At 44.3% G+C, this 144,179-nt stretch overlaps 3 protein-coding genes and 2 pseudogenes across 5 annotated transcripts; 3 read left to right on the forward strand and 2 right to left on the reverse strand.

Annotated features, from left to right (window-relative positions):
• The first annotated feature begins 6,210 nt into the window (after positions 1–6,210).
• Positions 6,211–11,873, forward strand: LOC115141981 (sodium- and chloride-dependent GABA transporter 2-like). 2 transcript variants are annotated; one of them, XM_065000505.1, is made up of 5 exons: positions 6,211–6,839; positions 6,967–7,036; positions 8,776–8,871; positions 10,719–10,887; positions 11,132–11,873. In XM_065000505.1, exons 3-5 carry the CDS (start codon positions 8,785–8,787, stop codon positions 11,161–11,163), a joined length of 288 nt encoding a protein of 95 aa, XP_064856577.1. In that variant the 5' UTR covers positions 6,211–6,839; positions 6,967–7,036; positions 8,776–8,784; the 3' UTR covers positions 11,164–11,873. The 2 variants fall into 2 exon arrangements, with proteins under 2 accessions (XP_064856577.1, XP_064856576.1); XM_065000504.1 differs by having other exon boundaries at positions 6,211–7,036.
• Positions 11,735–24,760, reverse strand: LOC115141980 (CLOCK-interacting pacemaker-like; annotated as a pseudogene).
• Positions 24,761–31,143: 6,383 nt separating this feature from the next.
• LOC115141982 (RAC-beta serine/threonine-protein kinase) lies at positions 31,144–63,944 on the reverse strand. The gene is made up of 12 exons (XM_029681424.2): positions 63,874–63,944; positions 46,426–46,591; positions 46,111–46,242; positions 45,735–45,846; positions 45,316–45,466; positions 43,846–43,977; positions 42,878–42,943; positions 42,562–42,753; positions 42,081–42,209; positions 40,782–40,996; positions 34,276–34,466; positions 31,144–34,105 (listed from the first exon to the last, which is right to left on the reverse strand). The coding sequence occupies exons 2-12, from the start codon at positions 46,469–46,471 to the stop codon at positions 34,026–34,028; spliced, it is 1,446 nt and encodes a 481-aa protein (XP_029537284.1). The 5' UTR covers positions 46,472–46,591; positions 63,874–63,944; the 3' UTR covers positions 31,144–34,025.
• A 607-nt stretch (positions 63,945–64,551) lies between these two features.
• LOC115141983 (integrin-linked protein kinase-like) lies at positions 64,552–86,255 on the forward strand. 2 transcript variants are annotated; one of them, XM_029681426.2, is made up of 13 exons: positions 64,552–64,767; positions 69,621–69,913; positions 79,279–79,444; positions 80,127–80,222; positions 80,323–80,419; positions 80,534–80,617; positions 80,900–80,985; positions 81,164–81,273; positions 81,455–81,582; positions 83,754–83,875; positions 84,072–84,171; positions 84,321–84,451; positions 84,588–86,255. In XM_029681426.2, the coding sequence occupies exons 2-13, from the start codon at positions 69,825–69,827 to the stop codon at positions 84,735–84,737; spliced, it is 1,359 nt and encodes a 452-aa protein (XP_029537286.1). In that variant the 5' UTR covers positions 64,552–64,767; positions 69,621–69,824; the 3' UTR covers positions 84,738–86,255. The 2 variants fall into 2 exon arrangements, with proteins under 2 accessions (XP_029537286.1, XP_029537285.1); XM_029681425.2 differs by lacking the exon at positions 64,552–64,767 and adding an exon at positions 68,325–68,449.
• A 582-nt stretch (positions 86,256–86,837) lies between these two features.
• LOC115141984 (amyloid beta precursor protein binding family B member 1-like) lies at positions 86,838–102,314 on the forward strand (annotated as a pseudogene).
• The last annotated feature ends 41,865 nt before the right edge of the window (positions 102,315–144,179 follow it).

Here is a 144,179-nt window from a genome sequence, read left to right on the forward strand (position 1 = left end):
TGAAAGGCCTCAGTAACTTATTGATGAACTCCAGAGCCCATGTCTTTGAGTAGGGTCCTTTCAGGCCTCAGTAACTTATTGATGAACTCTAGAGCCCATGTCTTTGAGTAGGGTCCTTTCAGGCCTCAGTAACTTATTGATGAACTCTAGAGCCCATGTCTTTGAGTAGGGTCCTTTCAGGCCTCAGTAACTTATTGATGAACTCTAGAGCCCATGTCTTTGAGTAGGGTCCTTTCAGGCCTCAGTAACTTATTGATGAACTCTAGAGCCCATGTCTTTGAGTAGTGTCCTTTCAGGCCTCAGTAACTTATTGATGAACTCTAGAGCCCATGTCTTTGAGTAGTGTCCTTTCAGGCCTCAGTAACTTATTGATGAACTCTAGAGCCCATGTCTTTGAGTAGGGTCCTTTCAGGCCTCAGTAACTTATTGATGAACTCTAGAGCCCATGTCTTTGAGTAGGGTCCTTTCAGGCCTAGGTAACTTATTGATGAACTCTAGAGCCCATGTCTTTGAGTAGGGTCCTTTCAGGCCTCAGTAACTTATTGATGTACTCTAGAGCCCATGTCTTTGAGTAGGGTCCTTTCAGGCCTCAGTAACTTATTGATGAACTCTAGAGCCCATGTCTTTGAGTAGGGTCCTTTCAGGCCTCAGTAACTTATTGATGAACTCTAGAGCCCATGTCTTTGAGTAGGGTCCTTTCAGGCCTAGGTAACTTATTGATGAACTCCAGAGCCCATGTCTTTGAGTAGTGTCCTTTCAGGCCTCAGTAACTTATTGATGAACTCCAGAGCCCATGTCTTTGAGTAGTGTCCTTTCAGGCCTCAGTAACTTATTGATGAACTCTAGAGCCCATGTCTTTGAGTAGGGTCCTTTCAGGCCTCAGTAACTTATTGATGAACTCTAGAGCCCATGTCTTTGAGTAGGGTCCTTTCAGGCCTCAGTAACTTATTGATGAACTCTAGAGCCCATGTCTTTGAGTAGGGTCCTTTCAGGCCTAGGTAACTTATTGATGAACTCTAGAGCCCATGTCTTTGAGTAGGGTCCTTTCAGGCCTCAGTAACTTATTGATGTACTCTAGAGCCCATGTCTTTGAGTAGGGTCCTTTCAGGCCTCAGTAACTTATTGATGAACTCTAGAGCCCATGTCTTTGAGTAGGGTCCTTTCAGGCCTCAGTAACTTATTGATGTACTCTAGAGCCCATGTCTTTGAGTAGGGTCCTTTCAGGCCTAGGTAACTTATTGATGAACTCCAGAGCCCATGTCTTTGAGTAGTGTCCTTTCAGGCCTCAGTAACTTATTGATGAACTCTAGAGCCCATGTCTTTGAGTAGTGTCCTTTCAGGCCTCAGTAACTTATTGATGAACTCTAGAGCCCATGTCTTTGAGTAGTGTCCTTTCAGGCCTCAGTAACTTATTGATGAACTCTAGAGCCCATGTCTTTGAGTAGGGTCCTTTCAGGCCTCAGTAACTTATTGATGAACTCTAGAGCCCATGTCTTTGAGTAGTGTCCTTTCAGGCCTCAGTAACTTATTGATGAACTCTAGAGCCCATGTCTTTGAGTAGGGTCCTTTCAGGCCTCAGTAACTTATTGATGAACTCTAGAGCCCATGTCTTTGAGTAGGGTCCTTTCAGGCCTCAGTAACTTATTGATGAACTCTAGAGCCCATGTCTTTGAGTAGGGTCCTTTCAGGCCTCAGTAACTTATTGATGAACTCTAGAGCCCATGTCTTTGAGTAGGGTCCTTTCAGGCCTAGGTAACTTATTGAGGTCCTGAACTCTAGAGCCCATGTCTTTGAGTAGGGTCCTTTCAGGCCTCAGTAACTTATTGATGAACTCTAGAGCCCATGTCTTTGAGTAGGGTCCTTTCAGGCCTCAGTAACTTATTGATGAACTCTAGAGCCCATGTCTTTGAGGCCTCAGGCCTCAGTAACTTATTGATGAACTCTAGAGCCCATGTCTTTGAGTAGGGTCCTTTCAGGCCTCAGTAACTTATTGATGAACTCTAGAGCCCATGTCTTTGAGTAGTGTCCTTTCAGGCCTCAGTAACTTATTGATGAACTCTAGAGCCCATGTCTTTGAGTAGTGTCCTTTCAGGCCTCAGTAACTTATTGATGAACTCTAGAGCCCATGTCTTTGTCCTTTCAGGTACTTATTGGGTCCTTTCAGGCCTCAGTAACTTATTGATGAACTCTAGAGCCCATGTCTTTGAGTAGGGTCCTTTCAGGCCTCAGTAACTTATTGATGAACTCTAGAGCCCATGTCTTTGAGTAGGGTCCTTTCAGGCCTCAGTAACTTATTGATGAACTCTAGAGCCCATGTCTTTGAGTAGGGTCCTTTCAGGCCTCAGTAACTTATTGATGAACTCTAGAGCCCATGTCTTTGAGTAGGGTCCTTTCAGGCCTCAGTAACTTATTGATGAACTCTAGAGCCCATGTCTTTGAGTAGTGTCCTTTCAGGCCTCAGTAACTTATTGATGAACTCTAGAGCCCATGTCTTTGAGTAGTGTCCTTTCAGGCCTCAGTAACTTATTGATGAACTCTAGAGCCCATGTCTTTGATGTAGGGTCCTTTCAGGCCTCAGTAACTTATTGATGAACTCTAGAGCCCATGTCTTTGAGTAGGGTCCTTTCAGGCCTCAGTAACTTATTGATGAACTCTAGAGCCCATGTCTTTGAGTAGGGTCCTTTCAGGCCTCAGTAACTTATTGATGAACTCTAGAGCCCATGTCTTTGAGTAGGGTCCTTTCAGGCCTCAGTAACTTATTGATGAACTCTAGAGCCCATGTCTTTGAGTAGGGTCCTTTCAGGCCTCAGTAACTTATTGATGTACTCTAGAGCCCATGTCTTTGAGTAGGGTCCTTTCAGGCCTAGGTAACTTATTGATGAACTCCAGAGCCCATGTCTTTGAGTAGTGTCCTTTCAGGCCTCAGTAACTTATTGATGAACTCAGAGCCCATGTCTTTGAGTAGTGTCCTTTCAGGCCTCAGTAACTTATTGATGAACTCTAGAGCCCATGTCTTTGAGTAGTGTCCTTTCAGGCCTCAGTAACTTATTGATGAACTCTAGAGCCCATGTCTTTGAGTAGGGTCCTTTCAGGCCTCAGTAACTTATTGATGAACTCTAGAGCCCATGTCTTTGAGTAGGGTCCTTTCAGGCCTCAGTAACTTATTGATGAACTCTAGAGCCCATGTCTTTGAGTAGGGTCCTTTCAGGCCTCAGTAACTTATTGATGAACTCTAGAGCCCATGTCTTTGAGTAGTGTCCTTTCAGGCCTCAGTAACTTATTGATGAACTCTAGAGCCCATGTCTTTGAGTAGTGTCCTTTCAGGCCTCAGTAACTTATTGATGAACTCTAGAGCCCATGTCTTTGAGTAGGGTCCTTTCAGGCCTCAGTAACTTATTGATGAACTCTAGAGCCCATGTCTTTGAGTAGGGTCCTTTCAGGCCTAGGTAACTTATTGATGAACTCTAGAGCCCATGTCTTTGAGTAGGGTCCTTTCAGGCCTCAGTAACTTATTGATGTACTCTAGAGCCCATGTCTTTGAGTAGGGTCCTTTCAGGCCTCAGTAACTTATTGATGAACTCTAGAGCCCATGTCTTTGAGTAGGGTCCTTTCAGGCCTCAGTAACTTATTGATGTACTCTAGAGCCCATGTCTTTGAGTAGGGTCCTTTCAGGCCTAGGTAACTTATTGATGAACTCCAGAGCCCATGTCTTTGAGTAGTGTCCTTTCAGGCCTCAGTAACTTATTGATGAACTCCAGAGCCCATGTCTTTGAGTAGTGTCCTTTCAGGCCTCAGTAACTTATTGATGAATTGAGCCCATGAACTCTAGAGCCCATGTCTTTGAGTAGGGTCCTTTCAGGCCTCAGTAACTTATTGATGAACTCTAGAGCCCATGTCTTTGAGTAGTGTCCTTTCAGGCCTCAGTAACTTATTGATGAACTCTAGAGCCCATGTCTTTGAGTAGGTCCTTTCAGGCCTCAGTAACTTATTGATGAACTCTAGAGCCCATGTCTTTGAGTAGGGTCCTTTCAGGCCTAGGTAACTTATTGATGAACTCTAGAGCCCATGTCTTTAGGGTCCTTTCAGGCCTAGGTAACTTATTGATCCTTTCAGGGTCCTTTCAGGCCTCAGTAACTTATTGATGTACTCTAGAGCCCATGTCTTTGAGTAGGGTCCTTTCAGGCCTCAGTAACTTATTGATGAACTCTAGAGCCCATGTCTTTGAGTAGGGTCCTTTCAGGCCTCAGTAACTTATTGATGTACTCTAGAGCCCATGTCTTTGAGTAGGGTCCTTTCAGGCCTAGGTAACTTATTGATGAACTCCAGAGCCCATGTCTTTGAGTAGTGTCCTTTCAGGCCTCAGTAACTTATTGATGAACTCCAGAGCCCATGTCTTTGAGTAGTGTCCTTTCAGGCCTCAGTAACTTATTGATGAACTCTAGAGCCCATGTCTTTGAGTAGGGTCCTTTCAGGCCTCAGTAACTTATTGATGAACTCTAGAGCCCATGTCTTTGAGTAGGGTCCTTTCAGGCCTCAGTAACTTATTGATGAACTCTAGAGCCCATGTCTTTGAGTAGGGTCCTTTCAGGCCTAGGTAACTTATTGATGAACTCTAGAGCCCATGTCTTTGAGTAGGGTCCTTTCAGGCCTCAGTAACTTATTGATGTACTCTAGAGCCCATGTCTTTGAGTAGGGTCCTTTAGGGCCTCAGTAACTTATTGATGAACTCTAGAGCCCATGTCTTTGAGTAGGGTCCTTTCAGGCCTCAGTAACTTATTGATGTACTCTAGAGCCCATGTCTTTGAGTAGGGTCCTTTCAGGCCTAGGTAACTTATTGATGAACTCCAGAGCCCATGTCTTTGAGTAGTGTCCTTTCAGGCCTCAGTAACTTATTGATGAACTCCAGAGCCCATGTCTTTGAGTAGTGTCCTTTCAGGCCTCAGTAACTTATTGATGAACTCTAGAGCCCATGTCTTTGAGTAGTGTCCTTTCAGGCCTCAGTAACTTATTGATGAACTCTAGAGCCCATGTCTTTGAGTAGGGTCCTTTCAGGCCTCAGTAACTTATTGATGAACTCTAGAGCCCATGTCTTTGAGTAGGGTCCTTTCAGGCCTCAGTAACTTATTGATGAACTCTAGAGCCCATGTCTTTGAGTAGGGTCCTTTCAGGCCTAGGTAACTTATTGATGAACTCTAGAGCCCATGTCTTTGAGTAGGGTCCTTTCAGGCCTCAGTAACTTATTGATGAACTCTAGAGCCCATGTCTTTGAGTAGGGTCCTTTCAGGCCTCAGTAACTTATTGATGAACTCTAGAGCCCATGTCTTTGAGTAGGGTCCTTTCAGGCCTCAGTAACTTATTGATGAACTCTAGAGCCCATGTCTTTGAGTAGGGTCCTTTCAGGCCTCAGTAACTTATTGATGAACTCTAGAGCCCATGTCTTTGAGTAGGGTCCTTTCAGGCCTCAGTAACTTATTGATGAACTCTAGAGCCCATGTCTTTGAGTAGGGTCCTTTCAGGCCTCAGTAACTTATTGATGAACTCTATTGATGTAACTCTTGATGAAGAGCCCATGTCTTTGAGTAGGGTCCTTTCAGGCCTCAGTAACTTATTGATGAACTCTAGAGCCCATGTCTTTGAGTAGGGTCCTTTCAGGCCTCAGTAACTTATTGATGAACTCTAGAGCCCATGTCTTTGAGTAGGGTCCTTTCAGGCCTCAGTAACTTATTGATGAACTCTAGAGCCCATGTCTTTGAGTAGGGTCCTTTCAGGCCTCAGTAACTTATTGATGAACTCTAGAGCCCATGTCTTTGAGTAGGGTCCTTTCAGGCCTCAGTAACTTATTGATGAACTCTAGAGCCCATGTCTTTGAGTAGGGTCCTTTCAGGCCTCAGTAACTTATTGATGAACTCTAGAGCCCATGTCTTTGAGTAGGGTCCTTTCAGGCCTCGGTAACTTATTGATGTACTCTAGAGCCCATGTCTTTGAGTAGGGTCCTTTCAGGCCTCGGTAACTTATTGATGTACTCTAGAGCCCATGTCTTTGAGTAGGGTCCTTTCAGGCCTCAGTAACTTATTGATGTACTCTAGAGCCCATGTCTTTGAGTAGGGTCCTTTCAGGCCTCAGTAACTTATTGATGTACTCTAGAGCCCATGTCTTTGAGTAGGGTCCTTTCAGGCCTCAGTAACTTATTGATGTACTATTGATGTCCTTTCAGGCCTCAGTAACTTATTGATGTACTCTAGAGCCCATGTCTTTGAGTAGGGTCCTTTCAGGCCTCAGTAACTTATTGATGAACTCTAGAGCCCATGTCTTTGAGTAGTGTCCTTTCAGGCCTCGGTAACTTATTGATGTACTCTAGAGCCCATGTCTTTGAGTAGGGTCCTTTCAGGCCTCAGTAACTTATTGATGAACTCTAGAGCCCATGTCTTTGAGTAGGGTCCTTTCAGGCCTCAGTAACTTATTGAAGGATTGTAGTTGTCCAAACTCAACGGTAGCAGTTGGAATGTGTCTGTCTGAGTCAATGAGTACATTTCAGACTCCTGCTGCTTCAGTCACGCTGGCTGAACTTGGAATAGATACCAGCCTTCAGAACACAATGGACGGACAGACATATGGGAGAGACGGGACAAAATAAAAATAAAGGATGACGACCTGGGTCAGAAGGAAATGTTGGTGATGGTGAAGCAGGGATGTGCAGGGAAGGAGGGATTAGCGAAGGTGAGGATGGAGGAGAGGTCACTGGGGCAGCGAGAAAGGCTTTCTCCTGGCCGTAGCAGGGAACGTGATGGGCCTAGGTAACGCGTGGAAGTTCCCCTACCTCTGCTACAAAAATGGTGGAGGTGAGTCCATGAAGGAGAAGGTGCACTGGTTATTCAAATGATGATCAGCTGAACAAATGAGGAACTTAGACCATTTAAATGCATGTATCATACAGTATCATACATTATGTTCTCTCTACCTGATTAGAGGCCTGTGTTGACTTCCACTCTCAAACCAGACAGATGAACTCAACCTTTGCAGCCACTGAATTCTGGGAGTAAGTTTACGGATGCAACATACAGTGAGGAAAAAAAGTATTTGATCCCCTGCTGAGTTTGTATGTTTGCCCACTGACAAAGAAATGATCAGTCTATAATTGTAGTGGTAGGTTTATTTGAACAGCGAGAGACAGAATAACAACAAAAAAATCCAGTAAAACGCATGTCAAAAATGTTATAAATTGATTTGCATTTTAATGAGGGAAATAAGTATTTGACCCCCTCTCAATCAGAAAGATTTCTGGCTCCCAAGTGTCTTTTATACAGGTAACGAGCTGAGATTAGGAGCACACTCTTAAAGGGAGTGTACACTCTTAAAGGGAGTGCTCCTAATCTCAGTTTGTTACCTGTATAAAAGACACCTATCCACAGAAGCAATCAATCAGATTTCACACTCTCCACCATGGCCAAGACCAAAGAGCTCTCTAAGGATGTCAGGGACAAGATTGTAGACCAACACAAGGCTGGAATGGGCTACAAGACCATCGCCAAGCAGCTCGGTGAGAAGGTGACAACAGTTGGTGCGATTATTCTCAAATGGAAAAGAAGAACTGTCAATCTCCCTCGGCCTGGGGCTCCATGCAAGATCTCACCTCGTGGAGTTGCAATGATCATGAGAACGGAGAGGAATCAGCCCATGGGAAGATCTTGTCAATGATCTCAAGGCAGCTGGGACCATAGTCACCAAGAAAACAATTGGTAACACACTACGCCGTGAAGGACTGAAATCCTGCCGCTCCCGCAAAGGCCCCATGAACATCTGAATGCCAATGAACATCTGAATGATTCAGAGGACAATTGGGTGAAAGTGTTGTGGTCAGATGAGACCAAAATGGAGCTCTTTGGCATCAACTCAACTCGCCGTGTTTGGGAGGAGGAATTCTGCCTATGACCCCAAGAACACCATCCCCACTGTCAAACATGGAGGTGGAAACATTATGCTTTGGGGGTGTTTTTCTGCTGGTACTGCAGGGGACAGGACAACCTCACCGCATCAAAGGGACGATGGATGGGGCCATGTACCGTCAAATCTTGGGTGAGAACCTCCTTCCCTCAGCCAGGGCATTGAAAATGGGTCGTGGATGGATATTCCAGCATGACCCAAAACACACGGCCAAGGCAACAAAGGAGTGGCTCAAGAAGAAACACATTAAGGTCCTGGAGTGGCCTAGCCAGTCTCCAGACCTTAATCCCATAGAAAATCTGTGGAGGGAGCTGAAGGTTTGAGTTGCCAAACGTCAGCCACGACACCTTAATGACTTGGAGAAGATCTGCAAAGAGGAGTGGGACAAAATCCCTCCTGAGATGTGTGCAAACCTGGTGGCCAACTACAAGAAACGTCTGACCTCTGTGATTGCCAACAAAGGTTTTGCCACCAAGTACTAAGTCATGTTTTGCAGAGGGGTCAAATACTTATTTCCCTCATTAAAATGCAAATCAATTTCTAACATTTTTGACATGCGTTTTTCTGGATTTTTGTTGTTGTTATTCTGTCTCTCACTGTTCAAATAAACCTACCATTAAAATTATAGACTGATCATTTCTTTCATGGGCAAACGTACAAAATCAGTAGGGGATCAAAGATCAGCCAGTTGGCCACAACATTAAAGACCATGTTTGTTTGTGGGGGGGGGGGGGTCAGGTGCTGCTGTGTCTCACCCCTCTCGCTGTGTCTCTCTCTCACTGTGTGTGTCTGTGTAGCTGTGATCTACTCAAACCGCTCTTCTCCTGTCCCCAGAGTGAATGTATGTGTCCCAGATGTTTGACTACTATGCCTGTAACGGAACCCGTCTGCTCTCCCTCTCTGTGTTCGAGGCCATGGAATGGATATTTGGTGAGGCTGATCAAAATACACGGCTCAAAAAAATAAAGGGAACACTTAAACAACACAATGTAACTCCAAGTCAACCACACTTCTGTGAAATCAAACTGTCCACATAGGAATCAACACTGATTGACAATACATTTCACATGCTGTTGTGCAAATGGAATAGACAACAGGTGGAAATTATAGGCAATTAGCAAGACACCCCCAATAAAGGAGTGGTTCTGCAGGTGATAACCACAGACCACTTCTCAGTTCCTATGCTTCCTGGCTGATGTTTTGGTCACTTTTGAATGCTGGCGGTGCTTTCACTCGAGTGGTAGCATGAGACGGGGTCTACAACCCACACAAGTGGCTCAGGTAGTGCAGCTCATCCAGGATGGCACATCAATGCGAGCTGTGGCAAGAAGGTTTGCTGTGTCTGTCAGCGTAGTGTCCAGAGCATGGAGGCGCTACCAGGAGACAGGCCAGTACATCAGGAGACGTGGAGGAGGCCGTAGGAGGGCAACAACCCAGCAGCAGGACCGCTACATCCGCCTTTGTGCAAGGAGGAGCACTGCCAGAGCCCTGCAAAATGACCTCCAGCAGGCCACAAATGTGCATGTTTCTGCTCAAACGGTCAGAAACAGACTCCATGAGGGTGGTATGAGGGCCCGACGTCCACAGGTGGGGGTTGTGCTTACAGCCCAACACCGTGCAGGACGTTTGGCATTTGCCAGAGAACACCCAGATCGGCAAATTCGCCACTGGCGCTCTGTGCTCTTCACAGATGAAAGCAGGTTCACACTGAGAACATGTGACAGACGTGACAGTCTGGAGACGCCGTGGAGAACGTTCTGCTGTCTACAACATCCTCCAGCATGACCGGTTTGGTGGTGGGTCAGTCATGGTGTGGGGTGGCATTTCTTTGGGGGGCCGCACAGTCCTCCATGTGCTCGCCAGAGGTAGCCTGACTGCCATTAGGTACCGAGATGAGATCCTCAGACCCCTTGTGAGACCATATGCTGGTGCGGTTGGCCCTGGGTTCCTCCTAATGCAAGACAATGCTAGACCTCATGTGGCTGGAGTGTGTCAACAGTTCCTGCAAGAGGAAGGCATTGATGCTATGGACTGGCCCGCCCGTTCCCCAGACCTGAATCCAATTGAGCACATCTGGGACATCATGTCTCGCTCCATCCACCAACGCCACGTTGCACCACAGACTGTCCAGGAGTTGGCGGATGCTTTAGTCCAGGTCTGGGAGGAGATCCCTCAGGATACCATCCGCCACCTCATCAGGAGCATGCCCAGGCGTTGTAGGGAGGTCATACAGGCACGTGGAGGACACACACACTACTGAGCCTCATTTTGACTTGTTTTAAGGACATTACATCAAAGTTGGATCAGCCTGTAGTGTGGTTTTCTACTTGAATTTTGAATGTGACTCCAAATCCAGACCTCTATGGATTGATACATTTGATTTCCATTGATAATTTTTGTGTGATTTTGTTGTCAGCACATTCAACTATGTAAAAAAAAGTATTTAATAAGAATATTTCATTCATTCGGATCTAGGATGTGTTATTTTAGTGTTCCCTTAATTTTTTGGAGCAGTGTATATTTGTCACATACACGTGTTTAGCAGATGTTATAACTAACTTGGAATATATTTCTGTCAATGATTGTATGCCCTCTTTTATGTCCAATAAAATATATATAAAACATACATTTACAAACATACACTTGCTTTACACAAGCAACTTGAAATGATGGTAGTGTTCTCAACAGCAACAAAAACCACTGATTTGGAGTTACTTTAAATGTTAAAAGTGTATCTTGATGTTGAAGAAATCCTAATTTCCTCTCGTCTCTCCCAGGTGTCATTTATCTGCTCTCTGGTGGAGTACCAGCACCTGACCTTCAACCGCTGGTATGTGTACCCAGGATGGGTGTATGTTCTGGGCTGGCTGTTGGCCCTCTCCTCCATCGTCCTGGTCCCCGTGGGGGCCCTGCTACAGATCTGCACCGGGACAGGCCGTCTTAGAGGTGAGAGTGTGACTGGTGTTCAAAAACAGTTTTCTTCATGGATTGGTCATAGGATCATTATGTTTAAAAGATCAAATTGGAGGACTTATAGATCTGAAATTATTTTTGTAAACTGAGTGGGTAGGTATAATTTATTCACCTAAAAATGACCATAAAGTATTGAAGAAACCAACTAACTCACTTAAATCATTACCCATTAAAGTTTTGACATGTTGATGTGCTGACTTTCCCCTCAACTCACCAGCATTTCCTCCACCCGTGTCGGCTGGACCATGACCTCCGGTTGACCCGGGAATAGAAAGACTAAGCCGGAGCACATGACCTCTGGAGCAGAGATGGAGGTACTCATGAGCGCAGCAGGGGAGACCACAGACAAATGAACTGACACACACCTAGAAAAGCTTCTGTGTCAAAGTTCTTTGTGTACTGATCATTTATCTTAACACAACACCTAGCTGGACTCTTGTATCCTTACCAACATGTTGAGAGAATACCATTGATAATGAACAATGGCGCATTTTTCAATACAGTGTCATCATGTTCCATATTTGAACAGTGTGTCACCACAATACATTTGAAAGAACATAGCCCAAGCACAGAGCGAGCAACAATGCAGATTGTCATTGTACTAAACAAAACACAATGTTCTTTCAACTGTCCCGGCTCAAGGCTTAACATGGGTTACTGGCAGCTCATGACGTACTTCCTGAAGTCACTCCAGTTTACATGGTAGCAGTTGTAGTCACTACTAAAGGGTCATCTCATTCTGTCAGTTTCTTATTATGAAAGACCATTTTTGGCCAATATAAAGCAACTCTTTAACTAATAGCATTTTTGTTTACGTAAATTAGTGCTTTACCTCAATTACATTTTAATAATACTTATTAGACATCAGAAACATTGGTGAATTCCCCACAAAATGATGCTTATCTAAAAACACAAATTAAAGTAGATTAAAAAATAAAAAATAAACTGTCTTTATGTAAGATATGTGTGCACTGGAAATCCCTTGAATGAGACTCAAGAAGCAAACACATACACACCTGCTGTTGTCAATACTAAAACAATCAAATGTTAATACATCATTCCCTGGTAGGATCTCCAAGATCCTGAATGAGATATAGCCTTTTATGTTTCAATGACATCTTTAACCATACTATATGGTTATACACAGAGTGTACAGCACATTAGGAATATTGAGTTCCACCCCCTTGTGCCTTCAGAACAGCCTCAATTCATCGGGGCATGGACTCTACAAGGAGTGGAAAGCCTTCCACAGGGATGCTGGCCCATGTTGACTCCAATGTATCACACAGTTGTGTCAAGTTGGCTGGATGTCCTTTGGTTGGTGAACCATTCTTGATACACACGGGAAACTGTTGAGTGTGAAAAACCCAGCAGCGTTGCAGTTCTTGACACACTCAAACCAGTGCGCCTGGCACCTACTACCATAGCCTGTTGTTCAAAGGCACTTAAATATTCAAAGGCACTTAAAAATCCTTCTTTAACCGGTGTTCTCCCCTTCATCTATACTAACTGATTGAGGTGTATTTAACAGATGACATAAATAAGGGATCATAACTTTCACCTGAATTTACCTGGTCAGTCTGTTTTATATATGGCAAATACAAAAAGAATGTACATTGTCAGTATAATTTCTCTATACGTAGTGAAGTTCATCCAAAAGCACGTCTTGATATTCAGCTCACTAAAAGGTAAGCTGAAGATGAGTTCTTATGGCAGGCAATGAGTAGTACTCAGACGCTGTGCAGAAATACAGTGTGGCATAATGCCGTCCTGTCGACATTGTCTCACGCGTCATTAAACCTTCAACCTCTTCCCCTCAGCCACTCTAGGAATTTCGTTGGAGCTGAAGTGAAGTGACTGTTAGAGGGTTACAAACTGGCCGGGTGCCCTGCCTTTCCTTGGGCAGGTGCTAGAGAAGACCACCATGGGTGGAGCTGTCAGGGGGCATGATGGTGACTGTCTCAGGGGGTTTGGCACTGGCCTGCCCAGAGTGAGAGTGGGACATGGTGACGCTGACTGGAGAATGCTGTGACAGGGAAACAGGGCAGTACTGTGGGAGCATATCTGACATGGGGGCCAGGAGGGACGAGGGTGGGACCGGGGCCTCCACCCCATTGTGGGTATGAGTGGCAATATTAGGGTCAACTGAGTCTCTCTTGAAACTGGCGTCCCCTCCCACTCCTGGCTCTGGACTAGAAGAGTTGTGATCCTCTCCCCTCCCCAGGTTCTTCAGGCTGGGATAGCAGCCTGACTGAGCCATAACCTGGTGTATCCTCTCCCAGCCCGTGTTGGCTGTGTTGACATTGGGGTCATTATTATCAGGGTCATTGTTATAGGGGTTGTTGTTTTGGTGGCTGGCGGCCTGGTACAGCAGCTGTGTGTGCTGGCGGAGCTGAGCGATATCTCGGTCTGTGGCGTTGCTCTGGCGGAGGAGGTCCTGGGTGCGCAGCGTGATGTCAAGCAGGCCTGACTGGCTTAGGATGCTCACCGTGTTCAGGAAGCGCCTGTCGCGCGCCGCACTGAACAGGGACAGGCCTGGACCGTGCCTGCAGGGCCACCTGCTGGCCAGGAGGGGAGAGGAGCCACCGGAAGAGGAGTAGGAGGAGGCAGTGGTGGTGTCGGAGCTGGACATAGAGCGGGAGACAAAGCTGGAAAGTGTGGAGGGAGAGCGGGGGCTGGGGGAGCGGGAGGAGGCAGGGCTCCTCCAGTGGGACAGGCTTCTCTTGGGGTCTGGCTGCTTGCGGACATGTTTTCTGGATGGTGTCAGTAAGTGAGTAGTAGTGGACACCTCATCCCTCTTGTCCTCTGTACACATCCTCTTGTCCTGGCTCTGGTCCTGCCTGCCAGTCCCCTTACCATGGGGGTCCACTGGGGTTATGTCTGATGGCTTCTTACTGGGATGTGGAGCGATACGAGGGTAGGACTTAAGAATGGGCAGGCAGGTTCTGCTTTTTGTTTTCATAGCTGTGCTGTCAGATCTCCAGGACTGTGTTCTGTTGGGCTTTGGGGATGCGGCCGAGGCTTCACTGGGCTGCTGGACCAGGATCACATGACAGGGGCCAGAATCATTGGAGCTTCCTCCTCTGTTCTCCCAGTTTAGCTGGTTCTGGAGGTGATGGTCTGAGCCATTCTGGGGTGGGGGGGGATATGAAGGGAAGATGAGAAAAAGAGAGGCAACTCCTCATGCTAACACATACTGTAAAAAAAAGGGCAACTTATTTGAGTGGTCTTGCTGTAAGAGGATTGTGAACAAGGATGAGTTTGGTGCCATCAAATACATCCCTAAAACCATTTGGTCATTCATTTATTAGACAACTCATTTCCAGGTGCTTTCTTCCTCACACTCTGTCCCTGTCACCTCCTCTTCATCCTCCACCTGTCCCCATCACCTCCTCTTCCTCCTCCACCTGTAACCCCCTCTTCCTCCTCCTGCACCTGTCCCCATCACCTCCTCTTCCTCCTGCACCTGTCCCCATCACCTCCTCTTCCTCCTCCACCTGTAACCCCCTCTTCCTCCTCCACCTGTAACCCCCTCTTCCTCCTGCACCTGTCCCCATCACCTCCTCTTCCTCCTCCACCTGTAACCCCCTCTTCCTCCTGCACCTGTCCCCATCACCTCCTCTTCCTCCTCCACCTGTCCCCATCACCTCCTCTTCCTCCTCCACTTGTCCCCATCACCTCCTCCTCCTCCTCCACCTGTCCCATCACCTCCTCTTTCTCCTCCACCTGTAACCCCCTCTTCCTCCTGCACCTGTCCCCATCACCTCCTCTTCCTCCTCCACCTGTAACCCCCTCTTCCTCCAGCACCTGTCCCCATCACCTCCTCCACCTGTAACCCCCTCTTCCTCCACCTGTAACCCCCCCTTCCTCCTGCACCTGTCCCCATCACCTCCTCTTCCTCCTCCACCTGTCCCCATCACCTCCTCCACCTGTAACCCCCCTTCCTCCTGCACCTGTCCCCACCACCTCCTCTTCCTCCTCCACCTGTCCCCATCACCTCCTCTTCCTCCTCCACCTGTAACCCCCTCTTCCTCCTGCACCTGTCCCCATCACCACCTCTTCCTCCTCCACCTGTCCCCATCACCTCCTCTTCCTCCTCCACCTGTAACCCCTCTTCCTCCTGCACCTGTCCCCATCACCTCCTCTTCCTCCCTCACCTGTCCCCATCACCTCCTCTTCCTCCTCCACCTGTAACCCCCTCTTCCTCCTGCACCTGTCCCCATCACCACCTCTTCCTCCTCCACCTGTCCCCATCACCTCCTCTTCCTCCTCCACCTGTAACCCCCTGTCCCTGTCACCTTCTCTTCCTCTTCCACCTGTACCTGTCCACTCCTCTTCCTTTTTCTTCTGTCAACTTCTCTTCCTCCTCCTCCTCCTGTCAACTCCTCTTCCTCCCCCTCCTGTACCTGTCAGCTCCTCCATCTGTCTACTCCTCCTCATCTACCAATAACCTCCTCTTCCTCCTGCACCTGTCCCCATCACCACCTCTTCCTCCTCCACCTCTCCCCATCACCTCCTCTTCTACCTGTCCCTGTCACCTCTTCTACCTGTCCCTGTCACCTTTTCTTCCTACTCCATCTGTTCCCGTCACCTCCTCTTTCTCTTTATCCTTCACCTGTCCCTGTCACCTTCTCTTCCTCTTCCACCTGTCCACTCCTCTTCCTTCTTCTGTCAACTTCTCTTCCTCTTCCACCTGTCCCCATCACCTCCTCTTCCTCCTCCACCTGTAACCCCCTCTTCCTCCTGCACCTGTCCCCATCACCACCTCTTCCTCCTCCACCTGTCCCCATCACCTCCTCTTCTACCTGTCCCTGACACCTCTTCTACCTGTCCCTGTCACCTCTTCTACCTGTCCCTGTCACCTTTTCTTCCTACTCCATCTGTTCCCGTCACCTCCTCTTTCTCGTTATCCTTCACCTGTCCCTGTCACCTTCTCTTCCTCTTCTACCTGTACCTGTCCACTCCTCTTCCTCCTCCACCTGTAACCCCCTCTTCCTCCTGCACCTGTCCCCATCACCACCTCTTCCTCCTCCACCTGTCCCCATCACCTCCTCTTCCTCCTCCACCTGTCCCCATCACCACCTCTTCCTCCTCCACCTGTCCCCATCACCACCTCTTCCTCCTCCACCTGTCCCCATCACCACCTCTTCCTCCTCCACCTGTCCCCATCACCACCTCTTCCTCCTCCACCTGTCCCCATCACCACCTCTTCCTCCTCCACCTGTCACCATCACCACCTCTTCCTCCTCCACCTGTCCCCATCACCTCCTCTTCTACCTGTCCCTGTCACCTCTTCTACCTGTCCCTGTCACCTTTTCTTCCTACTCCATCTGTTCCTGTCACCTCTTCTTTCTCTTTATCCTTCACCTGTCCCTGTCACCTTCTCTTCCTCCTCCACCTGTCCCCATCACCACCTCCTCCACCTCTCCCCATCACCTCCTCTTCTACCTGTCCCTGTCACCTCTTCTACCTGTCCCTGTCACCTTTTCTTCCTACTCCATCTGTTCCTGTCACCTCCTCTTTCTCTTTATCCTTCACCTGTCCCTGTCACCTTCTCTTCCTCCTCCACCTGTCCCCATCACCACCTCCTCCACCTCTCCCCATCACCTCCTCTTCTACCTGTCCCTGTCACCTCTTCTACCTGTCCCTGTCACCTTCTCTTCCTACTCCATCTGTTCCCGTCACCTCCTCTTTCTCTTTATCCTTCACCTGTCCCTGTCACCTTCTCTTCTCCTCCACCTGTCCCCCTCTTCCTCCTGCACCTGTCCCCATCACCTCCTCTTCCTCCTCCTCCTGTCAACTCCTCTTCTTCCTCCTCCACTTGTCCCCATCACCTCCTCCTCCTCCTCCACCTGTCCCATCACCTCCTCTTTCTCCTCCACCTACCAATCCCCCTCTTCCTCCTGCACCTGTCCCCATCACCTCCTCTTCCTCCTCCACCTGTAACCCCTCTTCCTCCAGCACCTGTCCCCATCACCTCCTCCACCTGTAACCTGCCCCTCTTCCTCCACCTGTAACCCCCTTCCTCCTGCACCTGTCCCCATCACCTCAACCTTCCTCCTCCACCTGTCCCCTCAACCACCTCCACCTGTAACCCTCTTCCTCCTGTCACCTGTCCCCACCACCTCCTCTTCCTCCTCCACCTGTCCCATCCTCCTCCTCTTCCTCCTCCACCTGTCCTGTCTTCCTCCTCACCTGTCCCCATCACCACCTCTTCCTCCTCCACCTGTCCCCATCACCTCCATCTTCTCCTCCTCCACCTGTCCCCCCTTCCTCCTGCACCTGTCCCATCACCTCCCTTCCTCCCTCACCTGTCCCCATCACCTCCTCTTCCTCCTCCACCTGTAACCCCCTCTTCCTCCTGCACCTGTCCCCATCACCACCTCTTCCTCCTCCACCTGTCCCCTCACCTCCTCTTCCTCCTCCACCTGTAACCCCCTGTCCCTGTCACCTTCTCTTCCTCTTCCACCTGTACCTGTCCACTCCTCTTCCTTTTTCTTCTGTCAACTTCTCTTCCTCCTCCTCCTCCTGTCAACTCCTCTTCCTCCCCCTCCTGTACCTGTCAGCTCCTCCATCTGTCTACTCCTCCTCATCTACCAATAACCTCCTCTTCCTCCTGCACCTGTCCCCATCACCACCTCTTCCTCCTCCACCTCTCCCCATCACTTCCTCTTCTACCTGTCCCTGTCACCTCTTCTACCTGTCCCTGTCACCTTTTCTTCCTACTCCATCTGTTCCCGTCACCTCCTCTTTCCTTTATCCTTCACCTGTCCCTGTCACCTTCTCTTCCTCTTCCACCTGTCCCTCCTCTTCCTTCTTCTGTCCCCTCCTCTCTTCCTCTTCCACCTCCTCCCCATCACCTCCTCTTCCTCCTCCACCTGTTCCCCCTCTTCCTCCTGCACCTGTCCCCATCACCACCTCTTCCTCCTCCACCTGTCCCCATCACCTCCTCTTCTACCTGTCCCTGACACCTCTTCTACCTGTCCCTGTCACCTCTTCTACCTGTCCCTGTCACCTTTTCTTCCTACTCCATCTGTTCCCGTCACCTCCTCTTTCTCGTTATCCTTCACCTGTCCCTGTCACCTTCTCTTCCTCTTCTACCTGTACCTGTCCACTCCTCTTCCTCCTCCACCTGTTCCCCTCTTCCTCCTGCACCTGTCCCCATCACCACCTCTTCCTCCTCCACCTGTCCCCATCACCTCCTCTTCCTCCTCCACCTGTCCCCATCACCTTCCTCTCCTCCTCCTCCACCTGTCCCCATCACCACCTCTTCCTCCTCCACCTGTCCCCATCACCACCTCTTCCTCCTCCACCTGTCCCCATCTCCACCTCTTCCTCCTCCACCTGTCCCCTCCACCTCTTCCTCCTCCACCTGTCACCTGTCACCTCCTCTTCCTCCTCCACCTGTCCCCATCACCTCCTCTTCTACCTGTCCCTGTCACCTCTTCTACCTGTCCCTGTCACCTTTTCTTCCTACTCCATCTGTTCCTGTCCACCTCTTCTTTCTCTTTATCCTTCACCTGTCCCTGTCACCTTCTCTTCCTCCTCCACCTGTCCCCATCACCACCTCCTCCACCTCTCCCCATCACCTCCTCTCTACCTGTCCCTGTCACCTCTTCTACCTGTCCCTGTCACCTTTTCTTCCCCTCCATCTGTTCCTGTCACCTCCTCTTTCTCTTTATCCTTCACCTGTCCCTGTCACCTTCTCTTCCTCCCTCCACCTGTCCCCATCACCACCTCCTCCACCTCTCCCCATCACCTCCTCTTCTACCTGTCCCTGTCACCTCTTCTACCTGTCCCTGTCACCTTCTCTTCCTACTCCATCTGTTCCCGTCACCTCCTCTTTCTCTTTACCCTTCACCTGTCCCTGTCACCTTCTCTTCTACCTGTACCTGTCCACTCCTCTTCCTTCTTCTTCTGTCAACTTCTCTTCCTCCTCCTCCTGTCAACTCCTCTTCCTCCCCCTCCTGTACCTGTCACCTCCTCTTCCTCCTCCACCTGTACCTGTCAGCTCCATCTGTCTACTCCTCCTCATCTACCAATCGCCTCCTCTTCCTCCTCCACCTGTACCTGTCACCTCAACCACTTGTACCTGTCACCTCAACCACCTGTACCTGTCACCTCAAACTCCTGTCCCAGTCACCTCAAACACCTGTCCCAGTCACCTCAATCACCTGTCCCAGTCACCTCAACCACCTGTACCTGTCACCTCAACCACCTGTACCTGTCACCTCAACCACCTGTACCTGTCACCTCCTCTTCCACTTGTCACCTCTTCCTCCTCCACCTGTCCCATCAACTCCTCCCCCTGTACCTGTCTCCTCCTCTTCCACTTGTCACCTCCTCTTCCTGTCACCTCCTCATTCACCTGTCCCTGTCACCCCCTCTCCACTTCCTCATGTCCCTGTCACCTCCTCCATCTGTCTACTCCTCCTCTACCTGTCCCCTCCTCTTCCTCATACTCCACCTGTCCCATCAACTCCTCCCCCTGTACCTGTCTCCTCCTCCTCTTCCTGTCACCTCCTCATTCACCTGTCCCTGTCACCCCCTCTCCACTTCCTCATGTCCCTGTCACCTCCTCCATCTGTCTACTCCTCCTCTACCTGTCCCCCCCTCTTCCTCATACACCTGTCCCTATCACCTTGTCTTCCTCCTCCACCTGTCCCCTCCTCTTCCTCCTCCGCCTGTCCCCTCCTCTTCCTCCTCCGCTCCTGTCCCCTCATCTTCCTCCTGCGCCTGTCCCCTCCTCTTCCTCTTCCGCCTGTCCCCTCCTCTTCCTCCTCTCCCCTCCTCTTCCTCTTCCGCCTGTCCCCTCCTCTTCCTCTTCTGCCTGTCCCCTCCTCCCCTCCTCTGCCTCTCCCCTCCTCTTCCTCCTCCGCCTGTTCCCTCCTCTGCCTGTCCTCTCCTCTTCCTCCTCTGCCTCTCCCCTCCTCTTCCTCCTCCTCCTCTTCCTCTCCCCCTCCTCTGCCTGTCCCCTCCTCTTCCTCCTCTGCCTGTCCCCTCCTCTCCTCCTCTCCTCTCCCCTCCTCTTCCTCCTCCGCCTCTCCCCTCCTCTTCCTCTCCTCCTCCGCCTGTTCCCTCCTCTTCCTGTCCCCTCCTCCTCCTTCGCCTCTCCCCTCCTCTTCCTCCTCCGCCTCCCCTCCCCTCCTCTTCCTCCTCCGCCTGTCCCCTCCTCTTCCTCTCCCTCCTCTTCCGCCTGTCCCCTCCTCTTCCTCTCCCCTCCTCTTCCGCCTGTCCCCCTCCTCTTCCTCTCCCCTCCTCTTCCGCCTGTCCCCTCCTCTTCCTCTCCCCTCCTCTTCCTCCTCCCCTCCTCCCCTCCTCTTCCTCCCTCCCTGTCCCCTCCTCTTCCTCTCCCCTCCTCTTCCGCCTGTCCCCTCCTCTTCCTCTGTCCCCTCCTCTTCCTCTCTGTCCCTCCTCTTCCTCTCCCCTCCTCTTCCGCCTGTCCCCTCCTCTTCCTCTCCCCTCCTCTTCCGCCTGTCCCCTCCTCTTCCTCTCCCCTCCTCTTCCGCCTGTCCCCTCCTCTTCCTCCTCTCCGCCTGTCCCCTCCTCTTCCTCTCCCCTCCTCTTCCGCCTGTCCCCTCCTCTTCCTCTCCCCTCCTCTTCCTCCTCCGTCTGTCCCCTCTCCTCCCTCTTCCTCCTCTTCCTGTCCCCTCCTCTTCCTCTCCCCTCCTCTTCCTCTCCCCTCCTCTTCCGCCTGTCCCCTCCTCTTCCTCTCCCCTCCTCTTCCGCCTGTCCCCTCCTCTTCCTCCCCCTCTTCCTCTCCCCTCCCGCCTGTCCCCTCCTCTTCCTCTCCCCTCCTCTTCCGCCTGTCCCCTCCTCTTCCTCTCCCCTCCTCTTCCGCCTGTCCCCTCCTCTTCCTCTCCCCTCCTCTTCCGCCTGTCCCCTCCTCTTCCTCTCCCCTCCTCTTCCGCCTGTCCCCTCCTCTTCCTCTCCCCTCCTCTTCCGCCTGTCCCCTCCTCTTCCTCTCCCCTCCTCTTCCGCCTGTCCCCTCCTCTTCCTCTCCCCTCCTCTTCCTCTCCCCTCCTCTTCCGCCTGTCCCCTCCTCTTCCTCTCCCCTCCTCTTCCGCCTGTCCCCTCCTCTTCCTCTCCCCTCCTCTTCCTCTCCCCTCCTCTTCCCCTGTCCCCTCCTCTTCCTGTCCCCTCCTCTTCCCTCTCCCCTCCTCTTCCTCTCCCCTCCTCTTCCTGTCCCCTCCTCTTCCGCCTGTCCCCTCCTCTTCCTCTCCCCTCCTCTTCCTCTCCCCTCCTCTTCCGCCTGTCCCCTCCTCTTCCTCTCCCCTCCTCTTCCGCCTGTCCCCTCCTCTTCCTCTCCCCTCCTCTTCCGCCTGTCCCCTCCTCTTCCTCTCCCCTCCTCTTCCGCCTGTCCCCTCCTCTTCCTCTCCCCTCCTCTTCCGCCTGTCCCCTCCTCTATTTCTGTATCCATTTCTCCTTTTTTATTTGTTACTCCGTTTAGTTTTGCTGTCCTATGATTGGCCACCTCCTGCCATGTCTTTCTTCACAGTTTCATGCTCTAGTCAAGCCACCTCTTCAATGCTTTTCAATTAGGAACATTTTTTAATTGGACATTTGGTTTACTTTATCAATTGACTACTGAAATGGAACTGACCTCAAGCCTGCCTCCCATCTCTCTCACCTGTTTGAGCACCACGTCCCTGATGATGAATATGGGGGTGAGGTCGGGGCTTCCGGGGCTATGGACCAGGGTGTGATTCCCCTGGAGAGGGGCTTGCTCGGGCTTGACTTGGCTCTGTAGACCCTCCCTTCCCTGGGCTCACTCACGCTGCTGCCCTGGTCCTCTCTATCCGCATGGAGCCAGTCTGTGCAGCTGTTGTTGTCTGGAGGAGAGGAAGAAGGGGGGAGAGAGAGAGAGAGAGAGAAGCAAGTTAAGGGAAGAGATTAGTGTAAAGAATTGAAGAAATACAGATGAATTGAAGGGGCATACAGGGGGATGGGAGCTGTCCTCACAAGAAATTTGACAATTATTTTTATACCGTTTCCCACTGGTTACTGAGTGAGTCATGTGTACCTGTGAGGTCATACTCACAAGTCATCAAGGACAGTAATCTAGTACCCCTCATGAAGGAATTCATGGAATTCTATCAGCAATACTACTGAGTAGAGGGCCAGTGAGCATGTAGACTATACGTGTATCCTTCTCTATCTAGGAATACAACACCTCAGACTGGTTGCACGTCACATACTTGTCATACTGTAGTCAGTAATTCATCCTATTGGAAGCTGTGACTTGCACTGCCTGGCCTGTGTAACACTGTGTCACCCTGTGTCATGACCCCATTATTTTTATTTCTACTTTGCACATTCTTCCACTGCACATCTACCATTCCAGTGTTTTACTTGCTATATTGTATTTACTTTGCCACCATGGCCTTTTTTTTGCCTTTACCTCCCTTATCTCACCTCATTTGCTCACATCGTATATAGACCTTTTCTACTGTATTATTGACTGTATGTTCGTTTTACTCCATGTGTAACTCTGTGTCGTTGTATGTGTCGAACTGCTTTGCTTTATCTTGGCCAGGTCGCAATTGTAAATGAGAACTTGTTCTCAACTTGCCTACCTGGTTAAATAAAGGTGAAATAAATACAATTTTAAAAAATGATGGTCACACTGTCTGGCAGTGTGAGAGTTTACAGGAAACACATTGGAGTGAGAAAGAGCGAGGGGGTGGGTGAGTCTCCGGAACGTTCTCCCTCACCCGAATATCCAGAATCTTTTTCAGATCCGCAGCGAGAGCCTCTTCTGTTGGAATCTGTGTCTGCAGTACTCCTTGAGGCCAGCAGGGTGGCAGTGTTGCTCCTGTCCTCTGCATTCCTACTGCATGCACGTGGCTCTCGCCCACTTAGACAAGCCTGTTCCAGAGACATACTGCGTCCTGGTGGAGAACCAAATACACCAGAGTAACATTTCCCTGGAATATGTTTTAAAATGCATCGGCCGATGATACTTCAAAAAAGCTACTCTCATAAAAATAGAAAGACCTTGGTTCCAAGTAGCAGAAAAAAATAAAAACTCCTCACTGAATATTTTTACGTGTTGAAATGACATTATGCTGCTGGATACATAATCTCTGATTTAACTCCTCCTCCTTAGTCACTTCTCCCTCCTCAGCTTGTTCCCTTTGCCTGGCTCCTCCTCTTCACTCCTAGATACATCAGGGTCCCGTGTGTGTGGACTGTATGTGCATGCCGCGAGAATAGTGGGGGGTGCTATGTGTGTTTGGTAATATCACATCCACCCACTAATTAAACATCACCATGACAAAATACACCGTTTTTGCAAGTATTGACCAGGCATGATGGGAGACGTTAAATCATGGTGGTTACCATGGACATGATCATGAGAGCTTCAGAAGTGATTTAGCACATGAGTGGGATTCGTCTTTAGAGCAGTATACTGTATGTGGATGCAAATGTGGTTCTTTATGTAACACTGTGTCACCCTATAGGTCAACCCTGTTCTGACAGACATGTTTACACAATTTGGTATTTCCTCCCTCCATTTCTCTTTCCCCAAATCTTTGAATTTTCTCTGTTTGAGTGAGAGTATCTTATGTCCAGGATAAGAGAGAGAGAAAAAAAGCCCCGTGGTTCTGACCATTAGACTACCCACACTGTCAGCTGAATTTCAACTGTCGAGGAAAACCCATTTATCTCGTGGAGAAGAGCTTTAAGTCAGTCATGGGACTTGTAAGCAGAAATATTGGTTAAAAATCGATGTAATAAACAATAGCTGACAAAATTAAATATATTTGCACCTCAAGCTTTTTAGAGGGGCACAAAGTAACGTTGTGCGACTATATAGCCCCCTGAGAACTGACACTTTCTTGTACATGATGATACCCAATGGCAGGTTTTATGACGTTCCGACTAAGCAATTGTTTATAGGTAACTTTCTGTGGTGTTATTTTGTAAACAATAGGCCACTAGGACAAACGTGTATGATGGGTATCAAACGTGCGCTGTCACAATTTGGGGCTCCTCCCCTTTCCCTTATGTAACGTCACAACTTCGGTAGAGCAGACAAACTTGCTCTATTGCTTTGCACATTAACAAACGCGATATACCAAACGCACGAAATAAGTCAGAAATAATTAGGCCTAATAAATAAATCAAAGAAATAACATGACAACTATATTTGTCAAATGTTTAAATACTTGCTTAAGTATGGTCAGCAGGTTTAAATCAGGTCAAAAAGTCCACATATAAAGCAACTGTGGTCAGTGCACCTTTTACATTAAATTATTGTTTCAAAAGTCTCCGTCTCAAAGTATATATATATTTTAAAAAATCAACAACATCTTACCTCCAATATCAAGTTGGACTCTTTGCCACTGTTGGTTCACTTCACTTGTATAGCGCTCAGTCTCGCCGTATTGTTGGCTAGAGCACCTAATTTCTAGCTCTATCTTTCAACGTTTCCCTAATGTCATGTCATCTATGCGTGTCTATCGCTGCGTTTCTATTACATCTATCTCATTCAATGTATAAACTAGCTAACGGGATGTGAACACTGCTGTTGCCTAACGGTTAGATCCTACGAAACGAGTCCCAGTTCCAAAATTGATAATCGGTACCCAACCTGAAAATGTCCCCGCCTCCTAGACCTCCCGGCGGGTTTCCACTAGTTGCCACAGCCACAAAGTCTGAATTGGCTACAGGCCTATTGTAAACATTTATGGGAAAAAAGAATGTGCTTTTTGATCGTAATTTAAATTTAAGTATAAGTATATGGTTTAGGTTAAAGTTAGGTTTATAATCGAATTTTAATAAGATACATTGAATAAATATTCAGGGTTTATGACTTTGTGGCTGACTAGTGACGACCCTTCCCTTGCTAGAATGACAAACGGTTTCCGTCGATATCAAGAGATTGGGGCGGAAGCACAAGCAATCTGGGAGGATGTAGTATAATAAAGACTACTTCGTTGTCTGGGCACGTGTAGGGGTGGGGACCGCATGAGTTTTGAGCTGAAGTGACTGGATGAGAGAGGTGTGACTACAGTGGTGAGGTTTGGGCAGAATATCATAGGGACAGAGATCCTATTAAATTACCTAATTATATGGGGACAAAGCTCTACCTATTCTGTTATTTCTATACCATGTTTCTTTGGGTTACTGGACTTGTATTGTTATACCATAGGCTACATTAAATTAACAGCCTTTGTAAACTGGACTATTGAGAAAAGAACGACAGGGAAGCATGGTGTGATTTAAAAATAGATACATACATGCATACATGTTTTGCCTTCCCTACAGGGTGAATTAGAAATGCTACATTGTTGCTACATTTCACGTGTCTCTCAGATGTGAAATGTGCCATAGTTCATCAGTCAGCTGGTCCAGAACACATCCACATGGCTCTCGTACGGCAGAATGACGTATTTAACGCTTCTCAGCCAATGACTGCCACGGATCTGTTCGAGCACGTGAGCAGAGCCTAAGAAGGCGGGGTTAGGCAAACGAGCACATGCTGCTAGCAGACAGAGCACTGATGGTTCAGTCAGAGAGATGATAGAAACCCGAACAAGTGGTGTAACACAGTTCCACAGGCGGTAGCCGTGTGTGGGTAAAGTCACCGCAGAAGACAAGCGGAACTTTAGCGCTGTTAAAGCTAATTGTCTTGCAATTCTTTACATGCTTCCATTATGTGTATTCATGTGATATGAGTGACTCAAATATTACAAAATAACCTATGAGCTAATAAACCTAGCTTAAAAAACAACTGACATGAGCTAGTTGATCTGGACATTTCTGACAAGTTACAAATAGCTACATTTGGGAACAGCTGAGCCACGTTTTTTTCATAAAATGCGATTGGATTTATGTCAACTCCATTACAATTATTGTCCAACAAGTGTTAAGGCCTTTATTTAATTCTAACATTAGATTATTCAAATATGTAATAGAAATCTCCAAACGTTTTGGTTTTATAGCACTATTAAATGCCACAGGGCTAATTTCGTTAGAATTTTGGCACGTTTTTCCTAGATTTAGAACATAAAACATTTATAAAGCGAACATCCCTTAAGTCTAGCACAACAGTGATGACCATATTTCTTCAAATATAAATAGATATTCAAGGCGGTGTCAGAGGAAGGCCATCAAAATTGTCAGACTCCAGCCACCCTAGTCATAGACTGTTCTCTCTGCTACCGCAAGGCAAGCGGTACCGGAGGGGCCAAGTCTAGGTCCAAGAGGCTTCTAAACAGCTTCTACCCCCAAGCCACAAGACTCCTTGGGGAAGAAGCGGTTTCTAATCAAATGGCTACCCAGACTATTTGCAATGCCCCAACCCCCTCTTTTACACTGCTGCTACTCTCTGTTGTTATCATCTATGCATAGTCACTTTAATAACTCTACCTACAGTTGAAGTCAGAAGTTTACATACACCTTAGCCAAATACATTTAAGCTCAGTTTTTCACAATCCTTGACATTTAATCCTTGTAAACATTCCCTGTTTGAGGTCAGTTAGGATCACCACTTTATTTTAAGAATGTGAAATGTCAGGATAATAGTAGAGAGAATGATTTATTTCAGGTTTTATTTCTTTCATGTAACAAAGATCCCAGAAATGTTCCATATCCACAAAAAGCTTATTTCTCTCCAATTTTAAGCACAAATTAGTTTACATCCCTGTTAGTGAGCATTTCTCCTTTGCCATGATAATCCATCCACCTGACAGGTGTGGCATATCAAGATGCTGAATAAACAGCATGATCATTACACAGGTGCCCCTTGTGCTGGGGACAATAAAAGGCCTCTCTAAAATGTGTAGTTTTGTCACACAACACAATGTGTCACAGATGTTTTGAGGGAGTGTGGGTGCTAAGGAGTATTTCTGTTTGTAATTTAAGCACTTTTGTGGGGGAAAAAAAACATTCTGATTGGCTGGGCCTGGCTCCCAAGTGACTTCCAGACCCACCCATGGCTGTGCCCAATCATGTGAAATCCATAGATTAGGCCTAATGGATTCACATTCATGAACTGTAAATCAGTCAAATTGAAATTGTTGCGTTAATATTTTTGTTCAGTATAATTAGCACAAGGTAGCACACTCAGTCTTCTGTTAACAAGCAATGTGACATGGCCATATGGGAACCCTATATAGGTGTGTATCAATTTTACTTTGTTTTTTGAAAATTATTTATTGCTGATATGAAAGGTAAGGTCTTTATGCTTCATAAACCGTACCGCCTTGTGTGTTAGTGTTCACACTTGGTCCCTTTAATCCAAATTTGTGAACTCACTCACTGCCATAACTACAAAAGAGAAAATATGTTGGTTGTGCTGCATATCAGCAGGTTTTGTGCATTTTTGTGTGGATTAATTCATGTGAAAAGACATTCTTGGGGGGGGGGGGGGGGACGGGGGGACTTCAGAACCATTTTTAAAAAGTTATTAGAGCGATACATGGTTGGTAATGGTGTTCTACACTGCCTTTGTGTCCCACATCAATTATATAAATGTTTTTTATTTATTTCACCTTTATTTAACCAGGTAGGCAAGTTGAGAACAAGTTCTCATTTACAACTGTGACCTGGCCAAGAGAAAGCAAAGCAGTTCGACACACAACAACACAGAGTTCCACATGGAGTAAAATAAGAGAAAAATAAGTCTATATACAATGTGAGCAAATGAGGTGAGATACGGGAGGTAAAGGCAATAAATAGGCCATGGTGGCGAAGTAAATACAATATAGCAATTAAAACACTGGAATGGTAGATTTGACAGTAGATGAGTGCGCAAAGTAGAAATACTGGGGTGCAAAGGAGCTAAATAAATAAATATAGTAGGGGAAGAGGTAGTGGTTTCGGCTATTTATAGATGGGCTATATACAGTGTTAATAAGACAATATTGTTAAACAACCAGGTTATCACCGAAATAATTATAATAGTAGCCTTACATTTTATTAATGCCAATACTGTTTTCTATGCTTGTTCTTGCTTAATTATTTGGGATACAGGTGCACTAGTAGTCAGAAAGGCCCTTATCTTGTGAAGGCAACAGTAGGCCTACATGATTTTATTCATTACGCATTTATTATTTGTGGAGCCTACATTACACAAGGCTCCTCTTTTTCTTTAACATTACACCATTTTTCAATGCATTTTATACAAGGCTATGTGGAATTTTATGAGGGTTGACAGATTGGGAGAAAAACAAAAAGTAATTTTTTTGTGGTATCAAATGAAGGTATTTGGAGAATGGGGATACATTTTATGACTGTGTATTATAATTTCCAAACACTTATATATATATATATATACACACACACACACTCACTTTGTTTGTACTCATGTTATAGCCAACTCTCGACTTTTTATCAAATATTTGTATCGAGTTGTACGTATTCATTATCTTTAACTGGTTAAACGTTTGTAGTTTGCATGTTTCAATAATGATTAACACGCTTAAAATAGTCGTAAATCCCTGCATGATTTAGCTTTTGGTATATTTGGCATTTTTACACACATTCTGTATTTCCACTGAAGAAAGCAATAATTAATCATAATAATTAATAATGAATCAAATGTAAATGGACACTACATGTTACAAAAATGAAAATTGCTCTCCGTAAATAAATGGTCAGAAATGCTCAGCCTGAAGCCATTCGGCTATAATAAGAAATACAAGTTATATCAGCTTAATTTTGTATTTTTATTTACAATCTACAAGGTTATAATATGTTGGGAATAGTGGTGTAGGAGTTTGAAATTGATTCAATACCCTAAGCTATGTTCAAAGTCAGCAGAAATACAAGTGATATAACCCCTAACATGAGTTCAGTCTGCCAATGAGAACCAAGAGGGGCCTAACTTCATCCTTCATGACTGGGAAAGGCCTTGATTCTAGGACATAGGAAATCCCACATCCATCTCATTAGATCAGACCAGGATGGATCAACAGTGATTCACATTACTGGTTTTCATCCTAAAACAAGGATAGTTGTGTTCTGCTGCATGACACACTTTGTCTACCCATATAATGTGGATCATTGTCAGATTATCTGATATACAAGCTTCAGTAACAGAACACCGTGGTTGTAATAACACTTTAAACAGGTTGTTTTTAAAATGTGTACTGTGTGTTTGTTTTGAGTCCACACTGGTCATTTTACTTATGTAAATGAGATATTCAGAAGACTAACTGGTCAGGGCATAGCACTTTCCATTCCGTTTCAGGCCACTTGGATGTACACCTGTAGTGACTACTTCTGTCACGCCCATTGTTCACTAGATAGATGAATGTAATTACACCCAACACAATGTGAAAAACAGAATGCATCCAACCACTATATCACATAACTAGACGTGAGCTGGATGTGATCCCAAAGCTGGCACCAATGTAGCAGAGGAAAATGACAGCTGCAACAGGAACTCTACCCAGAGCTCATACTTGGCAAAGTGAGCTGCAACAGGGACTATAACAAGGGCTCATACGTGGTAAAGTGAGCTGCAACAGGGACTATAACAAGGGCTCATACGTGGTAAAGTGAACTCTAATGGCCGTTGTCACGAAAGCCTAGTACTCCTCTGGGCAGAGGCAGTAGACCTACAATGCTGGAACATGCCGTGTTACAATAGCCTAAGTATATAACATGATTCACATGACCATAATAATCATCATGAAATGACTTTGGAAGTGCCATAAGTGTAAGCCAACATAATTCATTATTTTACATGAAACTCTTTAATCTCATTGATATGGCTTAATTGATCATAGATAGTCCAGCCTTGTTATAGTTGCATTTTTTTGTTGCAGGTCTTCTGTTTCCCTACATTTCTTGTTGAATTAATTTCCCATCATGAACATGTATCCCCATTCATATACATTCATCAATACCCCCCCAAAATGTAATAACACACATACAGCTTTTTACTCCAACATGACAACCCTCATAAAATCCAACATAGCACCAGTATCCCAAACTATTGTGATACTGTGAAAACAAGCATAGAAAACAGCATTGGCATTAATCAAAAATAAAATGAATGTAGGACACAAAAAAGGCAGTGTAGAACACCATTGCACAAAATGCATTGCTCCAATAACTTCCCGAAAATTGTTCCTAAATTTGTCCCCCCAAAATGTATTTTCCTATGAACCCAGTCGCACAAAAAAATAGCCTTTTCCTATGAATTTTCACACGAAACAAGCCGCACAAAAACACAATCTGCTGAAATACTTTTTGTACATATTCGCACGAATTGAGTGTGAGATTGTGTTGGATGACGATGTGCAGGTTCGAAGGCTTTAAAAAAAGTGTGCCGTTTTTGGATGTTGATTAGTGATTAGTGTCAAATCTGTTTAGTTCAGATTATTTGTTTGCGATATGTGACAGAGGCCAACAGCTTCTTAAACTGATTATTCGATTGTGTGGTTTGAATAGAGTGAGAAGACAAAAGGGGCATTAGTATACATTTGATGAACACCTTTCATTACAGCATTATATGTAGTAAATTCTTCCAAAATGTAAGTGGTTAGTGTTTATAACATGTTCTGGTGGAATAGAGATCGGTGGAATGGAGGACTAAAATCGGTTATATTAAAGAGGACTATATGTGAAAACACCCTTAACAAAACTCCCCCCATAAAGAAGATGCCTTCGTGTAATGGAACTGAGCGTCATGATCAAGGGCTACACATTTTCTAGGAAACCAGTCCCAACCCCAGAAAATTCATATTCCATTTTTTTTTTACTTGGAAAGGGATCAACAAACACGCAGCTGTGGGTCACCTGCGCGTATTTAAATGTTTGGACACTTTATGGGACGTTAAACATACTAAACTTTACGCATCCTATTTAAACTTTTAACTCACCTGTGTGTAAGTACAGCAGTGGCATGGAATCGCAGAATACGGTTTTGGCCATGATGCTTCGAACCGGAGACTGTACATACACTTAGGAGGCCCTGCAGCTCCTTGAAACGACGAGGGATGGCGGATGAGAAACGAGAGATAAAAACAGTCAACATTTTTTTAGGGTCCTAAAACACACGTGATTGACTAATTGGGGGTGGGCACGTAGATATCACGACTTGCATGTGCGTGACTGATGCATGATCAGTTCACAGCCATATATAATATATATTCAGTATGAAGTTGGCTGATGAGGAACAAGGTTGGTCAATTAGGTGTTTGGTAAACTGGGCAGAGTCAATTAGCCTACATTAATCAACTTGAAATTCAAAACATTTACAATACTATGCTTGCTTTATTAGTTTATTTGCATGGAAAGTCTTACTTTTTTTTGCTGTCATGGTACCCAAATAGACACACAACATACACATCACAGGCTGGGAGCATGGGAGAGCAGCACCCCTAGAGAATTAGGGGTAAAGTGCCTTGCAGATGGGGCAGAAGATAGCATATGGGATATTGAACCCGGTAACCCTAATGAAGAATGAGACACTTCATTCAGTAAAAGTCTTTACTGGCACATAATTGCAAATATTATACGCCACCATATACTGTAGCAGGTCACACCTGTTACAATGTAAAACCTTACAACATGGGGGCTGAAACTGTCTACCAGGACATCGTCTTCTCCCTAAAAGATAGCTTGTTATTAAGTTGAGGTTTAGTTGGGGAGGAGCAAAGAATTCTTGGTACATCAGCATTGAGATATGACATTCGTGACTACTGATCACATTCAAAATACAGGGAAGCAAGGTAATCACTGTTAAGCTCCAACTCAAATTCCATCTACAAAGCTGCCAATTCTCCTAGCCTACAGATCATCCTACACATCAAGCCTTTTTGGTATTTACATAGCCAGTGAAGAGTTCCATATCGATTGTCTGTGTGCAATGCCTACAGGAGAGATCAGTGGTGTTGGCTTGCATGTTAGACATACACACTCTGCATGTTGTTGCCGCCTGTGTGGCTTTACTGCCACTGTCAATTTGAGAAAAAGTCTACATCACCTCCTAGTGGCCATCCTAACATTGAAGGCAGCGTGAAAGAGATCCTTCAGAGGGAGGTTGTTCCTGAAATCCAGTCCTGCCTTTACAAGGCCTGATTATGGGCTGGTGAAGATAGGGATGTTTCCCATGGCCTCAGCCCTTGCAAACAGCAGTCAGACTGGACTACCCTACTGCAGGTACAGAGGCTAAAGGAAACCGGCATTGAGCACAGACTAGAGAGCTGTTCTACAATGCCCCATCAACCTGCTGCTGTGCATGAGCACGCACGCACTTTAAAAAAGGAACACATGAATGATCAAAATGACAAACAACCAAAAGGAAAAACATGTTTAAACTTATTTTATATATATTTTTTATATAATATAAATTTAAATGAGACAATGTCTCCCAAAGTAAGGAATAGTTGGACCACAAATCAATGAAAAGAAACATGGTCTTAATGATCCTTGAGTGAAGGAATCTTTGAAAAGGGCAACAAAAATGAAATACATCACACCACTTGACTGTGAAACACAATGGTTGTTTCACCCAAACCACTCCTCTATAGGTCAGCTATAGGTCAGACAGGGGGTGTACACATGCATTCAGGACAGGTGAATAGTGGGAAGTTCACACAGAGAGGAAGAGTGAGGTAAGAGGGAAAAATATAAAAATCTGTACACAAGAGAATACAGTGATAAGCAGAACGACTGCCTTCGAGACAACAACTCCCATTGTTAGGGCAGAGACAAGACCATCTTGTCATTATATACAGCATCTGTTTCACACCAGGGTTAGGGTTTCAATCCATGACGTTAACTCAGTTGACTTCCTACATTAACTGAATTGAACTAACCCCAACCCTAGTTCAATGGTCCTACTCTGACGTCCCGACAAAGGACTTAATCTGTCACTTACATTACCTTGAAAATACGAACCACAACCTTCAATATCGACCGTTAAAATAACTGAAGTGTCAATGTTCTATCAGTCAGTCTAGCCTCATCACAAATAATCAGTGATCCATGATTTAATAGTTTGCATTCTTAAATATGGGAACATCCAAATGATCTTCAAAAAAAAAGATCTTTACATCGATAATTCAAAATAAAAAGTGAAAAGTTTGGAACAAATGATTGACAGCTATTCTCCTGGATATTTCTGCTCAGAACGTGACAGCTACTAGAACAATGTTAATTGCTGTGGTCACTTCTACTCTTCCCCCTTCTCTTATTTCATCCTGAGCATTCTAACCACCAGAGGAACAAGTCAATCCACAGGGAAGCTCCACCACCTCTTCTTTCCCTTTAAAACTCTCCTCGTTTAGCCGTCATACAGAATCCAAAACAGATACATGCAAATGCATAAACGTAAAACAGATGTTGAGATTCAAATGGTTGTTCATACATTCTCCTTCCACACATTCAAACATACAAACACATTCATTCACACATGCACAGTGCAAGCAGGGAAATTGGCTACCCTTCGAGGTACACACACCCCTCATTCTCTCCCTGACCCGCTTTCTCTCTGTAGGAACAGTCCACACGATTTGTAACAGCAAGTTTTCAGCAAGAGCACTCGTAAAAAAGAAAACTGCAGAAATATGGCTTTTAAAACCGTAACAATCTAAAGAAAAATTAGTTAAAAAATATTTTTCTCCTTTCATGTGTTTCTACATTTGTTTGGACTTATTTTTTATCCAGTAGTAAAAACAAAATCTGCAGTGTATGGGAGGTTTTAGGGGTTGCTTGTCAAAGTGTGTGTGTTGGATCGGTGAAGCATGCGTTCGGCTGGTGATGTGGTATCTGCTGGCATAACCCAGGGATGGTGAAGTGCTGTTGATGCTTTGATGTGCCCAGTGTAGTGGTAGTGTGGTGGGTAGACAGGCAGGGTCCTGCAGGCATGGCCAAGGGCGGCCCTGTCCGGTTCCACCTGGTCCCGTCAGAATGAGAGACAAGGCCGCCAGTCTATCCACACAGGCCTGCTGAGGTCAGTCATCACGTCATGCTCTTGGATCCATGTTTCCACCGCTTCTCGGTGTCAGAGTGTGTGTGTGTTGTGCAAGTGTGTTTGTTTGAGAGAGTGTCAGTTTGTGTCATCCCAATTCCCCAGCAGTGCGAGTGTGTGTGAACGTGTTTTAGCCTGCTTGCTCATGTGAGTGTGTGCACGCATGTGAGAGAGGTCACTCCCGTATGCTGGCAGAGTAAGAGAACTGAGGGAAGTGTGTGCGCTGGTTCTGGTCTTCTGAGTCTAAGCTGTCGTCTGGAGATAACACGAGAGAGAGAGAGAGAGAACAAAAAAAAAAACAGGAGATTTACTACAAACTACTTCTTTTCCAAAACCTGTTTTACAATAAATAAATAAAAAATAAATCACCATCCAGATTTGAAGACATTTTTAACAGTGAGACACACAAACACTCCTCAACTTACACTTGTCCGGGGGCGTTACGGTGATGGTTTGTGCTGTGAACTCGTCGTCAAAGTAGCGGGTGTCCGTCTCTGACGTCACCTGGGGCTTGAAGGGAGGCAAGAGCTTCCTCTCTACCACATCCTGCCAGTTGATGCTGGTGAAGAACTTCTGTGTCATCACATCTTTGGCATCTTCTTGTCCACCTCCAAGCCTACAGAATGATCAGCATCACCATTATGTTCTTCACTCAATGTATACTGAAAAAAAATACAAACGCAACTTGCAGTGTTTGTCCCATGTTTCATGTGCTGAAATAAAAGATCTCAGAAATGTTCCATACACACAAAAATGTATTTCTCTCAAACTTTGTGCACAAATTTGTTTACATCCCTGTTAGTGAGATTACCTCCTTTGTCAAGATAATTCATCCACCTGACAGCTGTGGCATGTCAATAAGCTGATTAAACAGCATGATCACTGCACAGGTGCACCTTGTGCTGGGAACAATAAAAGGCCACTCTAAAAAGTACAGTTTTGTTACGCAGCACAATGCACAGATGTATCAAGTTTTGAAGGAGCGTGCAACTGGCATGCTGACTGCATGACCGCTGTCAGAGAATTGAAGATTAATTTCTCTACCATAAGCCGCCTCCAACGTCATTTCACAGAATTTGGCAGTACGTCCAACCAGCCTCACAACCGCAGACCACGTCTAACCACGCCAGTCCAGAATCTCAACCTGCGGCATCATCTGAGACCAGCAACCCAGACAGCTGATGAAACCGTGGGTTTGCACAACCAATGGATTTCAGAAATAGTCTCAGGGAAGCTCATCTGCACGGTTTTATTTTATTTTATTTTTATTTCACCTTTATTTAACCAGGTAGGCTAGTTGAGAACAAGTTCTCATTTGCAACTGCGACCTGGCCAAGATAAAGCATAGCAATGTGAACAGACAACAGAGTTACACATGGAGTAAACAATTAACAAGTCAATAACACAGTAGAAAAAAAAGGGGAGTCTATATACAATGTGTGCAAAAGGCGAATAATTACAGGTAGGAGAATAATTACAATATTGCAGATTAACACTGGAGTGATACATGATCATCTGATCATTTACAGGTAGAGATATTGGTGTGCAAAAGAGCAGAAAAGTATATAAATAAAAACTGTGGGGATGAGGTAGGTGAAAATGGGTGGGCTGTTTACCAATAGATTATGTACAGCTGCAGCGATCGGTTAGCTGCTCAGATAGCAGATGTTTGAAGTTGGTGAGGGAGATAAAAGTCTCCAACTTCAGCGATTTTTGCAATTCGTTCCAGTCACAGGCAGCAGAGTACTGGAACGAAAGGCGGCCGAATGAGGTGTTGGCTTTAGGGATGATCAGTGAGATACACCTGCTGGAGCGCGTGCTACGGATGGGTGTTGCCATCGTGACCAGTGAACTGAGATAAGGCGGAGCTTTACCTAGCATGGCCTTGTAGATGACCTGGAGCCAGTGGGTCTGGCGACGAATATGTAGCGAGGGCCAGCCGACTAGAGCATACAAGTCGCAGTGGTGGGTAGTATAAGGTGCTTTAGTGATAAACGGATGGCACTGTGATAAACTGCATCCAGTTTGCTGAGTAGAGTGTTGGAAGCAATTTTGTAGATGACATTGCCGAAGTCGAGGATCGGTAGGATAGTCAGTTTTACTAGGGTAAGCTTGGCAGCGTGAGTGAAGGAGGCTTTGTTGCGGAATAGAAAGCAGACTCTTGATTTGATTTTCGATTGGAGATGTTTGATATGGGTCTGGAAGGAGAGTTTGCAGTCTAGCCAGACACCTAGGTACTTATAGGTGTCCACATATTCAAGGTCGGAACCATCCAGTGTGGTGATGCTAGTCGGGCATGCGGGTGCAGGCAGCGATCGGTTGAAAAGCATGCATTTGGTTTTACTAGCGTTTAAGAGCAGTTGGAGGCCACGGAAGGAGTGTTGTATGGCATTGAAGCTAGTTTGGAGGTTAGATAGCACAGTGTCCAATGACGGGCCGAAAGTATATAGAATGGTGTCGTCTGCGTAGAGGTGGATCAGGGAATCGCCCGCAGCAAGAGCAACATCATTGATATATACAGAGAAAAGAGTCGGCCCGAGAATTGAACCCTGTGGCACCCCCATAGAGACTGCCAGAGGACCGGACAGCATGCCCTCCGATTTGACACACTGAACTCTGTCTGCAAAGTAATTGGTGAACCAGGCAAGGCAGTCATCCGAAAAACCGAGGCTACTGAGTCTGCCGATAAGAATATGGTGATTGACAGAGTCGAAAGCCTTGGCAAGGTCGATGAAGACGGCTGCACAGTACTGTCTTTTATCGATGGCGGTTATGATGTCGTTTAGTACCTTGAGTGTGGCTGAGGTGCACCCGTGACCGGCTCGGAAACCAGATTGCACAGCGGAGAAGGTACGGTGGGATTCGAGATGGTCAGTGACCTGTTTGTTGACTTGGCTTTCGAAGACCTTAGATAGGCAGGGCAGAATGGATATAGGTCTATAACAGTTTGGGTCCAGGGTGTCTCCCCCTTTGAAGAGGGGGATGACTGCGGCAGCTTTCCAATCCTTGGGGATCTCAGACGATATGAAAGAGAGGTTGAACAGGCTGGTAATAGGGGTTGCGACAATGGCGGCGGATAGTTTCAGAAATAGAGGGTCCTGATTGTCAAGCCCAGCTGATTTATACGGGTCCAGGTTTTGCAGCTCTTTCAGAACATCTGCTATCTGGATTTGGGTAAAGGAGAACCTGGAGAGGCTTGGGCGAGGAGCTGCGGGGGGGCCGGAGCTGTTGGCCGAGGTAGGAGTAGCCAGGCGGAAGGCATGGCCAGCCGTTGAGAAATGCTTGTTGAAGTTTTCGATAATCATGGATTTGTCGGTGGTGACCGTGTTCCCTAGCCTCAGTGCAGTGGGCAGCTGGGAGGAGGTGCTCTTGTTCTCCATGGACTTCAGTGTCCCAGAACTTTTTGGAGTTGGAGCTACAGGATGCAAACTTCTGCCTGAAGAAGCTGGCCTTAGCTTTCCTGACTTCCCTGAACAGTTGCATATCGCGGGGACTGTTCGATGCTATTGCAGTCCGCCACAGGATGTTTTTGTGCTGGTCGAGGGCAGTCAGGTCTGGAGTGAACCAAGGGCTGTATCTGTTCTTAGTTCTGCATTTTTTGAACGGAGCATGCTTATCTAAAATGGTGAGGAAGTTACTCTTAAAGAATGACCAGGCATCCTCAACTGACGGGATGAGGTCAATGTCCTTCCAGGATACCCGGGCCAGGTCGATTAGAAAGGCCTGCTCACAGAAGTGTTTTAGGGAGCGTTTGACAGTGATGAGGGGTGGTCGTTTGACTGCGGCACCTTAGCGGATACAGGCAATGAGGCAGTGGTCGCTGAGATCCTGGTTGAAGACAGTGGAGGTGTATTTGGAGGGCCAGTTGGTCAGGATGACGTCTATGAGGGTGCCCTTGCTTACAGAGTTAGGGTTGTACCTGGTGGGTTCCTTGATGATTTGTGTGAGATTGAGGGCATCTAGCTTAGATTGTAGGACTGCCGGGGTGTTAGGTGACCTAAACTGGGATATGCTTAACAGAACAAACTCTGAAGCTAGATGGGGGGCAATCAGTTCACATATGGTGTCCAGGGCACAGCTGGGAGCTGAGGGGGGGGTCGGTAGCAGGCGGCAACAGTGAGAGACTTATTTCTGGAGAGAGTCATTTTCAGAATTAGTAGTTCGAACTGTTTGGGTATGGACCTGGAAAGTATGACATTACTTTGCAGGCTTCCTCCCCCTTTGGCAGTTCTATCTTGACGGAAGATGTTATAGTTGGGTATGGAAATCTCAGAATTTTTGGTGGCCTTCCTGAGCCAGGATTCAGACACGGCAAGGACATCAGGGTTAGCAGAGTGTGCTAAAGCAGTGAGTAAAACAAACTTAGGGAGGAGGCTTCTGATGTTGACATGCATGAAACCAAGGCTTTTTCGATCACAGAAGTCAACAAATGAGGGTGCCTGGGGACATGCAGGGCCTGGGTTTACCTCCACATCACCCGCGGAACAGAGAAGGAGTAGTATGAGGGTGCGGCTAAAGGCTATCAAAACTGGTCGCCTAGAGCGTTGGGGACAGAGAATAAGAGGAGCAGGTTTCTGGGCATGGTAGAATATATTCAGGGCATAATGCGCAGACAGGGGTATGGTGGGGTGCGGTTATGGCGGAGGTAAGCCCAGGCACTGGGTGATGATGAGAGAGGTTTTATCTCTGGACATGCTGGTTGTAATGGGTGAGGTCACCGCATATGTGGGAGGTGGGACAAAGGAGGTATCAGGGGTATGAGGAGTGGGACTAGGGGCTCCATTGTGAACTAAAACAATGATAACTAACCTGAGCAACAGTATACAAGGCATATTGACATTTGAGAGAGACATACAGCGAGGCATACAGTAATCACAGGTGTTGAATTCGGAAAGCTAGCTAAAACAGTGGGTGAGACAACAGCTAATCAGCTAGCATAACAACAGCAGGTAGAATGGCATTGACTAGGCAACGGGGCCGACAGATAAAACAAACAAGCAGAATGGAGTACCGTGATTAATGGACAGTCCAGCGTGCATCAGCTATGTAGCCAAGTGATCAGAGTCCAGGGGCAGCGGTGGATGGGGCAGGGGGGCTGGACTGGCGAGTGTTATCCAGGTTAAGAAACTAACAATGACTAAATAGCTTGTAGCTAGTTAGCTGGTTAGCTTCTGGAGGTTTTTGAGTGTGTTCTAAAAATTAAAAATAATAGCGATTCCGTATCACATTGGGTGAGGCAGGTTTCCGGAAGGTATAAACAAAATTTTTTTAAATTGGGAAGAGATAGAAAGTACATATGGGCCACTGCGTGTTTGGGACGCGGCGATGCAGACGGTTAGCAGGCCTTTGCTAACAAGCTAACATATTAGCAGGCCGGGGTAAACAAGGTAGTAGTTAGCGGACCTGGGTTAAACAAGCTAGCAGTTAGCATGCCGAATTGGCAAGCAAGGAGATAGCGAGGGCTAGAGAGTTAGCCTTTGGAGGACGTCGCGGTGGGGTGAGTCTGTTTATTCCTCTTAATGCAGTGACATCGACAGACCGGTCGTGAGTCCGGGTATTGTAGCCCAGGAGTATGCTAGGAGCACAGGAGGTCTGGCCGGGTTAGCTTCAAGCTACGTGGGTGGAAACGCTAGCCAGGAGTAATAGACTAGGGTTGCGGTTTAGCTCGATAGCTAGTTGTGAAGATCCAGCTGAAAAATGTTCCGTGTACGGTGGGAATCTGGGGATAAAAAATAAATAGGTCCGTTATGCTCTGGTTAGCGTCGCGTTGTTCGAACTGGCGAGAGCTTTCCGAGCTAAAGGTTAGCTGATGACCGGTTAGCCGAAGACCGCTAGCATAGCTGGTGGTTAGCTTCAGTTGAGGGGTTCCGGTTCCGAAGTAAATATAAATACTTTAGGAAAAGTAGCTACATTGGGTGAGGCGGGTTGCAGGAGAGTATTTGGAAGCTTAGGTTTAGCAAAATGTTTTTAAAGATATGCGAAGAAAAATATCTAAAACGAAACGAAAAAGAGATGATATTTACAGAGAGACGATACGACAGGACGAGTTACTGCTACGCCATCTCGTCCTCACCAGGGTTTTGACTTCAGTTTGGCGTCATAACCCAACTTCAGTTGGCAAATGCTCACCTTCGATGGCCACTGGCACACTGGAGAAGTGTACTCTTCATTGTTGAATCTCGGTTTTGTGAGGGCGAGTGGTTTGCTGATGTCAATATTGTGAACAGTGTGCCCTATGGTGGCAGTGGGGTTATGTAAGGGCAGGTATAAGCTATGGACAACGAACACAATTGCATTTTATCGATTGCAATTTGAATGCAGATATGCCGTGACGAGATCTTGAGGCCCATTGTTGTGTCATTCATCTGCCGCCATCACCTCATGTTTCAGCATGATAACGCATGACCCCATGTAACAAGGACCTATCAGCTTCCAGGAATTGTGTAAAATGTCCCAGTTCTTCCATGGCCTGCATACTCACCAGACTTGTCACCCATTGAGAATGTTTGGGATGATCTGGGTCGACATGTACGACAGCGTGTTCCAGTTCCCACCAATATCCAGCAACTTCGCATAGCCATTGAAGAGGAGTGGGATGACATTCCACAGGCCACAATCAACAGTCTGATCAACTCTATGTGAAGGAGATGTGTCGCGCTGCATGAGGCAAATGGTGGTCACACCAGATACTGACTGGTTTTCTGATCCACAACCCTACTTTATTTTTTTAAAAGGTATTGGTGACCGACAGATCTACATCTGTATTCCAGTCATGTGAAAGTCATAGATAAAGCTTATTGAATTTATTTAAATTGACTGATTTCTTTATATGAACTGTAACGCAGTAAAATCTTTGAAATTGTAGCATGTTGCATTCACATTTTTGTTCGGCTTATATATATATATTTTTTTTAAAGACACCAACACCTACCTTTGCTTGGGGTCCTTTTTGAGCAGGCCAGCAAGCAGGGCCTTGGCTTCGGGGGCCAGGTTCTTGGGGAAGCGGATCTCCTCCATGAGAATGAGCTCAAACAACCGCTCATGGTCCTGGTTGTAGAAGGGCAGTCGACCGCACATCATCTCGTACATGACCACACCTAGACCCCACCAGTCCACCGCTCGGCCGTAGTCATTGTCCTCTAATACCTGCAGGAGAGGGAGAAAGAGCGAGAGAAAGAGGGGGGAGAGAGCGAGAAAGAGAACAAAAAGAGAAATAGCAAATACAATTATGTGGAAGCCAAGGCACGGTGTCTCTTTCTACCTCAGTTGCAATGTAAACGATTACCTACACTACATGACCAAAAGTATGTGGACATCTGAACCATGAAAAACAACCCCATACCTTTATTCCTCCTCCACCAAACTTTACAGTTGACACTATACATTCAGGCAGGTAGCGTTCTCCTGGCATCCGCCAAACCCAGATTCATCCGACTGAATGCCATATGGTGAAGAGTGATTCATCACTCCAGAGATCATGTTTCTACTGCTCCTGGAGTCCAATGGCGGCGAGCTTTACACCACTCCAGCTGACACTTGGTATTACGCATGGTGATCTTAGGCTTGTGTGCGGCTACTCGGTCATGGAAACCCATTGAACAGTTCTTGTGCTGGCATTTCTTCCAGAGGCAGTTTGAAACTCAGTGGGGTGTGTTGCAACCGAGGACAAACAATTTTTTAGGCGCTACATGCTTCAGTACTTGGTGGTCCAGTTCTGTGAGATTGTGTGGCCTAACACTTCGCGGCTGAGCCGTTATTGCTCCTCGACATTTCCACTTCACAATAATACTGTTGACCGGGTCAGCTCTAGCAGGGCAGAAATTTGACAAACTGACTTGTTGGAAAGGTGGCATCCTCTGACGATGCTACGTTGAAAGTCATTGAGCTCTTCAGTAAGGCCATTCTACTTCCAATGTTTGTCTATGGAGATTTCATAGCTGTGTGCTCGATTTTATACACCGGTCAGCAACGGGTGTGGCTGAAATAGCAAAATCCACTAATTTTGAAGGGGTTTCCACATACTTTCGTGTGTGCGTGCTTTGAAGAATTACAAATATTTTGATCTGTGTAACACTTTTTTGGTTACTTACTTGTTTAACTTACTTGGTTAAACAAGTCCAAGACAAGAAACCAGCAAGGAATGCATCTGAAATTGTTAACTGGACACACTGCAATGTACTATTCAAAGCACAACTAGAATGTATGATTTTGTTCACTGTGCTGTAGTTACCTCAGGTGCAAGGTATTCTGGAGTCCCACAAAAGGTCTTCATGGTAGCCCCGTCTGTGATTCCCTCTTTACACAGTCCAAAATCTGTGATCTTTATGTGTCCATCTTTATCCAGCATTAAGTTCTCCAGCTAGAAGAGAAAGAGATGAGAACAAGAGTGAGTGAGTGACCACAGGAGAGAGTCAGCAGCAGAAAATACCACTGCTAACATGACAGCTGACTGTAATAAGTGCCACAGGCTTACAGGCTTTTCACCAAGAGACTGGTGCTCTTCTAGTGCAGTCTATGGTAGGATTGAGCCTAGACCAATTCAGAAGCACTTTAAATCCAAGACTGGGCTTAATCTTAAAATCAGCCCATATTTCCTATTGTGCGAAATGTTAGTCTTGAGAATATACTTTCAATATGAGGAGGTACGTGTGAAGGTATGGGCGAGTCAGGGAAACATCAGCCAGACATCCAGTCAGGGAAGCGGCCATTACCTTCAGGTCTCTGTAGACAACGTCCCGTGAGTGGAGGTACTCCAGCGCAGACACAATCTCCGCACCGTAGAACCGTGCCCGGTCTTCTGTGAACACGCGGTCCCGTGACAAGTGAAAGAACAGCTCTCCTCCGTTTGCATATTCCATCACAAAGCATAGCCGGTCATGTGTTTGGAACGCGTATTTCAGTGTCTGTGTGTGTGTGTGTGGGGGGGACAAGACAGTCAGAATTAGTGACCACTTTTGAATCAGATGGCTACTTGGTGAAATACAATCAGAGTTCAGTAGGGTCAGATGTCGTCAGTTAGGAACTCACCGTTAAGAAGGGATGCCTCGTATTCTGAAGGACTCTGCTTTCTGTTACCGTGTGTGCTACCTCATCCTTATGGAACACATCACACAAAAACACACCATTGATGGACAGATACACTCAGCAGTGGACAACTGGATTTGGACTTCTGGGCTACTCAAGAACCCAAAATAGAACCTTGAAGTAAATGTGCATAATTAGTGCTGTGGCTCACTTGGTAATGCAAGGGATGTGGGTTTGATTCCCACAGGGGACCAGTACGAACAAATATGAAAATGTATGCACTCACTACTGTAAATCACTCTGGATAAGAGCGTCTGCTAAATGACTCAAATGAAAAAGAAAAATGTAATCAAAATCAAGAATTCCAGGGATATGGTGCACGGCTCAGATTCACAAAACACCTCTAACGCAAAATCTTGAGTAATAAAAAAATATTAATATTAATGACAATGTTTGTTGCTAGGCAACCAGTTTAACTAGCTATCTAGCTAGCAATGGCAATCATGTTAGCATATTTCGTACTGAGATCACTGTTCTAAAACACGTTCTTGGGTTTAAAATAATCAATACTGAAACTTTCAGATTAAGTTTGCGAGTAAATTAAACATGTTCAATTGCTTTCATGAGCTTATTTTCTCACTGCCTTGGACATGGCCACAACGGTTAACCATCTTGGAATTATTTCTTCTTAACTTTTTGCTTGAGGAGAAACATTAGAAACAGCTGAAGCAAATTTCCAAGAATCTTTGAGGAATAGAAACTTTGCTTAACTTTCTTCTTACGTCTATAGTTAAGGGGAAAAAAGTAATTTCTTAAGGTTTTGTGAATCTGGGCCCAGTAGTCTTTTCCCTATGTAGTGCAATACTACTTTTGACCAGCGCCCTATGGGTCCTGGTAATGCCCTATATAAGGAACCACTTTGGACGCATCTGTCTGAGCAACTGCCAGTCTCTTGAATGCCAAATGGTTACCTTAGCGATTATGACTTCTTTCCTCAGGATCTTCATGGCGTAGTACATCCCTGTGGCCTTCTCCTTCACCAGGATCACCTTACCAAACGTCCCCTTCCCCAGCAGCTTCAGGTAGTCAAAGTCACTCATGGTCTGTGGGGGGTGGGGGGGACAAACACCTTGAGGGTTCAAATCTCAGTCTTCTTCAAGACAGTTTGGATAACAGGATTTATTTGACCATGACAATTACAGCTTATGAGTAATAAAGAGTTTACATAGACCTGCACAACGGTTTTAGATGAAGAACGGGCAGAGAATGGAGCAGAAAACGCACCAACACACACTATGGCCCAGGTCACATAGGGAGATGGTAAACCAGCTGTGATGAGGTATTGTTACAAAGGAGTAGTAGATACTCTGAACTAGGATGCAGAGGTTCCAATGGACAAAAGCAGCCACATCTAGAGGAGGGCTGTTGGACAAACACAAAGAGCACTGAGAAGTCTGCAAGGTTGGTAGAGGGACAGTAGGACACTGACAGGTCTGCTAGGGGGACACTGACAGGTCTGCTAGGGGGACACTGACACGTCTGCTAGGGGGACACTGACACGTCTGCTAGGGGGACACTGACACGTCTGCTAGGGGGACACTGACACGTCTGCCAGGTTGGTAGGGGGTCAGGAGAACACTGACACGTCTGCTAGGAGAACACTGACACGTCTGCTAGGAGAACACTGACACGTCTGCTAGGAGAACACTGACACGTCTGCTAGGAGAACACTGACACGTCTGCTAGGAGAACACTGACACGTCTGCTAGGAGAACACTGACAGGTCTGCTAGGTTGGTAGGGGGTCAGGAGAACACCGACAGGTCTGCCAGGTTGGTAGGGGGTCAGGAGAACACCGACAGGTCTGCCAGGTCTGCTAGGGGGACACTGACAGGTCTGCTAGGGGGACACTGACAGGTTTGCCAGGTTGGTAGGGGGTCAGGAGAACACTGACACGTCTGCTAGGAGAACACTGACACGTCTGCCAGGTTGGTAGGGGGTCAGGAGAACACTGACAGGTCTGCTAGGAGGACACTGACACGTCTGCTAGGAGAACACTGACACGTCTGCTAGGAGAACACTGACACGTCTGCCAGGTTGGTAGGGGGTCAGGAGAACACTGACAGGTCTGCTAGGAGAACACTGACACGTCTGCTAGGAGAACACTGACACGTCTGCTAGGAGAACACTGACACGTCTGCTAGGAGAACACTGACACGTCTGCTAGGTTGGTAGGGGGTCAGGAGAACACCGACAGGTCTGCCAGGTCTGCTAGGGGGACACGGACAGGTCTGCTAGGGGGACACTGACAGGTCTGCTAGGGGGACACTGACAGGTCTGCCAGGTTGGTAGGGGGACAGGAGAACACCGACAGGTCTGCCAGGTTGGTAGGGGGACACCGACAGGTCTGCTAGGTTGGTAGGGGGACAGGAGAACACTGACCACTTTGTTGCGGGACTTGGACATGGCCACCTCCATCTCCTCCATGCCGCTGCAGTCGCTGGGGGAGCCAAACGTTATGTCCATGGGAGCCTCTTCCACTCGCGTCTTCAGGCCGTTGGCCACCGCTTGGATCGCCCGCATCCATTCCTCCCTGGAAGGGGAGAGGGAGTTCAATGTAGACCACTTCAAGCCCAAAAGACATGAATCTACACTGACTGAGTGTGTGTGTGGATATGGTGGGTATGAGGGTGATTAACTAGTGAGGTCACTAATGGGGTCAATTGCAGACCTCTAATCCTGAAAGTTGGTGAAGTAAAAATAACAACTTGTAGAAGGAGGGCATTGCCCATTTTACAGATAAACAAATACCCAGTCAACTCTTCCACATTGTCCCTGCCTCTGGGACTTTCAGTTCTCACCTTTCCTCGTTACTCTCCACGTGGAAGGTGCGCTCTATGACTGTGGTCCACTGTAGGCAGCGGATGACAAACGTGTTGGGCCTGGGCCGTTCCGTCTTCATCAGCTGGCACTCTGCAGACAGGGAGTAATAGAGAGGTTTGAGTGTGCTACTGTAGACACTGGGTGAATCTCAACAGTATTCCCTCAATTCCTCTCCTCCCATTCTCTCTACACCTCCTCAAAACAGTAGCTCATGAAGTGAGGAGAGGATTCAAGGAGAGGAAACTGTTCTTCCTGCTGACGGACACAATCTGTGTTAACATGACTAGGAAACTCTCATCATCATCCAAGTACCACCAGGCTCTAGAAGTTGGCCCAGAAATGACAGACACCAACCTGCCACAGAGAAGTTGTTGAGGGGTGGGAGGCTGTGGTCGGACGACATCTCTGGCTTCTCCTTGTAGCCGATGAAGGAGCCATCACTCTTCAGGATGAAGTACCGCGGCCTCCACGTCTTAATGTACTCTCCTGCAGGGAGGGAGGGAGAAGGGCATGAGTGAGAGGGGGGGGAAGAGAGAGAGAGGGGCAGAGTGAGAGAGAGAGGCACATAAGCCATACATATTAGGGTTTAATTAATTCTGAGTGGACTCACAGTGTCCTAGAAACAGAGACACTGTGAGACAGCGATGAGTGAAGCTCATCTCAGCTCACCCCTCTTATGAAGCCAGCCCTCTCTGACCACACTGATGTCATTCATGCTGGGGCGGAGGACTGCTGGGGCTCAGGGTGGGGGTCACAGGGGAAATACAGGGAAGGGGAGCTGTGACTGCTGGGGAAGGGAGTCAGATGTGTCTCTGACGAAAATGTCTCACAGTGCCTAGGGGACAGAAAGATCAAAGATACCAAGATATTAACCACAATTTAAAGAGGATACATTTTCATAATAAACAAAAATTTTGAAAATACCTGAATACTTATTGTAGGTTTATGACAATGGAAAATGATTGTCCGCATGACGATTACGTAAATGTCACCTTTCCTAGATGTATGTAATGTAAACTTTAAATTAGAGGCATGGTCAGATGTCTAACAGTGACTTTCCTATTTTCGGTACCCAGTTTAACCTAACCAGGTACACAGGCCAGGGCGTTTTCCTGGATCAAAAAGGGGCTTAGGTTGTAGACGTGGCAATGAGTGTAGGGCTGTCAGGGCAGCAACATTTTAGAGAAAATTTGAGGCAATTTCATGCAATTCTACACATTTCTCCAAGGAGCAGAGATTTATTTTAATTATAAAAAATAAAATAAACTAATTTCATGCGATTTTACATACTCAGCCATGGAGCGGAGAGAAGATTTTTCAGTTTTAAAAGCTAGTTTCCTGCAGTTCTAAGCATTTTTCCATGGCTAATGCTGTGTTCTTATGCTCATAACAAAATTATTAGTGCCAAATGAATTGGTTTTGGAAATGTTCTATTCTCCCTGACTGTCTAGCTTTTATTTTGGCAATTGCTATTTATATAATTTTTAACTCAATCTTTGAGAGAGCGAGATAGATATATCTATTACACACACACAGTTGAAGTCGGAAGTTTACATACACCTTAGTCAAATACAATAAAACTCAGTTTAACAATTCCTGACATTTAATCCTAGTTTTAAAAAATCCCTGTTTTAGGTCATGTTGCTTCAATATATCCACATCATTTTTCTCTCTCATGAAGCCATCCATTTTGTGAAGTTCACCAGTCCCTCCTGCAGCAAAGCACCCCCACAACATGATGCTGCCACCCCCGTGCTTCACGGTTAGGATGGTGTTCATTGGCTTGCAAGGCCCCCCCCCCCCTCCAATTGACTCAAATTATGTCAATTAGCCTATCAGAAGCTTCTAAAGCCATGACATAATTTTCTGGAATTTTCCAAGTTGTTTAAAGGCACAGTCAACTTAGTGCATGTAAACTTCTGACCCACTAGAATGGTGATACAGTGAATTATAAGTGAAATAATCTGTCTGTAAACAATTGTTAGAAAAATTACTTGTGTCATGCACAAAGTAGATGTCCTAACAGACTTGCCAAAACTATAGTTTGTTAACAAGAAATGTGTGGAGTGGTTGAAAAACGAGTTTTAATAACTCCAACTTAAGTATACTGCTCAAAAAAATAAAGGGAACACTTAACCTCTTGAAGCTAGGGGGCACCATTTTTATTTTTGGAAAAATAACGTTCCCAAAGTAAACTGCCTATTTCTCAGGACCAGATGCTAGAATATGCATATAATTGACAGCTTAGGATAGAAAACAGTCTAACGTTTCCAAAACTGTAAAAATATTGTCTGTGAGTATAACAGAACTGATATTGCAGGCGAAATCCTGACAAAAATCCAATCAGGAAGGGACCCTTATTTTGAAACCCCTGTATTTCTATGCATTCCTATTGCCCATTGAAATGGATAACAACCAGATTCCTTTTTCTACATCTTCCCTAAGGTGTCTACAGCCTTTAGATGTAGTTTCACGCCTTTATGTTGAAGAATTAGCGTAAACGAACATATTGGCACATTGAACACATAAGTGGCCAGCTGATGGCTCTCAGAGTGATTATTGCGTAAAAGAGAGAGAGGTAGCCATTTTTCCTCCCGGTCCTACTGAAAAGCCAACTGTCCCGGTTGATATATTATCAAATAGATATTTGAAAAACACCTTGAGGATTGATTATAAAAAACATTTGCCATGTTTCTGTTGATATTATGGATATAATTTGGAATTTCAGGTGGATTCCTCAACATAACATGACAAACAAACGGAGGTATTTTGGGTATATAATCTTTATGGAACAAAAGGAACATTTGCTGTCTAACTGGGAGTCTCGTCAGTGAAAACATCCGAAGATCAAAGGTAAACGGTTAATTGTATTGCTTTTCTGATTTTCGTGACCAAGCTTCCTGCTGCTAGCTGGACATAATGCTATGCTAGGCTATCGATAAACTTACACAAACGCTTGTCTTGCTATCGCTGTAAAGCATAATTTCAAAACCTGAGACGACAGGGTGATTAACAAAAGGCTAAGCTGTGTTTCACTATATTTCACTTGTGATTTCATGAATATGAATATTTTCTAGTAAGATTATTTGACCGTTGCACTATGCTAATTAATGTAGTTGCAGACAGTTCCGAGAGGTTAAACAACACAATGTAACTCCAAGTCAATCACACTTCTGTGAAATCAAACTGTCCACTTAGTAAACAACACTGATTGACAATAAATTTCACATGCTGTTGTGCAAATGGAATAGACAACAGGTGGAAATTATAGGCAATTAGTAAGACACCCCCAATAAATGAGTGGTTCTGCAGGTGGTGACCACAGACCACTTCTCAGTTCCTATGCTTCCTGGCTGATGTTTTGGTCACTTTTGAATGCTGGCGGTGCTTTCACTCTAGTGGTAGCATGAGACGGAGTCTACAACCCACACAAGTGGCTCAGGTAGTGCAGCCCATCCAGTATGGCACATCAATGTGAGCGGTGGCAAGAAGGTTTTCTATGTCTGTCAGGGTAGTGTCCAGAGCATGGAGGCGCTACCAGGAGACAGACCAGTACATCAGGAGACGTGGAGGAGGCCGTAGGAGGGCAACATCCCAGCAGCAGGACCACTACCTCCGCCTTTGTGCAAGGAGGAGCAGGAGGAGCACTGCCAGAGCCCTGCAAAATGCCCTCCAGCAGGCCACAAATGTGCATGTTTCTGCTCAAACGGTCAGAAACAGACTCCATGAGGGTGGTATGAGGACCCGACGTCCACAGGTGGGGGTTGTGCTTACAGCCCAACACCGTGCAGGACGTTTGGTATTTGCCAGAGAACACCAAGATTGGCAAATTCGCCACTGGCGCCCTGTGCTCTTCACAGATGAAAACAGGTTCACACTGAGCACATGTGACAGACGTGACAGAGTCTGGAGACGCCGTGGAGAACGTTCTGCTGCCTGCAACATCCTCCAGCATGACCGGTTTGTCGGTGGGTCGGTCATGATGTGGGGTGGCATTTCTTTGGGGGGCCGCACAGCCCTCCATGTGCTCGCCAGAGGTAGCCTAACTGCCATTAGGTACCGAGAGGAGATCCTCAGACCCCTTGTGAGACCATATGCTGGTGCGGTTGGCCCTGGGTTCCTCCTAATGCAAGACAATGCTAGACCTCATGTGGCTGGAGTGTGTCAGCAATTCCTGCAAGAGGAAGGCATTGATGCTATGGACTGGCCCGCCCGTTCCCCAGACCTGAATCCAATTGAGCACATCTGGGACATCATGTCTCGCTCCATCCACCAATGCCACGTTGCACCACAGACTGTCCAGGAGTTGGCGGATGCTTTAGTCCAGGTCTGGGAGGAGATCCCTCAGGAGACCATCCGCCACCTCACCAGGAGCATGCCCAGGCGTTGTAGGGAGGTCATACAGGCACGTGGAGGCCACACACACTAATGAGCCTCATTTAGACTTGTTTTAAAGGTCATTACATCCAAGTTGGATCAGCCTGTTGTGTGGTTTTTAACTTTAATTTTGAGTGTGACTCCAAATCCAGACCTCCATGGGTTGATAAATTTGATTTCCATTGATAATTTGTGTGATTTTGTTGTCAGCACATTCAACTATGTTAAGAAAAAAGTATTGAATAAGAATATTTCATTCATTCAGATCTAGGGTGTTATTTTAGTGTTCCCTTTATTTTTTTGAGCAGTGTACATGTAAACTTCCGACTTCAACAACTGTGTGTGTGTGTAACAGGTTTAAACACGGTTTCCCATTGTTTGTTTCATTGAACAAGCATTCATGAGCATGTACCTGTGGAACAGTCGTTAAGACACTAACAGCTTACAGACAGTAGGCAGGCCTAAGACAGTGCTACAGGGAGACAAGCCGGACAGCTGATCATCCTCGCAGTGGCAGACCACGTAACAACACCTGCACAGGATCGGTACATCTGAACATCACACCTGCGGGACAGGTACAGAATGGCAACAACAACTGCCCGAGTTACACCAGGAACGCACCGTCCCTCCATCAGTGCTCAGACTGTCCGCAGTAGGCTGAGAGAAGCTGGACTGAGGGCTTGCAGGCCTGTTGTAAGGCAGGTCTTCACCAGATATCACCGGCAACAACGTCGTCTATGGGCACAAACCCACCGTCGCTGGACCAGACAGGACTGGCAAAAAGTGCTCTTCACTGACAAGTCGTGGTTTTGTCTCACCCAGGGTGATGGTCGGATTCGTGTTTATCGTCGAAGGAATGAGCGTTACACCAAGGCCTGTACTCTGGAGCGGGATTGATTTGGAGGTGGAGGTTCCATCATGGTCTGGGGCGGTGTGTCACAGCATCATCGGACTGAGCTTGTTGTCATTGCAGGCAATCTCAACACTGTACGTTATAGAGAAGACATCCTCCGCCCTCATGTGATACCCTTCCTGCAGGCTCATCCTGACATGACCCTCCAGCATGACAATGCCACCAGCCATACTGCTCGTTATGTGCCGGATTTCCTGCAAGATAGGAATGTCAGTGTTCTGCCATAGCCAGCGAAGAGCCCGGATCACAGGTCCCAGACGTGCTCAATGGGATTGTTGGATCAGAGGGTGAGGGCTAGGGCCATTCCCACCATAAATGTCTGGGAACTTACAGGTGCCTTGGTGGAAAAATGGGGTAACATCTCACAGCAAGAACTGGCAAATCTGGTGCAGTCCATGAGGAGGAGATGCCCTGCAGTACTTAATGCAGCTGGTGGCCACACCAGATACTGACTGTTACTTTTGATTTTGAATCCCCCTTTGTCAGGGACACATTATTCAATTTCTGTTAGTCACATGTCTGTGGAACTTGTTCAGTTTATGCCTCAGTTGTTGAATCTTGTTATGTTCATACAAATACTTACACATGTTAAGCTTGCTGAAAATAAATGCAGTTGACAGTGAGAGGACGGTATTTTTTTGCTGTGATTGTGTGTATATACACACACACACTTTATATCTGGTTATAGTTGTTTAAGTTTACACCTTGTGTTCCATTTTCCATTTAGGTGACCCGAAAAAGAAACGCTTAGGCAGCCCACCCAAAGGCTTCAATGGCATAACAATCCCTGTAGGCTACTTGGTGCTGATCACCTCACCTGTACAATGGTAAAGTAAGGCTTGGTACATACGCTCTAAAACAAACTTACTGGAAAAACTGTTTAGTAACAGAATTACAGTAAAATCTCCCTCAGTTTTATATGGTTACCCAACTTTGTATCTGCACAGTTCTACCTGTAAATATGTTTTTGTAACGTGTTTTATGGAAATTGTTAAAAGCAGTGCATTGTTCTATTGTTTGTTAAACTTCTAACAAAAAACATTAATTTAGGTATACATTTTAAAGTGAAAAATCGAAGTCCACGTATTTCTGTTACCATGGAATTGCCCTACTTCCACTGAAGAACTGCTGAGGGTTGATAAACAGAAATGCAGCCTCTTAAGGCTTCCTCAAACTCATCAGAATGAATGTAAGATAACTCAAGAAATCTGTAATTAATTTAGAAGTTTTTGCTGAGTAGATTTTAGGCTCACAATTTTACACCTAAATAGGATGTTTGGTAGAGTATTTGAAGTAAAAAAAATGTGCATGAAAATTATTTGTGTATTGTTGAATGAAAAACACCACATTGAAGCATCCCTACTGTTGACCAATCACCGATGGCGTTTAGACTTCGGCTTCCGAACTTCAGCTTGCCTCCAGAAAAAAACCTTTGCCAAAGGCCAAAACCAAATTTTGTCATAATATATTTTTTATTTAACTAGGCAAGTCAGTTAATTAAGAACAAATTCCCGAACGGCCCTATGGGACTCCCAATCACGGTCAGATGTGACAGTCTGGATTCGAACCAGGGACTGTAGTGACACACTTAGATGCAGTGCCTTACATCACTACGTCACTGTCTGTTCCAAACCGTTTTGGATGGGAAACACGCGGACGCCTTCACAGGCATGCATGTATAAAGTGAAGAGTGCAAAAAATGTGATCATCAAGGTTGACATGTTTTTCAATTAACCGACAAGTCTGTGTTGACGGACTCCTTTTTTTGACCACCCCCTGCCCGTGTCTATGTGGATCCTCATCACCAGACAGTGTTGGGTCTGTGTCTGTTCTGCAGCCAGCTCTGCCCAGTTAGAACCCAGCAGACACCTGTCGCAGCTTGCCCTGGCACAGGCTGGCAGCACTCCCGGTCACTATGGGCACCCCACCATCAAATAATCCCCAATTTGTAGTGTAACAGCCGGATGGGCAGTGAATCACTTGGCTACACACCCAAATAACTGCCAGCTACCTCTCAGCTACCTCTCAGCTACCTCTCAGACATTAGCTGACATGGGCTAGTTGATCTGGACATTTCTGACAAGTTATAAATAACTAAAGTATGCAATGACTGACATGACAAGAGGAACTGACGATACACCACCCAATTTCGAAATTACACCTGGTTCATTCTACTATTAAAACTTTAAAGAGTAAGTTAAAAGCCGGACAGAGACCCCCCTGTCGACCACTCAAGCCCCCCCTAGTTTGGGAACCACTGCACTAGAGGAGCAAGACAAACAGAATTACTGCTACCATCATGGTAGTACCATGTTTTTATTTCACCTTTATTTAACCAGGTAAGCTAGTTGAGAACAAGTTCTCATTTACAACTGCGACCTGGTCAAGATAAAGCAAAGCAGTGCGACACAAACAGCACAGTTACACATGGAATAAACTAGCATACAGTTAATAACACAATAGAAAAATAATAAAGTCTATATACAGTGTGCGCAAATGGCATGAGGAGGTACGGCAATAAATAGGCCATAGTAGCAAAGTAATTACAATTTAGCAGATTAACACTGGAGTGATAGATGAGCAGATGATGATGTGCAAGTAGAGATACTTTTCTGCTCTTTTGCACACCAGTAAATAAAAACAATATGGGGATGAGGTAAGTAGAATGGGTGGGCTATTTACAGATGGGCTATGTACAGCTGCAGCGATCGGTTAGCTGATGTTGAAAGTTAGTGAGGGAAATAAGTCTCCAGCGATTTTTGCAATTCGTTCCAGTCATTGGCAGCAGAGAACGGGAAGGAAAGGCGGTCAAAGGAGATGTTGGCTTTGGGGATGACCAGTGAGATAGACCTGCTGGAGCGCGTGCTACGGGTGGGTGTTATCGTGACCAGTGAGCTGAGATAAGGCAGAGCTTTACCTAGCATCGACTTATAGATGACCTGGAGCCAGTGGGTCTGGCGACGAATATGTAGCGAGGGCCAGCCGATTAGAGCATACAGGTCTCAGTGGTGGGTGGTATAAGGGACTTGTGACAGAACAGATGGCACTGTGATAGACTGCATCCAGTTTGCTGAGTAGAGTATTGGAAGCTATTTTGTAGATGACAATCGCCGAAGTTGAGGATCTGTAGGATAGTCAGTTTTACTAGGGTAAGTTTGGCGGCGTGAGTGAAGGATGCTTTGTTGCGAAATAGGAAGCAGATTCCAGATTTAAATTGGAGATGCGGGTGCGGGCAGCAAACGGTTGATAAGCATGCATTTGGTTTTACTAGCGTTTAAGAGCAGTTGGAGGCCACGCGAGGAGTGTTGTATGGCATTGAAGCTCATCTGGAGGTTGGTTACCACAGTGTTCCAAGAAGGGCCAGAAGTATACAGAATGGTGTTGTCTGCGTAGAGGTGGGTCAGGGAATCAACCGTAGCAAGAGTGACATCGTTGATATAAACAGAGAAAAGAGTCGGCCCGAGAATTGACCCCTGTGGTACCCGCATAGAGACTGCCAGAGGTCCGAACAACAGGCCCTCCGATTTGACACAGTGAACTCCGTCAGAAGTAGTTGGTGAACCAGGCGAGGCAGTCATTAGAGAAACCAATGCTGTTGAGTCTGCCGATAAGAATACGATGATTGACAGAGTTGAAAGCATTGGACAGGTCAATGAAGACGGCTGCACAATATTGTCTCTTATCGATGGTGGTTATGATATCGTTTAGTACCTTGAGTGTAGCCGAGGTGCACCTGTGACCAGCTCGGAAACGGATTGCACAGCGGAGAAGGTACAGTGGGATTCGAAATGGTCAGTGATCTGTTTAGTAACTTGGCTTTCAAAGACTTTAGAAAGGCAGGGCAGGATGGATATAGGTCTATAACAGTATAACAATCATGACCTTAGCGTCTGAAACAAATCCAGACCTTTTGCAGCTAGCTTGAGAGGTAGCCTCTTTTTGGTTTGTTTACCCATTACTCCGACTTCCAACTGATATTATTTCAAAAGGAAAAATGGCATGATATTAGTAGTAATGATGACAGGGGCGGCAGGGTGGCCTAGTGGTTAGAGTGTTGGACTAGTAACCGAAAGGTTGCAAGTTCAAATCCCCGAACTGACAAGGTACAAATCTGTCATTCTGCCCCTGAACAGGCAGTTAACCCACTGTTCCTAGGCCGTCATTGAAAATAAGATTTTGTTCTTAACTGACTTGCCTAGTAAAATAAAGGTAAAAAAAAAAGAAAAGAAAAAAGATTAGAGGTCGAACGATTAATCGACATGGCCGATTTCAAGTTTTCATAACAAATCGGCAATTTTGGATGCCGATTACATTGCCTTCCACGAGGAAACTGCGTGGCAGGCTGACCACCTGTTATGCGAGTGCAGCAAAAAGCCAAGGTAAATTGCTAGCTAGCGTTAAACTGATATTATAAAAAATAAATCAATCTTCACAAGTTAGCCTAGTAATATCATCAACCATGTGTAGTTAACAAGATTGTCCTGCGTTGCATATAATCAATGTGATGAATGTTAATTTATCATCAAATCACAGCCTACTTTGCCAAATGGGGGAAAGTACTCAGAGGCGGCGCTCCTAGTGGCCGGAGACTCTAAAGCAGGGAAACTCAAATCTGTTTTACTTCATTTCTACCAGAATGTCACATGTGCAAACAGAGAAAAAAAAACAACAACCTCTAGACCACCTTTACGCCACACAGAGACACGTACAAAGCTCTCCCTCCATTTGGTAAATCCGACCAGAACTCTATCCTCCTGATGACAAGTAAAAATGAAAGCAAGAAGCACCAGTGACTCGATCTATAAAAAAAGAGGACAGATGAAGCAGATACTAAGCTACAGGACTGTTTTGCTAACACAGACTGGAACACGTTCCGGGATTGTTCTGATGACATTGAGGAGTACACCACATCAGTCACTGGCTTTATCAATAAGTGCATTGACGTCGTCCCCACAGAGACTGTACGTACATACTAGAGGTCGACCGATTATGATTTTTCAACGCCAATACCGATTATCGGAGGACCAAAAAAGCTGATACCGATTAAAATCGGACAATTTTTTTGAACATTTATTTGTAATAATTACAATTACAACAATACATCAATAAAATAAATGTAGCCTCAAATAAATAATGAAACATGTTCAATTTGGTTTAAATAATGCAAAAACAAAGTGTTGGAGAAGAAAGTAATATGTGCCAATATGCAATATGTGCCATGTATGTAAAAGTGTGCCATGTAAAAATGTGTGCCATTGTAAAAAAAGCTAACGTTTAAGTTCCTTGCTCAGAACATATGAAAGTTGGTAGTTCCTTTTAACATGAGACTTCAATATTCCAAGGTAAGAGGTTTTAGGTTGTAGTTAATATAGTATTTATAGGACTATTTCTCTCTATACCATTTGTATTTCATATACCTTTGACTATTGGATGTTCTTATAGGCACTATAGTATTGCCAGTGTAACAGTATAGCTTCCGTCCCTCTCCTCGCCCCTACCTGGGCTCGAACCAGGAACACATCGACAACAGCCACACTCGAAGCAGCGTTACCCATCGCTCCACAAAAGCCACAGGGGGAATAACTACTCCAAATCTAAAAGCGAGTGACGTTTGAAACCGTATTAGCGCACACCCAGCTAACTAGCTAGCCATTTCACATTGGTTACACCAGCCATTAGGCTGATAGGCTTGAAGTCATTAACAGCGCTGTGCTTGCGAAGAGCTGCTGGCAAACCCCCGACAGTGCTGTTTGAATGAATGATTACAGGCCTGCTGCTGCTCAGTCAGACTGCTATCAAAATCAGACTTAATATAACATAATAACACACAGAAATTCTAGCCTTTGGTCATTAATATGGCCGAATCCGGAAATTATCATATCGAAAACGTTTATTATTTCAGTGAAATATGGAACCGTTCGGTATTTTATCTAACGGGTGGCATTCCTAAGTCTAAATATTCTTGTTACATTGCACAACCTTCAATGTTATGTCATAATTATGTAAAATTCCGGGATATTTGTTTGCAATGAGCCAGGCAGCCCAAACTGTTGCATATACCCTGACTCTGCGTGCAATGAACGCAAGAGAAATTACACAATTTCACCTGGTTAATATTGCCTGGTAAACTGGATTAGTAGTTATAACTAGTGATTATGATTGATTGTTTTTTATAAGATAAGTTTAATGCTAGCTAGCAATTTACCTTGGCTTCTACTGCATTCGCGTAACAGGCAGGCTCCTCGTGGAGTGCAATGGTTAGAGCGTTGGACTAGTTAACTGTCGTTCTGCCCCTGAACAAGGCAGTTAACCCACCGTTCCTAGGCCGTCATTGAAAATAAGAATGTGTTCTTAACTGACTTGCCTAGTTAAATAAAAGGTATATAAAAAAAATTAATCGGCGCCAATTAATCGGCCATTCCGATTAATCAGTCGACCTCTAGTACATACCCCAACCAGAAGCCATGGATTACAGGCAACATTGGCACTGAGCTAAAGGGTAGAGCTGCCACTTTCAAGGTATGGGACTCTAACCCGGAAGCTTATAAGAAATCCTGCTCTGCCCTGCGACAAACCATCAAACAGGCAAAGCAAACAATACAGAGCTAAGATTGAATCGTACTACACCGGCTCCGACGCTTGTCTTATGTGGCAGGGTGTGCAAACTATTAGACTACAAAGGGAAGCACAGCCGCGAGCTACCCAGTGACACGAGCCTACCAGACGAGCTAAAAATCACTTCTATGCTCGCTTCAAGGCAAGCAACACTGAGGAATGCATGAGGGCATCAGCTGTTCCAGACAACTGTGTGATCACGTTCTCCTTAGCCGACGGAGAGCGTAACACTCACGTCCGTAGCCATGAAGTGTTTTGAAAGGCTGGTAATGGCTCACATCAACACCATTATCCCAGAAACCCTAGACCCACTCCAATTTGCATACCGCCCAAAACAGATCCACAGCTGATGCAATCTCTATTGGCCCAGTACATCACTAAAAAGCAGCCTGCCTTCCAGGACGTCTACACCAGGCAGTGTCAGAGGAAGCCCCTAAAAATGGTCAAAGACCCCCAGCCACCCCAGTCATAGACCGTTCTCTCTACTTCGCATAAAGGCTTCTCAACAGTTATTACCCCCAAGCCATAAGACTCCGGAACAGATAATCAAATGGCTACCCGGACTATTTGCGTTGTCCCCCCCCAACCCCTCTTTTACACTGCTGCTACAATCTGTTCATCATATATGCATAGTCACTTTAAACATATCTACATGTGAGCGTCTGCTAAATGACTTAAATGTAAATGTAAATACTACCTCAATCAGCCCGACTAACCGGTGCCTGTATGTAGCCTCTACTGTAATAACTACCGTATATAGCTTAGCTACTGTTATTTTTCACTGTTGTTTTTATTTCTTACGAACCTATTGTTCACCTAATACATTTTTTTGCACTGTTGGTTAGAGCCTGTAAGTAAGCATTTCACTGTAAGGTCCCCTCCTTACAGCTGTTATATTCGGGCGCACGTGATAAAAAAATAAAAAACTTCGACTTGATTAAACAAAACGCATTCGTGAAAAAAAGTACCAAACCATAAACATCAATGGCTTTCTGAATATCAATACACAATAAACCTGCATATTTAGTTAAAAAAATGTCCTAATAGCAGGCAATATTACCTAGGGAAATTGTCACTTCTCTTGCGTTCATTGCACGCAGTCAGGGTACAGTTGAAGTCGGAAGATTACATACACTTAGGTTGGAGTCATTAAAACTCATTTTTTCAAACACTCCACACAATTCTTGTCGGTTAGGACATATATTTTGTGCATGACACAAGTAATTTTTCCAACAATTGTTTACAGACAGATCATTTCACTGTATCACAATTCCAGTGGGTCAGAAGTTTACATGCACTAAGTTGACTGTGCCTTTAAACAGCTTGGAAAATTCCAGAAAATTATGTCATGGCTTTAGAAGCTTCTGATAGGCTAATTGACATCATTTGAGTCAATTGGAGGTGTACCTATAGATGCATTTCAAGGCCTACCTTCAAACTCAGTGCCTCTTTGCTTGACATCATGGGAAAATCAAAAGAAATCAACCAAGACATCAGAAAATAAATTGTAGACCTACACAAGTCTGGTTCATCCTTGGGAGCAATTTCCAAATGCCTGAAGGTACCACGTTCATCTGTACAAACAGTAGTACGCAAGTATAAACACCATGGGACCATGCAGCTGTCATACCGCTCAGGAAGGAGACATGCTCAGTCTCCTAGAGATGAACGTACTATGGTGCGAAAAGTGCAAGTCAATCTCAGAGCAAAAGTAAAGGACCTTTTGATGATGCTGGAGGAAACGGGTACAAAAGCATCTATATCCACAGTAAAACGAGTCCTATATCGACATAACCTGAAAGGCCGCTCAGCAAGGAAGAAGCCACTGCTCCAAAACCGCCATTAAAAAGCCAGACTACTGCTTGCAACTGCACATGGGGACAAAGATCGTACTTTTTGGAGAAATGTCATCTGGTCTGATCAAACAAAAATAGAACCGTTTGGCCATAATGACCATCGTTATGTTTGGCGGAAAAAGGGGGAGGCTTGGAAGCCGAAGAACAACATCCCAACCGTGAAGCACGGGGGTGGCAGCATCATGTTGTGGGGGTGCTTTGCTGCAGGAGGGACTGGTGCACAACAAAATAGATGAAATTATGTGAGGAAAATTATGTGGCTGTATTGAAGCAACATCTCATGTCATCAGTTAAAGCTTGGTCACAAATGGGTCATCCAAATGGACAATTACCCCAAGAATACTTCCAAAGATGTGGCAAAATGGCTTAAGGACAACAAAGTCAAGGTATTGGAGTGGCCATCAAAGCCCTGACCTCAATCCTATAGAACATTTGTGGGCAGAACTGAAAAAGTGTGTGTGAGCAAGGAGGCCTACAAACCTGACTCAGTTACACCAGCTCTGTCAGGAGGAATGGGCCAAAATTCACCCAACTTATTGTGGGAAGCTTGTGGAAGGCTACCCGAAACGTTGGACCCAAGTTAAACAATTTAAAGGCAATGCTACCAAATACTAATTGAGTGTATGTAAACTTCTGACCCACTGGGAATGTGATGAAAGAAATAAAAGCTGAAATAAATAATTTGCTTTACTATTATTCTGACATTTAACATTCTTAAAATAGTGGTTATCCTAACTGACCTAAAACAAGGAATTTTTACTAGGATTAGGATTAAATGACAGGAATTGTGAAAAACTGAGTTTAAATGTATTTTGCTAAGGTGTATGTAAACTTCCGACTTCAACTAATAATAAGGGCCTCCCAGGTGGCGCAGTGGTCTAGGGCACTGCATCGCAGCGCCACCAGAGCCTCTGGGTTCGCGCCCAGGCTCTGTCGCAGCCGGCCGCGACCGGGAGGTCCGTGGGGCGACGCACAATTGGCCTAGCGTCGTCCAGGTTAGGGAGGGCTTGGCCGGTAGGGATATCCTTGTTTCATCGCGCACCAGCATCTCCTGTGGCGGGCCGGGCGCAGTGCACGCTAACCAAGGTCGCCAGGTGCACGGTGTTTCCTCCGACACATTGGTGCGGCTGGCTTCCGGGTTTGATGAGCGCTGTGTTAAGAAGCAGTGCGGCTTGGTTGGGTTTCGGAGGACGCATGCACTTGCGATGTGTCTCTATCCAAGTGTCAAATAAAACTGTATTTGTCAAAAAAAATAGTAAAATAACAGTAGCGAGGCTATATATGTAGGTAGAGTTAAAGTGACTATGCATAGATAATAAACAGAGCAGCAGCAGCATAAAAAAAGACGCAATGCAATTAGTCTAGGAGCCATTTGATTAATTGTTCAGCAGTCTTATGGCTTGGGGACCTCGACTTGGCCCTCCGGAACCGCTTGCCGTGCGGTAGCAGAGAAAACAGTCTATAACTACGGTGGCTGGAGTCTTGGACAATTTTTTGGGCCTTCCTCTAACACAGCCTGGTATGTAGGTCCAGGATGGCAGGAAGCTTGACACCAGTGATGGTCGTGCGTATGGCCCAGTACCTCTGTAGTGCCTTGCGGTCGGAGGCCGAGCAATTGCCATACCAGGCAGTGATGCAACCAGTCAGGATGCTCTCGATGGTGCAGCTGTAGAGCCTTTTGAGAATCTGAGGACCCATGCCAAATATTTTCAGTCTCCTGGGGAATAGGCTTTGTTGTGCCCTCTTCATGACTGTCTTAGTGTGTTTGGATCATGATAGTTTGTTGGTGATGTGGACACCAAGGAACTTGATACTCTCGACCGGCTCCACTGCAGCCCCGTCGATGAGAATGGGAACGTACTCAGTCCTCATTTTCCTGTAGTCCATAATCATCTCCTTTGTCTTGATCACATTGAGGGAGAGGTTGTTGTCCTAGCACCACATGGTCAGGTCTCTGACGACCTCCTATAGGCTGTGTTGTCATTGTCGGTGATCAGGCCTACCACTGTTGTGTCATCTGCAAACTTAATGATGGTGCTGAAGTCGTGCAGTCATGAGTGAACGGGAGTACAGGAGGGGACTGAGCACGCACCCCTGAGGGGCCCCTGTGTTGAGGGTCAGCGTGGTGGATGTGTTGTTTCCTACCCTTACCACCTGCGGCCCATCAGGAAGTCCAGGATCCAGTTGCAGAGGGAGGTGTTTAGTCCCAGGGTCCTTAGCTTATTGATGAGCTTTGAGGGCACTATGGTGGTGTTAAACGCTGAGCTGTAATCAAGGAATAGGATTCTCACATAGGTGTTCCTTTTGCCCAAGTGGGAAAGGGCAGTGTGGAGTGCAAAAGAGATCGCAGCATCTGTGTATCTGTTGGGGCGGTATGCAAATTGAGGTGAGTCTAGTGTTTCTGGGATAATGGTGTTGATGTGAGCAATGACCAGCCTTTCAAAACACTTCATGGCTACAGACGTGAGTGCTAAGGGTCGGTAGTCATAGTCATTTAGGCAGGTTACCTTAGTGTTCTTGGGCACAGGGACTAGGATGGTATGCTTGAAACATGTTGGTATTACAGACTCAGTCAGTTACAGGTTGAAAATGTCAGTGAACACACTTGCCAGTTGGGCAGCACATGCTCGGAATACACGTCCTGGTAATCAGTCTGGCCCTGCGGCCTTGTGAATGTTGACCTGTTTAAAAGGTCTTACATCGGCTACGGAGACAGTGATCACACAGTTGTCCGGAACAGCTGATGCTCTCAAGCATCTACCAAAGCACAATTCAAATTGCAGGTCATCATGTCACGGTGTGAATTTCAAGGAATCACAAGCAAAGTTGTTCCGCTTTAGAGGATGAGCTTTTCCCTACATCTACCTACTAATAGGCCAGTCGTCTGTGGCGATCCTAAACATTCTGCTTCCCAGCTCCATGATCGTGGCAAGATGGCAGAAATAGCATAACATTATACATTTTAGTCATTTTGCAGACAAGCTGATCCAGAGCAACTTACAGAAACAATTGGGGTTAAGTGCCTTGCTCAAGGGCACATCGGCAGATTTTTAACCTTGGAGATTCAAACCAGCGACCTTTGGTTACTGTCCCAAATCTCTTTAAGGAAAACTCCAACCAAAACCTATTAGTCCATTGTTGATATAGTCCCAAAATGTTTTGCATGTCAGCAATCAAGTTCTCAACTTTCAAAATAGAGACTAATTTAAAATAAGTGATAGTTTTTGGGGGAACCAGCATTATCAGTGCCTAGAAACATACAAAGGACAACATGTTCTGCTTCAGGCTAGGCTATAGCAATCTAACCATATACTATTGGGTGATGGGAGAGTCGTCAAATGTTCAATGTTTATCTGTTAGCACAATAAAACTACTAACAGTGGGAGGGGCCAGGCATTACACAGAAGTGACTGGTGTGTCTGTTTGAACTGTATTGTTAGCAGAGATACAATCCAATGGATCCCTTCCACTCAGTCAATTCCAAAACTATTATTAAACTAATCAAGTGTAAATCTGTTGGCTATTTAATGGCTTAATTTTGTTAATGGAATTCGGTACTAGTAAGCCACTTGAATTGATACAAATTCAAAAACCGTTAGACTTGAAACAGCATCGACTAGGTGGGTTTCTACTTTTTAAAAGCAAAACTATGTTTTGGGTGATACAACTTAGCTAAATAACGTTACTGAATGAAACAGAAATTGGGCTACTTCCACTGAAGCGGACAAGCCTCAAATGCCGGGCCTTTTCAGAGTAACGTTATGTCGAGCAGTGACCCTGGGTCGATATTAGCCGACTCAACTCATCATAAATCGTGGAGTTCAGTTTAATCGGCTAGGTCGATATCTACACCTGTCCCAGTCATAATGTTGTTGACAGATAAAACGAGACAACTGCATGGAGGTGTGGGTGAATGAACAGCAATGACACCTGGATAATGGTTCGTTAACACACTCTTCAAACTGAGTGTGTCTCGGTCAGACCTGCTGTGAACAATGGCCGGTTAGCTAGCCATCTACTGTAGTACTGTTAGCAAGCGTACCTAGCTACCAATGACTGATGTTTACAAAATTAATTGACCTCTACCAGTGATCACACTGCCTCCAAAAAACAACCAACGAATGTCCGCTGAGCTTGTTTTTCTTCCAACAACGGCGGCATGTTGTCGCAGGTTAGTTACCTACTAACAAGATAGTAAAACGGATGGGTCGCGTGAACTCGCGAAATTGTACGTTAGTTGCGACTAGTCAACTTTTAAATAATTACAAATCTTTATGATTGAGTTACAGTTTATATCTATTCATTTTAAGTATTATTGATCTGCCTTTTACGTTATAAAAAAATATTTGCTTTTACCTTCAGTCCCTTGTTATTGCTGGTGCTTCAGTTGTATCACAGATAGAACAAGGAAACAGATATTTCACTGGATGTATATATGTGAAGCATCCGGTTGACGTTTCCACTCACTACCAAATATGGTAGTGAAAGGAAGCCCACTGGCGGGCAATGGGAGAATATGGAACGAGATGGATTTTGGCCGACATAAAGCATCAATTAAACATTTCATCTCAATATAGTTCTGTTCCCAAAACTAGAATATGTTATGAACAGAACGGACTAAGCTTTGTAGACTTCAACATTTGCAAAAGTTTTTAAAAATCGCGCTGTTTAGAAGGAGTGCAAAGAAGAATTGAGTTATTTCACACGCGCACTACAGAGTAGGCGTTCCCTAACGGAAATACGCAGATGTTTACGAGAACGCGCCAATAAGATATCGCTTGCGCATGCTTGGCTCTGCCCTCCTCCTTGCTTGTTTTGCCCACTAAGACTAATTTGTTCACATTGGAAACGACAAGATGTGGTCTATCTTGGTTTATTTATAAAATATCTTTGGTAAACATCAGCAGGCCAGGCCCTGTCCAAACCAGACAGAACAGCAACCCTCCACACGCGCACAAACAGGATATGACGTGTTGAGAGGCCTCCCTACATGAAACAATTGGAAAAAAACGATCTCTGACTGAAAAATCTTTTGAATGGTCATCCAATTTCATATTCAATGTCGGAAACTCGGGCTCCGACTTTTCCGTTATGACTTCACCTCATCCCTTTTCCGAGTTCCCAGTTGATAAAACAAAAGAAAGAGTTCCCAGTTGCACCATTAGCGCCTGAAAGTGATCACTGACACTCAAACATAGCATTTGAGTAGTAAGGCAAGCAATCGACTGTTGACGAAAATCGAGAAAACGGGTAGGTGCTTTTAGATTCCCTAGCGTCGCTTTCAAATGTATTGAGTTCCACAAAAACAGTCCGTGGGAAGCCAAAAGTTAAATACAATTCCATTTAAACTTATTGCGCTGGTGGGCAAGACTGTTGGTCATTATGAAGGGGAAATTTAAGACAAAATATCTAAAAGGAACGTATTATTAAACAGACTTTCCAAACATGGGTCTGTTGTAGACCCCCCCCTTCTTCTTTAAAGTTTTATGGCAGACTACGCTACCTACTGTATGGGGTATTGAAACAAATAAATAATAATATATTTCATTGCGGGGGGCCTGAGATAATACAAAAATGAATCAAACAACCATCCCACTATTTCAGTCACATTCAAATCACATCCCTATGAGGACGGAGCATTAATCAGCAGGCTTCCTTGTTAATGGCTCTAAAAATCCTCTTGAGTCCCAAAAAACGCTGAGCCGCGTTTACAATGATGGCTAATTTCTCAGATTTTTATCTCTTTGCACTGTGCAGTTGATAACCAAAGTAATAAACGCTACAAAGTCCATCTTCTTAACATGCGACATGTCAGGATCCCTCTGTTGACAAGGAACATCTTGTGTCTCTACTCCTAATACCATTACTTATTCAACTTCACTCTTCTCACTGCCTCCGGATAGGAGACAGCCCTTACTCTTACCACCTCCGTCTCCTTCAGCCTAACAGGACACTTCAGAAATGCAGGTGCATGTTCACCACCACAACTGCAGCATTTAGGCTCTAGGAAAAGTCATCAAATTTCAAGTTGAAAAAATATCATTTAGGGGGTTTTCTCTGCTGTTTAACATGACCCTTAAGACAACAAGGGTTAAGACTGAGTGTAACCTTGATTTTTGAGGCATAACATCAAATCAAATCAAATTTTATTTGTCACATACACATGGTTAGCAGATGTTAATGCGAGTGTAGCGAAATGCTTGTGCTTCAAGTTCTGACAATGCAGTAATAACCAACAAGTAATCTAACTAACAATTCCAAAACTACTGTCTTATACACAGTGTAAGGGGATAAAGAATATGTATATAAAGATATATGAATGAGTGATGGTACAGAGCAGCATAGGCAAGATTCAGTAGATGGTATCGAGTACAGTATATACATATGAGATGAGTATGTAAACAAGGTGGCATAGTTAAAGTGGCTAGTGATACATGTATTACATAAGGATGCAGTAGATGATATAGAGTACAGTATATACGTATGCATATAAGATGAATAATGTAGGGTATGTAAACATTATATTAGGTAGCATTGTTTAAAGTGGCTAGTGATATATTTTACATCATTTCCCATCAATTCCCATTATTAAAGTGGCTGGAGTTGAGTCAGTGTCAGTGTGTTGGCAGCAGCCACTCAATGTTAGTGGTGGCTGTTTAACAGTCTGATGGCCTTGAGTAGAAGCTGTTTTTCAGTCTCTCGGTCCCAGCTTTGATGCACCTGTACTGACCTCGCCTTCTGGATGATAGCGGGGTGAACAGGCAGTGGCTCGGGTGGTTGTTGTCCTTGATGATCTTTATGGCCTTCCTGTAACATCGGGTGGTGTAGGTGTCCTGGAGGGCAGGTAGTTTGCCCCCGGTGATGCGTTGTGCAGACCTCACTACCCTCTGGAGAGCCTTACGGTTGTGGGTGGAGCAGTTGCCGTACCAGGCGGTGATACAGCCCGCCAGGATGCTCTCGATTGTGCATCTGTAGAAGTTTGTGAGTGCTTTTGGTGACAAGCCAAATTTCTTCAGCCTCCTGAGGTTGAAGAGGCGCTGCTGCGCCTTCCTCACGATGCTGTCTGTGTGAGTGGACCAATTCAGTTTGTTTGTGATGTGTATGCCGAGGAACTTAAAACTTACTACCCTCTCCACTACTGTTCGATCGATGTGGATAGGGGGGTGTTCCCTCTGCTGTTTCCTGAAGTCCACAATCATCTCCTTAGTTTTGTTGACGTTGAGTGTGAGGTTATTTTCCTGACACCACACTCCGAGGGCCCTCACCTCCTCCCTGTAGGCCGTCTCGTCGTTGTTGGTAATCAAGCCTACCACTGTTGTGTCGTCCGCAAACTTGATGATTGAGTTGGAGGCGTGCGTGGCCACGCAGTCGTGGGTGAACAGGGAGTACAGGAGAGGGCTCAGAAAGCACCCTTGTGGGGCCCCAGTGTTGAGGATCAGCGATGTTGTTGCCTACCCTCACCACCTGGGGGCGGCCCGTCAGGAAGTCCAGTACCCAGTTGCACAGGGCGGGGTCGAGACCCAGGGTCTCGAGCTTGATGACGAGCTTGGAGGGTACTATGGTGTTGAATGCCGAGCTGTAGTCGATGAACAGCATTCTCACATAGGTATTCCTCTTGTCCAGGTGGGTTAAGGCAGTGTGCAGTGTGGTTGAGATTGCATCGTCTGTGGACCTATTTGGGCGGTAAGCAAATTGGAGTGGGTCTAGGGTGTCAGGTAGGGTGGAGGTGATATGGTCCTTGACTAGTCTCTCAAAGCACTTCATGATGACGGAAGTGAGTGCTACGGGGCGGTAGTCGTTTTGCTCAGTTACCTTAGCTTTCTTGGGAACGGGAACAATGGTGGCCCTCTTGAAGCATGTGGGAACAGCAGACTGGTATAGGGATTGATTGAATATGTCCGTAAACACACCGGCCAGCTGGTCTGCGCATGCTCTGAGGGCGCGGCTGGGGATGCCGTCTGGGCCTGCAGCCTTGCGAGGGTTAACACGTTTAAATGTTTTACTCACCTCGGCTGTAGTGAAGGAGAGTCCGCATGTTTTCGTTGCAGACCGTGTCAGTGGCACTGTATTGTCCTCAAAGCGGGCAAAAAAGTTATTTAGTCTGCCTGGGAGCAAGACATCCTGGTCCGTGACTGGGCTGGTTTTCTTCTTGTAGTCCGTGATTGACTGTAGACCCTGCCACATACCTCTTGTGTCTGAGCCGTCTAATGTAACACAGTGGAACACCCCTAAACCGCTGGAACAAAGGAGACAAGCAGAATGAAATTTCATATTTTTGTCTCTTTAAATTCTTTGAGTGAACCTATATCTGCAGGCAGCTTGGGGGCTATGCCTCTTCAACTCATCTGCCTATCACTGTAGAGAAGAGCTGGTTTATACAGCTCCCTAGTGGAAATGATGAGGCATTGCATTTACAGTGAGTTATTTATGACATATCTCAGCAATAATTCTCAAAGCGTAAAACTCCTTACTATCTTGGAGTTTCCCCTATATTTTGAATTACCATCCAAGATCCATGGCCACAGACAAAACAAGCTTTTCATCATTAAGTCTGGAAGACACTTTGACTGTTCTCTCCTCAAACTCTCGTCTTCCCCCCCAGCAGAGACTTCTTAACGGACATGTTTGTTGTCATGTTGGGTTCGGTGAAATTAATATAAAAAGCTAGCCCTAAATTAAAGGTGTCATTAAAACCCGAGGGAAAAACGTGCCCTGGAGGAACGGAGGTGTATCTTCACGCAAGAAAGAATAGTATGTTTTCCGGTAGAGGGCGCTAGTATGGGGCATTTGGTAGTGGACGAGGCCAAATCGTTTTTCTCCCACGTAAAACGACGACGAGGGTGTGGACATTGGGGACGTAGACAGTCTGCTTCAATCTCAGTATAACTAACTATTTCTCAGTCGAATTATCTATGCTGTTTGAATCCATCGGGTAAGTAAAACTAAGTGCATTTTTACATTGATGTATTCACACTTAAATCGTCCTATTTCTCGGGTTTGTTTGCTATCGAGATTGCTAGCTTCAGGCATCTGGTCTGAAGTCAAATAAGAAGGCGAGGAAAAAGGGACTGGCCAAAGAAGCGTCAACTAGTAACAAACTGATTGAAACTTCTTCAACGGTATCCCTCCTTACGGGGCGTTTATAATGAAACTATGTATAACTTGTTGTGAAACAAAGTTGTTAGGTACTTAGGACAGTAACTAGCCACAGTATAGCATTGGACTTTTTCAGCAGCCTATTCTCTTACACGGGTATCCAAAACGTTTAAACTACTGCTAACGTTACTAGCCAGCAAGCTATCTGGAAAGCCGGGTAGGAGCTTCGGGCCAGCTAGCTTAGTGGCTAGCTATGACAAGTTCATGTTGGTCTGTCTAGCTAGTAATTCCTGATTGTGGTTCACACAAGAATACACGTTCTTTGAACACTGTAACTTACACGGAGTAACATTTGGATTCATCCCAAATAAATCGCATCACTAACTAGGCTAGCTAGTTATATGGCTATAGCCAACTAGTAATTGCCAACTAGTAATTGCATACTCTGTCAGGTGAATTAGCTAGCTTTATGGTATTAGCTAACGTTAGTCAAATGGCATTTGGAATGCTCCCTAACAGCCACAGCTCATGCCATGGGTCTCATGGTTTATTTATCTGTATGCATGTAAGCTAATATCCAGGATACGTGTTTAGCATTAATATGTCACCTTGGCTTTACCAATACATTCATCTATGAAGTTAGAATCAGTCTTCACTAAAACAAAAATGATGAATTGTATGTAGCCTAGCTATGTAACCCACAGTACACCACAAGGCATATGCATTTACTTTTTCTTTTCTTTTACAGTTTGTATTCTTCTAGTCCTGAGAAGCCTTAAGGAAATTGTTCAAACAGGGTTTCAAAATGTAGTGGGTTACAGCACAGCTCGTCATCTGTCCCAGAACAGATGGTTTGAGTCACGACCAGGTGTTGGGTCAATCACAACATCTATTAGTCTATGCATTGGTTGGAAGTTGAAACAGTGTTCCCTATCATGCTTAGAATGTATTTAAAAGCATGTAGTTATATCCGGTGATTATCATCCTTCTCATGTTTGTCTTTTCAGATATGTGCCACTGGTTCGCTGTAGTGTAGCTGTACGTCTCCCGTCTGGTCCCTGACTGTAGCTGTTCTCTCCTTTGAGGGACGAATGCACTCCAGGCCACCCCTGAATTCCTTAGGCTGCCTCCCTTGTGTATTCCAGTTCTCACACTCCAGTCCCATCACCGCCTCTCAGTGTAAGTTAACAGAAGAAGCCGAGTGAGCCATCATGGATGATATTTTTACCCAGTGCCGGGAAGGCAACGCAGTAGCTGTTCGCCTGTGGTTGGACAACACAGAGAATGACCTGAATCAGGGGTAAGTCTAACTTATCAGTACTTTTTAAAATACATTTTTATTGTGCTCAGAGTGTCTCAAAAACAACTTTCTGATGTTGAATTGCATTGTAAAAGGATGTTATGTCACCTGCTATCAAGTCTCAGTATCAAGTCTCAGAATCATGCATGTATATAGGCTTCACAGCAACTTGTGACCAGCTATCAGGAAGCCACATATCTATTGGACTCACCCTTAGATGTCAAAATAGGTTGTCACACCCAAATGTTGGACTGCTCAGTCATTATTCCATAGCAAAATACACAAATTACACAGTTGCTTGGAGGAGTCATTCGAGGGATTCAGATTTAGGCATTTAATACTTTTACGTCTGTTCTTCGCCAATCCCCTGTGATGTTATGAGCCTTGAGTTGTGTGCCGATAATTAGTTCCACACAGCTGAAACGGGAAAGCTTCCAGAAATGTACAGAGACCCACCACATCATCCCATGTACAACGAGAGGACATGGATCTGTTTTGGTTTACTAGTACATAAAAAGCTGATGGCAAATATTGCTGGGTAATTAATTGCACAGTCATCGTCTTTCTTTTGATGTTGTCGTCGAGGAGTGTGAGGGTTGTTTGTTGCTGGGCTCCCAGCCAGCCCGACTCCCCAACTCTGTGAACTTGACCTGAGATTGGAACCCACTGCTTTCCGGACACGTGACTTGGCCTGGTATGGGAACTTTAAATGAAGCTAAAGGATGGCAGATGTCTTGGATATGTTTTCTCATTACCACTGCCCTGAAATCTGTTTGTTGACTACCTATTTGTATTAGGTTACTGGGCAAAGACCGAGCAAAGATGCTACAACTACAAAAATATTTGGTGCTTCCTGCCTTAGCTATTTTTGTGTGGCTGTTTTCATTTGACTCTATTATAGACTGCTAACCTATAGCCTAGCTCTAATGGTTGCATTTGGAGGTCCATTAGAAAGCAGGCTTCATCATGCATCCTGGCCTCTTCTACTGTAAATATCCTCGGGTGACTCAGTAAAGGGAAACTTGGCAGGGCTTGTCCCCACTGATGGAACTCAGACATTTCTGGAGGAGGGTGACATGAGTTCTATATTCATGCCTATCTGCATCCAGATAGAACTATAGAGACATAATTGTTGCCCCCAGGGAATGCTGTCTGAAGCTGTTCATCTCACTCTCATGCGGAGGCTTGATTGTTGACTACCTTGCTTAGACGTTACAGAGCATTATGCTGAGATATTTTGACCAGCTTTCATTGTTTTTTTTATTTGTGTTCATACTGTTGTAAGTAGCCTATGGTATACAGATGCATGGATTTTATTTGTGTGAGTGTACACGGCCACTCGAACACGTGGCCCTTCTCCATTAGCTGATTGCCTGTTATGTCCTCCTTATTGGTCAGGGTGATGTATATTTTTCCCCGTGGGGAAGACACTTCCATACTGGGCCTTTCAGCCCCTGCTATAACTGTGATTGCATGGGTTTTTATAGCCGACTGTACAAACATCCACATCTTCCCTGTTGAATCCCACCATGTCCTATATATCCCTATTCCACACTTTCTCAGTTACTGCTAGTTAAAGTAAAGGTGATTGTGAGCTCCTTTCTGTGTCCGTCTGGGTGCAAAAATGTAAATGCAAGATGCAGTGTAGTGGAATGCTAAATGTCCTTACAAGGAATAACACGCAAGCCTCTGGGGAACGCTCTACAACCCTCCAAAAATGAGCATGTGAAAAGGGGAGGAGTGTAAGCCAGAGAATTGTTGTGGGCTGGACAGAGGAAACAAATGTGTGTGTGACAGGCAGGCAGAGAGAGAATTCTCCTGTGGGGCAGCTTTAAGACAGGCGGCCCAGTTATGACCATTTTTTTGTTTTTCACTAGTTGGTCTTTTGACCACACCCGGCACTCTGACACAACCTCCTCAGTCTGGGGAGGACAAGGGGACACATCAGTCAGGAGAGAGCCATTCTGACATGACCCCTACTAATACTCTGTGTAACAGAGATGACGGTGTGGATGGGTTAGTTAGTAACTACCTCTCTGGTGAGGATGGTGAGAGTGGCAGGGGCCACGTTGACAGAGACGGGGGTCCAATCCTGCTTCCTTGTGCTGTTCATTGCAGCTACCAATGCGTCATTGTGTCCACACCTAGGAGATGAGAACGTTCTACTGTTAACAGTATCCTCAAGGTAAACTGTGTGGGAGGAGCCATGTATGCAGTGAAGCAAAACACAGTCCCACACAGAGCACTGCCAGATGTTTTACTGCACAGTTTCTTCAAGTGCAGTTGCAAAAACCATCAAGCGCTATGATGAAATTGGTTCTCATGAGGACCGCCACAGGAATGGAATACACAGTTAACTCTGCTGCAGAGGATAAGTTCATTAGAGTTACCAGCCTCAAAAATGGCAGCCCAAATAAATGCTTCAGAGTTCAAGTAACAGACAACTGTTCAGATGAGACTGCGTGAATCAGGCTTTCATGGTCGAATTGCTGCAAAGAAACCACTACTGAAGGACACCAATAATAAGAAGAGACTTGCTTGGACCAAGAAACACAAACAATGAACATTAGACCAGTGGTAATGTGTCCTTTAATCTGATGAGTCCAAATTGGAGATTTTTGGTGAACCGATCTCTGTATGTGTAGTTCCCACCGTGAGGCATGTAGGAGGTGGTGTTATGGTGTGGGAGTGCTTTGCTGGTGACACTCAGTGATTTGTTTAGAATTCAAGGCACACTTCATTCCATGTGTTATTTTATAACTTTTGACTTGTACCTGCATACATACATACTGAACAAAAATATAAACTCAACATGTAAAGTGTTCCCAAAATGTAAAGACATCCCAAAAATGTCCCATATGCAAAAAAAGTTGTTTACATCCCTGTTAGTGAGCATTTCTCCTTTGTCAAGATAATCCATCCACTTGACAGGTGTGTTTTATCAAGAAGCTGATCCAACAGCATGATCATTATACAGATGCACCTTGGGCTGTGGACAATAAAAGGCCACTCAAATGTGCAGTTTTGTCACACAACACAATGCCACAGATGTCTCAATTTCAGCCATTTAGTTTCTTTCTTGTTTCTGACTGAAAAGTTCTGTTAATGAAATCCTTAATTTGTTTATGAAAAACATTTGCTATTCCCTCAACCCTTGCTCTTGTTATGTGAAACATGTAAGCATCACATGCATCTGACCTATAGCCTAACATAATCACAACAATAAATTGGTTTTAATAAACTGTGAACACCGTAACACGTGACGTGAAAAATACATTACAAACGGGCAAATGTTTACTTGTTGCGCAGGACGGAAAGGGGAAGTCAGATCTGTGGAAAACATATGACTTAGTCTTGGAAATGACAGGAAATCAAGAAAGGGGAGGGTATAGGATCAAGCCTTTTGGGAGTATTATGTGTGCCAAACAGTTGTTGTTGTTAGATTAAAATATCACTTTCTGACCATCTCCCTCTGGCTGTCCCTCACACTGACCAACTGTGTAAGCAACAGTAAATAAGTGTAGCAGAGTGTTTTAACAATAAAGAGATATATGGCCTTTATTACAGCATAAAAAACAGTTGCATGCATTTGTGAATTGTGGTTTATTGTTTAGGCTAATTATTCAAAGCTCCCTTTGTTATTACATTTTAAAACTAGAATGCTTGATTGCATGTCAATGCATGAATGTCTCTGTATGCTGTGTGATGGCTTGAATGATTGATACAGTAGTCTATATATTGAAGTATAGGCTTTAGACTAAACAGGTTGCGCTCTTAGGCCTACAGCTCGATGGTGGTTATACAAGGATGCTATACCAAGCCTACTAATGATAACGACATTACTTAATATTATTATTATAATAATGATCATAATTGTAATAACAATAAGGAGATCAAGAAAAATGGGGGCGTAGGAGCGAGAGCTGCATGCATATGTGTGACAAACAGGAGCTGTTAGATTTCAATATCTTTCTGCCTGTTTGGTACATTGTAAACAGCACTAAATACATTCGTCTGTACTAATGAGAGAGAAAAAGTATAGTCTTTACAGAATAGTAAACATTCAAACAGGCAACAGAAGCAAGACCTGTCTTATTTCTGTAGATATACTGTACCAGTCAAGTTTGGACACCTACTCATTCAAGGGTTTTTCTTTATCTTTACAATTTTCCACATTGTAAAATAATAGTGAAGAACATATGTAATCATGTAGTAACCCAAAAAAGTGTTAGAAGAAACTCAAATATATTTTGATTTGTTTAAGTAGTCACCCTTTGCCTTGATGACAGCTTTGCACACGCTTGGCATTCTCTCAACCAGCTTCATGAGTTAGTCACCGGAGTGACTTTACCGTAGATGGAAACATGTTTGTGTGTCTTCAGTTTTTGCAGAAAGAATGCAGAGGCAGTGGCAGAGCCATAACACCTTCCTCTCGTGCATTCTTCTGTTTCCTGTACTCCTCTCCCAGTGGTATTAGATAGTGCCACTCATTTCCCCTCAACATTTCCTCATGATGGACCAGCTAATTACAAACGTATGCTAATGAGTGCCGTATTTTTTTGAAGTGCAGTCTGGTTGGGTATGTCGTGAAGTCTGATCTTCCATTTAGGCCTACTCTACCGTAGTTCTTATTTTATGTCTTACACCTATCTCTGAGTTTTTATTCCTGCACTGAAGATCAAAACTCTTAAAGATAATATTGGCTGTGTCTACACAGGCCAATTTATTGGCAAAAAAAAAAGCTGATAAATTGGTCAAAAGATATGAATTGGGCTGCCTGTGTAAACGCAGGTGGTTCAGACAGTCGGTGTACTTGGTCCACTTAGCATTAAAAAAATAGCTGACACCAGAACATTACAAAAATGACTCCCTGGCTCTGCCCAACCCCCACTCTTCATAATGTGGTGTGTGTGGACTGTTCTGCCAGTCTGCTGGGTGGTAAAGGAGTGTCAACCATGGCTGTAGGCCTACTATCTGTAGCTATAATAAAAGCACATTCAAGAATAAATCATCCTCAACATGAATTATAGTTTCACTTCTGTAGAGTTCTGCTGTGGGTGAACATCATTAGGCCTTAAATCAGTGCTGTGACATACCATGGTAATGAGTTAGAGGCTCCTTGTTTGGTGAAGAGGGAGGGTGGATTGTGTACGGTCACAGAATGCTGTTTATATTTAATTCCCTGGTGGAAGGGTGGTAGTGTAGTTAACCCATATAGCCCAGCACCTGACTGGGCAGAGCAGACAGTAGTCTGGGAGGGTCATTAACATAACGGTATGTCTGTGTTGGAGGGGCTGGCCCTGGACTAGTGTGTGAACTGTAGAGCCAGCTGTACCCTCTGGGCCTTCCCAGCTCCCACTGTAGCCAGCTCAACCCTCTGGGCCTTCCCAGCTCCCACTGTAGCCAGCCCTACCCTCTGGGCCTTCCCAGCTCCCTCTGGAGCCAGCTGGGCCTTCCCAGCTCCCACTGGAGCCAGCTGCAACTAATCTTACTGTAGACTACAGTCACACTAAACCAGTATGAGATTTCTCAAATCACGGTCATGCCTCTTTAATTGGTAGCTTGGCTCTCATTTCTGTGGATGGCTTGTTATTTGTGATTTTTTTAAATGTATTTTTTTACAGTATTCAAATAGACTAGTGTGAAAGAGAATTGAGTAGATCCATATCAGGCCATTGATGTTTGTCATATGATCTCACTGTGAGCTCAGCGTAGAGACAGAGTGTAGACGGAGTTCTTCCGTCTGCCGATCTGAGCCCTGTTGGCAGGTGGAACTGCCTGAGGTGGGGCCAGGACGGCAGGAGAAAGCCCTTCTGAAGCTCCCTGGGCAACCGGCTGGAAAAGGTCGGCGACACCCCCCCTGTCCTGTCTCCACTGACTGATTCATTGGCCTGGGTAAGAGCCCTGCACAGGCATTCATTTTAAGCTTGAGCTCTACCCATGCCCACAATATTCAGGCTCTACACTACTCAGGCCTGATTGCTTCTGCCAAATTTAAGGCCCTGCACGCAATCAAAAATACATTCCTCTGTCACAGGAGTCGCTATTGCGCGATGAGACAAGGACATCCTGGGCCGGCCAGACCCTCCCCTAACCCGGACGACGCTGGACCTCTTGGGTCTCTCGGTCGTGGCCGGCTGTAGTGACTGCGGTGCAGTGCCTTAGATCGCTGCGCCACTCAGGAGGCCCCACCCACATATTGTTTAGTGTGTATTGCGTATACTCACTTAGTCCCCACGATGGGTATCTAAGTCGTGGACATACACCACTTTGATGAATTAGTATTTCTTCACACTAGGCGCAGCAATGTACACATGGCGGTAGGTCTATGTGTGAATGTTCCGTAATGCACTTGGTGGGGAAACACTTCTAAAATGTGCACCACAGTTTCATGGACAGAGATGGAAATATCTGTTTGAAATTTTGAGAGGAGAGATCTAAAGATGCAACAATTTATCATGGGTTGCTAATATGACTAGGAATGCTGCCTTTGGCTGCAAGACAATAAAATAAGTGGAAAGAACCAATTGAACAGGAGAACGCATATGAGGAAGCCTCAAATAATTGCCTCCGTGTTTCTATGGTGGGATTTTGGTTATACGCTACTTTAAAGCAAGGTAAGACATTCCTCATAATATGAAGTAAAATGTCCAGGTTAACCAAATGGTCTAGGTGCCTGTGCATTTGATTTTAAAGGGTAATTAAACAAACTTCCTGCCATCCAGGACATCTATATCAGGAGGTGAGGTAGGAAGGCCCAGAAATTCGTTAGACTCCAACCGCCCAAGCCATAGATTATTCTCTCTGCACGGCAAGCGGTACCGGTGCGTCAAGTCTGGCACCAACAGGCTCTTTAACCGCTTCTATCCCCAAGCAATACGATTGATAAATAGCTAACAAAGTAGCTTACACGGACTATCTGAGCTGACCTTGTATTCTCATTGACAGTTTTATTTTTGTCTCTATGCCCACTCACAGGGCTCTACAGACACACTGATACTCCAACACACAAACACTCACTCACACATAATGTGTACATACATTTATACTGACTTGTGTTTTGATCGTGTGTCAAATTGCAATATTTGGTTAAAATAATTGCAATTATATACTGCAGCGCCACCAGAGACTCTGGGTTGGCGCCCAGGCTCTGTCGTAACCAGTCTGTGGGGCGATGCACAATTGGCCTAGCGTCGTCCGGGTTAGGGAGGGTTTGGCCGGTAGGGAAATCCTTGTCTCATCGCGCACCAGCAACTCCTGTGGCGGGCCGGGCGCATTGTGCGCTAACCAAGGTTGCCAGGTGCACGGTGTTTCCTCCGACACATTGGAGCGGCTGGCTTCCGGGTTGGATGGCGCTGTGTTAAGAAGCAATGCGGCTTGGTTGGGTTGTGTATCGGAGGACACATGACTTTCAACCTTCGTCTCTCCCGAGCCCGTACGGGAGTTGTAGCGATGAGACAAGATAGTAACTACTAAACAATTGGATACAATGAAATTGGGGAGAAAAAGGGGTAAAATAATCATTGCAATTAGATTTTTTGGGGGCCTATATCGTGCAGCTGTAGAATGAACTCTGCTTGAGAGCCATTGTCTGTTGGAGAGGGCCTCTGTAAGAACAGATTTAGCCCATCTATACAACGTCATCCACCCATATTTCCGTATGGTGTGTGTCTGGGGAGGCAGGGTCTCTGTGGGCCTCATTGGGGCTGTTTTCCCTGGAACACAGTCTCCTGTGTGTATGTTGTTGTGGAAGTGGAGGGTTAGGACTCCAGGAAAGGGCCTGCTTTCATCACAATAACCCCTCAGTTCTCAACCACCAGATATAAGCATTCAGCACTTTTCTCTCTCACTGTCTTTCTAGCAAGTGCAGCATGATTTCATTTATACGCAGAGGTTCATACACCTTGGCACAAATCACAAGCTCATCAGAGCCCTATGAAATTCTTCTGAAATTCTGGAATGAGTGGGGAATGGAAATTTCATCGTCAAATTCCTCTCCAACTGTTGCTCTGTGAGTTGACTGGGGGAGAGAGGGATCTGTGGGGAGGGGCTGAGGTGATGAAGGCCAGTGACAGGAGAACGCAGTAGTAGCCAGAGAAATGTAGGATGACATAGCAGCTGGGGAGTTGTGTGTGCGTGTGTGCCCCTGGTGAAGGAAGTCTCCCCGACCCTTATAAGGCCTGCAGAGAAAGATTGGCCTGTTGTTTTAGTCCCCCTTTCCTGACTGCCTCACTACTATACTCTGGCCAGCTCTCCCTCTGACTGTCCCTCTTTCTGTTTAGCTTTCCTTTTCATGCACACATTCTCTGCCTGGGCTGCATTCAGTATGAACAAATGTAATGAAATGTTCAATTAAACATTTATTGTGCTGTTCTGAACGACCAGTTGAAAAATTGGGAAGGGTTGGAGATGCTGAGGTCCGGAACCGCTGTCAGCATGGCTGCTGCCCTTTTTAATTACATCACTTAATTCTTCAAGCCACACCCACCAAACGGAGCGAACGTACGTCCATCTGTTCAAGAACGTTGAACGTTTTGGTGAAAGGTGTCGTTCAGTACAAAGCGTTACACAACGTACCAAACTTCAATCGAACTGAAAGCACTATCCCAGCTCTCTCTTGCCACTGTCTGGTTGACTGTCGTTGTTACTGTTAGGTTCTCAAGGTCATTGCTGGGATGCTGGAGTAAGGAGGCGTCACTCCTGTCCTGTCACTGAGGCCAGTCAGGCCACTGTCCTAACATGTGTTTCTGTCACTGTGACTAAGGCAGAGTGGGATGGGTTACCACTGCCAGAAGCACATCTTCTCTGTCGCTGTGACTGACTGCAGGGCAGGCTGAGTTCACATTTAGTTCCTCTTTCCTTGCTGGATGTTGACCGAATTTCAGTATCAATCAGGATCAGCTGTTTTTGCCCACTAGTTTGCTGCACTGCATTCCCCTGTCTACTTCCTAATTCCACTCTACTGTTTTCTATAGATATAAACACTTTGAAGGCTTACTTCAAGGCATTTTATTGTTTCTATATGCCATTAGGCATCGACACACAGCCATTAGGCCTAGCAGGCACAGGGAGTGTTTGCCTACCTCACATTTACTAACAGGCCTATGCTGTAAGTAGCAGTATCTCACATCCTTTAGCACTGAGAATCCAGATAGTCCTACACCATTACTTAGCAATAAATAGTCCTGCTAGGAAGTTTCAGTTCTATGCTGCTGTTATATTACAGGGTTGTGTTGGTGTCATATTTAGCCTCTGGTCATTTTACAAATAAATATGTTTTCATATCATTTCCCTTTCCTCATTGCTAGTAGTAAGCAGAAAGCAGTACGGTGTGATGTTAATGTGGTGCTGTATTCTGTCCTCAGGGATGACCATGGCTTCAGTCCTCTCCACTGGGCCTGCAGGGAAGGCCGCTCCAGCGTGGTGGACATGCTCATCATGAGAGGGGCTCGCATCAACGTCATGAACAGAGGAGATGACACGCCCCTGCACCTGGCCTCCAGCCACGGCCACAGAGACATCGTGGGCAAGGTGGGGCTGATTGGACACATACTGCACACACACACTACTTAAACACAGACATCACAGAAACAAACACTTGAGTTCAATTAAGGTCTCTTTAGGTTGATTTTGCTTCCCCTATAAAAGCCCAGGAAGGAACTTATGAAACCAGAGTTGATAGCTGCTCAACACCCAAACTCACTGCATGGTTAAGACTTGTCTACTCTTGTTGCAGTGCTGACATCAGTCATTTCACGGGGAGAGACACTGGCACCATTTCCCAAATAGTGTTGGATGGATATTGTTTTTAAACTGTACCCAGTTGCAACATAGCGTCTTCAACTCAAGCCTAAGCAAGTCTAAATGAAACACTTTGACACACACACAGTGATTTGCCTTAGGTAATCAAGTCTGTTATTTTCTTTAAAATAATTGTATCTTTCTGTTCCTTCGAGTAACTCTCAAATCTTACATCATTCAATGCAGTAGTGTTAGTCTGCTATGACAGGTTTCTGGTTTCGTAGTGCTGCAGACCACAGTTATGATTTGGTTTAATATTAGACATGTCACAATACCTCTGGAATGTATGAGCAGACAGGAGAAATCCTTTTCCAGGCCTGCCATAGGTGGATTACTAGCATCACTATATAATCCAAACAGGATCTGGACAGCCTTGTGGTGTCTAATCTAATCTTGTGGTTTGGTCTCCTAGCTGATCCAGTGCAAAGCAGACGTCAACACTGCCAACGAGCACGGCAACACACCGCTGCATTACGCCTGCTTCTGGGGTCAGGACCCAGTGGCTGAGGTCAGTATGCCCCCTGGTGGTCTACTGTGGGTACTGTCTATTTCTATGTGAACAACAGTTTATGTATCACTGGAGTTACATTGATGTCTATCTTCCTCAGGACCTGGTGACTAATGGAGCTCAGGTGAACATCTGTAATAAGTATGGAGAAACTCCTCTGGACAAAGCCAAACCTCACCTACGTGAAGCCCTCCAAGGTATTCAACATGCCATTACTCTGCATCATCCATTGTTGGCAAGAAAACTGTGATTTATTATGTGTTAGCCCTGTTACCTAATCAATGCGTGCTTTGTGTTCGCCCCCCTCTCAGAGAAAGCAGAGAAGTTGGGCCAGAGTTTGACCAAGGTCCCCTTCAAGGACACGTTCTGGAAAGGCACCACCAGAACTCGACCCCGTAAGTCCCACAGCCACAAAGCCATTTACTAGCTGCCTGCTTTTCATTACTAAGCTTGGAGAAAACAAGAAGTGAATGAAGTGAATATCAGGCACAGTTTATAGGAAGGAATGAACATCCAGTAAATGTCCCACTGGGGTCTCTGGTAGTCCCCAAGGTGCCTGATGACATTTCCACTGCCTTTCAGTGTGCTAAATTGTGCAGAAATAGTAGGGCTTTTTGCCAGACCTGGGGCTTTAGCTATGCTCTTCAACTCTGTCCTCTGTGCGCCAATACGTGCAGGTAACGGCACGTTGAACAAAGCAGCGGGCATTGACTTCAAACAGCTTTCCCTCCTGGCTAAGATCAATGAGAACCAGTCTGGAGAGGTATGGAGCTGTTGTTTCTACATGACTGCTGTTTTATCTGTTACTGATGTCCGCAACTCATGTTACAAAGTGATTCATCTCTGAAACACTGACACACATCAGCATATGTTTTGCATCAAGTTATACTGTATATTGTGGAGGTTATGCTGGAACTTTGTCTCAATCATTTTTTCTTTAGTTGTGGCACGGACGCTGGCAGGGGAATGAGGTTGTGGTGAAAGTGTTGAAGGTTCGCGACTGGTCCACCAGAAAGAGCAGAGACTTCAATGAGGAATATCCCAAACTCAGGTAATAACGTTTTACCCGCTTGTTGTTCATTGTAGGTGTATTTTCTCCTGTTCTGTGGATATGTCTGTCTGCCTCTTACACGTTTTTATTTACTGACCTGTTGATCTGTATGGAAGTTATTTTGGTTTGTCCCGCATATGTCCCACCCTATGTGTGACCCTCTTCCTCGGGCCCATCCCAGGATATTCTCCCACCCCAATGTGCTGCCAATGTTGGGAGCGTGTCAGTCTCCTCCTGCCCCTCACCCCATCATCATCACACACTGGATGCCCTATGGCTCCCTCTACAACGTGCTTCACCAGGGCACTGGTGAGTACCACACTAACCTGCATTGTACTAAAGACTTCCAATGTAGGACAGTACGTTGAGTTAAGGTCATGGAAAGACGAGAAGGGCGCCGAAGGGGATGGCTGATGTTTTATATGCCAATTGTGCTATTTTGTTTGTTTGTTTGCATTGTTTGTATCTTATTTTTTTAACCTTATTTTGTACATAATGTTGCTGCTACCGTCTTTTATGACTGAAAATAACTTCTGGACATCAGAACAGCGACTACTCGAACTGGAAGATTTTTCCTTTAACGAGTCCGACATGAAGGATATACTGCTTTCTTGGGAACAAGCCCTAATCCCCGTCATGTGCGTGAAGAAAAGATGGAGAAAAATTGGTTGAGGTCGTACTGACTTCTGAGAATTCGTAGGCGAGTGAGTTAAACCCCCGCTGCCATCTGTTCTATTGGCCAATGTGCAATCATTGGAAAATAAAAATGATGACCTATGGTCAAGCTTATCCTACCAATGGGATATTAAAAACAGTCATATCTTATGTTGGAACGACGACACGGATATAGCTGGCGGGATTTTCCATGCACCGGCAGGACAGAGAAGCTATGTCTAGTAAGACTAGGGGTGGGGGTGTGTGTCTTTGTCAATAACAGCTGGTGCGCGATGTCTAGTATTAAACATGTCTCGAGGTTTTGCTCACCTGAGGTAGAGTACCTTATGATAAGCTATAGACCACACTGTCTACCAAGAGAGTTCTCATCTATATTATTCATAGCTGTCTATTTACCACTACAAACTGATGCTGGCACTAAGACCACACTCAACTAACTCTAAGGCCAGAAGCAAAGAAGAAAATGCTCACCCAGAAGCGGTGCTCCTAGTGGCCGGGGACTTTAATGCAGGCAAACTTAAATCCGTATTACCTCATTTCTACCAGCATGACACATGTGCAACCCGATGGGAAAAAAAACTCTTAACCACCTTTACTCCACACACAGATATGCATACAAAGCTCTCCCCTGCCCTCCATTTGTCAAATGGTCAGATGACGCGGATGCTATGCTACAGGACTGTTTTGCTAGCACAGACTGGAATATGTTTCGGGGAATCATCCAATGCCATTGAGGAGTATACTACCTCAGTCATCGGCTTCAGCAAGAAATGCATCGACAACGTCGTCCCCACAGTGACCGTACGTACATAGCTCAATCAGAAGCCATGGCTTACAGGCAACATCTGCATCGAGCTAAAGGCTAGAGCTGCTGCTTTCAAGGAGCGGGACACTAATCCGGATGCGTATAAGAAATCCCGCTATGCCCTCTGACGAATCATCAAACAAGCAAAGTGTCAATACAGGATTAAGATTGAATTCTACTACACCATGGCTCTGACGCTCGTTGGATGTGTCAGGGCTTGAAAACTATTATGCACTACAAAGGGAAACCCAGACACGAGTTGCCCAGTAACAGGAGCCTACCAGACGAGCTAAATGTTTTTTATGCTCGATTTGAGGCAAAAAGCATGCATGAGAGCACCAGCTGTTCTGGACGACTGTGTGATAACGTTCTCGGTAGCCGATGTGAGCAAGACCTTTAAACAGGTCAACATTCACAAAGCCGCGGGGCCAGATTCATTACCAGGATGTGTACTCAAAGCATACGCGGACCAACGCTTCTACCCCCTAGCCATAAGACTGCTGAACAAATCATCAAATGGCCACCGGACTATTTACATTGACCCCCCACCCCAGTGCTGCTACTCGCTGTTTATTATCTATGCATAGTCACTTCACCCCTACCTACATGTACAAATTACCTCGACTAAGCTGTATCCCCACACATTGACTCGGTACCCGTGCCCCCTGTATATAGCCTCGTTATTGTTACTTTTATTTTTTAAACTTTAGTTTATTTGCTAAATGTTTTCTGAACTCTTTCTTGAACTACACTGTTGGTTAAAGGGCTTGTAAGTAAGCATTTCATGTTAAGGTCTACATGTTGTATTCAGCATATGTGACAAATAAAGTTTTTTGATTTGATTCATCGAATATGCCTGGATGTTTGTTTTAGAGTTCAGGCTTTTAAGAATTGGAAAAGATTTAGCTAATCATACTGTACTAGTTACTAGAGAAGGAGTACAATGTTACAGCTGTTGCTAATGTGTGAAAATGACTGCCATGGATCTATTGTCTGTCAGACTTTGTGGTTGACCAGACACAGGCGGTGAAGTTTGCTTTGGACATTGCCTGTGGGATGGCCTTCCTCCACACGCTCGAGCCCATGATCTCTCGACACTCTCTCAACAGCAAGAGCGTCATGGTGAGAGAAGGACTCACATTAACAGTACATATTCACTACGGTGATGTAGTTGTCATGTGTTTCACTCATGCTTCTTATGCCTTGGTGGATGACTTACATTTACATTACATTTAAGTCATTTAGCAGACGCTCTTATCCAGAGCGACTTCATTGTGTTTGAAACCCACTGTTATAATGACCTGATATTCCTTGACAGATTGACGAGGACATGACCGCCAGGATCAGCATGTCAGACGTCAAGTTCTCCTTCCAGTGTCCAGGCAGGATGTACTCCCCAGCATGGGTAGCCCCTGAAGGTACATCACACACAGCCATTTTCTCTCTGTTGCTTACCGCATTTCACCTTTTTGAGAATGTAAATAATTGCTTTATCTAACTAAAATGTATGGAACTCCTATAGCTATGTGTGTGATTCTGCCTCTGTGTCTGTCCTGTGCCCATGCAGCCCTGCAGAAGAAGCCTGAGGAGATCAACCGGCGGTCAGCAGACATGTGGAGCTTCGCTGTGTTGCTATGGGAGCTGGTGACCAGGGAGGTGCCCTTCGCTGACCTCTCCAACATGGAGATAGGCATGAAGGTGAGACCGCTTGAGTTCAGGGTGCTAGAAGTTATAGGATTCATTACAACATGGGAATCTCAACACAAGTCTCAGTTTAGTCTTGTCCTTCCCAGAGTGTCTCTGACATAGTTCCCTCTCTCTGTTCTGCCCTCAGGTGGCCCTGGAAGGCCTACGACCCACCATCCCTCCCGGCATCTCACCCCACATCTGCAAGCTCATGAAGATCTGTATGAACGAAGATCCAGCCAAGAGACCTAAATTTGACATGATCGTGCCCATCCTGGAGAAAATGCAGGACAAGTGAAAACTGCTTTTTTGCTCTGCCTTGAATTACCCTCCTAAACCCCTGGATATCTTGCCCCAGATATCATCCAAATATGTGGTGCTTACCAGTATTGCCTTAGACCTACTCTCACTCCTTATTGCTGCCCTCAATGCCACTGTAACTTAAGCCTCTGAAAACTAAAATGGCGACAGTCACTTGTTTTACTCTTGATTATGATTTTCTTTTATTTACTTATCAAGATGAGTTATCAGTACTTTCATCTACGTCACTGTCTCATCGTGTCCATGCAGGAGCTAAGTGTTGACTGTTCTGACTGTTGTGCTCTAATCATGTGGACTGAGTACAAGCCTCTATCTTTGACTGAATAACCTGTGGAGGTCAGGATGACAATCTGTCTGTTGCACTGCTTCCTTTAACTCTGGAGGGGGTCTCACTATCTAGGGGTCAGACACTGTAAAGTGACCTGTAACCTGTTATTACTGATTAATGAAAGCTCTTACGAAAACATTGTTGCTATATTAGCCTGAAGCCTGTCTTGTGGAACTGAGTGTGTACTGTATGGCTGGTTTACTTTGTTTCAAGGGCAAATTGTATGTATGCAAACAGGATTATAGGACTGCTCCTGCTTAGACTATTTATCCGACCAAGCATTTCAATGTCCAGTATTCTTCAGGAAGTGCAGGGGAATGAGCAGAACCACTTTTTACATGTGCTTAGGTGTCCGCATACTAGGTTCTTGTTGCTCCTAGCAGAACTCGACTAGGCGACCATCTGTGCCTCATACACCCTTAAGATATTTGCTTGAAAAACAAGAAAAAAGCGGCAATATTACTTTTTGTCCCTCTTCAGAAGCCGTACAACAACATATCTATAACACTTCCTCAAAATATTCTGAATTCATGTTTAATGTTGACCTTTTTGCAGAGGTCTTAGTCGCTCAATTTTACATCTAAGATGTTTGGTGCAGTATTTCTCAAGTAAAATATTTTTGCCTGAAAACGTGTAATCTCGTTGAACGACAACAAGTCATTGAAGAGTCTCTACTGTTGACCAATCACCAATGAAAGGACGTAGACCAAACTTGCCTCGACAAAAATGTGTGCCGAACAGCCGGGAAAAACACAGGATATTGCCGAACACCAAAATGGAGAAAAAAAATCTGACATGCTTATTACATCATTTTTAACATTTCATCCACTGTATATTCTGCCCTCAGATCATTGGGATGTGTTTTCTTCAACTCCCAGCTTTGTTGAATTCTGTGGCTATGTTTATGCCTGAGGCGATTCCCAACATTTCACAGGAGAGTGGACAATAAGGGGATAACATTAACATTCTGCATTGTTGTAGCCCCATATGAGTTATTTCCTCCTTTATTGACCTATGTAATACTTATTTGTTTTTTTAATATGCATTCTTTCTGTCCACCAGCTTGCTTATTTGTGCTGAATCACCAGAGTAAAAGCCAAAAACGAGCATGTCTTATACAAAACTATGTAATTTATATATAAGTATATTAAAAACAAATCAAAATAATTTATATAGTCTGAAAGATCTTGTATTGGTGTGTTTCTCAATCGGGTGAGTGATAGTGGATGTTCATTCAAGCAGCTTGGTGCAGATGAGCAAAGTGTTTATTGCATAATTACCAACATTTACGAGTGTTCTGTCCAACATGTTCTCAATTGGCCGACGTTTTATTAGGTCCACTGTCATTGATTTACATTTACATTTACATTTAAGTCATTTAGCAGACGCTCTTATCCAGAGCGACTTACAAATTGGTTTAGTACTAAAATACATATTTAAAACTCTTTTGATAATGCATTCTGTAGACTCCGATCAGCGATCATAGCTCCCGAGTGGCGAAGCGGTCTAAGGCACTGCATCTCAGTGCAAGAGGCGTCACTACAGTCCCTGGCTCGAATCCAGGCTGTTTCACATCCGACCATGATTGGGAGTCTTATTAGGGCGGCGCACAATTGGCCCAGCGTCGTCCGGGCTTGAAAGTCATTGTAAATAAGATTTTTTGTTCTTAACTGACTTGGCTAGTAAAATAAAGGTTACAACTTTTTTTTTTTAATCATCATCATAATCATAAGATGGTTGAGTCAGAGATCCATCCGTACGAGGCAACACATTGACAAATTCGTGATGTACGCCCCCCAACACCAAAACGTCTGTCACAACTCTGCACAACACCGCAGCATCTGCTGGGAATCCAGATAAACGACCCAACTCCGCATTCATAAATGATTGTGTAAATATGTAACAATAAGGATAATATATTTGAAGGAGGACACATACAGCAGAAGTAAGTAGATTTGGTATCTAATGGTGCACATGTTGAATTGCTGTTATTTGTGCTCGTGTACCAATTATGGCCATATTATTATGGGTTGATGGCGGATGATGCATGTTATTTCAGATGGTCACCTAGCTAGCAAGGAGGCTAACGAAGCCTCCTAGCTTGCCTTTTGGTTGATTTAACGTTAGCTTGAACCACAGCTGGTATGTTAAATTAGCAACAATGCAGTATCTAACTCTTGACATGGTCATGTCATTTACATTGTTATTGATTGCTTGCTAAATTAGTAACTAGTGAGACAGCTAGAGAGGCCTAGCCAACTAATATTAGCTAGTAAGTTAGCCAGCTGTCTAGCGTAGCGATGTGTCATATCTCAATGTAGCTAGCTAATGGCGCAGTTAACATTAGCTAACGTTAGCTATCTAGCTTACTATCTAACTATTTTCTAATTTCGATTTAATGAGTCAACGCTAGTTAGGCCGTGTAGCGAGCTAGCTTGCTAACATTACATTTACCTTGCTAACTTACTAACGTTAACGTTACAATGTCAAACAGTTGGCTAGCCAGCCAGGTCACTTGTCTCAAACTGACTCGTAACTAAACATTCGAGTGATCTAATGGGCAAAGGCATATCTGAGCTATCTATTTTCTCTCTAACCATACCCTCCTCGATTCCCTTCAGAGCTGCTGTATAGTACCATGGGTGGCCATGATGATGATGACGTATCTTATCATGTAGCCAACAACCAACATCAAGATGAAGTGCTGAAAAACAAATTGAATGACAGCGGCCTTTGGAGTGACCAAGAATCCACAGACAGCAACAATGCTAAGTGGGTCAAGGAGGGCAAGAACCAACTGAGGAAAGTAACCGAGAAACATCAGGACCAGGACCAGAATGGGAACCAGGAGGACTTCTCTCCTCATAACACCAACGAGGAGGAGGAGGAGCAGCAGAGGAACGAGGAGCAGACCAAATCTCCCAAGACCCCAAGACCCTGGGCCTGAAGGAGGAAGAGTCCAATGCCATCCTGAAAGAGCCACTACTCATCAACACCCTGGTGTCTGCAGAGGATAAAGATGATGAAGGCGAAGAAGGCGACAAAGAGAAGGAAGATTCATCTGAGGCAGATGAAGAGGCCGGCAGTCTTATAGAGGAAGAGAGGGAGTCCAAGCAGAGGGATGCAGAGGCTGAAAGAGAGGGAAGTGGGGTGGCTAGAAATCCCTGTCTGCTGTTCTCTAATGTGAATGGAACACCAAGTGATGAAGAAACCAACTGGTCAGCACTGTCTCAGGAAAGCACTGTTGAAAGCCCTCCAAATGAAAACAAAGGTATGGGCGTGTTTGTTGAAATCAGCTGTGTGACTGTTTTGTTGGAACAACAATAATGATTATTGTCTAGTCTAACATAACAAGTGCTTCTCATGTTGCAAGCAACGTTAAGACTCCTCGTTCTAACCCTCCCCTTCTCTCCACACAGAGTCCTTCTGGGACTCGGAGGCCTTTGAGGCGGACACAGACCTACCCTCTGGGTGGATGCGGGTTCGAGACACTTCAGGTACCTATTATTGGCACATCCCTACTGGCACTACTCAGTGGGAGCCTCCCTCCCCTCTGGACAAGGTGGGAGACTCCATGATGTCCTCCAGTATGTCCCTGGAGACAACACCCTGTGAGGAAGAGCCAGAGGTGAGATCTAACCCATAGGCCTTAGGGATGATGTGTTTATTTTGCAAATGTATACATAAACTGATATCACATTTACATAAGTATTCAGACCTTTTACTCAGTACTTTGTTGCACCTTTGGCAGCGATTACAGCCTTGAGTCTTGAGTATGCCGCTCCAAGCTTGGCACACCTGTATTTGGGGAATTTCTCCCATTCATCTCTGCAGATCCTCTCAAGCTCTGTCAGGTTGGATGGGGAGAGTCGCTACACAGCTATTTTCAGGTCTCTCCAGAGTTGTTCGATTGGGTTTTAAGTCCGGGCTCTGGCTGGGCCACGCAAGGACATTCAGAGACTTGTCCATGAAGCAACTGCTGCGTTGTCTTGGTTGTGTGCTTAGGGTTGTTGTCCTGTCGGAAGGTGAACCTTCCCCCACAGTCTGAGGTCCTGAGCACTCTGAAGCAGGTTTTCATCAAGGATCTCTCAGTACTTTACTCAGTTCATCTTTCCCTCAATCCTGACTAGTCTCCCAGTCTCTGGTGCTGAATAACATCCCCACAGCATGATGCTGCTACCATCATGCTTCACCGTAGGGATGTTGCCAGGTTTCCTCCAGATGTGATGCTTGGTATTCAAGCCAAAGAGTTCAATCTTGGTTTCGTCAGACCAGAGAATCTTGTTTCTCATGGTCTGAGGGTCCTTTAGGTGCCTTTTGGCAAACTCCAAGTGGGCTGTGATGTGCCTTTTACTGAGGAGTGGCTTCCGTCTGGCCACTCTACCATAAAGTGGAGTGCTGCAGAGATGGTTGTCCTTCTGGAAGGTATCCCATCTCCACAGAGGAACTCTGGAGCTCTGTCAGTGACCATCGGTTTCTTGTTCACCTCCCTGACCAAGGCCCTTCTCCCCCTATTGCTAAGTTTTGCTGGGCGGCCAGCTCTAGAAAGATACTTGGTGGTTCCAGACTTTTTCTGTTTTAAGAATGATGGAGGCCACTGTGCTTTTGGGGACTTTCAATGCTGCAGACATTTTTTGGTAACCTTCCCCAGATCTGTGCCTCGTCACAATCCTGTCTCGGAGCTATATGGACAATTCCTTCAACCTCATGGCTTGGCTTTTGCTCTGACATGCACTGTCAACTGTAGGACCTTATATTGTCAGGTGTTTGCCTTTCCAAACCATGTCAAATCAATTGAATTTACCACAAGTGGACTCCAATCAAGTTGTAGAAACATCTCAAGGTTGATCAATGAAAACAGGATAGATCTGAGCTCAATTTCGAGTATCATAGCGAAGGGCCTGAATACTTATGTAAATAAGGTATTTCTGTTTTCTATTTTGTGTAAATTAGCTAAAATGTCTTATGGGGTATTGTGTGTAGATTGATAAAGAAACATTTCATCCATTGTAGAATAAGGCTGTAACGTAACAAAATGAGGGAAAGTGGAGGGGTCTGAATCCTTTCCGCATGTACTGTATATGTTCTGAGAAGACTTGATCTATGCTCTCCCAATTAAGACTATTTCGAGAAAAATGTCATGTTTTTGTCTGACTACTAGGAAACATGGGGGGACCTCTCTAACCCAGATGAAGGGACTAGTGATGGAGAGCTGTGGAAGGTAAGGGACAGCATGAATATTAATAAATACGAATGAGAATCAGGACATGGCCAAGACCTCACATTCAGGATATCCTTTAACACTGACAGCACAGTAAAAAGAGAATCATTATTTTCATGTGTTTGGAAAGTGTTTTTTATGTCTCCGATTATTCATTGAAAAACATCATTTGAAACATACTCGATGTAAACCCTCCCAACAGATAAATCATTGTTATGTGGGAAATAGTAGACAAAAAAGCACAAGCACTTGACATTTCATCGCTTCAACCGTCAATATTTCAGTTTTAGAAACAGAGTTTAGAAAGCAGCACATTAGGATTTTGATCAACTTGGTGTTGATGAATTGACTAATTCATTGTCTTCTTGGTGATTGCAGGAGGGAGAGGTGGCATCTGACCAGAGCCTGAAGGAGTTTGAAGGGGCAACCCTGCGCTATGCATCCATCAACCTCAAGTAAGTCATGTGCTAGTGCGTTATGTGATAAGCCATCTCATTCTCAGCCAAAACACTCTTAAACCCTCCTCTCTCCCTCTTGTTCTTTCTCAAATGATAACGGACTGATAACTGTCTTATAGCTGTTACCAATACGAGGAAGAGGAGAAACTTGATCCCCATGGCACTGACCTGGAGGCTAAGGTAAATTTGAAAATCACATTTACTCTCACTAAAACGTTGAGGCAGGAAGACTAGTCATCTGTCTGTCCCTTCCCTGTTAACGTACAACTACTCTTCCCTTTCCTAATTGGACTGCGTTTGTCGGTTTATCTCTCTCCCTCTCTCTGGCCCGTCCTGTGTTCTCTCCGGCCTCTATTTGCTATGGCAGTATTTTGCCGTGCGCTCTCTGGGCTGGGTGGAGATGTCTGAAGAGGACATGGCACCGGGAAAGAGCAGCGTGGCTGTCAACAACTGCATTAGACAGCTGTCCTACCATAAACACAACCTCCACGACACTGCTGGCATCTGGGGAGAGGTGAGTCTGAGGAGCAGGGCCACAGGAAGGGACTGGGGTGGGCTCTTCCTGTCGGGGGGAAGAGCCTAGTGATGGGGTTGATGTTTGGGCGAAGACCCTCTGTTTACCTTGCTTTGTCTTTTTTTTTTACCCAGCAACTGAAGCAATTACCTCTCACATTGACTGCTATTCCCTGCAACTGCTCTGTGTTGAATAATGTTGAATATCAGAGTAATTATAATCGTCCATATGGACCACTGCTTGGGAATGTCTCTTCATCTAAACCAGGATCAAGTCTAACAGTTGTTTGCTAGAGTATTATTATTTGTAGCACAGATGGGCACATTGAAATGTAATTTGATAGATTGCTATGTCATTCAATTGGCTGTGCATGGTGGTGCTTTAGGAGGATCGTGATATGTTTGTGTTGTGTTACCAGGGTAAGGACATGCTGATGGTCCTGCAGAATGACACTATGAATCTGATCGACCCACTGGGCCAGACTCTGCTGCACTCGCAGCCCATCGCCAGCATCCGCGTGTGGGGCGTGGGCCGAGACAACGGCAGGTCAGTGTCCATCAGAACAACCAGACGCTGTTTGGCACCACATCTGCACTACTGTGGCAGTCAGTTAAGTGGTGTAGCTACTTTTCAGGAACAGAAAATGCTGTTTTAACTCTTTAGAAATTGTACTATTTTATATAGTTTTTATTTAGCGCTTTTTGTTAGTTAATTGTCTATCTAGTCTTAGCAGTCAACTTACTATTACTTCATGACCATCCACACCTAATTAAGATATATTTGGCACTGGGAATTACATAATAGCTGGTAATTTGTTCCATTTTCTTAAAGGTTCAGAAATCGTTCCTCATTGCTAAAATTCAAATAATTGACCTAATTTCAGGTTGTGACAAAACAAGCAAGTATAGTGTAGAGCAGGTATTGCAGTTCCGTCGGGGTACGTTTTCCAACGGGGCTATCTATACATTTGGATGATTATTTATTTTTGTTGCCTGAGTTGCCTCATTTCACTGTCCATTTTTTTTAACCATCTAGTGTTGAGCGAAATAACACAATGTCAAATACAAGCAGCCTAGTCAAATAATTAACATCCATTCACATTAACTGTTAATCTCTCGCAGGAATTCCACTAATGGTCTCTATGTAGCCAAACGTAGCTGCTGCTCATGTTGGGATCTGTACTGGTAATGCCCGTGCAAGCAGTTGCTCCCGACACCACTTGGGTACCATGCAAATCCAATCAAATTGTATTTGTCACATACACATGGTTAGCTGATTTTAATGTGAGTGTAGAAAAATGCTTGTGCTTCTAGTTGCGACAATGCAGTAATATCCAACGAGTAATCTTAACCTAACAATTTCACAACAACTACCTTATACACACAAGTGTAAAGGAATGAATAAGAATATGTACATTAAAAAAATATATGATTGAGTGGATGGTATAGAGTACAGTATATACATATGAGATGAGTAATGTAGGGTATGTAAACATATAAAAGTGGCATTTTTAAAGTGGCTAGTGATACATTTATTACATCAATTTTTCCATTATTAAAGTGGCTGGAGTTGAGTCAGTATGTTGGCAGCAGCCACTCAATGTTAGTGGTGGCTGTTTAACAGTCTGATGGCCTTGAGATTGAAAAACAGCTTCTGTCTCTCGGTCCCAGCTTTGATGCACCTGTACTGACCTCGCCTTCTGGATGATAGCGGGGTGAACAGGCAGTGGCTCGGGTGGTTGTTGTCCTTGATGATCTTTATGGCCTTCCTGTAACATCGGGTGGTGTAGGTGTCCTAGAGGGCAGGTAGTTTGCCCTCTAGGACATAAAGACCTCTACAGAAGGCGAGGTCAGTACAGGTGCATCAAAGCAGGGACTGAGAGACTGAAAAACAGCTTCTATCTCAAGGCCATCAGACTGTTAAACAGCCACCACTAACATTGAGTGGCTGCTGCCAACACACTGACACTGACTCAACTCCAGCCACTTTAATAATGGGAATTGATGGGAAATGATGTAAAATATATCACTAGCCACTTTAACAATGCTACCTAATATAATGTTTACATACCCTACATTATTCATCTCATATGTATACGTATATACTGTACTCTATATCATCTACTGCATCTTTATGTAATACATGTATCACTAGCCACTTTAACTATGCCACTTTGTTTACATACTCATCTCATATGTATATACTGTACTCGATACCATCTACTGCATCTTGCCTATGCCGCTCTGTACCATCACTCATTCATATATCTTTATGTACATATTCTTTATCCCCTTACACTTGTGTATAAGACAGTAGTTTTGGAATTGTTAGTTAGATTACTTGTTGGTTATTAATGCATTGTCGGAACTAGAAGCACAAGCATTTCGCTACACTCGCATTAACATCTGCTAACCATGTGTATTTGACAAATAAAATTTGATTTGATTTTAAAGTTTTCTTTACTGAACATTTTCACTTGTCTGACCGGTTGCATTTTGACGAGTTTCTCACACGACTGGTCTATCTGGGTGATGTTTTTTCCCACCTGAATGATCTGAAACTAGGATTACAGGGACTCTCCACAACTATATTCAATGTGAAGGACAAAATTGAGGCTTTGATTAAGAAGTTGGAGCTCTTCTCTGTCTGCATTAACAAGGACAACACACAGGTCTTTCCATCATTATTTGCACACAAAAAAATCATATGAACTCAAGCTTACGGACAATGTCAAATGTGATATAGCGAAGCACCTGAGTGAGCTGGGTGTGCAATTACGCAGGTACTTTCCCGAAACGGAGGACACAAACAACTGGATTCGTTATCCCTTTCATGCCCTGCCTCCAGTCCACTAACCGATATCTGAACAAGAGAGCCTCATTGAAACAAGCGGTTCTGTGACAATTTAATGGAATCAGAAGCCACTGTCAGATTTCTGGATTGGGCTGTACTCAGAGTATCCTACCTTGGAAAATCGCGCCGTTAAGGCACTGATGCCCTTTGTAACCACGTACCTATGTGAGAGTGGATTCATGGCCCTCACTAGCATGAAAACTAAATACAGGCACAGACTGTGTGTGGGAAATGAGACTCTCTCCAATACAAACCAACATTGCAGAGTTATGTGCGTCCTTTCAACACACCATTCTCATTAACCTGTGGTGAGTTATTCACCATTTTTGATGAACAAATAAGGTTTTATATGTCAGATGGCTAAATAAAGAGCAAAATGATGTACTATTATTTATGCCCTGGTCCTATAAGAGCTCTTTGTCACTTCCCACTAGCCGGATTGTAACAAACTCACACTCATTCTTATTTTTACTAAATGTAGTGTGTGTGTGTGGCAGGCTTTCAATGATGTAAAAAAACAACATTTGAGAGTGCGCTGACCCTGGTGCTAGAGGGGGTACGCAGCTGGAGGTTGAATGTTTGAAGGGGTACCGGACTATAAAACGTTTGGGAACCACTGGTGTAGAGAATCATTGTACCATCTAAACCGCAGTGAAATATATTTTCCATAACTAAAAGTATTGTGTTTTCAGCTGTTTGAAACTGGGGTACAAAACCGAAAGTAAAAGATGCAAAAACGAAGCACTGGAAGCATAGAAATGGAGAAAATGCAATAGATCTTGCCGCTTCTTAGACTCGCTTTCAATCCGAATGAGATGTATAACTCTTTTCTATGTGAATTTGGTCGAATCTACCAAATAAGTTCCATATTGCAACTTTAGGTATTACTAAAACATATTAGTTTTCATGCCTTAGGGTCGAGTTTTCCCATCCTAGACCTCTGGATGTGGGTCTGTTTTCCACTTATTTGCCCATTGAAAAACTGTGAGTCATTTAAGGCTGCATGTACACAGACAGCCCAGTTCTGATCTTTTTTCATCTAATTCATCTAAAAGACCAATTAGTTCAAAACAGGTCTGAATTGGGCTGCTTTTGTAAATGCAGCCTATGAGTCCAATGGCATGTTCAAATACTGCAACCCTGAGGCACCACTGCCCTCTGGTGGGTTGTCCATCGTATTGCAATTACATTTAAGGCATTGGCATTCACTTAATATCAGATTTCCATTTTCGACTAGTGTTTTTGTAATAACTGTGATTTAACTGTCCATTATTTATTTTCATGCTGCATTTTGCTGCCCTATACAGGGAAAGGTATTGTACACATTTCTCTTTGGTCTTTATGCTCTAATGTCCCATGGTGTTTTTCCTACATATAGTTTAATTGATTGTAATTGTCATATCTAACATGATTCATTGCAATAATTTTTGTGTTTTCAGTTTTTCTTGTCTGTTGCTATCATTCAATTTCAAGAAATGCATTTGGTTCATGGACCAGTATGTAAATGGTATACTTCTCTGTATTTGTTACAACAGAGACTTCGCTTATGTCGCGCGAGACAACCTGACCCAGGTACTCAAGTGTCACGTGTTCCGCTGTGACTCACCTGCCAAGAACATCGCCACCAGTCTGCATGAGATGTGTTCCAGGGTGATTCTTCTATGTCTTCTATGTCACATACACTGCTGGTCCAAAGTTTTAGAACAGCTACTCATTCAATGGTTTTTCTTTATTTTTACTGTTTTCTACATTGTAGAATAATAGTGAAGACATCAAAACTATGAAATAACACATGGAATCATGTAATAACTAAAAAAGTGTTAAAAAAAATCTAAATATATTTTATATTTGAGATTCTTCAAATAGCCACCCTTTGCCTTGATGACAGCTTTGCACACTCTTGGCTTTCTCTGAACCAGCATCACCGGGAATGCTTTTTCAACAGTCTTGAAGGAGTTCCCACATATGCTGAGCACTTGTTGGCTGATTTCCCTTCACTCTGTGGTCCGACTCATCCCAAACCATCTCAATTTGCTTGTGGCAGCCATGCTGGTTAAGTGTGCCTTGAATTCTAAATAAATCACACCATAACACCACCACCTCCATGCTTCACAGTGTGAAATACACATGCAGAGATGATCTTTCCACCCACTCTGCATCTCACAAAGACACAACGGTTGGAACCAAAAATCTCCCATTTGGATTCCAGAACAAAGGACAGATTTCCACTGGTCTAATGTCCATTGCTTGTGTTTCTTGGCCCAAGCAAGTCTCTTCCTCTTATTGGTGTCCTTTAGTAGTGGTTTCTTTGCAGCAATTCGACCATGAAGGCCTGATTCACGCAGTCTCCTCTGAACAGTTGATGTTGAGATGTGTCTGTTACTTGAACTCTGAAGCATTTATTTGGGCTGCAATTTCTGAGGCTGGTAACTCTAATGAACTCATCGTCTGCACCAGAGGTAACTCTGGGTCTTCCATTCCTGTGGCGGTTCTAATGAGAGCCAGTTTCACCATAGCGTTTGCGTGATGGTTTTTGCGACTGCACTTGAAGAAACTTTCAAAGTTCTTGAAATGTTCCAGATTGACTAACCTTCATGTCTTAAAGTAATGGCCTGTTGTTTCTCTTTGCTTATTTGAGCCTTTCTTGCCATAATATGGACTTGGTCTTTTACCAAATAGGGGTGGTATACGGAAGATAGCCCTACCTAATCACAACACAACTGATTGTCTCAAACGCATTAAGAAGGAAAGAAATTCTACAAATTAACTTTGAACAAGGCAAACCTGTTAATTGAAATGCATTTGAAATGCATTTGAGAGAATGCCAAGAGTGTGCAAAGCTGTCATCAAGGCAAAGGGTGGCCATTCGAAGCTGTCATCAAGGCAAAGGGTGGCCATTCGAAGCTGTCATCAAGGCAAAGGGTGGCCATTCGAAGCTGTCATCAAGGCAAAGGGTGGCCATTCGAAGCTGTCATCAAGGCAAAGGGTGGCTATTCGAAGCTGTCATCAAGGCAAAGGGTGGCTATTCGAAGCTGTCATCAAGGCAAAGGGTGGCTATTCGAAGCTGTCATCAAGGCAAAGGGTGGCTATTCGAAGCTGTCATCAAGGCAAAGGGGGTGGTCATTGAAGCTGTCATCAAGGCAAAGGGTGGCCATTCGAAGCTGTCATCAAGGCAAAGGGTGGCCATTCGAAGCTGTCATCAAGGCAAAGGGTGGCCATTCGAAGCTGTCATCAAGGCAAAGGGTGGCCATTCGAAGCTGTCATCAAGGCAAAGGGTGGCCATTCGAAGCTGTCATCAAGGCAAAGGGTGGCCATTCAAAGCTGTCATCAAGGCAAAGGGTGGCCATTCAAAGCTGTCATCAAGGCAAAGGGTGGCCATTCGAAGCTGTCATCAAGGCAAAGGGTGGCCATTCAAAGCTGTCATCAAGGCAAAGGGTGGCCATTCAAAGCTGTCATCAAGGCAAAGGGTGGCCATTCAAAGCTGTCATCAAGGCAAAGGGTGGCCATTCAAAGCTGTCATCAAGGCAAAGGGTGGCCATTCAAAGCTGTCATCAAGGCAAAGGGTATAAAATAGATTTTGATTAAACCCTTTTGGTTACTATATGATTCCATATGTGTTATTTCATAATTTTGATGTCTTCATTACTATTCTACAATGTAGAAAATAGTAAAAATATAGAAAAAACCCTTGAATGAGTAGGTGTTCTCAAACTTCTGACTGGTACTGTATCTAATATACTATTTCCTGTGGAATGACTCATTTCATGATGACTTGACCATGTCTTTCTCTCTCTGTACATTCAGATAATGACAGAGAGGAAGCTATCCAAGCCATTTCTGAGCAGGTACAATTATGACCAGTGCAAACCCATGGAGATTCCTGCTCAAGGTAACCCCTGTGATAGGGTTATAGAGTTAATTTTATAACAGACGTACAACACTAGACACTAACTCCCTTCACATTTTCTTCCTCTGCAGAGTTTCCCGTTCCAAAAAATGAGAATTTCCAACGTTTCCTTGTGTATTACCTTGGTAACGTACCTGTGTCCAAGCCTGTAGGTAAGGGACGCATGGGTAAGAAAATATTTTATTTACTTAGTTGTTAGGTAAATACACTATATATACAAAAGTATGTGGACACCGCTTCAAATTAGTGGATTCCAGCCACACCCGTTGCTGATAGCTGTATAAAATCGAGCACACAGCCATGCAATCTCCATACTCAAACATTGGCAGTAGAATGGCCTTACTGAAGAGCTCCGTGACTTTCAACGCGGCACCAACATAGAATTTGTCCAATTTCTGCCCTGTTACAGCTGCCCCGGTCAACTGTAAGTGCTTTTATTTTGAGGTGGAAACGTTTAGGAGCAACAACGGCTCAGTCGCGACGTGGTAGGCCACACAAGCTCACAGAACATGGCTGCCAACTGCTGAAGCGCATAAAAATCATCTGTTGTTGCAACACTCACCACTGAGTTCCAAACTGCCTCTGGAAGCAATGTCAGCGCTATAACTGTCAGTCGGGAGCTTAATGAAATGGGTTTTCATGACCGAGCAGCCGCACACCATCCTAAGATCACCATACTCAATGCCAAACGTCGGCTGGAGTGGTGTAAAGCTCGCCGCCAGCCAATGGACTCTGGAGCAGTGGAATCACATTTTCTTGAGTGATGAATCACGCTTCACCATCTGGCAGTCTGACAGGCGAATCTGGGTTTGGCGAATGCTAGGGGAACGCTACCTGCCCCAAATGCATAGTGCCACTTGTAAAGTTTGGTGGAGGAGGAATAATGTTTTTCATGGTTCAGGCCCCTTAGTTCCAGTGAAGAGAAATCTTAATGCTACAGCATACAATGTCATTCTAGACGATTCTGTGCTTCCAACTTTGTGGCAACAGTTTGGGGAAGGCCCTCACCTGTTTCGACATGACAATGCCCTGTGCACAAAGCGAGGACCATACAGAAATGGTTTGTCGATCATTATGGAAGAACTTGGCTGACCTGCACAGAGCCCTGACCTCAACCCCATCAAACACCTTTGGGATTAATTGGAACGCAGACTCTCTAAACCAGGCCTAATCGCCCAACATCAGTGCCCGACCTCACTAATGCTCTTGAGGCTGAATAGAAGCAAGTCCCTGCAGCAATGTTCAAACATCTAGTGGAAAGCCTTCCCAGAAGAGTGGAGGCTGTTATAGCAGCAAAGGGGGGGATCAATTCCATATTAATGTCCAAGATTTTGGAATAAGATGTTCAATGAGCAGGTGTCCACAAACTTTTGGTCATTTATATCTGTGCAGTAAAACATCTGGCAGTGCTCTGTGTGGGACTGTGTTTTGCTTCACTGCATACATGCTCCTCCCATGCAGTTTACCTTGAGGATACTGTTAACAGTAGAACGTTCTCGTCTCTTAGGTGTGGACACAATCAATGATGCTTTGGCGGCTGCAATGAACAGCACAAGGAAGCAGGATTGGACCCCCGTCTCTGTCAACGTGGCCCCTGCCACTCTCACCATCCTCACCAGAGAGGTAGTTACTAACTAACCCATCCACACCGTCATCTCTGTTACACAGAGTATTAGTAGGGGTCATGTCAGAATGGCTCTCTCCTGACTGATGTGTCCCCTTGTCCTCCCCAGACTGAGGAGGTTTTGTCAGAGTGCCGGGTGCGGTTCCTGTCTTTCATGGGTGTGGGGAAGGACGTCCACACCTTTGCCTTCATCATGGCCGAGGGCCCCGGGCACTTCATCTGTCACATGTTCTGGTGTGAGCCCAACGCTGCCAGCCTGAGTGAGGCGGTGCAGGCCGCCTGCATGGTGGGTCAGCAGACTGAACAGTGGACTCCATTATGGATTATTAAGTGGTCTAGAGAGACTGGATGATATGTTGTCTATAATATAGAACATCTCATGAATGCCTGTCAATGTTTCCTTGAATAGTATTGATGTGTTTTAGTGTCTTTACTGATGGAGTCCTGTTGTATATTTGTGTTCTGTCCTCAGCTGCGCTACCAGAAGTGTCTGGACGCGAGGCCTCCCAGCCTGGGCTCCTGCCTGCCCACTCCCCCTGCTGACTCCGTGGCCCGCCGGGTCAGGATCGGGGTCCAGAGTCTGCTGGGAAGCTTCAAGCAGTACAGGTCAGGGTCCCAGTCCCCCTGAGCAGAAGAGAGAAGATCTCCCCCCCCCCCCAGTAACACTAACCCATCACAGCAGCTCCAGCTTACTCCTCTCTAACTATCATTCTCCCTTTCCTATCGGACTTGCACTCTTTTTGGCCTTCCTTAGAGAATGTCTTGTCATTAGTGTATGGCGTTATATGTAACTGAGGAAATGCTTACTAGTGATTGCAAAGTACGTTTTTCTATACATCTACTGTATAACTTTCCTTTAGCTTTGTACTCAAACTGAATGAGCCCTGACAACGACCCGTTGTTTGTTCTGTTGCTGGGATGTCATCTGTTTGTCATTATTTTTGTGTTTTAGCAGAAACCATGTCTGGCAGGAAGTGTTCGTATGACGGGATGTAAGTACATGTTTCTTCACAGTAGGAGGTTAGGACGTATTTAGGACGATTCCACACAGAAATCCATCTCATTTCTTCTTCAGTGCAATTATGGTTGAGTCATGGGGCCATGCTTCTCTGAACAGTAACACCTCTTTTTCTACTGGTGTCTAAAGGTCATCCAATCACAGTCGGGAACCTGGTATAGTAGTCTCCTGATGTTTGTTTTCTACCATGTCAATACCCTGTACACTCCTCAGCCTTTCTACTCTGCCCAAATGAGCTGCTTGACACTAGCCATCTTAGAGCCCAAGTAGAGTGTGTTGTAGTCTTCTGTTAAATAGGTGTAGAATCATGTGCCACGTCATAGTGAACAACCACTGATTTCAGGGTATGCTGGAGTTGTTTCCCATACATTTTCATCAACATTTGCAAGTTCAGTGCTTGTGTGCAATAATCAAACTTTCCTGTATGTGGTATTGGTAGAATGGCTTCCATAGGCGTATATAGCAGCACACACTGTGCTGTGGTTTCTTTAATGTAGGGGCCTGGCTATATCTGGCTAGTGCTTGGCCAACAAAAAGAGTCAATGGTGAAAATAGACTTCTGGTCATGAAAAAGTGACCTATAAAATACAGCATCTCAAGGCCTCGGTTTTCCATCTGTTAGTCAACCACAGCTTTTAACCACCTCCACTGAATAGTAGTGTAGGACCTCACCACACACTGCATGTTTTAATAGCTCAGAGGAATAACCAGGATCATATCTGCCTGCAGCGGTTTAGTGCTGAACTCTTAGTTATTGTAACATACTAGATGTGTGCTACTTCATGGGCTGAATTCTGTACCTGTTAAGTGTTTGTAAGGCATGTCACTAGCCTGTATCCGTGTCTATCAATATATATGCTAGTAGTAGATTAGTTGTCACTGTCAGGTCCTTTCTACTGAGTAGCTGAGAGCAGGTCAGTATCTGTCTCCCTTAGTCACCGCCCTGGGACAGGGATAACATTGAGAGGATGACTCCAGTGTTTTAGGATTCTGTTCTTCCACTTTTTGCTCTGTTTGGCCCTGGACACTCTTAAGTGTTGTTTGTATACACTATCATGGACACTACTGAGGAGCAGTTGCGCATTTTTGATTATTGATTGTATTAGAGAACGTTTTTATGTTTAAAAAAATGAATGAATTGTGTTTGTCAGAAGTATTTAGTGCAATAGTTATTTGACCTATAACAAAATAAAACTTGTAAAATATAGAAACACTATCTGAAATTAGACTAGATTGTATTGTATAATACTAGATTGTATTGTATAATACTATAGATTGTATTGTATAATACTATAGATTGTATTGTATAATACTATAGATTGTATTGTATAATACTATAGATTGTATTGTATAATACTATAGATTGTATTGTATAATACTATAGATTGTATTGTATAATACTATAGATTGTATTGTATAATACTATAGTGTATCTTTTGTCACCGCTCACTTATCATTGTGCTCTTTTTTTCTAATTCTGTTGTGTTAGTACTTCCAAGGTCAACATTAAAAACAAGTGAGTGTTGGAACACTAGCTTATTAATTTATTTCACAATTTCTGTAAATTAGGTGTATAAAATGTATCTGTATATAAAAGTCCCTGCACAATAAATAAATGTGAACATATCTTATTTTTGGTGTTGCATAGTTTTTTGCACAATTTGCATGGTTTTGGTGTGATGTGACTGAGTGAAGCCATGTGGATTGGAGAGATTGTATTCCAAAGAGCAGTTATTAGATTAGATCTGTCTGTAAATTATGTCTCCTTTCGTAACTGGTGGCAGAACCACAGAAATCCTCATTTTTCAATCAATGGATTTTATCTGACAATTCCTGGCAATCCCATTAAAATGGAAGAGAAGCCAGGCAGGCTGTCAAGTCCTTTTCATATGTATGAAACCTGCTGACATTGGCTTTACCATATGTATTGTGAGAGGCGCAAGAATAGAGAGATTGAGGACTCATTGTATCTGTGCCATTATAGCTTCTGTGACAGCCTTAAGGGCGCTGACCATGCTATCTCCATTTTGAGGTAGTCCATTTTCTTCACGATTGGCTGATCCCTCCTGATGACTCAGTTGGACATGACTCCAACGGTTCACCAGGATGGTTTGGTTAATGAAGTTGGAAGTCCCACCCAGTTGACTACATTAAAATTATGGAAGCCCTCAATGGCGCTGCCTATGCTAATACGGCCTTTTGGCCAATAAAGGCCTCTATCATTCTCTGTGGGTGCAATTACCATGCATGAATACCATGCAGAGGTCACCCCATGTCATTGGTTTATTCATGACTCTATGCTGCCCCCTCCTGGTGTGTTCAAAATGCCCAGGGACAGAGGCTGGATATAGGCTGGTTATTGTTTCTGCAGGAGATGATTTTAAGGATGAAAGGATACTGTATAAAGGCTGGTTATTGTTTCCGCAGGAGATGATTTTGAGGATGAAAGGATACTGTATATAGGCTGGTTATTGTTTCCGCAGGAGATGATTTTGAGGATGAAAGGATACTGTATAAAGGCTGGTTATTGTTTCCGCAGGAGATGATTTTGAGGATGAAAGGATACTGTATATAGGCTGGTTATTGTTTCCGCAGGAGATGATTTTGGGGATGAAAGGATACTGTATATAGGCTGGTTATTGTTTCCGCAGGAGACGATTTTGAGGATGAAAGGATACTGTATAAAGGCTGGTTATTGTTTCCGCAGGAGATGATTTTGGGGATGAAAGGTGCACATCAAGTGGTTCAGGCCCAGACGGGTAATGGACTCTTCGTCGATACGAGGATATCTCTCCTATTCCCTGCCAGCGGGACTGCACTGCTGTGGGACACATCAAGGGTTTGGTGGTAATCGGGTCCTTTTTAAGCGATTGGCCAGCTCCCCGCCCCATTTACGCTGTGGATTGGTTGTGTGTTTGGGGTTTTGCTTGTGTTCCCTCGTCCCTCATGTTTCCGGTGTAGTTGAATTAATTTCTGGCGTGCTGGCTGACAGGTGTCTGAGTTCAGTGTCTTGTTGATGGAGGTGACCCATATCAAAGACCTTCTACCCTTTACTACCTCCACTCAGAACGGAGGTTATTTTAGCCTATACATCTGTATGCTCAAACAACACGCTATAGATTTGATCTAGGTTATTATTAAGTGTTAGAAAATAATATTTATTTAGCACCTAGTCCTTACATGAAAATGTGCTCTTCGAAAGCAACAAAATATAATTATTTCTGTCTCTTTTGATTTTCATATATCCCCAAATGTAATCATATTGTTCCATATGATTATGAATGTGTGGTGGTATGTTTTTCGCCGTCCTTGCTTAAATCCCATTGTTGTGTGTCTTTATTCTACTGTTTTCCATCACGCTGAAACACATTTCTGATGGCTATTTCAATGTGTGCGAGTGTCTGACTACATTTACTTACACATGTGCCTGTGGTAGTCTTTCACACTGTGTCAATCACAATTTAAAGAAGTTCGGCTCACGGAGAAATAATCACAATTATAATTATTTTTTATAATTATGCATACAGTATTTGTGTAATGGAGATTAATTTTGAGTAATGAATGTGTAGTCTTGTGGAACATTGCTTCTCCTCTCAGAGTTGTGGAGTGGGCTCATATCTTCACTGCTGGGCATTTGAATCTAATCACACATCTACAGTAGAACATTGTGGATAAAGGAAGTGAACAGCAGCTTCATCTTAAACCTGGTATCAAGGTCTGACAGAGATGATTGAAGTCCCTGTAGGATACATCCTCCTCTTGGTTCTCATGGTGTGAATAGATCCACTTCACTGAATGAGGATTCTCAAATCCCTGAGAAGCTTTCCGGTGGAAATGTGTGTTTATTAAGAAGGTTACTTTTGTTTTTCCTCTTTTTTTTTTTTTGAGTTTGTGGTAGTCAGGGCTCTGAGTGTCAGTCACGTCACAGTGAATCAATCACAACCACAGGAGAGGAATTTGCACAACACAGGTGGATCAACTTCACAGAGTCAGGAGGGAGAGAGAGAAAGAGAGGGAAGGTAACAAAGGATGGACAGTGAGAGAGATGGAAAAAGGGATAAGAAGCTGTTGCGTTGTAGGAATTCATCATGTGGGCGTATTGATGTTGGCTTTCAGATGTTTTGTTTACATTTCTACCCTTTCATGACAAAATGAAAATGTAACTTCTATCTTATGACGTTCTATGTGTCAAAAGCTTTTTATTATTTTGAGGTAGCACTATACATAATCAAGATAAATATAGGCTACATATAATGGCAGAGTTTCTATCAAATGTTCTCTTCAGGGCTGATGGGTTTATGTCCACGTTTCCTTTGTCATGTGTCCCATAACATTGGTTGAATTTTGTCACAAATATTCAGAGCACATAAAATGCAATGTGACTGAAAATGGTTGATTGATTCAGTTTGATTTTGGGGATGTTTGTGGGGAATATATGCAAATGTATGTGTCTGGTTCTATTAGTGGAAGGTTCCTCCGGGGGTTTTAGTCTTTTGTTTCCTGTCCCATGTGCATTGAGTGAAAGGTTCAAAGGGCATATTCCCGAACCCTCTCTGGTATTCACTTTAGTGGGTGTGACATACCATTAAGTAGAGGTATTATTTCCCTACTATCAACATCCCCCTTGGTTTTCTTCTGCTTTGCAGGAAGCTGACTTTAATTTGTTGTCGCTAATAGGGAGGCTGAATGTTTTCTTCAATCACAGAGTGTTCATTATGGACATGCATTAATCAAAATGACAGCATATGCTTTCTGGACACGTAAAATATCTCCCCAGCATGCACTGTAATTCTCCTTATTGAATGTATCCTTGAATCCTTTGTCAGAGGAAAAGGGTGGAGACGGGGAAGAAAATCAAGATGCATTTTGAAAAACACACCACAAATTGACATGTGCCCTCTGATGTAGATTTCTTTGCCACTTACTTTAAAACCCAGCTTGTATTGCCTCAGACATAGCATATATATGAGCTGTGAACGACAGCGACTGTAGAATGCATGAATAGTCATTTGCTTTCCACTACCAGTATGCGCACAAAGCCTCTGAACCTTTCGCAAGTCTTTCACAACAGACTTTGCCCTTTTGTTTGCAGACTAATATATTCTTCTCTTCCTCACCTTGGTCCTCCCCTCCTTCCCCTCTTCTGTATTAAAACTGGTCCAAGTCTATTGCAGAGTAATTACTTTAGAGAACAGGAATTTATGTTCATGAGTGAGTGGTGGTTCATTTTTCTTTAGTGCTCCACTGTGTCCCTGGAATGTTCCATCGTTAAACTAAGATGACAGACCAATTCCTATTCCCATATCAAACCTGTTCCGAGAGCACTGTCAGTCTGTTATGGTCAGGGATTATAGTTCATAGAAATTACACCTCTAATTAGTTTGAAGGAAACACTCTCAAAACAGTATCTGAAATGTTTCTAAATACAACAGGATCCTGGGAACACCCCTTGTCTGTGAGCTCAAAGAACTGACGAACTGCAGATCACATACTTCATTTAAATCAGGATCCCTCACATCTATTTCCAGTCCTAGTAAAGCTCAGCTCATGCCTAAATGAACTTGTTGATTGGTTTACAGGTGTACTCATTAAGAGTGAGATTAATCTAGTAAAACATGAGGCTCTTTGAGAAAGAGAGGACTTCTCAATCTCATTCTCTGATGTATCTTGCTCCAGAGATACTCCTAGTTTCATAGACCCCAATCCTCTCGTGGCACACAGCAGCAAATTGCATCGTTACTTTGCAAATTTGTTCAAGCAATCAACTCAATCTCGCTTGGGGTACCAATCTGACAACAGGCATGATTATAATCCTGGGCGGCTCACTGGCTGTCTCCGGGGAGAGGAATGACAGGAGAATGACAATGAAGCTTGAAATTGTTTATTATATTTCCACCTTTCCCTATTTTCTCCATCCTTCCTCAGCCCAGGACCAGACCAATGCTGCTCCATTTCAATGTCTTAGCACAGCCAAACTACCATCATTTTGACAAGCACTACCGTGATCAGGTCTTTGTGGTAGTAAAGCAGTCTTGCATGTAATCTTTTTTGATCTGGGGGACTGAGCATAGCAGCGGTCTGTTCAAGTAAAGACTGTTCAAGTAAAGACGTGCCATGGGCAGAAAGGGACATCTGTGATGTTTGGGAATGAGGATAAGGCCTATGCAAAGTCTGAGTCAAAACAGTGGCTATGGATTAGAACTGATGACCAGTGCCCCTTAGTGTGGCTGCGGCTGGAGCGCGTGGCTGCGGCTGGAGCGCGTGGCTGCGCGGACTGAACGAACGCGCGGCTGACGGACAGAACGCGCTGCGGACGGAACGCGTGGCTGCGGATGGAGAAAGTCGCTGCGGATGGAGCGCGTGGCTGCGGACAGAACGCGGCTGCGGATGGAGCACGTGGCTGCGGATGGAGCGAGTGGCTGCGGATGGAGCGTGGGAGCGTGTGGCTGCAGACGGAACGGAGCGAGTAGCTGCGGATGGATTGGATGGACTTTTCTAAAGATCCACTAAAAGCTTTAAATCAAGTCTTTCTATGTAAATGCACCAACAGAGACTGCATTAGCCCGGGTCTATTTGGGGTTTAAACCAAATACATTACATTTACCTGAGGAAGGGCTTTGGAATACAGAGTCAGGCATAGCAGAAGGAGATGAAATGACCTGATGTGAAGTTGGAGAGGAGGGGGCCCAGGCTGTTGATTCTCATTTCACCACCTGTCCTCATGTCCCAATAAGGATGTCTGAGACAGAGATAAATACTGCCAGCACTGTGATTTATAAGCTGTGCAGCGGACAGAATTGACCCATTACCTGACTGGGTTCACAAGGCCCACAGGTCTACACAGAGTCCACTGCAGACAGACTCTCCGACCCTCTCTTCCCGTCTCCCTTTCTCACTCTCTCCCACTATCCTCCCTCGTCCACACCACAGAATGACAATCTCCTCCCTGCTGATCCAGTCCTGCTCTGATTTGAAATTTTAGACTAAACAGACTGTGAGCACAGTGTTGATTCTCTTTCAGAAATAATAGAGATGATGTATTGGGGTGTGTGTGATAGTGTAGTAACATGCATTACCATGAAAGCATAAACAGAAAATATTCCCCAAAATAAATATAATGATGAGACTATGAAAATAATATGCTAATGTATGTACTTGGTCAGTGAACATTGTTTGTGAAGTAATAAGCAGTGGGCCTTAACAGTATGCTGCGTTCAGAAGTGTGAAACTCTGATCATAATACTTTATAAACGGGGACCAATGAGATCAGTGCATTCGCTTGCTTTGAACTCATTGAGAACGGCGATTGGCTGATGGCAAACAAGCCACCCAGTTGACTACTTTAAAATGGTGGAAGCCTTCAATGGCAATGTCCATGCAAAAATTGGTTATATCCAATTGAGTCCTCTAACTAACTCTGTAAAAATGTGATATTGAATAGTTCAGAGCCATCATTGGATTGTATCTATTTCCTTGGATTATAAATAAATCCTTGGATTTGGATGTAAGGACTCAAACCAGAGGTTCTTGTAGGACTAAGCCTTTCATTTCTGGCAAGTTTGTGGTTTATGCAAGTTACAGTGTCTGTTTTGGTTGGTGCTTGTATCTTTAATGTTTACTGTAGATCTTTACAAATGTCACCGAACTCAATTTTGATGGAACATCCTGTTTTTATTTGGCCCCTTATGTCTTTGGTTGTTGAAATGCCTCCTTTGTTCAGAGGTTGAGCACCAAGCCACCAACTATCAGTTCTTTTCTTGTTATGGAGAGAGTTGATGTGAGACTCCATGTCATGTTTCATTCCTCCCATCTCTAAAACATGACCAGTGTCTGTCTGGGTGCCCTCCACTGTAACCTCTGTGATATTAGGCTTCTCTCTGAATTGCCGCCTGTCGAGCGTATTACACCATGTCTATCGATTCTGAAATCGAGATGGAGCTTGATATATATCAAATCAAAATCAAATCAAATGTATTTATATAGCCCTTCGTACATCAGCTGATATCTCAAAGTGCTGTACAGAAACCCAGCCTAAAACCCCAAACAGCAAGCAATGCAGGTGTGGAAGCATATATATATATATATATATATATATATATATATATATATATATATATGTATGTGTACTTAATATACCAAGTTTGTTTATGTGTGTACTGGGTCTGGTTCAAAGTGGATAATTGAATGTGTACATCCATTACATAGTCCATTACAAATAGTACCAGCATGTATACATATTGTTGGGTATGTAGCAATACATGGACTAAATGATGAAATCATTTGAATAGAGAGGTTTAGAGTATGTAGAAACAAAGTTAGCATGATTTATTTTGAATTCAAGGCACACTTAACCGGCATGGCTACCACAGCATTCTGCAGCAATACGCCATCCCATCTGGTTTGCACACATCATTTGTTTTCCAACAGGACAATGACCCAGGCTGTGTAAAGGCTATTTGACCACCTCCACTGGCTTCCAGTTGAAGCTCGCATCCGCTACAAGACCATGGTGCTTGCCTACGGAGCTGTGAGGGGAACGGCACCTCAGTACCTCCAGGCTCTGATCAGGCCCTACACCCAAACAAGGGCACTGCGTTCATCCACCTCTGGCCTGCTCGCCTCCCTACCACTGAGGAAGTTCAGTTCCCGCTCAGCCCAGTCAAAACTGTTCGCTGCTCTGGCCCCCCAATGGTGGAACAAACTCCCTCACGACGCCAGGACAGCGGAGTCAATCACCACCTTCCGGAGACACCTGAAACCCCACCTCTTTAAGGAATACCTAGGATAGGATAAAGTAATCCTTCTCACCCCCCTTAAAAGATTTAGATGCACTATTGTAAAGTGGCTGTTCCACTGGATGTCATAAGGTGAACGCACCAATTTGTAAGTCGCTCTGGATAAGAGCGTCTGCTAAATGACTTAAATGTAAATGTAAATGTTTAGCATCCTGTAGCAGACAGTAGAAAATAAGATAATCTCTGCACTGCAGGCTATTGTGTTTCCTCCAGTGTTAAATAGAACTGGCTCTGCCAGTAATATGGGTTAATTGTTCTGGATGGCTGGATCACTTCCAACAGTTCATCCAATTTCCATTTAAATTGAGCCATCGGAGCATGACATGGGTGACACTCTGCTCCGCGCGGCACTGTCACAAGCTGCCATGGGAGGCCTGGCCCACTCCTGGGCTGGATGTGGAGCGGGGAACCTTGTTTTTTAGGTCTATCTGGGGGTTCTCAAGTGGCACACCCTGCCTGGCTCTCCCAATGGGGATGATCCTTTAAGCCAGAGCCAGACAAAAAGCCCTCTCATATAGTCAGAGCAGTGGAGTGTTTATGCATCGCCACATAGTCAATCTCCTTCTGGCAATCATCATTGTTTGTCGTGACCTGCCAGTCTGTACAGTGGAGTAGAGGGGAGGCCATATGCATTCCTGTTTAGGAGTTCTATTCTCTTGCTCTTTAAATGTGAAATGTGATGATTTTCTCTTACAATATCATCAATCTCTTATCCATATTTCATTCAGTAATTGCATGTTTAAAATCAAAGGAGGTGCACTTTATAATGACAGATTTATGATGACTGATGCATATTTCTAAATCATGGTGTCACTGTACAATTACTGCTGAATGTTACAAAAAGCTTATAGACAACACATACAGTACATTTGTCTATTTTAGCATCCTCAGCCACATCTTGCATTGGCCAGATATCCACAGGGATGTGGAGCACTGCAGTGTGTCATTCAGTCAGAGAGTCTAAGTCAGAGAAGGCTGTCTGACTGTAGCATTGCCTTCCTGTGAGCTGTTCTCCTCTCCCTATCGCCTGTCCCCCCTCACTGCCCCTATACATCATACAGACAGGTTCTGTGCTCCTGTGGATGTGACTCCTAACAGTCATGCTCTACAGCTGAGCAAGCATAACATCCCACGGACCCTACTGTATCATCGATCTGTTCCATTCTAGAAACCACCCCCATGTCATACTTATTGTTTCTACACTCTTGGAAAAAGGTGCTATCTAGAACCTAAATGGGTTCTTCGGCTGTCATTTGAGAATCCTTTGAAGAACAACTTTTTGGTTCCAGGTTTATCTCTTGGAATCCAAAAGGGAACCAAAAAGGGTTCTACCTGGAATCCAAAAGGGTTAGCCTATTGGGACAGCCGAACAACCCGCTTGGCACCCTTATTTCTTAGAGTGTAGAAGGGGTTGAGGAAACACCGGCAGTAAATCATGTGCGTTTTGATAGAATGGCTGCTTTGGAAAGCCTTTGTCTTAGTAGGCTATTCTCTTTGGTTGTCCCTAACCTCAGTGGGCCCTCTATCATTATGGTCTGGTTCAGTGGTGTGAAGAGGCTCCACCCTAGGCAGGGTGGTTAGTGTGTGATCTCTGGCGAGATGCTGAATTCAATCATTTAGCCGACCCGAGGGCTCCTCACCCTCAGACCTTGACCCAGGACTTTATTTGCCGGGTCATGAGGAGAAAATGGAGGCCACACACTTTACCGCTTGTGGACTAAATGACACCAGGATGAATGGGAGGTTAGGTCCACTGGGACTCACCTCTGACCTCTTCCCGCTCGCTGTGTTTAGCTTCTTATTGAGTTTGGTCTCAAGGTGCATGTAGGTTTATTACCTACATTGCAATTATTCTAAGAATTGCAATTTTAATTTGAGTGCTGATTTTTCTCTCCTTTTTCTCCCTTTTTGTTATTGTGCAAGGTTCAGAGAGCAAATGTTTGCTTATCTGTGTGTTTGTTTTGGTACAAGTGTGTATTCATACAGTGTGTACTGTGTGTGCACTCACCTATGTGTAATGTTTGCGTAAGCTTGTGTTGTTTGGTGCATGGTGTGATGCGGGGGTACATTCACTCCACGTCTGTCTGCTAGCCCAGTGAGTGACTCATTTGAATCTGGTCTCCTTGAGGTGTCCTTCACTCTAACACACTGAGCCTGAGACGGGGGGCTGGGGATGGGCCCCCTCAATGCTCCCCTCCCCCAGTGATCCTCTGCAGGTTCTCCAACAGAAAATACATGTCCAGATATTTCTATCGTTCTGCTGTCTGATCTTCACACAGGGTTCTAAAACAAAGCCCTGGTATGAATATTTATAACTCCTCTGATGGGATCAATGGGAAGAAGAGAGAGGACCTGAATAATCATCCATCTGTACTTCCAGACCCTTCTCTACTCTCCATCTCTCTGAAGTGGAAGTGTTGTTTGAAAGAGGAAATATGTGTGTGAGAGAATTAGAGGGAGAGAGAGAGAAATAAATGTGTGTACGTGCGTGTGAGTATGCATATTTTGTCTGTGCATGTTGGCAGGCTTGGTATTGCTACCTTGACGGGGATCATGTAGTTATTCCTGTTCCAGCTTCTAGGTATTATTGATACAATAATGAAGCTACGCTAGTTTGGCCTTTCATTCTAAATCCAGGCATCCACTTCTGGATCGACAACTACCCTAACACCTCAGCTTACTTTGTTTTCGTTCTTTCACATCCTATGACTCCCACACTCCATCTCTTACCTCAGCATCTCTGGCTAAACTTCTGAGAGAGAGAGTGGGAGTGGGAGTGGGTTGGACTTAGAACAGACCCCTGGTGTCTTCATTAACATTCCCAGCATGGAGGATCTCAGAGATAAAAGTCAGACAGGCTGAGACAGTCTGCTCTGTGTCTTCCGTGGGTGGTGGGCACACTGCCCGGTGCTCAGTAAGCAAATTAGGTGGGCACTGTGCCCAACACTGGCTCTTTCTGACAGACATTAGCCCTGCCACACACACTTTAACTGCACAAGGAGAAAACCATTCATCAGAGGTGCTTGCATCTCCCAGCTTGTACTGGTCTGCAGAGAGGGGAGAGGCAGACGAGCCCAGAGTCCTTGGTGATGAATGCCCTAGCTTCCACACCTTTTAAAAGTACACTTTATCAATGGGGAATGGAGCAGCGTGTTCAGGTGGCTGAGGGGAAATGGCCTTTTTCCTTTCACCTGCAGCAAATGGGGAAGAAGTGAATGGAAAGGGATGGGAGGCCGGCTGCCCTCTGAGCTGATGTGGAGAAAAAGAGAGGAGCAGACCTTTCAATCTCTCTCTCTACCGCCTCCTTTCTCCTTATCCTTTCTTTTCTTATTCCTCCTCTCTCTCCCTCCATTCCCCAATGCTGTAGAGTGTTGGGTCACTGAGGTGTGTGTGTTGACAGGCTGAGCTCTGGGAGGTCGTGAGGGCAAGGGCAGCGTTTGCAGACTTGGAGACAGAAAGCTGAGACAGCAAGGCCCTGTCTGAGAACACTGTGTGCAGCACCAATACCAAGCCCAGACAGGAACAGAACAGTGTGCAGCACTAATAGCGAGGCCAGACAGGAACAGACCAGTGTGCAGCACCAATACCGAGGCCAGACAGGAACAGAGCAGTGTGCAGCACCAATACCGAGGCCAGACAGTAACAGAACAGTATGCAGCACCAATACCGAGGCCAGACAGGAACAGAACAGTGTGCAGCACTAATAACGAGGCCAGACAGGAACAGAACAGTGTGCAGCACCAATACCAAGCCCAGACAGGAACAGAACAGTGTGCAGCACTAATAACGAGGCCAGACAGGAACAGACCAGTGTGCAGCACCAATACCAAGCCCAGACAGGAACAGAACAGTGTGCAGCACTAATAACGAGGCCAGACAGGAACAGACCAGTGTGCAGCACCAATACCAAGCCCAGACAGGAACAGACCAGTGTGCAGCACCAATACCGAGGCCAGACAGGAACAGAAGAGAGTGCAGCACTAATACCGAGGACAGACAGAGCAGAACAGAGTGTGCAGCACCAATACCGAGGCCAGACAGGAACAGACCAGTGTGCAGCACCAATACCGAGGCCAGACAGGAACAGAAGAGAGTGTGCAGCACCAATACCGAGGACAGACAGAGCAGAACAGAGTGTGCAGCACCAATACCGAGGCCAGACAGAGCAGAACAGAGTGTGCAGCACCAATACCGAGGACAGAGAGAACCACGACCTTGAGCCGTGAGCAGAAGAAATGCATTTCAAATACATATCCCACTGTGGAGGTGGGCTCCCAGGCCCGTCTGCCCAGGGTACGTGTTCACTGATTGGCATATGGTGTTTTGCTCAAACTGGATTAAATTCAGCCCCTCATGAATTATTGTGAATGCCCAGGATATTGTGATGCAGCATTGAGAGAAGCGATAAACAAATTAGTGATTTTTTCATATCCTTCCCTAATTGATATTCATGAATGCAGTAACTTATATGCCACAAAGGGTGTTGTGCAGTGAAAAGATTTAGATTTAGATTGTTAATCAATGGGCGACTGCTCAGTGTGTCTGTCTGTCTCTGTGTGAGTGTGTCTGTGTGTGGGTGTGAGTGTGTCTGTGTGTGTGTCTGTGTGTGTGTGTGTGAGTGTGTCTGTGTGTGAGTGTGTGTGAGTGTGTCTGTGTGTGAGTGTGTCTGTGTGTCTGTGTGTGAGTGTGTGTGAGTGTGTCTGTGTGTGAGTGTGTCTGTGTGTGAGTGTGTCTGTGTGTGAGTGTGTCTGTGTGTGAGTGTGAGTGCGTCTGTGTGTGTGTGACACAGGCGGCCGGTGGCACCTTATTTGGGAAGGACGGCTCATAGTAATGGATGGAAGGGAATAAATGGAATGGGATCCAACACATCCTTGTGCTTGATGCCGTTCCATTCACTCCATTCCAGAAATTATGAGCCGTCTTCCCCTCACCAGCCTCCTGTGGTGTGTGTATTTAAATAAATGTTTGGTTGGGCCCATTTGACTGAATTAGGATCAACATGAATTATTTTGCCCTGCAGCCCTCCCTATCAATGGGACCAGTGGTGGTTTGTCTGTGGGGCTTTTATATGTAAAACACATAGCACAGGGGTGCTCCCAGCCACCGGGATTAGAAAGCTCTCTGTAGGGACACGGGACAAGGTTCTCTCCCTGTTGTGTTTGTTTATTTCAACCATCTGCCCACAAAAAAACCTCTGCCTTTATGTCTGCAGACATGACACATTTCTCTCAGGGCTGTGTTTCACTCCGGACTCGACAGGATCAGAGAGAGAGAGAAAGGCATCGTTCATTATATGAGTTTCGTGGTATATTTGTTTACGGACCGTTCATGGATGAGGCGTTTGTGCGAAAAGGAGCTTTCAGCTTTGTTTTAAAGGGCTTCTGTCCAGATGTTCTGCTCTAAAGCAGCTGAGGTTGTTTGGGATGTTTACATTACCCCCTGAGCTAACTGAGGTAAGAGAGTATACTGTACAATAGTGTCCTAACCATTATTTGACATTAAAGTCATTTAGCAGAAGACTTACAGGAACAATTAGGGTTAAGTGCCTTGCTCAAGGGCACATCAACAGAATTTTCACCTAGTCGGCTCAGGGATTCAAACCAGAGACCTTTCGGTTACTGGCCCAATGCTTTTAACCACTGGGCTACCTTTCCCCTTTATACAGAAGGAAGTGCAACTGTATTGAACTTACAAACATGTAGTTTTAGACAATATATATAGTTTGCAATTCAGTACCTCTACCATCCCTCTACCTCTCCTCTCTATCTCTCCTGCATGCTAAGAGAGAGAGAGCTATACCAGGTTGGCCTCTGTAAACTGTGAACAGCATGTTAGTGTGTGAGTCAGAGAGCAGTACTGCAGGTGAATTTCACTACACCCGCAATAACATCTGCTAAACACGTGTATGTGACCAATACAATGTGATTGGATTTGAATTGTTGTATCTCTGTTGTGTTGTGGAGAAAACGGGCAGCCTACTGAAGACTCCTCTTTCTCTCCACAGCCCCCATCATGCCCCACTGATGGATCTATTTAAATATGCATCTTTCCCGGCAGCTGACTCTATCAAATGCTGAGGATTCCCCTGTTTTCTCCCACATGTATGTTCAGTCTTGGAGTGGATCTGTCCCCATTTCACCCTGATGTCAGTCTTAAGAATGGAAGAGGAGTAAGGATAGATGGGTTCTATATACCAGGATGTGTCCCTCCCTCAGTCATGGGGACGAGTATGTTTTCATGCACGGGGATTGAGTGATTCAGTGCTCTTGGCTCTGTGTGTCTCTCCCTAGCTATAACCACTCACTGGCAGGCAGACAGTGGTGAGAGATTATACACAGCTCTCTGCTGGGCAACCGCTTCCCTGGGACATGTTGCTCATTTTCAGGATTGCATTTGAATATGTGCAGGAAAGATTGGAGCCTGATGATGATTTATGGTTCACTAGGAGGATGCTGCATGGTGATGTGTCGAGAAGAGGACATTTCACTCACATTCCCATAACGGCTGTTATAAATTATAGTGATAACCAACAAGAGCCAATATAGTGATCTCCACATAAAAGGTAGGGAGAGAATGACGGATCGCATCGCTACAGTCACCTATTCCTACAGGATTTCATGGTGGACTTATTTCGACCTTACCTGTGAATCTGGTCTTGTAACAAAAAAAAATGAAATATTGAAGGCATACAAGTTTTTTCATGATCTCCACTCAGATGTGGGTCATTTCACAAATGTAAAGTTAAGTGGTCATTACTGTGTCATCACTGGTCCAAAAATGGCATTTTACATTGTGCCTTGTAGCTGGACACTCCATTACTCTTAGCTGTTTGTGATCAGGCTATGTGACACACACTGCATCTGTGTTGGACACGGACCTAGTGTCCTGCCTTACCACATCACCTGAAGGTTAAAGGAAAGACAGACTAAGGAAATGGAGGGCATCCAATCGTTCTGACACACACACAATGTTGCTTAGAGGGATGTTCTATATATCACTGAAATTAATTTGGTTTCAACAGTTGCTTTAGATTTCAGTCAATTCATCTATTTGAGTTATGGTTGCTCTTAAGAAGAGAATCATGCCAGCTGTGTTATCTACCTCCAGCCTCAGTATAATTGCACATCTCTTACGTACTGTTCTTCTCGGCTTGCTTAGTGAACATGTACTCTACACACCCATAGGGAAACCAGGCACGAGGTCAAAGTAATGCAGTGTGGAAGATTTTGTCCCCTGCTTTGGGACCAGCGAGAAATGGGCAGAGACAAGCATGTGTAGTCTGTCAAGTCAAATTTCAAATCAAATTTATTGATAAAGCCCTTCTTACATCAGCTGATATCTCAAAGTGCTGTACAGAAACCCAGCCTAAAACCCCAAACAGCAAGCAATGCAGGTGTAGAAGCACAGTGGCTAGGAAAAACTCCCTAGGAAGGGCAGAACCTAGGAAGAAATCTAGAGAGGAACCAGGCTATCAGGGGTGGCCAGTCCTCTTCTGGCTGTGCTGGGTGGAGATTATTACAGAACATGGCCAATATGCTCAAATGTTCATAGATGACCAGCTGGCCACCCCTCAAATAATAATAATCACAGTGGTTGTCAATGGTGCAACAGGTCAGCACCTCAGGAGTAAATGTCAGAAGGCTTTTCATAGCCGATCATTCAGAGTATCTCTACCGCTCCTGCTGTCTCTAGAGAGTTGAAAACAGCAGGTTTGGGACAAGTAGCAGGTCATGGTTCCATAGCCGCAGGCAGAACAGTTTAAACTGGAGCAGCAGCACGGCCAGGTGGACTGGGGTCCGCAAGGAGTTATCAGGCCAGGTAGACCTGAGGCATGGTCCTAGGGCTCAGGTCCTCTGAGAGAGAGAAAGAGATAATTAAAGAGAGCATATTTAAATTCACACAGGACACCGGATAAGACAAGAGAAATACTCCAGGTATAATAGACTGACCCTAGCCCCCCGACAGATAAACTACTGCAGCATAAATACAGGAGGCTGAGACAGGAGGGGTCGGGAGACTGTGGCCCCGTCCGACGATACCCCCGGACAGGGCCAAACAGGCAGGATATAACCCCATCCACTTTGCCAAAGCACAGCCCCCACACCACTAGAGGGATATCTTCAACCACCAACTTACCATCCTGAGACAAGGCTGAGTATAGCCCACAAAGATCTCCGCCACAGCACAGCCAAAAGGGGGGCACCAACCCGGACAGGAAGATGACGTCAGTGACTCAACCCAATCAAGTGACGGCATGGAAGGGACGGCATGGAAGAGCACCAGTAAGCCAGTGACTCAGCCCCTGTAATAGGGTTAGAGGCAGAGAATCCCAGTGGAAAGAGGGGAACCGGCCAGGCAGAGACAGCAAGGGCGGTTCGTTGCTCCAGTGTCTTTCCGTTCACCTTCACACTCCTGGGCCAGACTACACTCAATCATAGGACCTACTGAAGAGATGAGTCTTCAATAAAGACTTAAAGGTTGAGACCGAGTCTGCGTCTCTCACATGGGTAGGCAAACCATTCCATAAAATTCGAGCTCTATAGGAGAAAGCCCTGCCTCCAACTGTTTGCTTAGAAATTCTAGGGACAGTAAGGAGGCCTGCATCTTGTGACCATAACGTACGTGTAGGTATGTACGGCAGGACCAAATCAGAAAGATAGGTAGGAGCAAGCCCAAGTAATGCTTTGTAGTTTAGCATTAAAACCTTGATATCAGCCCTTGCCTTGACAGGAACCCAGTGTAGAGAGGCTAGCACTGGAATAATATGATCAAATTTTTTGGTTCTCGTCAAGATTCTAGCAGCCGTGATGAGCACTAACTGAAGTTTATTTAGTGCCTTATCTGGATATCCGGAAAGTAGAGCATTGCTGTGCTGCCATCCTGTTAGAAGGTAACAGATGATTTTATTACAGTGGTTAAGATGTATTTTCATTGTGTTCCATGGTGTTATTCGCCCCCTAGTGGAGCTTTCTGGTACTTAGAAAGACTGTACGCAAACAGGAAGTAGAGAATTTGTTCTGCACGCATAGAAGCAGCTACAAACAACGCTACGGTGCAGGTCTTTCAGTGTAGTTGTTTCTTGTCACGCTTCAGCCTCTGAAAATATATGTTTGTAAGTTCGATTCAAGCATTTAGCTAGTGATGATAATCTTGTTATTGATAGAGTTGCTTACATATCAATGTTGGTTGGTTGCATTTACTCACACAAATTCAAATGCCTTTCATGTATGTCGTTAGCTGTATTACTTTGCTCGTGCGTCATGCAAACGAATTGTAAAATATACAATACTGTAGTTTTGTTACTGTTTCTAGTGTAATATGCTTTGTTATTGTGCAGAGATGGTTGTACTTTATTAGAGTAATGAAAGGAGTTAGTCAATTACCATTTGAGTAACAATTAGCCACATGGTTTGGCATCATGCCAGATGCATGGTACCTTGGCACGTGCTTTGTATTTTCATGCAACTTCAACTTGAAAGGTATAATATACAGCTACAAGGTCGATTTGAATTGAACACTAAAGTATATTATTTTCTGTATTTTGCAGTTTCACAACATAAATATTTTCAATATATTCATTCAAGAAAAGTCACGCCTTGGGAGTTTTATTGAAGACTTAGTTGTTAGCTATCTGTCTAGTTTTGAATGAGAACGCAACTCAAGGGTAGAATAGTGTAAAAACATCACACCGGGCTCAAGCTCAAGAATAACCACACGCGGTGGTTATGTTTCTACGTTCATCAGCCAACAACGCCTCTGTTCCTAGGGAAGACCAGCAGTCTACGGTACAACAAGCAGAGTCAAGAGTTCGACAGAGAGAGATGGAGGAGCCTCTTCAGCACATTGGGACCAAGTCTCAATCTACAAGATCAAGGTCATCAAAACAGTCAAGCAGATCCTCAACGGTGAGTTCTGCAGCCAAGGCAGACGCAGCGCGTGCACAAGTCTCCTATGCTGAGAAGGAAGCTTCTGTGATGAAGCAAAAGGCAGAAATAGAGGCCAGCTTGTTGAAGCAAAAAGCTGACCTCTGCATGTTTATATGTTCTCCAAGTTGAGAGAGCAGCTGCTGCGTTGGCTGAAGCTACAGCCTTTGAAGAAGCTGTAGGATCAGAACACAGAGAGCTTCGCAAACAACTAGACACAGGGACACAGCCCTTAAGTCCAGTCCAACGTACATGTGAGTATGTGCAACAACATGCTAGGCCCTACTTTGCTGAACTTCCATTTGAAGTGGAGAAACAAGAGCTTAGTGTTGACCCAGCTACATGCCATAATCCAGAAATTAGCAAACAACAGAACATGAGCAGAGACTCTCCGTTCAAAAGAAATGAACAGCAGCATGGTGGAAATGGAAAGCAAGCCCACTTCCAGTCACACACACAAAACTTCCCTGAGTCACAAGTGGCACCAGACCTCATCAAGTACCTCCTACGCCGTGAGATGGTGAGTTCCGGACTCCTGAAGTTTGATGATCGCCCTGAAAATTATTGGGCATGGAAAGCATCCTTTCTCAATGTGACCAGGGACTTGAATTTATCAGCCAGGGAAGAGTTAGATCGAATTACCAAGTGGCATGGGGCAGAGTCGTCTGAGCAAGCAAACAGAATGAGATCTGTCCATATTTTCAACGCAACAGCAGGGCTTAACATGGTCTGGCAATGACTAGAAGAGTGCTATGGTACACCCGAAGTGATCGAGAATGCACTGTTGAAGAAAATTGATGATTTTCCAAAACTGGCTAACAAAGATAATCACAAACTAAGAGAACTAGGTGACATTCTTCTCGAACTGGAGTGTGCTAAAGTAGAAGGGTACCTTCCAGGCCTCGCTTATCTGGACACATCCCGGGGGGTGAACCCTATTGTAGAGAAACTTCCATTCAGTTTACAAGAAAATTGCACAGGGATCCAAATACAAGGAGGACTATCGGGTAGCATTCCCACCATTCTCGTTCTTCTCGAGATTCATCAGGAACCAGGCGAAAATTAGAAATGACCCCAGTTTCACCCTCTACACCTCAACTAACCAGGTGTCCATGAAAAGTGAGAAACCTGCCAGGTACAGCAGCAAGACACCTGTGACTGTATACAAAACAGAGGCATCATCTGAGGCCTCAGACCACCAAACCAAACCCAGTAAGACAAAGGTTGAAAACCCTGACCATCACTGCCCAATACATAACAAGCCTCATCCTCTTAAAAAGTGTCATGGGTTTAAAAACTCTAGATGAGCGCAAATCATATCTCAAAGACAATGGAATTTGTTTCCGATGTTGTGGGTCAACTCAGCACAGAGCTAAAGACTGTAAGGTGTCAATCAAGTGCTCGGAGTGTGACAGCGACAGACATCTTGCTGCTCTGCATCCAGGCCCCTTCAAATACAGACACCGCTACAGCAGAGACAGAGCATGGCGGGGAGCAAGGTGACGATGCTCTTCTATCTGTCACCTCAAAGTGTACGGAGATCTGTGGTGAGGCAGTCAATCCAAGATCATGTTCAAAAATATGCCTAGTCAAAGCTTATCTGGCTGGGAAAAGAGAGAAAGCTGTCAAAATGTATGTAGTGTCGATGAACAGAGTAAAAAATCTCTGGCCAAGACGGAGTTTTTCAATCTCTTCAACATCAATGACAACTCTGCTCCATACACCATGAAGACGTGTTCTGGGGTAACAGAGACTTCAGGCAGGAGAGCCGTCAACTTCATGGTGGATTCTATAGATGGACACATGCAGCTCACTCTTCCTACTCTGATAGAGTGTGATATGATGCCAGACGATAGGATGGAGTTTCCCTCCCCCAACATTGCGTATCATCATCCCCATCTGCAACCAGTTATGGACAGAATTCCAGCTGTGGACCCAGACGCTCCCATCCTCCTGCTCTTAGGACGAGACATCTTAAGGGTACAACAAGGTACGAGAGCAAATCAATGGGCCCCACGACACTCCTTATGCACAGCGAATCGACCTCGGGTGGGTCATCGTGGGTGAGGTCTGTCTGGGAACGGATCACCGACCAGCCAATGTTAACGTGTTCAAGACAAACATACTTCAAAGTGGTCGCACATCCTATCTGAGCCCTTGCCCTGACATCATCCAGGTAAAAGAGAACTACAACAGCGTAGCTCAGAAACACATCTCTCCCTCTACAGTGCACTCGAGAGATCCAATCACAACTGTGAACACAGACAGCCTGGGATGTTCCGTGTTCGACAAAACACAAGACGATGATAAACCAGCACCATCAGTGGAGGACAAAGCCTTCTTGGACATTATGGACAAACAGATTTTCCAGGATGATGGAAACAACTGGGTGGCTCCACTACCCTTTCGCCCCGCTAGACGTCGCCTTCCTAATAACAGGGAGCAGGCCTTGAACCGTCAAACATCACTTCCTAATAACAGGGAGCAGGCCATGAACCGTCTCACATCACTTCCTAATAACAGGGAGCAGGCCATGAACCGTCTCACATCACTTCCTAATAACAGGGAGCAGGCCATGAACCGTCTCACATCACTACCTAATAACAGGGAGCAGGCCATGAACCGTCTCACATCACTTCCTAATAACAGGGAGCAGGCCATGAACCGTCTCACATCACTACCTAATAACAGGGAGCAGGCCATGAACCGTCTCACATCACTTCCTAATAACAGGGAGCAGGCCATGAACCGTCTCACATCACGTCCTAATAACAGGGAGCAGGCCATGAACCGTCTCACATCACCTCCTAATAACAGGGAGCAGGCCATGAACCGTCTCACATCACTACCTAATAACAGGGAGCAGGCCATGAACCGTCTCACATCACTTCCTAATAACAGGGAGCAGGCCATGAACCGTCTCACATCACTTCCTAATAACAGGGAGCAGGCCTTGAACCGTCAAACATCACTTCCTAATAACAGGGAGCAGGCCATGAACCGTCTCACATCACTTCCTAATAACAGGGAGCAGGCCATGAACCGTCTCACATCACTTCCTAATAACAGGGAGCAGGCCATGAACCGTCTCACATCACTTCCTAATAACAGGGAGCAGGCCATGAACCGTCTCACATCATTTCCTAATAACAGGGAGCAGGCCATGAACCGTCTCACATCACTTCCTAATAACAGGGAGTAGGTCATGAACCGTCTCACATCACTTCCTAATAACAGGGAGCAGGCCATGAACCGTCTCACATCACTACCTAATAACAGGGAGCAGGCCATGAACCGTCTCAAATCACTTCCTAATAACAGGGAGCAGGCCATGAACCGTCTCACATCACTACCTAATAACAGGGAGCAGGCCATGAACCGTCTCACATCACTTCCTAATAACAGGGAGCAGGCCATAAACCGTCTCACATCACTTCCTAATAACAGGGAGCAGGCCATGAACCATCTCACATCACTACCTAATAACAGGGAGTAGGTCATGAACCGTCTCACATCACTTACCAATAACAGGGAGCAGGCCATGAACCGTCTCACATCACTTTGCAGGACTTTAGACAAAACGCCTGACATGAAGCGTCATTTTATTGACTTCATGCAAAAGATCCTGGATAACGACCTTCACAGCCACTAGAGGGAGACAAAGAATGTTGGTATCTGCCCATATTTGGTGTTTACCATCCACAAAAGCCTGAACAAATAAGAGTAGTATTTGACTCCAGTGCTAAGTGTCAAGGCGTGTCACTTAACGATGTTCTGCGCAGTGGTCCAGACTTAAACAACACGCTCTTGGGTGTCATAATGCGTTTCCACATAATACTGTTTTGGTGTCCGTGAGGATCACAGAGATTACTTAAGGTTTCTCTGGTATGAAGACAACAACCCAGATAGAAACATAACTGAGTACAGGATGAAAGTCCATGTATTTGGGAACAGCCCCTCACCAGCCGTAGCCATCTACTGCATGAGACGAGCAGCACTACACGGTGAGAAGGAACACGGGTCAGAACCCAAGCAATATAGAGTGAGGAACTTCTACGTCGATGATGGTCTGACATCAGTAGCTACTACAGAAGAAGCTATCAACATTCTAAGAAAAACACAAGCAATGTTGGCAGAGTCCAACATGAAACTACACAAGATTGCATCCAATAGCAAAACAGTTATGGAAGCCTTCCCTAAGGAGGACCTTGCAAAAGACTTAAAAGATCTGGACCTCGGAGTGGATCCTCTCCCCTTTCAACAGAGTCTGGGACAGCTTCTCATTCCAGGTGTCCCACTATGAGAAGCCTTTTACGCGGAGAGGCATCCTGTCCACAGTGAATAGTCTTTATGATCCCCTTGGGGTTGTGGCTCCAATAACAATGCAAGGTGAAGTCTTAATCAGAGAACTCTCTTCTGATCAGAGTGAGTGGGATGCCCCTCTTCCCACAGAAAAAGAAGAGAAATGGAAAATGTTGAAGGAGTCTTTGATGGAGTTGGAACATATGTATATTCAGCGGACCTACATCCCAGTCTCCTTGTCTACATCCCAGTCTCCTTGTCTACACATCTTCTCGGATGCCTCTACAGTAGCCATAGTAGCCTACCTGAGAGTTATTGACTCGGAAGGTCAATGCCATTTTGGATTTGTCATGGGGAAATCGTCCGGCCCACACTATCCCACGCCTAGAACTGTGTGCGGCTTTGCTAGCTGTTGAGATGTATGAACTGATCAGAGACAAAATTGACATTGATGTAAATGCGGCCAAGTTCTACACAGACAGTAAGATAGTTCTCGGTTACATCCACAATGTCACCAAAAGATTCTATGTGTATGTTGCCATTAGGGTAACTCGCATCAGGAAGTCTACCCATCCAGATCAGTGGTGCTATGTAAACACTGACAGCACTTCCTCAGCCCCTTCTGGGTACTTCAGCATGAACGGCCTTCATGGAAAACAGTGGACCAGGTCCAGTGTCTCGCTGACACCTTTTGGAAAAGGTGGAGACAGGAGTACCTGACAACGCTGCAGAGATGCAGAAAATGGACAGCAGAAAAGCCAAATGTAAAAGTGGGAGATGTTGTCTTATTGCAAGACAGTCAGGCACACAGAAATGACTGGCCAGTCGGGCTTGTGATCAAAACCTTTCCCAGTACTGATAAAAAGGTTAGGAAAGTAGAACTAAAAATTGTCAAGCAAGGAGCTGCTAAGGTGTTTCTGAGACCAATCTCAGAGATTGTTGTTCTTCTTTCTGAAGCATTCTAGAGACAAAAGATACAAATAGAAAGGACATTATTTGTTTCTTGATATGTTTTATTTCATAGTGGCACAATTTCATTATACCAGGCGGGGAGTGTGCTGCCATCCTGTTAGAAGGTAACAGATTATTTTATTACAATGGTTAAAATGTATTTTCATTGTGTTCCATGGTGTTATTCGCCCCCTAGTGGAGCTTTCTGGTACTTAGAAAGACTGTACGCAAACAGGAAGTAGAGAATTTGTTCTGCACGCATAGAAGCAGCTACAAACAAAGCTACGGTGCAGGTCTTTCAGTGTAGCTATTTCTTGTCACGCTTCAGCCTCTAAAAATATTTGTTTGTAAGTTCGATTCAAGCATTTAGCTAATGATGATAATCTTGTTATTGATAGAGTTGCTTACATATCAATGTTGGTTGGTTGCATTTACTCACACAAATTGCAATGCCTTTCATGTATGTCGTTAGCTGTATTACTTTGCTCGTGCGTCATGCAAACGAATTGTAAAATATACAATACTGTAGTTTTGTTACTGTTTCTAGTGTAATATGCTTTGTTATTCTACGTAGATGGTTGTACATTATTAGAGTAATGAAAGGAGTTAGCCAATTACCATATGAGTAACAATTAGCTATATGGTTTGGCGTCATGCCAGATGCATGGTACCTTGGCACGTGCTTTGTATTTTCATGTAACTTCAACTTGAAAGGTATAATGTACAGCTACAAGGTCGATTTGAACTGAATACTAAAGTATATTCTTTTCTGTATTTTGCAGTTTCACAACATAAACGTTTTCAATATATTCATTCAAGAAAAGTCACGCCTTGGGAGTTTTATTGATGACTTAGTTGTTAGCTATCTGTCTAGTTTTGCATGAGAATGCAACTCAAGGGTAGAATAATTGCAGTAGTCTAACCTAGAAGTGACAAAAGCATGGATACATTTTTCTGCATTATTTTTGGATAGAAAGTTTCTGATTTTTGCAATGTTACGTAGATGGAAAAAATCTGTCCTTGAAACAGTCTTGATATGTTTGTCAAAAGAGAGATCAGGGTCCAGACTAACGCCAAGGTCCTTCACAGTTTTATTTGAGACGACTGTACAACCATCAAGATTAATTGTCAGATTCAACAGAAGATCTCTTTGTTTCTTGGGACCTAGAACAAGCGTCTCTGTTTTATCCGAGTTTAAATGTAAAACATTTGCAGCCATCCACTTCCTTATGTCTGAAACACAGGCTTCCAGCGAGGGCAATTTTGGGGCTTCACCATGTTTCATTAAAATGTACGGCTGTGTGTCAGGTCTAGGAGCACGAGGACAGATGCAGAGCCTCGGTCTGACGCCATTAAAAGGTAATTTACCATCTTCACAAGAGCAGTCTCAGTGCTATGATGGGGTCTAAAACCAGACTGAAGCTTTTCGTATACATTGTTTGTCTTCAGGAAGGCAGTGAGTTGCTGCTCAGATGACAATGAATCTGTAATCACAATTATCTGGTGAGAAAATGGTGGAATGCAGTCTTCTCTCCTCGTCAAATGGCACCCTCTCAAAAGTCTTTGTTTATCTGGCCAAAGGTTGACCAATCAGACAGCTTCTATGGAGAAATGTCCTTTATTGTCAGTCGCTGAAGGGTAAATAAAATCCATAAACAACATAATTCTACCGGTGTTATTGTACCTTCAGATGAGTTTTATACCCATCTCATTACATTTATACTGCCACCAGACAGACCTGTATGGCAATAGGATGATCTCATAATGGCTCCCAATAGGACAGGGAGTAGATGGGTCTCCTCTCCCCGCTCCAGAGGGACTCACCTGTGTTTTCATCTCGTTACCTATGTGACAGGCGGGGTGGCACCATGGCAGCCAGCGCCTGCTCCCTCCCTGGTGACCCCAGATGGCCCGCTCCCCCAGGAGGGTGCATAATTGTCTAATTAAGTGGAGAGAGAGACTGCGGCCCCATTCCCAGCGTACTTCATTAAAGACAGCGCTCCATCAGCTCCTGCCACACAGGGCAGCCTCCTCTAAAAGACTCCCCCCATCCTGGCAGGAAAGGTCAAACACAGACTGAAGGTGCAGCTGCTGATTCTCCCAGTGGCTTACTAACATGTCCTTACCAGTGTTGGAGTCACTTTCCATGTCGCCATGGTGATTATAGGCAGTATAGTAGCTCAGTTGTCTGTTTATTTGAGAAGGAACAGAAACTGGAAGGATTGGTCTCCTGTAGGAGATTCCTTCAGTGCAGATATTGTAGGACGTCACCTATAGCCAAAGTGCATCTAAACACCACAATTCTGTCTGATAGTCTCCGCTGATGGATTCTGCTTGACCTTTCAAAGTCAAGTTATTTATGGGGAACACATACACCTCTTCCCACCGCCTCTCTTCTCCCGTCCGTTTACACACACAGACGCATGCACTAAAACACACACGCACACACACACTCACACACGCAGACGCATGCACTAAAACACACACACACACACTCACACACACACGCAGACGCATGCACTAAAACACACACTCACACACACACACACACAGACGCATGCACTAAAACACACACACACACACACACACACAGTGGCAGTTGGTGCCGTTTAAGGATTATTATTTTTTTATGACAATGGTCTAATTTCTATTACAGAATATTGGATGACTGTCATTCATAATTGATTCACCCAGCTCAATGTATCATGGATATGTTTGACTACTTAGACTACTTACCACACAGATACTAAAATGTTCCCTTTATTAATGAGGTTGCTACAACCTACCCTATGAATAAAAGTTTACAGGTCAGGAGACATTTGAGTAATCACGGTGAAAGACAGTGACACATTCAATACCGCCTTGCACACACTTGCATCTAGCTGATCTAGGGTGTAATCATTAGTCCAACAGTTGCAAACAAGAATTTCTATTGGACAAATTTAGCTATGTTTGTCCCCGTTTGCTTTCGTTTAAGAAACGTTTTTCAACAGAATTGCCAGAATGAATACACCCCTGAATGCACGTAAACACAGTTCACTTTCATAACAGCAAGATTGTTGTATTATTCCTTCTCACATCTACGCACTCTCTCACCTTTTTCCGTCAGACTTCAGTGCACATCAGCTGCATTTCATAAACGCTAAACGCCACACACAGCCTACATCGTTGTCACCATATTAGCTAATGGTAACAACATACAGTTGAAGTCTGAAGTTTACATACACCTTAGCCAAATACATTTAAACTCAGTTTTTCACAATCTCTGACATTTAATCCTAGTAAAAAGTCTCTGTTTTAGGTCAGTTATGATCACCACTTTATTTTAAGAATGTGAAATGTCAGAATAATAGTCGAGAGAATGAGAATTTTTTCAGCTTTTATTTCTTTCATCATATTCTCAGTGGGTCAGAAGTTTACATACACTCAATTAGTATTTGGTAGCATTGCCTTTAAATTGTTTCACTTGGGTCAAACGTTTTGGGTAGCCTTCCACAAGCTACCCACAATAAGTTGGGTAATTTTTGGCCCATTCCTCCTGACAGAGCTGGTGTAACTGAGTCAGGTGTGTAGGCCTCCTTGCTCGCACACACTTTTTCAGTTCTGCCCACAACTTTTCTATTGGCTTGAGGTCAGGGCTTTGTGATGGCCACTCCAATACCTTGACTTTGTTGTCCTTAAGCCATTTTGCCACAACTTTGGAAGAATGCTTGGGGTCATTGTCCATTTGGAAGACCCATTTGCACCAAGCTTTAACTTCCTGACTGATGTCTTGAGATGTTGCTTCAACATATCCACATAATTTTCGTTCCTCATTATGCCATCTATTTTGTGATGTGCACTAGTCCCTCCTGCAGCAAAGCACCCCCACAACATGATGCTGTCACCCCCGTGCTTCACGGTTGGGATGGTGTTCTTCGGCTTGCAACCGTCCCACTTTTTCCTCCAAACATAATGATGGTCATTATGGCCAAACAGTTCTATTTTTGTTTCATCAGACCAGAGGACACTCCAAAAAGTACAATCTTTGTACCCATGTGCACTTGCAAACCGTAGTCTGGATTTATTTATGGCGGTTTTGGAGCAGTGGCTTCTTCCTTGCTAAGAAGCCTTTCAGGTTATGCCGATAAAGGACTCATTTTACTGTGGATGTAGATACTTTTGTACCTGTTTCCTCCAGCATCTTCACAAGGTCCTTTGCTGTTGTTTTGGGATTGATTTGCACTTTTCGAACCAAAGCACGTTCATCTCTAGGAGACCGAACGCGTCTCCTTCCTGAGCGGTATGACGGCTGCATGGTCCCATGGTGTTTATACTTGCATACTATTGTTTGTACAGATGAACGTGGTACCTTCAGGCATTTGGAAATTGCTCCCAAGGATGAACCAGACTTGTGGAGGTCTACAATTTTTTTTCTGAGGTCTTGGCTGATTTCTTTTGATTTTCCCATGATGTCAAGCAAAAAGGCACTGAGTTTGAAGGTAAGCCTTGAAATACATCCACAGGTACACCTCTGAATGACTCAAATGATGTCAATTAGCCTATCAGAAGCTTCCAAAGCTATGTCATAATTTTCTGGAATTTTACAAGCTATTTAAGGCACAGTCAACTTAGTGCATGTAAACTTCTGACCCACTGGAATTGTGATACAGTGAATTATAAGTGAAATAATCTGTCTGTAAACAATTGTTGGAAAAATTAATTGTGTCATGCACAAAGTAGATGTCCTAACTGACTTGCCAAAACTATATTTTGTTAACAAGAAATTTGCGATGTGGTTGAAAAACAAGTTTAAATGACTCCAACCTAGGTGTATGTAAACTTCGACTTCAACTGTATCTACTAAAACTAATGCTTTAGTAAACCCGCTACATTCATGCAGTACAGTGTACAGTTAGCAAGCAGTTTAGCAGTTACACTGGCGTGTCCCTGTTGCATCCTAATGTTTTTCCTCATAATCCTGGACTATCGGACCACCATTTTATTACGCAATCACAACAAATAATCTGCTCAGACCCCAACCAAGGAGCATCAAATGTCGTGCTATAAATTCTCAGACAACCCAAAGATTCCTTGATGCCCTTCCAGACTCCTGCTGCCTACCCAAGGACGTCAGAGGACAAAAATCTGTTAACCACGTAACTGAGGAACTCAATTTAACCTTGCGTAATGCAGTTGCACCCCTAAAAACTAAAAGCATTTGTCATAAGAAACTAGCTCTCTGGTATACAGAAAATACCCGAGCTCTGAAGCAAGCTTCCAGAAAATTGGAACGGAAATGGCGCCACACCAAACTGGAAGTCTTCCGACTAGCTTGGAAAGACAGTACCGTGCAGTATCGAAGAGCCCTCACTGCTGCTCGATCATCCTATTTTTCCAACTTAATTGAGGAAAATCAGAACAATCCAAAATGTATTTTTAATAGTGTCGCAAAGCTAACTAAAAAGCAGTATTCCCCAAGAGAGGATGGCTTTCACTTCAGCAGTAATAAATTCATGAACTTCTTAGAGGAAAAAAATATCCTGATCATTAGAAAGCAAATTACGGACTCCTCTTTAAATCTGTGTTTTCCATCCATAACTCAGCTGTCCTGAGTCTGCACAACTCTGCCAGGACCTAGGATCAAGAGAGAGACTCAAGTGTTTTAGTATTATATCTCTCGACACAATGATGAAAATAATCATGGCCTCTAAACCTTCAAGCTGCATACTGGACCCTATTCCAACTAAACTACTGAAAGAGCTGCTTCCTGTGCTTGGCCCTCCTGTGTTGAACATAATAAATGGCTCCCTATCCACTGGATGTACCAAACTCACTAAAAGCGGCAGTAATAAAGCCTCTCTTGAAAAAGCCAAACCTTGATCCAGAAAATATAAAAAATTATCGGCCTATATCGAATCTTCCATTCCTGTCACAATTTGTAGAAAAAGCTGTTGCGCAGTAACTCACTGCCTTCCTGAAGACAAACAATGTATACGAAATGCTTCAGTCTGTTTTCAGACCCCATCATTGCACTGAGACTGCACTTGTGAAGGTGGTAAATTACCTTTTAATGGCGTCAGACCGAGGCTCTGCATCTGTCCTCGTGCTCCTAGACCTTAGTGCTGCTTTTGATATCATCGATCACCAGATTATTTTGAAGAGATTGGAAACCCAAATTGGTCTACATGGACAAGTTCTGGCCTGGTTTAGATCTTATCTGTCGGAAGGAAATCAGTTTGTCTCTGTGAATGGTTTTTCTTCTTATCAAATCAACTGTAAATTTCGGTGTTCCTCAAGGTTCCGTTTTAGGACCACTATTGTTTTCACTATATATTTGACCTCTTGGGGATGTCACTTGAAAACATAATACTGGACATTTCAATGAAACATGGTGAAGCCCCAAAATTGCCCTCGCTAGAAGCCTGTTTTTCAGACAAAAGGAAGTGGATGGCTGCAAACGTTCTACTTTTAAACTCGGACAACACAGAGATGCTTGTTCTAGGTCTAAAGAAACAAAGAGATCTTCTGTTGAATCTGACAATTAATCTTGATGGTTGTACAGTCGTCTCAAATAGAACTGTAAAGGACTTTGGCGTTACTCTGGACCCTGATCTCTCTTTTGAAGAACATCTACGTAACATTGCAAAAATCAGAAACTTTCTGTCCAAACATTATGCAGAAAAATGTATCCATGCTTTTGTTACTTCTAGGTTAGACTACTGCAATGCTCTACTTTCCGGCTACCCGGATAAAGTACTAAATTAACTTCAGTTAGTGCTTAATACGGCTGCTAGAATTTCTTTACAGCACTTTGAGATATCAGCTGATGTAAGAAGGGCTATATTAATACATTTGATTTGATTTGAACAGTTTACCGTCTGTTTGAGTAGGCGAGCTAGCTATCTAAGTATGTCAAACAAATGCTAAATATAGCTTTCTCTCTCTCACTTCTCCTTAATTTTTGAATAAATTAATTTACTCAAAACAGTTCAACTATTGATGTTCTCTGTCTTTCAACTACTCACCACATTTTTAGCCTTGCTTTCAGTACTAGATTCATTCTCTTATCTTTTGATTGGGTGTACAACATGTCAGTTAATGCTGCAAGAGCTATGATAGGTTGGAAGATGTCCTCCGGAAGTTGTGATAATTGTCATAATTACTGTGTAAGTCTATGGACGGGGGTGAGAACCACAAGCCTTCTAGGTTTGGTAATGAAGTCAATGTACCCAGAGGAGGACAGAAACTAGCTGTCCTCCGGCTACACCATGGTGCTACCCTACAGAGTGCTGCTGAGGCTACTGTAGATCTTCTTTGCAAAACAGTGTGTTTTAACCTCTTGCCTCTACTTGGGACGCTTGCGTCCCAACTAGAGCTCTGGAAATGCAAATGCGCTACGCTAAATGCTAATAGTATTAGTTAAAACTCAAAAGTTCATTAAAATACACATGCAGGGTATCAAATTAAAGCTACACTCGTTGTGAATCCAGGCAACAAGTCAGATTTTTAAAATGCTTTTCGGCGACAGCATGAGAAGCTATTATCTGATAGCATGCACCAATACACTACAACAGAAAAGCACAGCAGGGGACGTAAACAAAATAATTAGCATTTCGGCGTTACACAAACCGCACAATAAAATAGAAAACAGTCATTACCTTTCACCATCTTCTTTGTTGGCACTCCTAGATGTCCCATAAACACTATTGGGTCTTTATTTCGATTAAATCGGGCCATATAAAGCCAAGATATCGTTATATGTAGACTGTGTGATAAACGAAAAAAACAGCGATTTCACAACGTAACGTCATTTTTTAAAATTCAAAAAGTAGACGATAAACTTTCACAAAACACTTCGAAATACGTTTGTAATGCTACTTTAGGTATTAGTAAACGTTAATAAGCGATAAAAATCATCCGTAGGCGATGTAAATATTATTAGCTGTCGTCTTGGAAAAAACTTCAGGAGAGAGCTCTTCCGGAATGATCTGGGCGGAGACCGGAGGTAAGTCGTGCCCCTCTTTCGGTTCAACCAAGAATCAAAGATGATTCAATTCACAAGACTCTAGACAACATGGGGATGCTGTGGGAGTTGAATGCTCGGTCTTATCTAATTCGGCTCACTGTTAACAATTGCTGGAAGTGGCGCAAGGATATTTATTTCCATTTTCTGTGATCAGGTTTTCCTGCGCTTTCCGATGTAACGCACGTTATGTAATAGCCACAGTCGTGATTTAACCAGTTTTAAAAACGTCCGAGGGTTTCCTATCCACACATTCTAACCATATGAACGTACTATATTCCTGGCATGAGTAGCAGGGCGCTGAAATGTTGCGCGATTTTTAACAAAATGTTCAAAAAAGTAGAGGGTAGGAGCAACAGGTTAATCAATTATTTGGTCACGTGAACATATTTAGTATAGTTTTATCTAAAAAAGATTGCTTTGTTCATGTTTCGTTTTTTTTTCTGAAATTCACTGAGGAGGATGGTCCTCCCCTTCCTCCTCTGAGGAGCCTCCACTGACACACACACACACACACATACATCATGAATATTTCAGCACATGGATGGCTTTGTGTCAGAGACAAGGGGTTAACACAGTTTGAAGGGGCAGACTGGACATCTAGCATTTTGGGAAAATGCCAGATGGCTGGTCCATTTTTAGCCCAGTGGGCCTGTCTGACTTTTTTGTTCTAAATGATCATTATCTGGCTAATAATAGTGGCTTAGAGGGAAAAAATGGGCCGTTGTGTTAGAAATGCCAGGGCCGATTTCTGGTCCCAGTCTACCCCTGGTTAACAGAGAGCCCAACACCACCTCAATGTCTGGGATGCCAGACTCCATTAAATCTGCCTGCTTAATCTCCCAGTCCTACATGATCACAGGTGCCATAGTTATGTAGTGGATATGTAGTGGATGTGTATTGGATATGTAGTGGATGTGTAGTGGATATGTAGTGGATGTGAGGTGGATGTGTAGTGGATGTGTAGTGGATGTGTATTGGATATGTAGTGGATGTGTAGTGGATATGTAGTGGATATGTAGTGGATGTGTATTGGATATGTAGTGGATGTGTAGTGGATATGTAGTGGATGTGAGGTGGATGTGTAGTGGATGTGTATTGGATATGTAGTGGATGTGTAGTAGATATCTAGTGGATGTGAGGTGGATGTGTAGTGGATGTGTATTGGATATGTAGATATGTAGGATATGTAGTGGATGTGTAGTGGATGTGTATTGGATATGTAGTGGATATGTAGTGGATGTGTATTGGATATGTAGTGGATGTGTAGTGGATATGTAGTGGATGTGAGGTGGATGTGTAGTGGATGTGTAGTGGATGTGTATTGGATATGTAGTGGATGTGTATTGGATATGTAGTGGATATGTAGTGGATATGTAGTGGATGTGTATTGGATATGTAGTGGATGTGTAGTAGATATCTAGTGGATGTGAGGTGGATGTGTGGTGGATATGTAGTGGATATGTAGTGGATATGTAGTGGATGTGTAGTAGATGTGAGGTGGATATGTAGTGGATATGTAGTGGATGTGTAGTGGATATGTAGTGGATGTGTAGTAGATATGTAGTGGATGTGAGGTGGATGTGTAGTGGATGTGTAGTGGATGTGTATTGGATATGTAGTGGATGTGTAGTGGATGTGTGATGGATATGTAGTGGATGTGAGGTGGATGTGTAGTGGATGTGTAGTGGATGTGTATTGGATATGTAGTGGATGTGTAGTGGATGTGTGGTGGATATGTAGTGGATGTGTAGTGGATGTGAATTGGATGTGTAGTGGATGTGTAGTGGATGTGTAGTGGATGTGTAGTGGATGTGAATTGGATGTGTATTGGATGTGTAGTGGATGTGAGGTGGATGTGTGGTGGATATGTAGTGGATGTGTAGTGGATGTGAATTGGATGTGTAGTGGATGTGTAGTGGATGTGTAGTGGATGTGTAGTGGATGTGTAGTGGATGTGTGGTGGATATGTAGTGGATATGTAGTGGATGTGTAGTGGATGTGTAGTGGATGTGAATTGGATGTGTAGTGGATGTGCAGTGAATGTGTAGTGGATGTGAATTGAATATGTAGTGAATATGTACTGGGTATCTACTGTATATATAGAATGTGATTGTGATGCTTTATGATGTGAGGTGCTGCCTTCAACATGCCACAGGACTCCACTACCAACCCTGTTGTCCCATCCACTCACCCTCTCTGTTATGAAAATAGCACAGAACTCTACTACCAACCCTTTTCGTCCCATCGAATCACCCACCGTGCCTTCAACATGCCACAGGACTCTACCACCAACCATGTCCCATCCACTCATTGACTTTGCCATCAAAGTGCCACAGGACTCCATTACCAACCTTGTTGTCTGAGGTAGTGCTGCAATATGCCACAGGACCCCACTACCAACCCTGTTGTCTGAGGTAGTGCTGCAACATGCCACAGGACCCCACTACCAACCCTGTTGTCTGAAGTACTGCTGCAACATGCCACAGGACTCCACTACCAACCCTGTTGTCTGAAGTACTGCTGCAACATGCCACAGGACCCCACTACCAACCCTGTTGTCTGAAGTACTGCTGCAACATGCCACAGGACCCCACTACCAACCCTGTGGTCTGAGGTACTGCTGCAACATGCCACAGGACTCCACTACCAACCCTGTTGTCTGAAGTACTGCTGCAACATGCCACAGGACCCCACTACCAACCCTGTTGTCTGAAGTACTGCTGCAACATGCCACAGGACCCCACTACCAACCCTGTGGTCTGAGGTACTGCTGCAACATGCCACAGGACCCCACTACCAACCCTGTTGTCTGAGGTACTGCTGCAACATGCCACAGGACCCCACTACCAACCCTGTTGTCTGAGGTACTGCTGCAACATGCCACAGGACCCCACTACCAACCCTGTGGTCTGAGGTACTGCTGCAACATGCCACAGGACTCCACTACCAACCCTGTTGTCTGAAGTACTGCTGCAACATGCCACAGGACCCCACTACCAACCCTGTTGTACTGCTCTGAAGTACTGCTGCAACATGCCACAGGACCCCACTACCAACCCTGTGGTCTGAGGTACTGCTGCAACATGCCACAGGACCCCACTACCAACCCTGTTGTCTGAGGTACTGCTGCAACATGCCACAGGACCCCACTACCAACCCTGTTGTCTGAGGTACTGCTGCAACATGCCACAGGACCCCACTACCAACCCTGTGATCTGAGGTACTGCTGCAACATGCCACAGGACCCCACTACCAACCCTGTTGTCTGAGGTACTGCTGAAACATGCCACAGGACCCCACTACCAACCCTGTGGTCTGAGGTAGCGCTGCAACATGCCACAGGACCCCACTACCAACCCTGTTGTCTGAGGTAGCGCTGCAACATGCCACAGGACCCCACTACCAACCCTGTTGTCTGAGGTACTGCTGCAACATGCCACAGGACCCCACTACCAACCCTGTTGTCTGAGGTAGTGCTGCAACATGCCACAGGACCCCACTACCAACCCTGTTGTCTGAGGTACTGCTGCAACTGCAACTGAGGTAGTGCTGCAACATGCCACAGGACCCCACTACCAACCCTGTTGTCTGAGGTAGTGCTGCAACATGCCACAGGACCCCACTACCAACCCTGTTGTCTGAGGTAGTGCTGCAACATGCCACAGGACCCCACTACCAACCCTGTTGTCTGAGGTAGTGCTGCAACATGCCACAGGACCCCACTACCAACCCTGTTGTCTGAGGTAGTGCTGCAACATGCCACAGGACCCCACTACCAACCCTGTTGTCTGAGGTAGTGCTGCAACATGCCACAGGACCCCACTACCAACCCTGTTGTCTGAGGTACTGCTGCAACATGCCACAGGACCCCACTACCAACCCTGTTGTCTGAGGTAGTGCTGCAACATGCCACAGGACCCCACTACCAACCCTGTTGTCTGAGGTAGTGCTGCAACATGCCACAGGACCCCACTACCAACCCTGTTGTCTGAGGTAGTGCTGCAACATGCCACAGGACCCCACTACCAACCCTGTTGTCTGAGGTAGTGCTGCAACATGCCACAGGACCCCACTACCAACCCTGTCATACCATCCATTCACCCACTCTTATTTCTATTTTCTCATGTTTAAAAATGTATTTCTATTGGTTATACTATGTGATATTCTGTTGGGTAGGGCTTGCAAACTAAGCATTTCACTGTACTTTTCACTCTGCATATGACAAATAAAACTTCAAACTCCTAGCTATAGATTTTGTGTCATGTTCAGAAAGCGTTGGTTTCCTGTTTCCTGTTGGCCCCGAGGGGATCGTAGTAATCCTATACTTGTAGAGTGACAGTGTGAAAAATAGGTGACTTAACAGAACTATGGGATAGGATGGTATGTTTTTTGTTGGTTTATTTACACACTATATTAACAAATCCAAGACTTCTGCAATGTGAGGAACTCTCTGTCTGGGATAGGTCTCTACTGAATGTATACGTTTCAAGCAGTGTTGATTGTAGAGCTATTGCTTAGGACTTTTACACCATTGAAACTTTCATGAGGTCCTGCTGCTTAAGCAAAAAGCAACAGCTTTGAAGTCTCATTTGAGGACGGACTGCTTTAATTTAGAGAAAATTAAGTGACTTTACCAACAGGTTAAGAAGGCAAGACACTTTTAATTATTGTTGTGAGGTTGCGAAACATATCATTCTTCATCCAGCACATTTGAGCATATTATCTAGCCTGTTGACATTCTATTTGTGTACGTTATAATACGCATGTTGTTGACTTTGGCCAAATTGATCAAATTCAGCTCAGCAGACCCACGGTATACTATAAATGAGGGAAATATAATGGGTGATTTAATACAAGCTGGACCTCTCTTTAACTCTCCAATGGATAGTGAGTGATTTAACTGGAATTCAAGGCTAAGCTATTTCTGAACCTGGTTGTTTATATGTTTAATCATTTGTGATGCTGATGGATGAGCTCGGGTTCTGCTGCTTTGGGCCATGTATTATTCATCACAGGGAAATGTGTTTGGGAAGTTGACTGTTGGACTGGCACCATGATTAGGCAATTGTTAGGATTGGTCCCATCTAATCACAGCAGGTCACCACAATCATTTGAGGTGAACTGATGTTGTACATTAATTGAGTACAATGTTAGTGTTACCTGCCTGAGCGAGATGTGAAAATAAGACTATTGACACCCGTGGACAGAAACACAATGATAGTGTCTTAAATTTGAGCAAGTCTTTTTTGTACTAATTTGTTTTTATGGTTTTGGCATCTAATAAAATAATGGAGACATAAGACATAGCCTTTATCCACATGGTTTATAATGACATAATGGAGACATAGCCTTTATCCACATGGTATATAATAACATAATGGAGACATAAGATATAGCCTTTATCCACATGGTATATAATAACATAATGGAGACATAGCCTTTACCCACATGGTATATAATAACATAATGGAGACATATCCTTTATCCACATGGTATATAATAACATAATGGAGACATAGCCTTTATCCACATGGTATATAATAACATAATGGAGACATAGCCTTTATCCACATGGTATATAATAACATAATGGAGACATAAGATATAGCCTTTATCCACATGGTATATAATAACATAATGGAGACATAAGACATAGCCTTTATCCACATGGTATATAATAACATAATGGAGACATATCCTTTATCCACATGGTATATAATAACATAATGGAGACATAGCCTTTATCCACATGGTATATAATAACATAATGGAGACATAGCCTTTATCCACATGGTATATAATAACATAATGCAGACATAGCCTTTATCCACATGGTATATAATAACATAATGGAGACATAGCCTTTATCCACATGGTATATAATAACATAATGGAGACATAGCCTTTATCCACATGGTATATAATAACATAATGGAGACATAGCCTTTATCCACATGGTATATAATAACATAATGGAGACATAGCCTTTATCCACATGGTATATAATAACATAATGGAGACTTTATATCATAATGGAGACCTAGCCTTTATCCACATGGTATATAATAACATAATGGAGACATAGCCTTTATCCACATGGTATATAATAACATAATGGAGACATAGCCTTTATCCACATGGTATATAATAACATAATGGAGACATAGCCTTTATCCACATGGTTTATAATAACATAATGGAGACATAAGACATAGCCTTTATCCACATGGTATATAATAACATAATGGAGACATAGCCTTTATCCACATGGTATATAATAACATAATGGAGACATAAGATATAGCCTTTATCCACATGGTATATAATAACATAATGGAGACATAGCCTTTACCCACATGGTATATAATAACATAATGGAGACATATCCTTTATCCACATGGTATATAATAACATAATGGAGACATAGCCTTTATCCACATGGTATATAATAACATAATGGAGACATAAGATATAGCCTTTATCCACATGGTATATAATAACATAATGGAGACATAAGACATAGCCTTTATCCACATGGTATATAATAACATAATGGAGACATATCCTTTATCCACATGGTATATAATAACATAATGGAGACATAGCCTTTATCCACATGGTATATAATAACATAATGGAGACATAGCCTTTATCCACATAGTATATAATAACATAATGGAGACATAGCCTTTATCCACATGGTATATAATAACATAATGGAGACATAGCCTTTATCCACATGGTATATAATAACATAATGGAGACATATCCTTTATCCATGGTATATAATAACATGGTATATAATAACATAATGGAGACATAGCCTTTATCCACATGGTATATAATAACATAATGGAGACATAGCCTTTATCCACATGGTATATAATAACATAATGGAGACATAGCCTTTATCCACATGGTATATAATAACATAATGGAGACATAGCCTTTACCCACATGGTATATAATAACATAATGGAGACATAGCCTTTATCCACATGGTATATAATAACATAATGGAGACATAGCCTTTATCCACATGGTATATAATAACATAATGGAGACATAGCCTTTATCCACATGGTATATAATAACATAATGGAGACATAGCCTTTATCCACATGGTAGATAATAACATAATGGAGACATAGCCTTTATCCACATGGTATATAATAACATAATGGAGACATAGCCTTTATAAGATATAGCCTTTATCCTTTACATGGTATATAATAACATAATGGACATAGACATATCCTTTATCCACATGGTATATAATAACATAATGGAGACATAGCCTTTATCCACATGGTATATAATAACATAATGGAGACATAGCCTTTATCCACATGGTATATAATAACATAATGGAGACATAGCCTTTATCCACATGGTATATAATAACATAATGGAGACATAGCCTTTATCCACATGGTATATAATAACATAATGGAGACATAGCCTTTATCCACATGGTATATAATAACATAATGGAGACATAGCCTTTATCCACATGGTATATAATAACATAATAGAGACATAAGACATAGCCTTTATCCACATGGTATATAATAACATAATGGAGACATAGCCTTTATCCACATAACATATAATAACATAATGGAGACATAGCCTTTATCCACATGGTATATAATAACATAATGGAGACATAGCCTTTATCCACATGGTATATAATAACATAATAGTATATAATAACATAAAGACATAGCCTTTATCCACATGGTATATAATAACATAATGGAGACATAAGATATAGCCTTTATCCACATGGTATATAATAACATAATGGAGACATAAGACATAGCCTTTATCCACATGGTATATAATAACATAATGGAGACATATCCTTTATCCACATGGTATATAATAACATAATGGAGACATAGCCTTTATCCACATGGTATATAATAACATAATGGAGACATAGCCTTTATCCACATGGTATATAATAACATAATGGAGACATAGCCTTTATCCACATGGTATATAATAACATAATGGAGACATAAGATATAGCCTTTATCCACATGGTATATAATAACATAATGGAGACATATCCTTTATCCACATGGTATATAATAACATAATGGAGACATAGCCTTTATCCACATGGTATATAATAACATAATGGAGGAGACATAGCCTTTATCCACATGGTATATAATAACATAATGGAGACATAGCCTTTATCCACATGGTATATAATAACATAATGGAGACATAGCCTTTATCCACATGGTATATAATAACATAATGGAGACATAGCCTTTATCCACATGGTATATAATAACATAATGGAGACATAGCCTTTATCCACATGGTATATAATAACATAATAGAGACATAAGACATAGCCTTTATCCACATGGTATATAATAACATAATGGAGACATAGCCTTTATCCACATAACATATAATAACATAATGGAGACATAGCCTTTATCCACATGGTATATAATAACATAATGGAGACATAGCCTTTATCCACATGGTATATAATAACATAATAGAGACATAAGACATAGCCTTTATCCACATGGTATATAATAACATAATAGAGACATAAGATATAGCCTTTATCCACATGGTATATAATAACATAATGGAGACATAGCCTTTATCCACATGGTATATAATAACATAATGGAGACATAAGACATAGCCTTTATCCACATGGTATATAATAACATAATAGAGACATAAGACATAGCCTTTATCCACATAACATATAATAACATAATAGAGACATAAGACATAGCCTTTATCCACATGGTATATAATAACATAATAGAGACATAAGACATAGCCTTTATCCACATGATATATAATAACATAATGGAGACATAGCCTTTATCCACATGGTATATAATAACATAATGGAGACATAAGACATAGCCTTTATCCACATGGTATATAATAACATAATAGAGACATAAGACATAGCCTTTATCCACATAACATATAATAACATAATGGAGACATAAGACATAGCCTTTATCCACATGGTATATAATAACATAATGGAGACATAGCCTTTATCCACATGGTATATAATAACATAATGGAGACATAGCCTTTATCCACATGGTATATAATAACATAATGGAGACATAAGACATAGCCTTTATCCACATGGTATATAATAACATAATGGAGACATAAGACATAGCCTTTATCCACATGGTATATAATAACATAATGGAGACATAAGATATAGCCTTTATCCACATGGTATATAATAACATAATGGAGACATATCCTTTATCCACATGGTATATAATAACATAATGGAGACATATCCTTTACCCACATGGTATATAATAACATAATGGAGACATAGCCTTTATCCACATGGTATATAATAACATAATGGAGACATAGCCTTTATCCACATGGTATATAATAACATAATGGAGACATAGCCTTTATCCACATGGTATATAATAACATAATGGAGACATAGCCTTTACCCACATGGTATATAATAACATAATGGAGACATAGCCTTTATCCACATGGTATATAATAACATAATGGAGACATAGCCTTTACCCACATGGTATATAATAACATAATGGAGACATAGCCTTTATCCACATGGTATATAATAACATAATGGAGACATAGCCTTTACCCACATGGTATATAATAACATAATGGAGACATAGCCTTTATCCACATGGTATATAATAACATAATGGAGACATAGCCTTTATCCACATGGTATATAATAACATAATGGAGACATAAGACATAGCCTTTATCCACATAACATATAATAACATAATGGAGACATAAGACATAGCCTTTATCCACATGGTATATAATAACATAATGGAGACATAGCCTTTATCCACATGGTATATAATAACATAATGGAGACATAAGACATAGCCTTTATCCACATGGTATATAATAACATAATGGAGACATAGCCTTTACCCACATGGTATATAATAACATAATGGAGACATAGCCTTTATCCAAATGGTATATAATAACATAATGCAGACATAGCCTTTATTTACATTTACATTTAACATTTACATTTAAGTCATTTAGCAGACGCTCTTATCCAGAGCGACTTACAAATTGGTGCTTTCACCTTATGACATCCAGTGGAACAGCCACTTTACAATAGTGCATCTAGGTCTTTTAAGGGGGGTGAGAAGGATTACTTTATCCTATCCTAGGTATTCCTTAAAGAGGTGGGGTTTCAGGTGTCTCCGGAAGGTGGTGATTGACTCCGCTGTCCTGGCGTCGTGAGGGAGTTTGTTCCACCATTGGGGGGCCAGAGCAGCGAACAGTTTTGACTGGGCTGAGCGGGAACTGTACTTCCTCAGTGGTAGGGAGGCGAGCAGGCCAGAGGTGGATGAACGCAGTGCCCTTGTTTGGGTGTAGGGCCTGATCAGAGCCTGGAGGTACTGAGGTGCCGTTCCCTCACAGCTCCGTAGGCAAGCACCATGGTCTTGTAGCGGATGCGAGCTTCAACTGGAAGCCAGTGGAGAGAGCGGAGGAGCGGGGTGACGTGAGAGAACTTGGGAAGGTTGAACACCAGACGGGCTGCGGCGTTCTGGATGAGTTGTAGGGGTTTAATGGCACAGGCAGGGAGCCCAGCCAACAGCGAGTTGCAGTAATCCAGACGGGAGATGACAAGTGCCTGGATTAGGACCTGCACCGCTTCCTGTGTGAGGCAGGGTCGTACTCTGCGGATGTTGTAGAGCATGAACCTACAGGAACGGGCCACCGCCTTGATGTTATTTGAGAACGACAGGGTGTTGTCCAGGATCACGCCAAGGTTCTTAGCGCTCTGGGACGAGGACACAATGGAGTTGTCAACCGTGATGGCGAGATCATGGAACGGGCAGTCCTTCCCGGGAGGAAGAGCAGCTCCGTCTTGCCGAGGTTCAGCTTGAGGTGATGATCCGTCATCCACACTGATATGTCTGCCAGACATGCAGAGATGCGATTCGCCACCTGGTCGTCAGAAGGGGGAAAGGAGAAGATTAATTGTGTGTCGTCTGCATAGCAATGATAGGAGAGACCATGTGAGGTTATGACAGAGCCAAGTGACTTGGTGTATAGCGAGAATAGGAGAGGGCCTAGAACAGAGCCCTGGGGGACACCAGTGGTGAGAGCACGTGGTGAGAGACGGATTCTCGCCACGCCACCTGGTAGGAGCGACCTGTCAGGTAGGACGCAACCAAGCGTGGGCCGCGCCGGAGATGCCCAACTCGGAGAGGGTGGAGAGGAGGATCTGATGGTTCACAGTATCGAAGGCAGCCGATAGGTCTAGAAGGATGAGAGCAGAGGAGAGAGAGTTAGCTTTAGCAGTGCGGAGCGCCTCCGTGATACAGAGAAGAGCAGTCTCAGTTGAATGACTAGTCTTGAAACCTGACTGATTTGGATCAAGAAGGTCATTCTGAGAGAGATAGCGGGAGAGCTGGCCAAGGACGGCACGTTCAAGAGTTTTGGAGAGAAAAGAAAGAAGGGATA

Source organism: Oncorhynchus nerka, linkage group LG14 (assembly GCF_034236695.1).
Source record: "Oncorhynchus nerka isolate Pitt River linkage group LG14, Oner_Uvic_2.0, whole genome shotgun sequence".
Lineage (NCBI taxonomy): Eukaryota > Metazoa > Chordata > Actinopteri > Salmoniformes > Salmonidae > Oncorhynchus > Oncorhynchus nerka.

Coding starts and splice junctions, on each gene's coding strand:
- LOC115141981 (XM_065000504.1), top strand. CDS start 8,785: ATGTGTCCCAGATGTTTGACTACTATGCCTGTAACGGAACCCGTCTGC. Junction 8,872..10,718: donor GGCCATGGAATGGATATTTG/GTGAGGCTGATC, acceptor CGTCTCTCCCAG/GTGTCATTTATCTGCTCTCT. Junction 10,888..11,131: donor CGGGACAGGCCGTCTTAGAG/GTGAGAGTGTGA, acceptor TCAACTCACCAG/CATTTCCTCCACCCGTGTCG.
- LOC115141982 (XM_029681424.2), bottom strand. CDS start 46,471: ATGAATGACATCAGTGTGGTCAGAGAGGGCTGGCTTCATAAGAGGG. Junction 45,847..46,110: donor CAACAACTTCTCTGTGGCAG/GTTGGTGTCTGT, acceptor CCCTGTCTGCAG/AGTGCCAGCTGATGAAGACG. Junction 42,944..43,845: donor AAGAAGTCATAATCGCTAAG/GTAACCATTTGG, acceptor GTGTTCCATAAG/GATGAGGTAGCACACACGGT.
- LOC115141983 (XM_029681426.2), top strand. CDS start 69,825: ATGGATGATATTTTTACCCAGTGCCGGGAAGGCAACGCAGTAGCTGTT. Junction 80,420..80,533: donor CCTACGTGAAGCCCTCCAAG/GTATTCAACATG, acceptor CCCCCCTCTCAG/AGAAAGCAGAGAAGTTGGGC. Junction 80,618..80,899: donor CACCACCAGAACTCGACCCC/GTAAGTCCCACA, acceptor CAATACGTGCAG/GTAACGGCACGTTGAACAAA.